General features: G+C 41.4%; 2 protein-coding genes across 3 annotated transcripts; one reads left to right on the forward strand and one right to left on the reverse strand.

Annotated features, from left to right (window-relative positions):
* Positions 1 to 24978: 24978 nt before the first annotated feature.
* Positions 24979 to 73715, reverse strand: CHIC2 (cysteine rich hydrophobic domain 2). Of its 2 annotated transcripts, XM_030564014.1 has the most exons (6): positions 73428 to 73706; positions 55155 to 55209; positions 54809 to 54964; positions 34857 to 34913; positions 34631 to 34690; positions 24979 to 31493 (listed from the first exon to the last, which is right to left on the reverse strand). In XM_030564014.1, exons 1-6 carry the CDS (start codon positions 73544 to 73546, stop codon positions 31443 to 31445), a joined length of 498 nt encoding a protein of 165 aa, XP_030419874.1. In that variant the 5' UTR covers positions 73547 to 73706; the 3' UTR covers positions 24979 to 31442. The 2 variants fall into 2 exon arrangements, with proteins under 2 accessions (XP_030419874.1, XP_030419875.1); XM_030564015.1 differs by lacking the exons at positions 24979 to 31493; positions 34631 to 34690; positions 34857 to 34913 and adding an exon at positions 48504 to 48661 and having other exon boundaries at positions 73428 to 73715.
* Positions 73716 to 105880: 32165 nt separating this feature from the next.
* On the forward strand, positions 105881 to 107267 carry GSX2 (GS homeobox 2). The gene is made up of 2 exons (XM_030564013.1): positions 105881 to 106462; positions 106927 to 107267. The coding sequence occupies exons 1-2, from the start codon at positions 106024 to 106026 to the stop codon at positions 107265 to 107267; spliced, it is 780 nt and encodes a 259-aa protein (XP_030419873.1). The 5' UTR covers positions 105881 to 106023.
* The last annotated feature ends 36912 nt before the right edge of the window (positions 107268 to 144179 follow it).

Genomic DNA, 144179 nt, shown 5'->3' on the forward strand with positions numbered 1-144179 from the left:
CATCATTTGTTTGTCCTCACCCCCATCCCCATTGTATTCAGTGGGATATAGGGCTTGGCTACACTTGCACAGTGCTGGGAGTTAAAGCTGTCTTTATACAGCTGTGTAGGGAAAGCCCTGCAGTGTGGCCACACTGACAGCTACCAGTGCTGCAGTGTGGCCACATTTGCAGCATTTGCAGCGCTGATGGAAGTGGTGCATTATGGGCAGCTATCCCAGCGTTCAAGTGGCTGCAACGTGCTTTTCAAAAGAGAGAGGTGGAGTGGAGTGTGACAGGGAGCGTGGGGGAGAGAAGGAGAGAGTGGATTTTTGGAACTGACACTGTGTCAGCTCCCTGCCTTGCAAATTCCGACCACTTCCCCCACCCCTCTGTCATTCACTCTTAAATGCCGATAACCTTCAGACCAGATTAGCAGCTGCTCCCATGGACTCCCTCCTCCGCCCCGCCCCGCTGTTTCTCTCCTCAAGCAAACACTAGCTGTGGACATTCCCTGCCTGCCTCTGCTCGAGCAAACAATTGCTGTGTTTGTTTTTTAGATAAGCAGCTCCCGGAGCCCCGAGTTCACAACAAAACAAAGAGAGGCATCACAACAAAACAAAGAGAGTTCTTTAGTTAAAAGCATTATGGGAAAATTCCGGAGGTCAGTTACAGCATAGTAAGATTAATCATTGTTTACACTGGCACTGCAGTGCTGCAGCACCAGCGCTGTTCTCTTTATTCCTCTCGTCCAGTTGGAGTACAACCAGCGCTGTAGCCAGAGAGATACAGCACTGTATGTGCCTTGGCAGTGTGGAGGGGGAGTAAGTTACAGTGCCACCACCAGCGCTGTAACTCTCAAGTGTAGCCAAGCCCTTAGTCTTTAATTATATGATTATATATTGTTTTTTCCACAGTGCCCCTGCCTCATTCAGTGCACAGGATGGACAGAGCTATTCAGTGTTTTGTTTTCTCTTCATTGTTCAATATGTGACTCCATGTCTAATTTAGTGCACTGTATTCAGATCCTGCTCTGAAGACAGACATATTAATTTCCTCATGGATTTTTCTGTGGCACTAATCTCTATATTATCTGAGTGCTTCACAAACATTAATGAATTTATTTTTGCAATACCCCTGTGAGGTAGGTGAGTGAGTATTATCCTCATTTTACAGATGAGGTACTGAGGCACAGAGTTTAAGGTTAAAAAATCTATAAATTTTGGGTGCCCCTGTTGAAACACCTGAGACCTGATTTTCTTCAAAGCATAGTTCCTGTTGACACAGTTACAGCTGTGAGTGCTCAGCACTTCTGAAAGTTAAACCCATGGGTCTCAAGTCAGGCACCCAGAAAATGAGGAACACAGTTAGTGACCACTTGTGCAAAGTTTGGTCCAAGTGTCATGCCCCACATCGCATACAAACTCTGAAAGAGGTAGAAATAGAGTCTAGTTCTCCAGGGTGGCAATCAACCATCCTCACTCTTCCTGCAGTTCCGTGTCTCATTCAATAATACGTTCCATCTTCTGCAACAAATGAAGCAGGAGTCCTATAGACAAGTCTCCTTGACTACACAACCCTTATTCATCTCCAGGCAAAGCTCCATCCTGACCACTGAATGAAGCAGGAGTACTGTGGAAAAAAGTAGTATGTGATCATGTAATTAAAGATTTTGTCATAATGCAGATGCACAAGGGGCTGAATTAAGGTTGTACAGGCAACCTTAATTTTGGCATTTCCTAACTTTTCAGTGCTTGACTTTGCAACATTGATATTCTTTTAACATAGTTTCTCTTTGTGTGTGTTTCTGTATAGAATTTACTGCCTAGTTAATAACAGTTCATATTATCTTTATGGTCCTGCTCAACGATATCCTACATGTTTATTCTATAGTTCATCTCTCCAACCATTTATATCACCACAGCTAACATCTGCCTACTCCTGGCAGTGCTTCTATATCCTGGGAAATTTCCCAAAATCTGGGAATTTTTGAGTAAAATGTTTTGAATGAACATTCTCAATTTCCCAAGTTGAAACATTTTACTCACAAATTCCTAGGTTTGGGGAAATTTCCCAGGATATAGAAGCACTATAAAAAACTTTATCTGGGAATTTTTCACCAGATTTGGGAAATTTTTAGCGCTCGGTTAGAAAAAGTTGGCATCACAATATAGAAGCACTGAGTCTTCGTCATAATACAGGAGTGAGATGGAAACATCCCAATAAAGAAAAGGAAATTGAACTCTATTGGCCTACCTATATCAAGAAACCACTGGCACCTTAAAACCTTTGCCACAACTGTGAAGAGTCTCTTGTCACTTTCTGAAGCACCACAATAAGTGCTGTTTGGGAACAAGATAGTTTTACTTGACTCATTCCTCCCAGCTGGAGTTTATTTTGCCAATAGGCATCAATGTGGGAGGCCAGAATCTCATTGTAACAGAGTAAAGTGTCACTGGGGGAAAGGGAAGGGAAAAAACCCCAAGCCATTTAAGAAGTGAGACTTACCAAGAAGCAGACTGTAGAGAGTTTGTTACTACCACAGGAATTAGAATTAGGATGTGATCCATCTGGCTTCAATTGGCCATTAATCCTTAGCAAAGCCTGCTGGGAGTGGGAGGGTTCTGGGGCCTTTGCAATTCAGGCTTGGCAGCAATGCTTCTATATCCTGGGAAATTTCCCCAAATATGGGAAGTTGTGAGTAAAATGTTTTGAATGAAAATTCCCAGTTTCCCAAGTTGAAACATTTTACTCACAAATTCCTAGGTTTGGGGAAATTTCCCAGGATATAGAAGCACTGTAAAAAACTTTATCTGGGAATTTTTCACCAGATTTGGGACATTTTTAGCGCTAGGTTGGGAAAAGTTGGTATCATGATATAGGAGCACTGCTTGGCAGGAGGAGAGATAATGCTAGGTAAAGGCATGCTGTTAAGAGAATATTAAGAATAACATTCAGGATAGGAAATACAGTTCCAAGGATCCTGAGAAGATTAAACCTGTAGGGACATTTTGGTAAATGCCTGAAGAGAGTCTCCTGCTTGAAAAAGCTTACAGAAGAAGGTACTGAATTCTGACACACTGAGTGGGAGCTGTCTCCCTATAGAAACTTTGGACTTCCCAGAAAGCAGTGACTTTGATCACACTTGAGGCACAATGAACATAGGGAAATGGGACTGAAAGTGACTGTAAAAGCTGGTGAAATAAATATTGTCTTTTTAAAAAGCTGCTGCCATGTTTCTGGCTTCCTATATCCTCCTCCATTTCTGTGGTGATCAGGTCCTCCTCGCTCACCCATGCTGAGTAGCTAAGAAACTCATACTTAGGAACAATTCTATAAGTGAACCTGCTAGCCTACTCATTATTAGCTCATTCTATACAACCATAACTGGGGTCTCTGCAGAGAAGCTATGGGAGGAAGAAGACCAAAGGAATTATTTCTACTTTCCTCTCATTCTCATGCCGGAATGTTATGTCTCCACAGTTAATACATATAAATGTGAGCAACGGAGCTTATAAGAGAGAAAATAAGTTAAGATGAAAGGAGTAGCCAACCAGCATATTATGAATTCTTGTTTTCATGCCTTTCTTCCCATTCCATTAAGCTCCCTCTGGAAGTCACCTTGCCTGTATAGCACAACTAATTCTAAATTAACCACTAAACACCATTTGCATATATATGTAGACTCTTGTACAGCAGCTGGCAGTCAACAGTGAAACTACTGAGAGCACATATCATTACAGCCCACCCAAGAGACTTTTATATCATAATGAGCTGGTTGTGTTGGCTTTTCCCTGTTACAGATGTGACAAGCATTCTCCCTTATATTTTCTGAATTGTTTCTGAACAACTTTGAATTACCCTGAATTTTTTTACTACTGATGTGTATTCAACATCTTTAGTGGTCCAGATATGTTGTAAGTAGAATCAGTCTTTAGAAAGCCATCAAACATTGCAAGTGACAATGAGTGAGGGGTAAAGGATAAACAATTTTCTCAATATTAGATGGATGATGAAAAGTTGTCTTATGGCCAACAGATGGATGGAAGAAAACCTTTGCTTGCCCTGATGATTCATTCTTTAAGATGGTAAATGGAACAGTAGTCACATTCTGACCTATATGTCTCTCATCCATAAACATTTTTGGTTTTGCATCATTTGTAGTGTCAAGAAAGTCAAGGAATGCTTTACCTCCATCCTCCCAGCAGGAAGCCAGAAGCTGAAGTAACTCAACTTTTTTCTGGAATGCATTAATTTCACAATAGGTAAGCAAGGAAGGAAGATGCTGAGTAGCCTCAGAAGCAATGCAGTACTGCTCCCTGCTGCATGGGATGTCTAAGTCTGATTAAGAAAATTCTGCACCTCTGCTGAAAACTGACTGCACAAATTTTTGGATATACACCACTGACTTTTGAGGGAGAGCATCTCTAGAGACAGTTTCAAATATCTCATGGTAACAATGCAATACTTACAAGGAACAGAGAGCTGAATGCCTAATGAATAGTTGCAGGTAGCTTTCTCATCCTTTACCCCCACAGAATATTCCTTTCTCCACAACTCAAGGTAATATTATCTGCTTACTGGTATTTCATTGCTATGTACTTCATAAATTCATGGCTGTGGATATTCTGTGGTTATAGCACATTCTGAAAAGTGAGAGCAAAGTGCATGTAAATCTGGAAGATTTACCTTGAAGTTATATGTATAGGATTCACTAGAGCATAAAATGCAGCATCATATTTTCATCTTAATTTATGTATGCTCATGAAACTAAAATTCCCCCACCCAGATGACACTGCATATCATTTGAGTTATGTAAAGTGAAAAATGAGACTGTCTATTAAAAAAATAAGAGAAATTAAAGTGGTACAGAAAGTTGCCTGAAGTAATGGATACAGCTGTCCAATCCTTTCCAGAGATATTTGCAACAGTTCATTACACTGAGCATTGATCATTTCCTTATATACGATTAAAAAACTTCTGCTTTTCACAAATTGTAGTCTTTATGCTTTTCATTTTATTGACACATGAGACATATTGTTCTTTTTATTGCACTTTTTTCATTTATGTCTTTGTCCAGCATAACAGTCCAGGTGTTATCTAAACTGCAGCTCATTGTCTGTTTAAATATTTTCATAATTGTGCTGTTAAACAATAATAGAATACCATTTATTTAAATATTTTTGGATGTTTTCTACATTTTCAAATATATTGATTTCAATTACAACACAGAAAACAAAGTGTACAGTGCTCACTTTATACTTATTTTATTACAAGTATTTGCACTGTAAAAAAAAAAGAAAAAGTATATTTCAGTTCACCTCATACAAGTATTGTAGTGCAATCCCTTTGTCGTGAAAGTGCAACATACAAATGTAGATTTTTTTTGTTCCATAACTGCACTCAGAAACAAACCAATGTCAAATTTTAGAGCCTGCAAGTCCACGAAGTCCTACTTCTTGTTCAGCCAATTGCTCAGACAAACAAGTTTGTTTACATTTGCAGGAGATAATGCTGCCCGCTTCTTTTTTACAATGTCACCTGAAAGTGAGAACAGGTGTTCTCGTGGCACTGTTGTAGCCAGCGTTGCAAGATATTTATGTGCCAAATGCACTAAAGATTCACATGTCCCTTCATGCTTCAACCACCATTCCAGGGGACATGCATCCATGCTGATGAGAGGTTCTACTTGATAACAATCCAAAGCAGTGTGACCGACACATGTTCATTTTCATTATCTGAATCAGATGTCACCAGCAGAAGGTTGATTTTCTTTTTGACGGTTCGGGTTCCATAGTTTCCACATTGGAGCGTTGGTCTTTTAAGACTTCTGAAAGCATGCTCCATACCTTGTTCCTCTCAGGTTTTGGAAGGTACTTCAGATTATTTAACCTTGGGTCAAGTGCTGTTACTACTTTTAGAAATCTCACATTGATACTTTGTGTTTTATGAAATTTGCAGTGAAAGTATTCTTAAAATGAACAACACGTGCTGGTTCATCATCTGAGACTGCTATAACATTAAATATATGGCAGAATGTGGGTATAAAACAGAGCAGGGGACATACAATTTTCCCCCAAGGAGTTCAGTCACAAATTTAATTAGTGCATTACTTTTTTAATGAGCATTATCAACATGGAAGCATGTCCTCTAGAAGGGTGGCCAAAGCATGAAGGGGCATACAGATGCTTAGCATATCTGGCACATAAATACCGGCTACAAAAGCGCCATGCAGATGACTGTTCTCACATTATGGTGCCTTTGTAAATAAGAAGAGGGCAGCAATATGATGCCAATTTTTAAAAAGGGCTCCAGCAGATACACCAGCAGATACACCAGCAATTACAGACTGATAAGCCTGACTTCGGTACCAGGAAAACTGTTTGAAACTATAGTAAAGAACAAAATTGTCAGACACACAGATGAACATAATTTGTTGGGGAATAGTCAACATGGTTTTTGTAATGAGAAATCATGCCTCACCAATCTACTAGAATTCTTTGAGGGGATCAACAAACGTGGACAAGGGAGATCCAGTGGATATAGTGTATTCAGATTTTCAGAAAGCCTTTGACAAGGTCCCTCACCAAAGGCTCTTAAGCAAAGTAAGCAGTCATGGGATAAGAAGGAAGATTCTCTTGTGGATTGGTAACTGGTTATAAGATAGGTAACAAAGGGTAGGAATAAATGGTCAGTTTTCAGAATGGAGAGATAAATAGTGGAGTCCCCAAGGGGCCTGTACTGGGACCAGTCCTAGCCAACATATTCATAAATGATCTGGAGAAAGGGGTAAACAGTGAGGTGGCAAAATTTGCAGATCATACAAAACTACTTAAGATAGTTAAGACCCAGGCAAACTGCAAAAAGTTACAAAAGGATCTCTCAAAACTGAGTGACTGGGCAACAAAATGGCAGATGAAAATCAATATTGATAAATGCAAAGTAATGCCCACTGGAAAACATAATCCCAGATATACATATAAAATGATGGGGTTCTAAATTAGCTGTTACCTCTCAAGAAAGAGATCTTGGCATCATTGTGGATAGTTGAGCATTGGCCTGCTAAACCCAGGGTTGTGAGTTCAATCCTTTAAGGGGCCATTTAGAGATCTGCGGCAAAAATCTATCTGGGGATTGGTCCTGCTTTGAGCAGGGGGGTTGGACTAGATGATCTCCTGAGGTCCCTTCCAACTCTGATATTCTATGATTCTCTGAAAACATCCACTCAATGTGCAGTGGCAGTCAAAAAAGCAAACAATGTTGGGAATCATTAAGAAAGGGATAGATAATAAGACAGAAAATATCATATAGACAGACTATAGCTGAATCTGAACACTAGGGAAGAATCTTGGATTGTTGGTAGAAGCCAGCTTGTTTTTGATACTTGAGAAATATGTTGTTGGCACTGGAGAAGGGATGCATCTCTTCTTTTCCCCTCCCAATTGGACATGGGTGGAGATAACTTGGCATTTTTACCAGCGCTTAAACTCAGTTCCTCAAATGATTGTCCACGTGGATTATATTTTTGGCCAGGACCTGCAGCTCATGCTTGGACCCCCCAAAAGTGTAAAAGGCAGAATAGGCTCAACCATCCCTCGGTTCCTTACCAATCTTAGCAGTGAGACAGAATCCCTGTGGTGTCTGTCTGCTTCTTTGAGCACTGTGCTACCATTAGTGTTAGTTATTATAAAGGAGTGTTAATTAATTAATTGTTCATTAATTAGTGGCAATAGTCTTTTTGCCTGTTGGCATAAAAAATCCAAAATTTTGGTTAGATATTCAATTTATAGACTAGACCCTACCCTCTGTACAGGATCTCTAGCAGTATGGCAAAGTGAAATCCCTGGGATTCAAAACTGACCCTTGTTTGAAGCTTCAGTGCTGATTAATGACAGGCACTAAAGGTGCTTGCTTGTTTAGTAGAAGAGGATTTTCCTGAGCAATGCTCCTTCTCTAAGAAGACACAAAAAATGTTCCTATGGCAATATGCAAGCCTTGGTAGACATCAACAGGGAGAACAATATGTAAACCTCAGTCCTTGGTCAGTTCCTCACTGTAAGAGTCCCAGTGAGCCAAGAGATTCCAGCCCAAGGTCCTTTAATACGCCCAACAAGAGTCTCCAGTTGTCTGCCAGTATTCTGGAGAGCAAGAGAGCAGCAGGAAGGAACACAGCTCCAGAGAGGATCTGGGGTATAGGTTACCATCTCTGGTGCCACCTGAGACACAAGAATAAGCAAGTGTCTGAGTCATTTTGGGTTCAACAGTCAAAAGACAGCAAAGAGGTATGTAGACCACTGTACACTGCTGTCCAAAAGAATCCAATCTTGGCTGCAGATGCACCAAGAGGAATCTATGTGGACATCATCTCTGGAAGACCCACAGTTATTGTAAGGTAAGTAACCATTCTTTCTCTGTCCCCTGTAACCTTTGACAGCAACCATTTGCCCTGTTGCATCCCTCCAACGGTATCTGTTACTGCAATCGACAGTGATGGATTAGAACATTATCTATATATTTCTGCTAAAATGATCAGTAGTTTGAAATTACATTTAAATTGTCATAATTGTGTTTTAGAGTTAATACCCCCTTGAGAAGAATATGGCAGTTGATGCCTCTCAAATATATGGTTTTGCTGCATGTCTGCAAATTGATGTGCAATACTACAATGTTTTATATTTAGAAGATTTTCTTCACAAATATGAGGCCTACAGACTTTTTAAAGAAAAGTTATATTCTGTATCCTAATTCTTTGGCAGAACAACGATTGCATGGCAAAATTATGTAGTACTGTAGAAAACAGGTTATTGGGCCAGATTTTGCTCCCCTCCCAAGTACAGTGATGTAAATATAGTGTATTTTCATTTAAGTCAGGGAGTGACTTTGATATAACAGCAGAATTTAGCCCTCTCCCTTTAGCTTTCAATATGACCATCTCAGATGCAAGAAAGCATTTGGAAATTGAATAAATAACCCAAGAAAATGTTTCACTGTTTTCTATTGTTTTGTTTTTGTTTGTTTTTAAGACAAAAATAGAATATTCAAAAATTACTATAGTGAAGTACTTATTTTTCAAATCCCCAGTAGAACACAGTTTGAGGAAGTACACAGATCAGATCAGTACATATTGTGTACAAATCTACCCTCAAACTTGCAGTTAGATGCAAATGAGTGGCCCTTTGCACGCACATGGAGCCCCTTTGTAATCAATGGGACTGTGCTGATGTGATGGCTATTAACATGGATTCGCATGGAGGATAAAGGGCTGTACTTTGGGCTCTACATGCAATAACTCATGAAAAAACTACATTATGAAAACTGAGGGACAATGGTAGATTATTACACTGCGTTGTATTTCTTTGGTTGGAGTTCTTAAGGTTTAAATAAAACTTTGGGGCCAAGTATATCCACAGTGAAACTCCATTAACTTTAGTGGTGTTAGAACTGGGATGAGTTTTGCTCTGACAAACTAAATTGCATTTAGCCCTGATACTTGTATGAGCTAGATGTGCTCTTTGCTTCCAAGATACGCAACTGATTGGAATCTGACTCTTGAAAAAAATATATTTATTATAGACATCTTTCTTTAGTTCTTTAAAACAAGCAAAATTAGTCGTCTGTGAAAGGATGCAACAGTCCCTCTATTTTTCTAGTAATCTGATTTATAATAAGCAGCAACAGTGAAAGCAGATATCCTCCACATGAATTCAAAAAGCATCTCTCTTGGCAATTGCTGATAAGACTGGAATCTTTAGTCTGCACTGGACAGAATTTGAATGATGAGCTGAACAGCAGAGTGTTTGTGTGCATGTATAGTAGGGAAAGTCAGGCATAAGTGTTGAGTTTTAAATGAGAATTGGCATATAAACAGAGCCGAGATGCTGAAAAGCCATCGTTACAAGGTTTAAAAAAAAAAACAACACAGACCAAACATTTGGTTAACCTTTATGAGGTGGAAGTGTTCATCTCTGTTTTCTAAATTATCTTAAATTTGGTTAATTGTTTTTAGATTTGAAAGCAATTGGCAGACAGTCAAAATTTGAATCTGATGATGTACAATTGGTTTGTTCACAGGAAGTTTGGAAAGTAAAGTAAAGATCTAGTAGACAATAAAACAGCCATGATGAAGCTAAGGCTAAGCCATCATGTCAACACAGAAGAAAGCAAACAGTGTTACTGAATTGGTTGGAGCAAGCAACATTCAAAAGAAGATTTTCTGTTGGAGACCTGGTGGAGTTAGAAGTTTATGCATTTGATGACCTTCAGCAAATCACGGGCATGTTATTTATACCAGGACTGCCAATTCACGGCTACAGTGACAATATGCCAAAGACCAATGACCGTACCTAATTTCCATAAATTGGAGCAGCCATTTTAATCCAGTGGCATGGCCAGGGAAACTACAGTTCATAGAATGCAATGTTCCATGTTGATTCCAAGAGACCAACATTTAGAACTCCGTCAACTGCATTTATCCTGTGGACTTCACTTAGCTACCTGTGGTTCTGATGTAAATAAAATAATCCACCAAACTCTTCCTCCTCAGATACTTTGAAATTCTAATATAATGTAATTTACACTAAATAAAATGTAAGGGTTTGTATGTGTAAATCAATGTTACTTTACATAATTAGCTGAAACGTAACTCACGTGATGACAGTTGACAGAAGAGTTTTCCTTTGGAGTTTTCAGTGAAATGTAAACATTTTACGGAAACATGTCAATTCCATCAAAAGTTTAGAGGGAAACCAGGCAAGCAGGCAAGCTAACTGGTGGACTGGCCAGGCTGCTTGTCTCATGGCCACACTCTCAACCTGATTTTCTAACAGTCCACCCACCAGCCAGCCACTGGGCTAGTAGGAACTCAATCTCACCTGCTGCCCAGCTAGCTCTTGGCTTCCCTGCTGGTGAGCTCCTGGGCTGCCTCAGCTTGCTGGCTGGTGGTGGGAGCTTGCTGGCTTGTTTACTAAACAGTCTGCAAGCCAGCTAGCTAGCTCCTCAGTTGGTGGGTGGGTTGGTGGCCCCTGAAATGGATTGTTCTGTTTTGCTAGGAATACTGTGCTGTCAATGTTTCATGCTGATGTGGAACAAAGTGAAACACTGACAACCTGTAAGTTTCTTTCAAAACAGAAATCTCTATAGTGGCCAGCTTTATAAGTAATAAAGGATGTCTGGAGAACTCTATTTTGTAGAAAAGGACAAGAAACATGGGATTCCTACTGTTTCAAGCCTTAGAGGAATTACCAGAGAGGGAGTCAGGTATGGTGTTGGAGTCCTCCCGATTTTTTTGTTGTTGTCCTTGGAGACTTAAATACCCACCTAGACAATTCTATCAACAACCTAGTATTCTGACCTGCATGGTAAACATTTGGTTTCTTTCAGGTTATCTCCAGATCTTGACAGGCAGCCAGAGACATACTAGACTATCTTTAGCCAAGGGGTGGATACTGGGAACATAAACCCCATACTTCTCTCAGTCAGATGATCACCTCATCCAAGTGAAAATCATAGCTTTCCCACTATCTTTCTTGGGTGACAAACTGACTAGAATAGTTCCTTCTTATTTTCTTAAAGTCTCTTGAGTCCAATGAACCTTGAAATTTTCAGAATCCAGCGAACCAAGAACTTACAGGGAACCTATTTAACAGCATGACCAATGTATGGATGAACTAGTGGAGCAATATAATCATGTGGTAGCATCAAACATGATGCCATAACCCCAAACTACCTCTTTCCCCAACAATTCCATAGCTGATCAGTGAACTTCAACAGATAAAATATGCATTTTGAATCAATCAACAACAGCACAAGGATTTTTCACTGAAACAGACTATTCTAAAGGAAGTGAAAAAGGCAGCGAGGCAACAAATCTTCCTAGAGAGAGTAGACATAGAAGTGACTCTGAGTTGGGACAATGTAAGTACTGCTGCTACTCCACCTACTGATGAGAAGGCTCCCCAGTCAGGTACCAGCTCCTCCTGCTGCTTGTCTTGCCTAATGAGTTGTCTCTTTGCCAGCCAGTGAAAAGGAGGAGACTTCTCCTTCTGCTTTTAGAGAAAGAGGAGGGCAGTGTATCCCCTGAACCCCCTTCCCTTGTAACTAATGCCTGTCCATATTTGTTCATAGAAAACAAAGTTCCATTTTGGGATGGCTGGACATAGCAGTTGGGGAATGCTAAGGGAAATACAAAAGCAGAACCCATTGTTATCCCTCCTTTAAACTACGTTAAAGGCTCCTGCTGCAGGACACTCCTTTTATTGCCTCATCAAGGATTTGAGATAAAGCCTCAAGAAGATATAAAGTATTCCACTGTATCTCACCCCAAACCTGAGATTTCTGTTTGTCTTCAAAACACAGTAGATGAAATTGATAAGAAAACACAGTGCTGTGAAAAATAGCTGTTAGAAATGCAGAAAGCTAGCAGATCAAGAAACTTACTAGTTTATAGCAGGAACGTGATACAGAACTAAGGGATGAGATTTTTTTTTAACACAGACTGAAAATGGTAAAGAAAATTGCTGCAAAACCTGAAAAATGCCTTTGTCATGAGCGGGCATAACCTTTGAAATTTCAGTTAAAAGGGAACATCCCATGAATCGAAGATGAGGATTTTCAGACTTTCTAGTTCCCTAAAGTCCTCTTTTGTTTTACATTGAGAGTTGTGGTGTCTCTTACCAGGGAAGCACAGGCAGGCAGTAGATTAGTACTTACTTAGATGGTAAATTCCAGCCTATTTGAATTGTATTAAGCATTCTCCTTACTTCTGTGGGATTTGTCATAAATCTTGAGTAAATATACTTAGCACAACCTCAAAGACTGAAGTTTTGATTTCTCAGAGGGCTCAAATCTTTAAGCCTTAAAACTTCTCTTGTTTAAGAGAGATAAAGCAAAGGAATCTACTTGTCAAAACAAATATAGCAAAAAAACTTGACTACAATCCTAGACATTATCTCAATGGGAAGTGGCACTCATGCTAGGCTTTTTTGGTAGCATTCTTTGCTCAGGAGTGAAATCTATTATAGGAATTAGTACAGCCTCTTAAAATGATAGCATCACTAAGAAGCAAATGAATCCTATTCTCTTTCTCTCTGTCACTCTCATCAATTCTTGCTCTTTTAAATAGTCTTCAAAGTTTTCTTCAAAGGTCTCCATCCTATCTTTGTTGCCATGGTCGCTCACAGAGTTGAATCAACATTTTCAAAAGTAGTGACTGCTCTAAATGCTTTGTTATTGGAGCTACTGAATCAGTTCTGTGCTGACTAGAGCAACAGAAGAGAAGTCTTTTTCAAATCAAGTTTACCCTGCACATTAAACTAATCTGAGGGGAAAAAAACAACCATGTGCTTGCCATTGGCAGGAGGCAAAATGTGGCAAGAATGATGACCACCTCATTGTTCTGGCTGCAACATTTGGAGCAACACAAAGCAGGAAGTTGAAAAGATACGGCTCTTCTTTGACATCTAAAGATGTTTTACTCCCTCTTTCTAGTCACACTGAAACTGAGAAAGACAACTGCCTCTCTGAAGGGAAAAGGAGTCAGGAAATATGAAGGTTTCTGGGAGTTTATAAAAAAAATCAGACTTCCTCCCCTCACAATTGAGCAGGTTGAAATAAGGGTGACACATTTGGTCAGCAATGGTGGAACGAACTGGCCTGGTCAGTTCTAGACAATGGATGTAGGGAGAACTCTGGGGCAGCTTATTTATTTTTTAAAAAGTAAGAGAGATGCACCTTCTGTCATTTTGCTTGAATGGAGCTTTGCATGTCCACTTCACTGTTTCCCTTCAAATCTCTTCTTATAACTCTCCTTCGTCCTCATACCTACAAAACCCATGGCAATGGTTATCCTGCTGGTGTGCTGAGACCACTGCCTGTTACACTGACTAATACTGTAGTATTGTTTCATTGTACGCCCCAATCTGCCTGTATCCATCTGTTGTTTCTTGCCTTCTAGGAGGTTGTAAACTCTTTGGGGTAGGGACTGTCTTTCTGTTCTTGTTTGTACAGTGCCTAGCACAATGGAGTCCTGGTCCACAATTATGGCTCCTAGGTGCAATGGCAATACAAATAATAATAAATGAAGTATGTGTTTGTCTTTCTTCTGAGAAGAGAGGGGGCAGAGAGGGATGTCTCTTCTACCTTCATTTAACTTTCTTTCCAGGGCTGTCTCCTTTCCCTATGTCTATTTTCCATATCCCCCATTCCTCCTCCAAATCTTTCCTTTTCTGGTTATCCATCTCTGCCATTGCCCTTCCAGCAGCCCTTTCTTTTTATTCACCCTTCCCACATTATCTGTTTTCTCTTGCTAGTAATCGTCTAACTTCTGCTTAGGTTTACTCTCCCATGTTCTCACCAGTCTATGCCCCACTCCACCAATGGTTTCCCTATGCTCTGCTGGGCTGCTCCCATCACTTCCCTATATTTTCTTCTCTTTTCTCAAGGTTTTCATAAACTGTTTCTGTCTTACCATCCACTATTGCTGGAGCCCCCATAGCCTTCTTGTCCTGTTCCTCCCTTTATTTCCATGCACACTTCATCCACATCAATTTATCTAGCATGTTGCCCCTACAGCTCCATCGAGCCTGTGTTCCCACTAGTTTCCAGGCAAGCCATCCTCTGTCCTCCAGGCCTTCCCTCCAGCCAACTGTGTTTCTGACCCTAACCTCCTACCCATTTAAACATTCTCTTATCCTCAGTCCTCCCCAAAAGACCCCTACTAACCCAATTAATCCCTTCCCTTAGTAACCATTGCTCTTTTCCCAGCAAATCAATCCCGTGAGCCACAGCTCCTTATGCGCTAATGCAGCCATTTCACTGTCCGCTATTCCCATCCCTTAGATCCAGTTGGGCCCATTCATTCTCTGATCCCCTGTCACAGGGTGCATCACTCACTGCTGGTCTAGCACCTATTCCTGGCCACTCTGGAGATTAACGCTTGAGCTCAACTCCCCTTTCCATGCAGTCACTGTCTCACACACAGGTCTCCAGCTACTCTTTCATCCCAGGAACCGCAGTGTTCTCTTCATGACTCAGCCCTCCGGCCAGGTGACTCAGTGTTCCTCCCTTCCAGGTCCCCTCTCCCTAGCAGTTCTAGGCAGTCTTACCTTCCACTGCCTTAGTGCCACTCCTTTAGTAGCTGCTAGGGGAACCCAGGCCCACTCTTTATTCCAGGTTCCAGTCCAGGGCCCCTCAGCTCAGCAGTCCTGAGCTTTCCCTCACTGCTCCTTCCCTGGACCGCTTCTTGCCACACTTGGTTCTCCTTCTCTCTCTGGGTGTACCAACTCCAAACCCTCTTCCAAGGCAGTGGCTGCTGCCTGCTTTCCTGCAGTCCTTACCAGCAGCCCGTCTGATGTCAACTACCTAGTTTTATACAGGCCCTGCCTGTTCCTACACACTGAACCTACTTCTAATTAGTTCCCTACTTCCTGGCTCTTGTTCCAGGTGCAGCCTGTGGAGTTAAGAGGCCTGCCTGGCCCCCTTAATCCCTTTCAGTCTTGTGTGGGGTTGTCACCCCATCACACCCCCACAAAAAGAAGAGCAGTGCTTTGTGAACCAATCCTGCCTTTACATTCACTCCACCAAAATCAGTTTGCCTCTGTTGTCCTACTCCTTTGGCTTCATTTGATCTCAACACAGGCAGAAACATCAAGAAGACTCCCTCTGCAGTCTTCTGCTGTCACCCAGGTCGTGGAAGTCATTTTCTTTTTAATGAGCTGCCTAACATGAAGCCAATGCCTTTGTCATCTGTTTGTTTACATGACTGCCAAATCAAAAACTAAATGTATCTGTATGCCCTCAGGCCTTTAAGCAAGAGGTGTCCACACAAGGAGGAATGGAAGGCTGAGGGAAGGAGACACCACAATGGATTAGGCTGTTATGGCACCTGGGGAGAGAGATATCCCAGGTGAAAGAGAATAGGTCTCTATCTTTTTCCTACTACATTTTTGACAAAGGGTTAGATCCTGCCCTCCTTACCAAAGCAGACTCACTGAATGCCCTGGGGCTACCCATGTGAGAAAGCCAAGCAGGATTTGCCCCAATATCAGATTTCACCAGTTCAGCACAATTTAGAATGGGTGACAGTCTCTGCTCAGGAAACAGTCCATGGATTGGAATAGCAGGGGTATTTCAGGTCAAAACTGAGGTGATTTAGCAGTCAAGTTGTGAAGCTTGCACAAAATATGACTACATTGTGCATGGTTCTAACAAGCACTAATAGCCTGTCACTGAGCACCATGTTTAAACAATTTGAGCTAACAGCAAACACAGAAGGTGGGAGGAAAAAAGCCTGTGAGAGATGAGAAAGAACATTATTTAGCATACCATGCACTCAGATATTACAGCGGTGAGGGTCACATACAGACCTGGATAGACAGAGAAGGATACTAACATGATCTTATTGTGAAATAACGTGAAACCAGGTGCCAGATGCATAAATTTGTCTAATTTTAAAATCTACTCAGCCAGCAATTTTTAGAACGACACAGACAACCATCCTTGGTTTATACTTTGTTTGATGACTGTGTGACTTTCTTAAGAGAAAATGTTTGGTTTAGTGGAGAGGAAACAGAAAAAAGAATATGAAAGGAAAAATAACTTTTAGGAACAACAAAAAACAAAGTAAACCACATCCACATAAATAACATGGATTCCAGTGTTGGAAAGTCAATATAAAAACATTCTAAAATAGAAAACTCTGAAACCACATTGCACTATTTAGTATGAAAATAATAGGCTTTAGAGTCTGTGCTAATAGAGAATGTATTTAATCTGATGCAGAGTTGGAGATGAAGCAATCCAGTCTACCATGGGAATGCTTAGCTTAGTGTCTGGTAGGTTGCCAACCATTTAAAATGTTTTTGTGTTGGTTTAATGATTGCTCCCATGAGCCTTGATGGTAAGGGTTGACATTAATTAAAATACTAAGTCATCAGAGCTTGTATTGTGGAGTGCGGGAGAAGTGGAGTTGGATCCAATCCTGTTCAAGATTTCTTTGGCCTTCCACATTTTTCTTTTAGATGCATTGTACATGCCAAGTATCCTCTGAGCTGAGGTGCAACAATGTAAACAGACGTTCTCTGCAGATATGAAGTAACTCTTCAGGTTTTCCACACATTCCCATTTAACTGATTAGAGGACACTCATTAAATCAGTTAAACATGCAACTAGGTTGCATTCTGAATGCTAAATATATAAACAAAAAGAGGATTTTAAAAAGATGTATGCTATACTCAGTGGAGCGCAATACAGTAGGAGCTTTGGGCCTCATCCTGCTCTCCCTGATGTAACGGGCAAAATTCTCATTGTCTTCTCCAGGAGCAGGATTTACCTAGAGCGTGTTGGAAAAGATACACCTTTAAAGTATGTGAAGGACTTTACATACCTTGCATTTGATACCCAGGCACAGACTTCTGAATGTTTATGGAAGGATTTAATTTGAGAGACTTAATAAACTTACACTCAAATAGTACAATATGTTGTGAATAAGGTCTAGTGGCAAAATAATGTTGGCAACACTTTTAATGAAAGATTTACCTTCTTGTCTTTAAGTACCCAATCATGAAAAAGTAGTACTTACAACTTTTAAAAATTGCTAAGTGTGTTTATGTTACAAACTCAAGCTCCAACCCTATGAGGTATCACTCTTTCTACTATTAGCATTCCCATTGCATTGCACTGGAGAAAACAGTGGGCGAAGAGAGAGGTTGCAATGTGTCCAGCTGTCATTAAACCTTAGAATGAAATTATTTGCACAATATGGAACAACAAACTGAAAATCAAAACAAGTTTAATATGAGATAATTGCAATAATACCTTATATCAGTGAGAACAGTCTGAGCTCCAGCCTCAAAAAGACTACTCAGGCATTCATAGTGCAAGTGATAAACAGCCCTCTTTTATATGAGAATATAGGGCTTTCTAGTGCAGGGAGTCAGGATGCTTTTCGGTTCTTTTACCAGTTCTGTAATCTTGGGGCAAGACTCATTTATCCACTAGTGGGTAACATAGCTGTCATAATGCTTACCTGCCTCACAGAGATGGTGTGAAATAATTAAGATGTGTGTATCCTCTGAAAGTACTAAGATATTGATAAATACTATTAAATGTCATGACAGGGCAATTTTTATTTAGGGAAGCAACACTTTTGAAAACTGGAATGCTATTTTAATTTGATTCATTAATCAGGTAGAAGTTTGTGTGTTTCAAAAATATATATGGTGTATCTCTACATTAACTGGCAGGTGCACATGCTGCAGTGCAAACACCAAGAAATTTTCCTGTATACATGGATAATTTGGGAGACTTGGAGTTAATCTTGATTGCGTAATAGGGCTTAGGTCTTTATTTTGTAACTTTTAGAAGTGAAATTGTGCATGAGAGATTCGATAACTGCAGTAGAGAGCTCTCAAAGCCAAGTGATGGCATTCCTGGATTCTGTGAACATTCTTGGGGATTTTCAACATGTACGAACCCAAGATAATCTGTTTCCATATATTGTCAGATCCTGGTGTTCTTTATCTGTCGGCACACCACATATTTAAATATTTTGGCTGAGATCTGATTTTCCAATAGATCCAATCTACAGTGGTTACAGGCAAATTATCTTCATCTGCTTTTTCTTGAAGGTTGCTGTAGCAGGGGGCTTGGGGTGCCAAGCAGCCTAGTGGTTGGAATGACTGACTTTGAGCCCACTGCTCAGTCTTTAAGGCAGGGGAACCCAAACCATCTCTCTCCACAGGCTTCCAGGTCCTGGCCCTGTGTGCATTGACCCTTGAACAGGGTCGGGAGGAGCAGCCTCCCAGAAAAGAGTCTAAATCTACTGCCCTGGGCTTCTTTCTACCACTATCTCTTCAGTTCGGGGTGTGGCCCCTCTAGTCCAATTCACTGAGTGTCCTGCTTCTCACAGTGTTCTCTCATGGATCTTGCCAGCACCTTGCCCTGGTCTTACGCTCCTTCAAGTGGAGCAACCATGAGCTGGTAAGGCCAAACTCCACAAAGAGTTGGTGAGGCCAAACCTCTAGGCTTCACTCACCAGAGAGCAGAGGGAATTATGGTCTAATTCAGGTTTTTTTACTTTTATACACTGACTGCTACAGGGGACAGGACAGAAGGATCTAAATTCAACCTCAGAGCTTTATCGCACGCAATGGCTTTCACCCTGAGGAATTACGAACGAGAGGTTCGGTTCCGCCCACACACCTAATGCCCAAATGAACAGAGCAAAAAAACAACAGTAACCGGTTAAACAGAACAGAACCAGAACCAGATAGTGTTTTTTTATCCTATTAGGGATCACCTTATCAGAGCACGAATCCCAGGGGCTGCGGTGAAGTGAGGAAGAGGGGTTAAGCACCCCAGTGGTGCTGCTCCTAGTTCGCCGCAGCCGTCTGGAGTCCAATGTCCGAGCTAGGAGAGTCCCATCTGGGTCACCAGAAACTGTTACCGAAATATCGGGTCAGCCTAGCTGAGAGCCAATAACAGCCTGACAGGGATAAAGAAAAATGCTTTATTCTGCAGACGAAAGGAGAGCCTGTACCTTGGTACAAAAGACTTTGCTTAGTACAAAAATCAAGAATATTTTATATGCACTCACACACAGGCTTCGGACGTGCTAGCATTTGATTGGTGGTTAACAAATCCTGCACTTTCGCAATTTGCTCAGCAAAAACCAGCTAAGAACCAGCTTCAACTGTCTCAAAACTGATAAGGGGAGACAGTTTAAAAGTTCAGGGCACTGTGTCCGTGAGGCTTCTGCTTCTCCCTACTGGCTGCTTGTAAGCTATTAAGGGGGGCCAGCAGTAGCTTTCACACCTCAAAGAGTAAGATAAAAGTTTCACTACTATTTGTAAAAAGCTTTGAGAGCATCAGATAAAAGGTCTTAAAGAGAAAAAATAACCTACATTTCACCTGCTGATGTTTAAAGCCTTTTATTATGGCTATTTGCACTAGCCCATTAAAGAATAATTCTTGGTCTATATTATAATGTATATTGCATAGCACAAGTTAAATAGTTAGTACTGTACTAAGTTCTTTTAACTGCCTTCTGGAATTTAAAAAAGAAGTTCTCTGTGTTCCCTTTTTTTGGGGGAAAAAAGCATGTTTTATTCACTGCTCTTTGACAGGTCTCAAAAATCCATGAGCCCTTTGGCAATCCCAAAACAAACTATGTACATGAAATAAGCAGTACATAAGCACTCTGGTGCACAACAAGTGCAAGCTTTAAAAGAAAGAGAATCCAATTGTTTTCTTTATTTCCTCTTTGGCACAACATACCATCATGTTAGGCACCTGTGATCTGTAAAACTGTATATGAAATACACACAATTTATATTGGAAAAATTCATACTTGTTAAGACTACACCATTCTTAAGTCTCTTACTTGGGTTTAGTTCAAATTAAGCAACAATTATTGGAATTATAAAATAATTAGCAAGCTTAAAAACAGCAAAATAGCTTGCTTAAATTATTTTGGGAAGGAATTGATCCAGTGACTAGAATGTGGGACTAAGATTCAGGAGAGCTGGGTTCTCCTTCCTGGCTCTGCTACTGATGTCCTTTGCACCCACAACTCATTTATCACTTGGCTTCAGCTAACTCAACAGTATATTTGGCATAACAGAGTTGAAGTGAGGCTTCATTCACATTTCTTGATGTTGTGAAGGCCAAGATTATAACAGGGTTCAAAAAAACTAGATAAATTCATGGAGGATAGGTTTATCAATGGCTTTTAGCCAGGATGGGCAGGGATGGTGTCCCTAGCCTCTGTTTGCCAGAAAATAGGAATGGATCACTTGATGATTACCTGTTCTGTTTATTCCCTCTGAAGCACTTGGCATGGGCCATTGCCAGAAGACTGGATACTGGCCTAGATGGACCTTTCTTCTAATCCAGTATGGCTGTTCTTATGCTATTAGTGTTTTGATTTTCTTAAATGAAAGCACAAAATATTGTTCAATTGTTACTAATTGTGGGGGAGAGGGGATCTGTTAAGGGAATTATCACAGTGCTACCACTATACAGCCACTGCGATTTCCATTTTTGAAACTTGGCTTTTTTCTCTGAATTGTGCAGAAAGGCATAAATGATTTTAAAAGCTTCCTTTGCTATAAGAGGTAGGGAAGAAGAAACAGTGTTCTATTATACAGAATGCTGTAATATCTATTACTAAGCTTGGCTACTGGATTTCTTACCTGCTCCTATTAATTCAGGAATGAAATGTGCTTGTTCCAAAAATGTTTTTACTTCAATAGTTGAAGATCTGATGTGTTAGTACCAAATCTTTAAAAGGAGGGGAAGTTTTATTTTTAATCCTTTTTATGGTCTTCTGGAAAGGTAGAATGCATGGAAACAGTATGGACTAGAGCTAAGTCGCCCTCTCTTTAACTATAGACACTTAAGACACCATCAGTGCCATGGCTATCACCGCCTTCATAAGGAAGTGAAAGTAATGAAGTCATGCAGCCAGCACATATTTACTGCTTTATTGCACTTATTATATCAATAAAGAGATAGATTGATATTCCCAGTGAACATGCTCATTTTTTCAGCTTGTAAGACATCTAACACAATGTAAACAATGGTACATTTGAAAAAAGGAGGATATTTTTCTAGCCTAGCATGAACTGTTTGGCTGTGGCTGCTCACAGGATATGGAGTCTGGTTCTCTGATCTGGCTGTATCAAACACCTTGGTCAGGAGGGTTAGTAAAGGCAAGCATGGCTCATTTTCTCGGAAAGCGGGGTTACATTTTGTATCCTTCATACCAAACCCTTCCCCCCTTCAAAACAATAAAATAAACCAAAACCGAACTCGGAGCTTGAGCCCTCTGGTTTCCGTAGCAGAACAAACAGTTGGCCTGGTGAATGTTTACAAAAGGAATTGGCGAATTAATTGCATTTTTGTATGAATTTCTTGGCAGGAGCAAAGGCTGCTATTGCTGATAGCCCATAGTCCTAAAACGATGAGCAAGCCAAGTGTGTATATGAATGTCAAATATTTTTAAAGGGTCACATCGCTCCTCAGCTGTGCACATATAGGAAGGAGAAAAACAAGTTGATGTGACGAGGGAAAAGGAAGGAAGTGAGCGCAAATGTCTGGGGACCTGATAGGACAAACAGCATCAATACTAAACATCGATTTTCAGTCCTCTGGTTGCATCGGGTTAGAAACTGAGCTGAGGGCTTAGATCCTGACGACAAATCTCTAGTGCCTACCCGCCAATGCAGTTTACTGTGTTAGTTTTCACACGTGCCTGGTCCTCCTGGAGCAGCGCTGCCTGGCTGCGCCACCACTCCTACCTAAGCTCCATCAACTCTCGCTTAGCCCAGCAGGTCTTGTAAAAATAACCATAAACCTGAGCTGGGCGGGGAGGGGGGAGAGACACTCTTTGTACCTGATCTGACCAGGTCCTACCTTTGCAGCAATCCCCTACACCGGGCACTGATCCTGCTCGGAAAGGAACGAGTTTCGACCACCGTTTCTCTTCCAAAACCGACTCTCTTGGGGTTTTGACGGTTTGGTGCAAACGTTAAAGATCCCCCCGTTTGTCATTCGCAGATGAGCACCTGCCTTCAAATTGCTCAAGCCTCTGACAAAACTGCTCTTGGGAGGAATGGGAGCCGGCGGGGCTGATTTTCCAGGAGTCAGAGTAGCTATTTCACACTGGGGCTGCTCTGTAGCACGGCTGCTGCAGTGGCCAGACCGCCAACATGACACCCCGGCAAGCTGGTGTGTCTTTGGTTACTTTGCTACACGGAGTCAACTCACTGTTTGTTAGGCCCGGGGCAGCGGGGTTTGGCTGGCCAGGGGCAGCGGACACGAACCCATGTTTTCTACAGGAAAGCACCGGCACACAGCTGTAACCGCTCTCCCCGCTTGCCTCTTGCCCTGCTATTCACAACACTGGCCGTGCCGGCCACAGCCGATCCTTTGCGCACCACCCGAGAGCGAATTGACGCTGCCTAGCAGCATGAGGGGGCAGCTCGCTGGGCCCCAGGAAGGTCCCCGCAGCCCTCAGCACGGGGGGCGGGGGCGATGGGGAGGTCACACGCCCGGAGGCAGCGCTGAGGCGTTTCCAGGAAAAGCCCGGGAAGCGCCGGGCGAGCAGAGGGGCCTGGCTGTGGGACCCGAGGGGAAGCCCCAGCGCGGAGCGGTGGCCCAGCCCCACAGCGGAGCAGCGCTTTGTGCGCAGTGAGGTAATCCCCGGAGAGCAGCGAGTGGGTGGTCTTTGCGGAGGGAGGCGCTCGCTCTTCTGCCTCTGCCTCTGGCCTGAGCCAGTTCCTGCAGCTGGGCCGAAGGCGGCCCGCAGACTGCACTCGGCACATTTCTTCATTTCTCACTTGAGTGCCCTTCTTTAGTTCCCTTTCAACTGCCCACTTTATATCGGCTTCATTACACCACCGCTCCATTTGTAATGTAAATCGGGAAACTCGGGGAAGTTTTTCTTTTGGCCTTGTCTACGGAAGAATACCGAGAGGTATTCAAAACGTATTAACACAAATCAATGGCACCAATAAAAGCAAAATCTCCTTAGCAACATAATCTTGATTGCAAAGGGAGAACTGAGAGCATTTAGCAGAACAGTGGCCCACATGGAATACGCATTTGTCTAGAAGAATGCAGCACAAAGCCTAAAAGAGAGATGCTGAAAAAATCCAAAATTAACTCACACTGAACAGTTACTCTTTTTTTCAAAAGTACACAATTGGCTACATTAAATCTATCGTGCGCTTTTCTGCTCAGCAACATTGTATCATACCGCTTTGCAAGCTGAAATTACAACACGCTGCATGCTTCAGGATAGTTCCAGGGAGTTTTTTAAATATATCTAAAACGAGGCTGTTAGGGATTTCCTAAGCAGAGTAACCGAAGAAGGTAAAATGTTTCATACATAGAGAAGTTGGCTGATTAAATTCAATGCTCTCCTCAAAGCACTGGATAGAAGTAGAGTTAATATTGCTTATTAAGGTTCAGTTTAAGGAACATTACTAGGTTTTGTAAGACAATCTGGGAGATTTGCCTAATATGAAATAATGAAACAATAATGATTCTTATGGGAATAAGCTGGTGACTTTGTCAATTGTATGGAAATTGTATATTAACTGTGTAAGTAAGTAATATATAAAACAAAGTTGAAACACAGCCTTAACTATGGTATTATTTACTCCACCATAATGGAAATACAGACCAACTAATAATACCAGTAGCACTCTGGTACGAAATACTTAAACTTCAGCCACAGAATTAAATAAAAGCTAGTTTGAAAAATTCAGTGTAAGCAAGACTATCCAGTTTGAATACTGCAGTTCTAGAGAGTTTATGAACAGTAAATCACTCAAAATGGATTTTTCATTCTCTCTAAATCAGATTTAAAGTATTAACTGATTTAAAACAGACCTGAGGAGGAGCTCTGTGTAAGAAGGAAAGCTTGTCTTTCACTGTCAGAAGTTGGTCCAATAAAAGCTCTTACCTCGCCCACCTTCCCTCTCAAGACTTAAAATAAGCTATTATGCCATAAAACAGTTTTGACATATTTTATAAAAGAAAATAAGCCTGAGTAGATAGCTTCACAATTATTTTATTAGTTTGTAATACATACAACTTAACTGCTTTAAAAAGGTTTTGTATTTGAATCCATTCCAATCCTAGGTCAGGCCAGAAAAAACTAACAGAAGGTTGATGCATTAAATAAAGTTGTAAAATTCAACAAAAGATTAACTTCAGTAATAATAGCAGATGTGGTTAAATACTGTTAAATATGCATAATTACAATTGTGCAGTTTTTAAACGATCTTCTCCTCACTCATTTCCCTCCCCTTCCTATTAACATACTACTGGCCTTTATGCTTTCAGTCACTCATTCTGGATTTAAAATATCTGAAGAGTAATGTTACTATAGTCAAGTCACAGCAATCTAAGCCTTCTAATATTCTCAACTGTTTATTACTAGGATATCTTTAAGTGACATGATTACTTTTGAATTTAGGTATTTGGGAGACTGCTACTAAATCTTAATGTAAAGTACATTTATTGCCCTTTTTTTTTTTTTTAAACAGACTGATGCAGTGTGGTTATTTTAACATGTTTGTTTATTCGGCCAGTTTGACAGATCTCTTAGGTCATTTTTTAGGATTACTGATTTATAATGTGTTTCACAGGATTTTAATAACCATATACAGCCAAAAGGTAACTCTCTAGAACTTCACTTAATCAGCTGAGTTACAGAGGGATTAATTTAGTCCATATAATCTACAGTAAATTGTCTTTATTTTAGTTGAACCTAGGTCAGCATTTTCACTGCAAAATTTCAGTCTTTTAGGGAAACCAAATAAGTTACACATTTTAAAGCTGAACTACTCAAATTTCCTTGAAACAATTTACTCTCTGAAAAAAACCCTTCTATTTTAATATACAAAGCATATTCTGATGGATTAGGCAGTGTGTTGCAACCATTACATAAGAGATCACAACTAATTTTTAAAGCTTGTTAAAAAAATTCCTCCGCAGACCCACCTTAAAGTATTTTAGGATTACACTGCACCACCATATTTTGATTTATAAAAGGCTGCTAAAGCATAGTCTATAAAATGGATTAACCACCCCATTTTTACAAAATAAAAATGATTGAAACAAAATTTTCAGATTACGACTGATTCTAGTTTTTGACATTTGAGGCAAAGTAATTTTCAATATTTCTTAGAGAGAGAAAAACAAACTGCAAAGACCATTAAAAAATGTAACATCTGCCCCTTAAAGGTGAACATTTAACAGTTCCTTTTCAATAAAAGACAACCAGCTACAAAATCTACTTAATTTACCTGAATTTAAGCTATTCTCACTGGATCCTAACTCTTGGGTTTTATATATGTTGTCACGTGACAGGAGCTGTATGCACAAGTTAAGATTTTTCTTTGAAAACAATTAACTATGTATTACAGGCTCCAGCTTTGGAAAAGACCAGTGTGTAATTAAGGCTGCCTCACTTTTATCCACGATTCCTTTTTGAGCTAGATATCTTAAGTTTTAAACTAAAGAGACCCAGTTAACGGAAAGGTAGAAGATGCTTTATCTTTAAGGTGGAAGTGTTTCTCATAAGTAGCATAGCTGGCAAAAATCTCTATCAATTAGGGCACAGCCAAAAAGGTTAATGAGGCACTTGCTGGAGACCCAAAATGTAGTGGGAATTAGAACACTGTCTACAAAAGCTTAGGAAAGGGATTCAATTAGCCTTGACATAACCTTCATCCTTCAATACCGTTTGATACAGAAAGAAACCAATTTTGAAGTACACTCAGAGTTCTGTTACCAAGTTCAATGTTCAGACTTTTGCACCTTGCCTTCCTAACTAAATTTTATTACAATTACCTTGATTGCACCATTGTCTCATTGTAACTTTCACTAATGCTTGACTCCTGAGGGTAAATGGGAGAGTGTAACTTCATTTTCTCCAAGACATGCTGATTTTAACGAAGCAGTATTAAAAGGAAATAAGCCTGGATGATCTTTTAAAAGAGTGTCTTCCAATTAAACAAAACAATCTAGGTCACAAAAAATCCATTTCATCCAGCTGTGATGTGGTGGGGATATATACTGACAAAATTAAATTTAATATACATAACTCAGTTAGAGGATTTTTTTTTAACAACCAGTCTCAAAACATACCAAATCACACTGACTCTCATTCCAGGGGCAAAGAATTATGCTATATCAGTGGACAATAACAATGTCCAAAGTTTGACATGCTGTTACTAAGAAAACTGAATATATTAATCTAGTGGCAAACTAGAACACTGCATTACCTGAGGATATGGGACATGAGTCACATCACACAGTAGCAAGAGCATTTGCTTCCACTGCACTTTTTTCCACTGGCACCCACTGATTAAGTTTCCCAGCAAAAAGAACATTTGCATTCATCATGAGCAGAAAATCCTGGCTCACCCAGCTTGCAGACATACCTGTCATAGAAAAGGGAAGCATATGGAAAGCATTTCGGTGTGGAACTAGTCTTCCCTGGAAACATTCAGGTTCTGCATTTACAGCAAGGGAATTAATCTATCCTTATCTGGTGATCTAAAATGCTCATTGTGTTTAACATCCTCACACCACACAGTGAAGTGGGCTGCCTTGGCCACAGGCTGATTACATTTTAAATGGTCATGCATACTAAAGTCCAACTAACCTTCTGGGGAGCAATTTGTAAAATAAGCCTTCATGTAGACAGGCCCATTCAGCCTATTAGCTGTTATCATCTTTCCTATTAATGCCTCAGGAATTATATTTTCAGCTAAGCGTGGCCAACAAAATTGTTATATAGTGTACACTAAACAGGATGGGAAGGATGCTTTTGGGGAAAGAATCACAGAAATTGGAGCAAATTAGTAATGATGATGAATACAGATTTCTCTTCTGAAACACTGTCCTTTTGATATCAAATTATCTAAGCAAGAACTTGGTTTTAATCAGGGATCCAAAGCCAGCCAGTTGAAGGCACCACTCGTACTACTGGGCTGCTACAATGAAACCAAGACATCTTTTGAGACTAGGATGCATCCCTGCTTGATTTTAAGTATTCTTCACATTAAAAATGTTGACCTCAGATAGGAAGAAGGCCCTTATTTACAAAAATGCAGTGCTTTCAAATGTAGACTAGAGCCACTGATTATATATATTTTGTGTTTTTCTTTTTTGCTAAAGTCCTTCCCGTCACTGTTTTTTCCTGCAGGCACAGGTTATCAGACTTAAGAGGTACATGTCCCATGTATGAATCTCTTTAAATTGTTCAGTATTAAGCTTTCTGGATCAGCAATCTGCAGGATTACCAACCTCAAGTATTCAAAAATAATGAGGCACTCCTCCTCAAAGATAGATTTGTTTAAATGTCTCTTGATTTAAAAAAATAAATACATGTGGGGTTCTTTCCCTTTTCCTTCTAGTTTCTGAGCCCTTAAGGTTCATACATTCAAGCTTTTTACCTGCAAACAGGAAGGCTAGAAATTTACTTAAAAAAAGAAAAAAAAAAAAGAAGCTGAGATTCTAATCTAATCACCTGCCTCCAGGAGCTTGTGATAAAAATCATGAGTTAGTTACCAATTTCAATGCTGCAATCTGGGGAAAAACAGTGTTTAACCCCATTCCTATGATATTTAGAACTCTACTACTACAAGTCCTCAGAATTCACAGCATATGGTAATGAAAAGTTCTGTTATTCTGATAGATGTAATGGACTCTTGAATTTACTTGTAAAATTTATTAAAAAGTACCCTTAACCAAAGGGATTTTGAAATGCTTACTAGCTTTATGTAACTTTTATCTATAAAGATTCCCTCCTCTGATTAACAGTTTACTGCAAATCGCACTCAAAGCTTCGAATGGCCAATGGCCAACTGCTAAGGGTTCTTGCAGATATATTATATCATCAGGACTTCTCATTTAGGGCCTGATCCAGAGCCCTCTGGAGTGGGAACCTTTCCCCAATAACTACAGTGCATCTTTTGATGATGGAGATAACTGATTTTTTTGCTTATACCATGGAAAAAAAGAGAAATCCTGGCCAAACAATTAAAGGCAACTGCATTTACAATCAACTACCTAAAATAACTTTCAAATACAGTCATTGATGCTCTTAGCACCAGTGTTTCATGCTAAAGGTTAAATAGGCATAACTAGATACTGTGTTAATTAAAAAGAATACAAATGATAAATCTTAAGTGCATATCCAGCCTTCACAGTTCAAGCAAAGTTAACTAGTTAAAAGGAATCAGAAAGGTTATTTTCTTTTGTAGAATATTTTCAGGCTATCCTTTACAACTGTAAAGCAGTTAACACACAGACTAGTCTAGTGTGTTAACTGCTTTTCAATTATAGAAGGGCAACCTGAAAATATCCTGCAAAAGAAAGTAGCATTTTAATTCCCTTTTCGCCTTACCATTGTCTTGTGGCCTGCCCAAACTATAAATTGTTTAATTTTGGTAGTTGGACTAGTAGGAAATGAAACCATTGCTAGAGACACATAAACATACTGCATAGTGGACAAAACACTAGAAATTATGTTTTAAAAAAATCCCTACTGATCGCTATAGAGATTAACTTGATGACTTTTTAAGGTCTTTTCCATCTCCAATTTCTACGATTTTTGTTCAGGGGTTAAGGGATTTGTGTAAAGAAGTTTTATAGCTACTACTGGATGAATGGTCTACTTTGACAGGAGAAACCACAAAGATTTAAAAATCTTGCTCAGCCATAACTGCCTCAATGATCCAAAACTCCTGAGTGTCTCTGGAGGCCAACCCAAGTCAGAGACATTGAGTGTGATGAGAACTGCTTCTTAGGCCATTTCATATATTTTGACTTGTCCTTCATATCAAGGAATTTCCAAAGTTTCTGATCTACAAAAGCTCTAACTTGGACTTCTACAACAGATATTCAAAGGGTGATACAGAAGTTTCAAAAATGAGCTGCAAAGTCTGATAAAATTAGGCTGACATCCATTGGTTAACACAAATTTGACACCTTGAGCAGTCATGGCTCTTGTGTTAACACAGGGTAGTACCTACCACATATAGGAACTTTACAAGAGATATGCCTCAAGTGAAAATCTTTCAGCCACTCAGACACTTCTTCATCAATGAAATACCAATGGAGAACTGGAAGGGATGACAGATACTCAACAATACATCTACGAAAGAGCTATTTTATACAGTCCATTGAGAACTTTGATAACAGTAAAACATACCTGCAGCTTACACAAAAAACACAAGAGCTCCTTTCTTCAATAGATAAAAGCTGAGTAATGGAAGATCTCTATTCTGGGGCATATATAGAGAACACAGATTAAGATAATTCAGAGAAAACCCTTGACCTTTCTAGATAGCTCCCAATATCAAACAATGAATACGACATTCACTAGTGATGATTTATCGAGAATAACTATTTTGAAGATGTATACAAAAATAGTTCATAACATCCAGGTACTTGAATATATTAATGAGAAATGAAATTTGTATTAAAAAGTGTAAAAAGATAAAGGTATTCATGTAGTGACATCAACTTTTCATTCATACAAATATTAAGCAGAGTATATTTGTTTGTCATAGTAATTCACATTATTGCTTGCTACCACAGATGTATGAGGAACAGTTTCTTAGCATACATTAATGTTCATGTACGGTAAATCCAGATATACAAAGAACAAACTAAAAAATAAGCTTACTGGGTAGCTATTAAAAACAACCATATATGAAGATATGTACAACCAAGTGAGATAAGTAACAGAATGAAATAGAACTGGCCTGACCCAAGCATACATCACATATCCAGGTTTTTTTTAAATATTTGTGCAGAAAATAAACCTTGTAAACCTAAATGAGAAGAAATCAGGATGCAATAAATATTTATCCAATGCATTTCTTAAGTTCTCACTATTGTCCAGTGTACCCTTGCTTTGACTAATTTTGTGATACATGGCATCCATCTGCATTTGTGTCTGGAACTGTATTTTTCAAGATTTCTCTCAAACAACTGCCTATGTGAGGTTATAAATGCATTTAAAAAAAACCCTAAAAAACCCTAAAAAGATTTTCTTAGGACAATAAATTTACTGAAACAAATATTTTTGCACCTTTGTGTACAAGATCTGGTAAACAATAAGAAGTAAAGAGTAAAGCTGTTACATGGCATTAACCTGAATTAAGATATATACATTATAAGTTGCAATACTAATGTATTTTTGTGATCCTGAGCTCTAGTAAGTATTAGATGCATGCAAACCTTTCCATGATTTTTTTGTCCGAGTAAAATACTTCGAATTCTGGTTTATTAACTTTTAAGGTAGAACTTCTTCAGAACCAGCTGATAGATTTCTTCACAAAAGAGCACAGAGACTTCTAATGGTGCATTGACATATGGGTTCCAAAATGGACAGTTTCAAACAAGCATTGCTTATTATCCCAGTAGAGGTGGCTGGCTGATATTCCCTTCGCTCCCCCCAGCCCCCAAAAAAGGGGGGGTGAATAAAAATATACAACTAGAATGTCAAGGGCAAAATCTGGAGAGGGTCATAGAAGTTACTTAGGTAAACAGATAAAAGATTAAAAGAACTTCCACAATTTACAGTCAACTCATTATGTTATTATGGATTAAAAAAAATCTGCTCGCTTGTAGGCTATTTTCAGCTGTATATTTATGTTATGTATATATACACACATATAAAAGACTCTCTGAAAATCAAGATACATTAGCAAACATAATAAGTACAAGTAATAACTTAAGTAGTACTTAACATTTGCATGAAATGACTTTTGCAAATTTTGACAAAATGCACTTAGAACATGCTGTTATTAAAAAACAAAGAACAAAAACACCACAATATTCTGTAGAACCAATGCTATATCACCACCAGGAGAGCACCAAGCAAGGCACCATTGGAAAGACAACATACTTGGGTAAGTCTCTATAAATAAAGCAAATGCTAATCTGGTCGAAAAATCGGTGTCTTTGGTAAAAATTCTATCAGAATGACCTGTATAAAAAGAAAAACAAATTTAATGAAACTTGGCATCAGTCTTATCCATTAACTGAAGTTCATCACAGCAACCACTCACAAAATTTGTTTACATTTATCTAAAAATGTGGGGAGAGAGGAAGGAATGAACAATCAAGGGCCATGCTATCCTTTTTGGCTAAGGGACCACTAGGAAATCATGTGCCTATCTAAGGGCAGTAAACCTTAACAGCTAGAGTATCAGATGGGAGAGAGAAACGTATGGCTCACAGGTCATGTTAAAATAAGCCACCAGCTAATTATTCATTGACAAACTCAGCTAACTGGCTCAATTTTTTTCTAACAAAATATAAAGACATGAATGTTAAAAAGAGAAGATGACTACATGCAAGAATAACTTTATAACCAAACTATCAATAGTTGTTCTCAGTTCAGATCAGTTTTGCAATCAGTTTAAAATTAAAAACACATGCTTATAGTTTCAATGATTTTCCATAAAAAATACTAATTACTATTCCACTAATCTTCAAATTCTCAGGTAGGTAAAAAGAAACTTGACTTATGTTTCAACATGAATATTCAGACTGAGATTCTAATATGTGAGCCATTTTGCTATAGGAGGCCATTAATATAACATACCTGAATATAATCTACCCCTTAGTGTGTGTTGAAAGGCATTTTAAGAAAAACTACCCTTTCAAAACTTTCCTCCTCCATAAAATTGTCCATAAAATTACTGACATCAGTAAGATTGGGACTCCTAACACTCTGCTCTGTTCAACAAAGAAATGTAATTGAATTTTATTGGGTTCTAACTGTGCAATTCAAAGCACGCTGGTAAAAGGAGGTAGCCTTTCTTCTAATCAATTAAAGTTGCATTCCTAAAAGTTTTTGAAATAATACAATGTTTCATCATCAAAAACCTATCATATAAAAAGCCTATTACCTCAAACAGACAAAAAACTGACTCTCAGTAGGTACATTTGGGTGTATAGGAGAAAACTAGTTGGCAGTGTAAAGGATAAATGCCTCATCTGTCTTTTATAAAAAGGTGTGTATGAGTTGGAGGGGGGGAGAGGAGGGATGTTTAATCCATAGATTTGATCATTGAGGTGAAGATTTTCAAAGCCTTAAAGTTAGGCTTCTAAATATACATTTAGGCACCTAAGTAAGTAGTCTGAGCACCACTGACCTCAACTGGGCTGCTGAGTACTGAACACTTTTGAAATTCAGACCATGTTTCAAACTAGAATAAGCTGAAGAGGTGCAGGTCATTTTTTATACTGGTGGAGTGAAACAACTTGTATGCTCTTTAGCATCAGGACCAACAGATAAAACCTTCTTGTAGACAAGCCCTATTAGATGCCTAAATATGGATACGGGAGCCGCACTTTCGGCATTCATTTTTTAAAGTCTTAGCTTAATTTTTCCCCCCAATTCTTTTTCAAGTTAACTTATAAATGGAAAATTCAAAACAGCTTTAATACAACCAGCATCTTAGCTAGTTACAGATGAAAGAATGGAACACAAGTTCTGTGGAATATCAATGTTGGATTAAAATAACTATATTCAATATTTCTACAGCTAACCTGTTAGAAGCTTTTAAAAATATTTCTCACTCTTAGATCTTGATCCTGCAAACACTTATGCAGAAGCTTAACTTTACTCCTGTCAGTAGACCAATTGATTTAAAATCTTTAGTTAACAGAATGTCCACTATATAAAAAGTTGTTATAATTTCATACAAGTTCACCTAATAAAAGGTGAACATTTGTTTAAACTTTAATAAGCCACCCTCCAAAATTAATAAAAAATACCTGCAGCCTCTTTTGCTTAGTTTCAGTTCAGTCTGTAAAGGATTTGAGGTGACAATGCTAACTATTTCTGTAGAAAAACAGAAGCATTCCGTGATGAAAAAGCAGGACATCGTCATATAGGTCAAGCTCAAAACAGCTTACTGAAATTTTCTTTTTATAGTGAAATATCATGTATCTCATCATAAATTAACATGTTTTATATAATAGATAATGATATAAAAATCTACTTATTCAGTTTAGTGAATAGAACTATTCTGTGAAAAAAGACATTAAAAATCTTTTATGTTTCAGGCTAGAAATAGGATTTAGTGTGAAAATGAAAGAAATGGGAATGCTAGCAGTGAAAAGATGATTTTAAGATAATTTCTAATTATTTAAACACTATTTTAACCAATCTTTTTATACGCTGTCTATGATAGCTTTACTGTTTCAAAGAATAGACAAAATATCACATAACAAAAGACTATGCATATTTAAGAAGTGCTATCCTAAGTATTTCTCCAAGGTTAGTCTTTATTTTCAATAGTTAACCCCTTCCTGGTCCACTCGCTTCTCCAATTAAGGAAATCCTACATATTTCAATGATTTCATCAATTTAACAGACTCATCTCACCACACTCATTCTCCCTTGACTGCACTCAAAAGCTTTTGAAAACAGTAATAAAACAGAAAACAAATAAAAGAGCAAGAAAGCAGCTAGGTGAGCAAACTGAAATCCCATACTGACTGACTGCAGAAGGCATGCAACTTTTCAGCGTATATATTTCTATAACTTGAGAACTTTTTAGGGAATAAAAACCAAACCAAAGTGTCTTTTGTAGCTTACTTCTAAGACTGACATTAAAAATATTTTAATGACTCTATTAAAGATAAAGATTCTTTCAAGACAGTTGAGATATGGGGCAGTTAATATCTAAAAAGGCTAAAGTTTTCTTAAGCTCCAACAGCTTAGCTGAAAGGTCTTCTTCCATACTTTTAGACTTGATTAGCATTATATAAAACAGCCATATCTGACTTGCTGCGTAACCAAAGTTGTGGTTATTCTTTATACAGCATCTAAAATTTCACACTCCATCAACACACGTTCAAGCTATTTTATCTTGGCAATTAATTTATTATTTTTCAGAACACAGTGAAGCTTTGTTTTCAAGTCATTCATAACTTTATAAATCAGTCCTGCACATGAAACCATGCATCTGTGAACCGTAGAAAATCCTTGCACTCAGGCGATTAAGCTCTTGACACCTTTACTGATTAATAATCATGAAAAGAATAAGATCAGAAGCAAAATAAATGATCATTTAATAGAGAAACTCACAAAACAGCCCTTTAACTTACATATTCCATCATGTTATTCGTTTCACATTTCCTTTTGCTCAGTCTCCAATGCAAGCACAGCTAGACAGGGAGGAAAGAAAAAGAAGAAAAATGAGCTGTATTTTATTGCAGCACACAGACTAGCCCATTTGTCCACCTTTCATATTTTTCGTTCAACAAAAGCATCTGTTTCCATACTGTGCAATTCAGACTCCAACAGTACGAAGCTGCTCCCTGCGGCACTCACCTTGTGGTATAACCTATTGTTTTCCCATTCTAATAACTTCTCAATCGATCTTCGTGTCTGGAAGACAAATGAGAAAGAATTTTACTCTTGACTGGTTTTAGAAAAACTTTGTTTTGCAGCTGCTTTTGTGTGAAAAGAGGAGAGGTATAGGACAGTGACTGAGTACAGGGTGGTCTACAATAATATCAAATCTTCTGTAGTATTAAACAGTAACTAGAGCAGAAATGACCCTTTTTAAAAAGTAAAAACTAACTATGGGACAATGTGAAAAAAGTATTACAACTTTTGAGCACAATGATTCATACATATGGTTTAATTGCTTGGAATTAAAAATGTCTCCTAAGAGTATTCAACAGCAATTTTCAGACAATTTTAAAGTTTCACTAAGAATGTGAATATACTGCTTCCAAAACATCACTATTTGAACAGCTGTAAACTTTATTTTGTAATGCAAGAGGTCAAATATAAATATCTAATATTCTATCTAACCAATACCTTAAAGAAAATCTTTTACATCTTTAGCTCTGAAAACTAGCCAGGAAAATCCAAATACAGAAAGTACAAATGCTAAGTGGTTAAAAAAAATATCTATGATTTACACAAAAATGCAGTGCAATACCAGTATTTCAGACTCTCAAAATGTGGATATCTGTGCTTTTACATTTGACATTTCATGTAAAGAATTCTGATATTTTGAAATTCTAAGCTTACATAAATCTTTACAACTGAAATTTTGCATCCATGCAATTCTAATAACTTCTCAATCAATCTTCATATATGCAAAATGTAATGAAAAACAGCTGTTTTGAAGTACAGCTTCACGCCTAGAGATATTTTGAGTATCTGAGTATAATAATTTAGTTATACTTACATTTTAGAAATGTACTCTGACATTTATGGTCATTTGACTGCCGCAATGTATACTGCTCAGCCCTTAATGAGATTTGCTAGCAAGTATGAATAAAAGAGGATAATTCATGATGCCAGGTGTTAAGATGAGACCAACAGAGCTGCAGGTGCAAAAGGACGCAGTACTGACAAGGATCAACTGCAAGTTAGTGCAGCTGCAGCTTCCTTACAAAGCAGTGGGGATGAAGGGGGAAGCATCTTGCTGTTATTATTGCAAAATAACAGAGGTAGTATAAACAAACACTAACAATCACAAACTAGAAATCTGTGTCAAACAAGTATGGGCTGAATAAAATAAAAAATAAACAACTGTTTTCAAATGATTGGCTTGGCATTTCAAATGCAAAATGTTAATATTTATTTAAAGTCAGCTACTTGCTCTCTAGTTACCATACAACCTTTCAACATCAAACATGTTCAAGCCTGAGCTATGATCATATGATTAAAAATAAATTAATTATAATCTATGAATAACCATTATTGGGTTGTGTTTCTACTACATTATATTTTAAAAACAGACATTAAAAAAGAGGTGGCTTTGTCAGTGACTGAATTTATTTAATCCGTTTTTGAAATTCAGGGTTTATTTTTGTTTATTATTCTTATTAATTATTATAACTACTACTATTTTTTAAGACAGTGTCCTTTAACTATGATCAGCAGACCTAACTTGTTTCTTTGTAAAGATAGCCTTTTAGAGTTTGCTCTCCTTTTAAATGAAAATAGGGCAGCAGTTATGGTCACACTTTTGTTAATTTAGTTGCCAGTCAGCTCCAAATCAAAAGAAAATAAGGCTGCAGAGTGTAATTAACATTCAGTTCAGTCGTTTTGTCCCTTGTCTAGCCCCCAAGCTTTGTTAAAATTGCCATTTGAATACTGAAGGCTGTAGGGAAATCGATTTGATTCTAATCGCACCATGAAAAGAACATGATCTAACTGCTTTCAGCCCTCCGTAAATCTGTACTAGGTCTTTAGCACAATGCAACTTCCAATTTAAAAAGCACTGAATGTCTCGTCAATGACTTTGTGAAGAAAAAAGAACAAGGAGCAGACATAAAAATTCCAATAGTTGTTTAAGCATTAAAGTTCATTTGCATCACAGCAAACCTGAAAAGGGCTGACCTCTCAAACCGCCTCTCAGGTCTATGAAGTTGTAGCCTTGACAAGCTCACATTGACAGAGCTCATTGACTCTGAAAGGCTACTCTATCAATGGTGAAAAATGGCAATAGGTTCTACTCTGAGCAGGCATCTGCCTGCCCACCCGCTGCTAAACCAATGGCAATACTGATTCAAAACCTGAATCTACCTTGTAATCTTCCTTTCCCGGACCTTTTAATAATAGATTAAGATCACAATACAATTTAATTTTACCACTTGCCTGAAAAAGAGTGGAACAAACATTCAAGCTTTCCAAATTCCAGTAAAATTGTACACACACGTGCGCATTCACACACATACATATAGATAATGTACTATACAAGGCATACAATAAGTACACACAAGAAACTGAGCATACAGTATTAAAATCTTGCACACAGAATGGACTAAAAGTACTTGCCATAAAATATTAAAAGATCCTTCATTACAGTAAAAATATCAACACAAATAATAAACCTGGTAGGCTAGTGGCATAGGTTTAATCAATATATTTAAAAATGGTAATATATTGTATCCAATTAGAACTACTCTAACTAGTACACTTTTGACTATATAACATTTGATAACACTATATTACACAGTTGGTCTTGCTCACTGATGTAAAACTGCTACTATAATATTTTATATCCCCCTGTAACTATGCCTTGGGAGATTTAAAATTCGTAAACCAACACTGAATTACAGCTATAAAAATGTGAATGAAAATTTAAATGTAAAACATTACTGCAAACTCCACAGCTTGGGGAAAAATAAGTGAATTAAACAGCATCACACAATTGTCTATAGCAAGTCTTCTTTCCTACTTGACAGGTGAAAAAAAGCACTTGCACGTGCAGCATAATTAATCACTACACTTGACATCTCAATGATTTACAGTGAGGAGCAGGTGAGGACATACAAAACCAGAAAGAAACCCTTGATTTGAGTGTAACATTTCCAGCATACGAGGATGACAAGCACATAGATTCTATCAATGGTGTACAGAAAACCCATACAGCAAATTATTTGTTAGTAGCAACAAAAGCACAAATTAAGTGGAAGAAAGCTTTAGTTATTAAGAAGATTTCATCCTGTCCACATTAAAAAAAAATTAAAATCAATATTGCAACAAAACTAAACTACGAATTCAAGTTGATTTTAATTTTTTTTTAAATTGTTAAAGGACAGACAGATGTGACAAATCAGAAGATCTTTACCCTCCATTTAAAAAAATGGCATAACATAAATTCATCTTCAAATAACTGGTTGGATGTAGAATTTAAGGAGACATTTCAGTAAAATGAAACCATAGCATCTTAAATTCTTACATGCAGTCAGAGTTGTTGACTCAGCTTCTAAAATGTGCATGTTTGATGGCCTCCTTTGAAAAATTATTTGGCCAAACACCAGGAAATCTAAAGCCAAAATAAATACTTTCAGCCTGATATTGCTCCCATTTAAGTCAATGGGAGTTTGGCCATTGTCTGCAGAGGGAGCAAAGTTGAGTCCTTTAGCTAAAAAGCAATGTTGCGTTTCTTTAGTTATGTAATTTGTGTGGTTTTTCAGGTGTGATATGACTGTGTCATTATCAGCCACCAGTGATTCAGACTCATAGACTTTAAGGTCAGAGGAGACCATTATGATCATCTAATCTGACCTTGTGCACAATGCAGGCCACAGATTCTCACCCACCCACTCCTGTATCAGACCTGTGTCTGAGCCACTGAAGTCCTCAAATCGTGGTTTAAAGACTTCAAGGTGCAGAGAATCTTAGAGCAAATGACTCATGTCCCAAGCTGCAGAGGAAGGCGAAACCCACCCAGGAGCTCTGCCAATCTGTCCCGGAGGAAAATTCCTTCTTGACTCCAAATATGGCGATCAGCTAAACCCTGAGCATGTGGACAAGACTCACCAGCCAGACACCCAGGAAAGAATTCTCTGTGGTAACTCAGATCCGACCCTATCTAGTATTGGGCATATTTACCACTAATAGTCAAAGAGAGCCTAATTTCAGGGATTAGTTGATCCCATTATACCATCCCCTCCATAAATTTATCAAACTTAGTCTTAAAGCTAGATATCTCTTTTGCCCCCACTACTCCCCTTGGAAGGTTGTTCCAGAACTTCACTCCTTTGATGGTTAGAAACCTTTGTCTAATTTCAAATCTAAAACTTCCTGATGGTCAGTTTATATCCATTTGTTCTTATGTCTACATTGGTACTCAGCTTAAATAATTCCTGTCCCTCCTCTGATATATTTATAGGGGGCAATCATATCTCCCTTCAGTCTTCTTTTGGTTAGGCTAAACAAGCCAAGCTCTTGAGTCTCCTTTCATTCCATGGATCATCCTAGTAGCCCTTCTCTGTACCTGTTCCAGTTTGAATTCATCCTTCTTAAACGTGGGAGACCAGAACTACACACAGCATTCCAGATGAGGTCTCACCAGTGCCTTGTATAACAGTACTAACACCTCCTTATCTCTACTGGAAATACCTCGCCTGATGCATCCCAAGAGCACATTAGCTTTTTTCACGGCCATATCAGATTGGTGGCTCATAGTCATCCTGAGAACAACCAATACTCCAAGGTCCTTCTCCTCCTCTGTTACTTCCAACTGATGAGTCCCCAGCTTATAACAAAAATTCTTGTTATTAATCCCTAATGCATGACCTTGCACTTTTCACTATTAAATTCATCCTATTACTATTACTCCAGTTTACAAGGTCATCCAGATTTTCCTATATGATATCCCAGTCCTTCTCTGTACTGGCAATACCTCCCAACTTCGTGTCATCCACATTTTATTAGCGCATTCCCACTTTTTGTGCCAAGGTCAGTAATAAAAAGATTAAATAAGACTGGTCCCAAAACTGATCCCTGAGGAACTCCACTAATAACCTCCCTCCAGCCTGACAGTTCGTTCTTTCAGCACAACCCGTTGTAGTCTCCTCTTTAACCAGTTCCTTATCAACCTTTCAATTTTCATATTGATCTCCATCTTCTCCAATTTAGCTAATAATTCCCCATGTAGAACCATATCAAATGCCTTACTTAAATCAAGGTAATTTAGATCCACTGTGTTTCCTTTGTCTAACAAATCTGTTACTTTCTCAAAGGAGATCAAGTTGGTTTGGCATGATCTACCTTTTGTAAAACCATGTTGTATTTTGTCCCAATTACCATTGACCTCAATGTCCTTAACTAATTTCTCTTTCAAAAATTTTTCCAAGACCTTGCATACTACAGATGTCAAACTAACAGGCCTGTAGTTACTTGGATCACTTTTTCCCCCTTTCTTAAAGATAGGAACTATGTTAGCAATTCTCCAGTCATATGGTACAACCCCTGAGTTTACAGATTAATTAAAAATTCTTGCTAATGGGCTTGCAATTTCATGTGCTAGTTCCTTTAATATTCTTGGATGAAGATTATCTGGGGCCCCCAATTTAGTTCCATTAAACTGTTTGAGTTTGGCTTTGACTTTGGATGTGGTAATATCTACCTCCATACCCTCATTCCCATTTGTCATCCTATGATTATCCGTAAACTCCTCATTAAAGACTGAGGCAAAGTATTTGTTTAGATTTTGGGCCTGCTATAGAACCTTTTACTATTGGTTTTAATTCCCTTTGCAAGGTCCAACTCTACATAGGTTTTGGCCTCTCTCATTTTATCCCCACATGTTCTGACCTCAGTAAGGTAGCTTTCCTTGGTGATCACTCCCATCTTCCACTCCTTGTAGATTTTCTGCTTTTTCTTAATCCCCTCTCTGAGATGCTTGCTCATCCAGCTTGGTCTACAACGCCTACCTATGATTTTTTCCCCTTTCTTGGGATGCAGGCTTCTGATAGTTTCTGCAACTTTGACTTGAAGTAATTCCAGGCCTCCTCTACCTTTAGATCCCCAAGTTCTTCAGTCCAATGCACTTCCCTAACTAATTTCCTTATTTTTTTTGTTAGCCCTTTTGAAATAAAAAACCCTAGTCACAGTTCTATTTTTGTTTATCCTTCCATTTATTTTAAACTGAATTAGCTCATGATTGCTCAAACCAAGGTTGTCCCCTACAACCATTTATTCTATGAGGTCCTCACTACTCACCAAAACCAAATAAAAAATGGCATCCCCTCTTGTTGGTTCAGCAACTACTTGGTGAAGGAATCCATCAGCTATTGCATCTAGGAAAATCTGAGGCCTATTACATTACTAGCACTTGTCCTCCAGTCTATATCTGGGAAGTTAAAGTCTCCCATGATCATGAAGTTTTATCTATCAAAATTACGTAGACTGTAAAATCTTTGTGTTATATGAGGTGACAACCTGCTTCTTCTTGGGCATGTACCTTATTCAACACTGGTGTTTCTGGATCATTAGAATAGCCCTTTTACCCCTCTAATCTTCCTCTTCTCAGTGATTCTGGCTGCTTTTCATAACTCTGTGTTACTGAAGATCACTTCAAAACCCACTGATTGACTATGCCTCCAACTACTGGGTTTGAAAAACCACTAAATTTATTTAACCAGAGTAAATGTAACATACATAACAGTTGCATTCAGTAACCCTTCTACTTCTTACTCCACTAGGGAAAGCATAATCTTGTAAAACCTCTGCAGTGCTTCCCTTGCTGATCACAATCTAGATCCCCCTCTCCTCAGGAGCCAAACAATGATCCTTCAAATTCAAACCCCTCAAAGTTCCAAATGATCAGTCTGGGTGGAGCTTCCATCCACGAGTCCAAGCTTCTGTGTCTCTGTGGAACAAAGACCGAAAAGAACACAACATACTCCATCCTACAATTTTGCTTAATACTTATCCTATAACCTCTTATGTCATTCAATTTCAAGTTAACCTACTCCCTTCTCCACACACGTTTACAGCATCTAGCTGAATGGGGACCCAACTTCTGATGCAGGCCTCTAGGTGTTACTGCAATGCGAATATTAAATTATAATAACCTGGCACCCATCATGTTATTTGAGTACCTCCCTATACTTTAAGGTGTGGCGTGGATTCCTAAGGATTAGTCATATTATATTTTTGTAAATATTTAGAGGAGTGTATTTATTGTTTATAAATGGTAACAGTGACAGACCTGGAGAATGAAGCCCTTTATTCAACAAACAGAACAGGGACAAGGCCAGTAGTAATGCAGCTTTCTCACCCTACCCATTAATTTTGTTCACATTCCTCTGGGGTTGATAGGGAGGTTCATTTTTCATGTCCATTTTATCTTTGGCTTCTTTCCTGAAATTGCCAACAAGGGTGCTAACATGTTCAAAAAGAATTGCACCAAGACCATCATTTATTTTACATAAGCCTTTACACAATCAAATGATAATGGTTTTTGCCCTGATCCTGCAAAGACTTGTGTGCGTGCTTGACTTCTTAGTTGGGACTTTGCAACACTATGGCCTTTGTGGCTATGCATCTGGACAGGAGTTGTACTAAATACCTAGACAGAAAGGCTCCTTATCTTATCTGTACCCTGACCTATGCTCCTTTCGTTCTAAAAAGGAAATTTTACACACAACTTCTTGTTTATCTCCATACAAATATGTAAAAAGAACAGGAGTACTTGCGGCACCTTAGGGACTAACAAATTTATTTGAGCATAAGCTTTCGTGGGCTACAGCCCACTTCATCGGATGCATGGAGTAGAAAATACAGCACGAAGATATATATATATATATAGATATCTATATATATACACACACACACACAGAGAACATGAAACAATGGGTGTTACCATACACACTATAAGGAGAGTGATCAGTGAAGGTGAGCTTTTATCAGAAGGAGAGAAAAAAGAACTGTTTGTAGTGGTAATGAAAATGGCCCATTTTCAGCAATTGACAAGGAGATGTAAGGAACTGGGGAGGGGGGAAGGGGAGAGCGGAATAAACATGGGGAAATAGTTTTACTTCGTGTAATGGCCCATCCACTCCCAGTCTTTATTCAAGCCTAATTTGATGGCGTCCAATTTGCATATTAATTCCAATTCAGTAGTCTCTCCTTGGAGTCTGTTTTTGAAGTTTTTTTGTTGTAATATTGCGACTTTTAGGTCTGTAATCGAGTGGCCAGGGAGACTGAAGTGTTCTCCAACTGGTTTTTGAATGCTGTAATTCTTGACATCTGATTTTTATCCATTTATTCTTTTACATAGAGACTGTCCAGTTTGGCCAATGTACATGGCAGAGGGGCATTGCTGGCACATAATGGCATATATCACATTGGTACATGTGCAGGTGAATGAGACTCTGATGGCATGGCTGATGTGATTAGGTCTTATGATGGTATCCCCAGAATAGATATGTGGACAGAGTTGGCAACAGGCTTTGTTGCAAGGATAGGTTCCTGGGTTAGTGTTTTTATTGTATGGTTACATCTCCTTGTCAATTGCTGGAAATGGGCCATTTTCATTACCGCTACAAACGGTTCTTTTTCTCTCCTGCTGATAATAGCTCACCTTAACTGATCACTGCCCTTATAGTGTGTATGGTAACACCCATTGTTTCATGTTCTGTGTGTGTGTGTATACATATATCTATCTTCCTATCGTATTTTCCACTACATGCATCCGATGAAGTGGGCTGTAGCCCACGAAAGCTTATGCTCAAATAAATTTTAGTCTCTAAGGTGCCATAAGTACTCTTGTTCTTTTTGCGGATACAGACTAACATGGCTGCTACTTTGATACAAATATGTGTTAACTTCCAGTCAAAGTGGCTCAGGTACACATCCTACCAACACAATGAAAGCCAAGGAAGTCACAAGTTAAATACATTTCACCCCACTTTTCAACATACCTCACTATCCCAGATTACAAAAAAAACAACAACACATAGACCTCCCTCTTACAACCAAATGCTTACCTCAATTCTTAACATATTAGTTAGAGAAATGTGTTTAGGTTGAGACTGTGGGAACAGTTAAACACATGGTTGTTATATCTGAACTATGGTATGGTGGTAATACAGCGAGAGAAGTAAAACAACTGAGAGATGATATTTGTGCAGGAAATTTGCGAGGAAGTAATGCAGTTAAGAGTTATGAAAAGAGACTCAATTTTGTAATCTTGTGAAAATATCCTTGTAGAGAGTTAACTGTTAGCGTTTAGCATTGTAGTATATAAACGCAGTGTCATTCATTTGAACCTAGGGAGGTCTGTGTAGTTGTGGGGTAACATAGGTGGCATGGTAGGTAAGTTGAACGCGCAACTGAAGTGTGCAGTTGGATTATGTACTTGTGATTTCCTTTGGTTTTATTGTTTGTGTTGAGAGGCTGTGCACTTGAGCAACCTTAACTGTAAGCTAAGCAAGTGTGTGTTTGGGGAAATCTTACAGATTTTCTAATATCTTTCCTATGCCGGACCCCCCCACATTCCACTTCTCCTACTGGCCTTGCACAGAGCTGACTGCTCCCATAATCTCCCACAACCCCGTTCTTCAACACACTTCTTCCAGTGAGTGTCACCATCAACCACAACCCTCATCTACCATCAAGATATATGTGAATACCTAAGAGCTGGATTGGTAAGGGCATAGGGTGCATTGGGCTTGCTTGGGATGAAAAAAGTAGAATACAGAAGATTCCCCCATTCATCAGAGTGCAGCCCCCTCTGTTCTGCTTATTGCACCACAGGTTCCCTGTTCAGCTCAAGCACCACTTCTCCATGCACTCCTTATAAAACTGTGCTCTCCCTTCCACTTCACAGCCCTGCTCCACCAATCCAAAAGTCTCAGGGGCTACAGCCTGGTGCTCTGGTAGGAGTGAGATGGGTTGTGTGGAATTAAGGAAAAGAAGCAGGGATGCATATGGGACCATGGGACATGGCTGGCATGGAAGGGAGCGTGCTGTCTACCAAGGCAGTTGTGCTGTCCCATGGAAGGTGCACTGGTAGGAAAAATTTGGGATGTACATGCAAAGATGGGGACAAAAAAAGCCATTTATCATCATCTTCTTTTCCCTAAGCAACATGAAACGTTTTAATCCTCCGCAACTCTGGCCTGTTAGACCACAACTTCCCTCTGGTGAACCAGTTACTGGGCCAGAGTGAGATTGAATGACTCTATAGCGTGGTGGCTAGGACACTGAGCTGGCAGGGTTCCAGTCCCTGCGCCAATGACTATTTAACAATTTCATACAAAGTGAAACAATTTCCACAGCAGAGATTAAGCGAGACCTACCAATTAATATCCTATAGTTGGGCACCCATCTCGGAGGGGGGAAATTTGGGTTCAAGTCCCTGCTCCCAAGGGTGCCACACATCCCAGGTGAGTGCCAACATAAAGGAGGGGAACAGGAGCTGTACCAGCACCACAGGTTTTGTCAATCTAGTCTTTTTTTTTTTTCTGTAAAGAAAATAAAGTTAAAAGTGCCCCCAAAACAAAACATTTAATTCAACCAGAAAAATTGTTCAACTTTTTCAATTTCCCAAAAATGCTAAGACCTGTCATTTTCAGTTCGGGTCAAACTAATTTTACCCTTCCTGCCCAATTTTTCAGAACTGATAATAAACCAAAAAAACAAATCAGGTTATTTTCATAGCTCTAGCTACAGTGCCTCTAGAATGGGTCAAGTTTTTTTCTTTTCTGCTTTCACCAATATATTCTTTTTTGCTTCCTTGTCATTAGGGCCAAAAGAGATCATTTCCTTTCATGCCAGACTTATTTCATTCAAACATAAATCATTCCAGAGTAATTTATTAGTCTTATGTTCTTACAATCTCTGCTTCTCTTTATTACCGTATATTTGCTATCCTTTTCTTTTGTGTACTTTCAGTTTCAGATTGGTTAATTGCGCTTTGCTGGGATTATAGCCATCACCATAATTAGTGACTATAAACCACTAAGTCCACATCACTATTCAAATATTTATTGATTTTAGTTTTTTAAGCTAATGTTAAGGTCAACAAAACTGGTTTGGTTTATTTTTTTTTGTATTACATATTGTAGTTTGTTTATATCTAAAACATTTCAAATATTGCCATGGTATGTAGACACATATATCCTTTATGGATTACTGTTAAAAGTGTTCAAAGGCATAATTCCAACATACAAATGCAATTAATTCAGAAAGATCAGTAAGTCAGCATTCAAAGTATTCACTATAACATTTTCAAAAAATGACTGCTCTTACATAAAAGGTGTATCTTGCACCTAAATTGAAACAAACTTTATTCAGAATACATAAAATGATGATCTAATGTTCACATAAGTAGCATTCCTTATAGACTTTCTATTATGTTGAATTTTTAATCAACTTTAGAACATTATTTTTGAAATATGAGAAAAATGAACTTTAATACACAAAAGTTATACATCATTGATATCTTGCAATTTACTTCATATTCATATTGATGTTCTTTCATGCCAAAAATAATATTGAACAAAAAAAGACTGCAAAATAAAAAGACAGTCCCTTAGCCATTTACTCCAAAACATCACCCACTCTTCTACTTCCCAAAAAAGGTCTTTGCAGAGTGCCCTGCAGTTTATCAAAACTGGGCTTTGATACCACAAAAGAGGAGTAGTGATTTCCCTGAGCCCAGGACCCACTACTAAAAATGCACTGTCAGCTTTACATTATTTTTAAAAGTCAGAGGACTGTTAGTTCAAGTCACTGTTGATGGCAGCTACCATGAAATCAAAAGAACAGAGACTAAGTAAGACCCAAAAACATTTAGGGCTTTCTAGGACATTAAAGAAAAATACAATATACAATTGAGAATATTGAAAAACCTAGAGATGCATTAAGATAGTTGTAGACAGAACAAGCAGATAGTGATGAATCTATATTCTGATAAATATCAGCTGTATTGTAAGACAATGAAAACCAGTAAAACCATACAAATGTGTTTATCTGATGGAGATAAACCCAGAGAAATCCAAAACACTGTTTTCCAAGCTTCTTCCACTATTCTTACTGTTTTACCTCTGGGGAGTCATGAAAAAACAGATCAAGATAAAATACCAAAACAAAGTCACTAGAAATTTACATGAATCACATTAGTTTATAGATCATACTGGCATACTGCATCATTTTTCCAAACGATTCATGCAAATATCAGTGCATCTCCAATTGTAAGCTTTAGCTACATATGGACAATTGAAAATACACCTTCCTTCATTAACTTTTGACAAGTGAAATGTGTCAGTAATCTCCAGAAAGTGCCAACGTAATATTTTAAGATTCATGGAGAGATGCACAATAAGAACATAAGAATGGCCATACTGGGTCAGACCAATTGTCTATCTAGCCCAATACCCTGCTTTTCAACAGTTGCCAGTGCTAGATGCTTCAGGGAGAATCAACAAAACAAAGCATTTATAATCTCCTATCGTCCAGTCCCAGCTTCTGGCAGTCAGAGGTTTAGAGACACCCAGAGCATGGGGTTGAGTCCCTGACCATCTTGGCTAATGGCCATTGATGGACCTATCCTCCATGAACTTATCTAATTCTTTTTGGAACCTAGTTATACTTTTAGCCTTCATAAATTCCCCCTGCAATAAATTCCACAGGTTGACTGTGCATTGTGTGAAGAAGTACTTCCTTTTGTTTTAAGCCTGCTGCCTATTAATTTCATTTGAAGACCCCCGGTTTTTATGTTATGCGTAGGGCCCTACCAAATTCACTGTCCACTTTGGTCAATTTCACAGTCATTGGATTTTTTTTTTTTAAATCAGAAATTTCAGGATTTCAGATATTTAAATCTGAAATTTCATGGTGGTGTAACTGTAGGGGTCCTGATCCAAAAGAGGGTTGTGGCGGGGTTGCAGTATTGCCACTCTTACTTCTGTGCTGCCTTCAGAGCTAGGCCCTTGGCCAGCAGCCACCATTCTCCAGCTGCCCAGCTCTGAAGGCAGCGCAAAAGTAAGGGTGGCGTAGTATGGAATTGCCACCCTTATTTCTTTGCTGCTCCTGGTAGGGCATGGCCTTCAGAGCTGAGTGCCTTGACAGCAGCCACCGCTCTCCAGCCATCCAGCTCTGAAGGCAGTGCAGAAGGGTGGCAACAATAACCTTGCAACACCGTCTCCCACAGCCCGCTTTTGGGGCCAGATCCTCAGTTTGAGAAATGCTAGTCTCCATTAAATCCGTATAGTATAATGTAAAAGTATACAAAAGACCAGATTTCACAGTCCGTGATGCATTTTTCACGGCCATTAATTTGGTAGGGCCCCAGTTATGTGAAGGGATAAATACTTCCTTATTCACTTTCTCCACACCATTCCTGACTTTAAAGACCTCTATTATAACCCCCCTTTGGTCATCTCTTTTCTAAGTTGAACACTCCCATTCTTTTTAATTTCTCCTAATATGGAAGCTGTTCCATACCCCTAACCATTTTTGTTGCCTCTCTCTGTACTTTTCCCAACTCTCATATATATTTTTTGAGATGGGGTGACCAGAACTGCATGTAGTAAAAAGGTAGGGTGTACCATGTATTTATACAGTGGCATTATTTTATTATCTATCCCTTTTGTAATGGTTCCTAACATTCTGTTAGTTTTTTTGACTGTCACTGCACAATGAATAGATGTTTTCAGAGAACTGTCCAAGGGACTCGATCTCTTTCTTGAGTGGTAAAAAATGATTACTTACCTTTCCGTAACTGTTGTTCTTTGAGATACGTAGCACATACCATTCCACTGTAGGTGTATGTGTGCACCTTATGCACAGTGGGTGGAGATTTTTCCCTCAGCAGTACCAGTCAGGGCAGTGCAAGCACCCTCTAGTGCCTCACGCCACTGCACACACACCTACAGAGGAATGGACATGTGCAGTCACTAGACTCCATCATTTAGCATGCATAGTTGAGATTATGTTTTCCAATGTGCATTACTTTGCATTTATCAACATTGAATTTCATCGCCATTTTGTTGCCCAGTCGCCCAGTTTTGTGGGATCCCTTTATGCTAGGTGCTGTACAAATACACAAGTAGAAAGTCCGTGCTCCAAAGAATTTACAGTTTAACACATCTTGATTACTACTACTATGATGAGCAGTTGAACTAGCAAGACTAGTCTACAACCAGTCCCCAGCACGGAAGAGCTAGTGGAATCCAGTCCATACTCTGATTTTTAACATGTTTTAAGGTAAATTTAGTACTCCAGAATTCTGGGGGATTGAGAGCCTTGAAAATTGAAGTCCTCTGCAGGGTTTAATTCCTAAGTTTGTGTAAGTGAAAACATATGCCTCCAAAGACAAAATGTGAAAAGTAGTGAACATATTTTAGAAATAAAGGTCATATAAGAAAAAAAAACAAGCTAACAAGCTTGCCTTCCAACAGGTGAATTAGCAATCCCCTATTGTTCCTGCTATTTCTTGGTGGTTGAACTGGCTTTTTTTGTCAACTGACAAGAGATGTGCTCTCTCTGGCAAAGGAAACATTTATCTTATGTTTTTCCTCTGCTATTTTTTACTGTGCATCTTAGTGGCTTCCTTCTTATGACCACCTCCCTCTTGCAATGGTCCCATCTTCTATAACTTTCCCTCAAATTTTCCCTGCCAAGCTTCCTCCAAATTTTAACAGCATAAATTGGTAAATATTTGAGCATCTAATGGGCCCAGTGGGATCACCCAGAACAACCAGCTAGGATAAAGAGCAGGATACCTCACTCTGAAGGCCATTTATTTTACTCCTTTGTAGGGGGATTACACAATGAGAAATGGGTATACAAGTTCTGAACGACAAAGAAGACCTGAATGGATTTTGCTGCTCAGTTCTGACCGAACTGCCCCTCACTTATGTTTGGACACAGTCCACATCTACTAGGAGAACATCCCTCACACCTAGCTACACAGGTACATTATATACAAGCTAAAAACTATTACCACAGCAAGATTACATTTCCTCATATTCATGCCCCATCAATGCTCAGAATATATATTCATGTGTGTCTCTGTTGATCACAAATGAAACAGAAAAGGAGGGACTTGGTGGTTTTCTTCTAGAGTCTGGGGACAAGATACTGTGTTGAACCTCTAAAAGGTGCAACACTCACAACTTAGGGGAAATCCTAAAGTGCACCTTCCAGATTCAGGGCTGCTCTGGGGGTCAGCGTGGACCCCAGCACACCTTCATCTTGGAGTGCTGCCTAAGCTATAATATTCTGTTACCAGACATCTATGGAAAGCAGCACTGCCTAGAATCTCTACACACCATGGCTCCAGTCCCTCATGCCCCCAGCATGCCTCACCCATCACCTTTCTTTCACACAACTTACACCAGGATTTGCAAGGCAGTTGTGGGAGGACAGCCTGTGGTTGTCTTCCTCAATTCCTGAATTCTCCCCCAGCCAGATCAGGGATTAAGGATCTCAGTTTGGAGGAGCATAATTGTCCTTTCCAGTTTCTCTCGGAGGCCCTAAGTAATTTTATTAATATATGGAGATATACCTATCTCATAGAACTGGAAGGGATCCCGAAAGGTCATCGAGTTCAGCCTCCTGCCTTGACTAGCAGGACATTGCGGCTGCGGTCTCTCTGATGCATCAGCCTCCAAGATGGGCTCTGTTTACTGCACAGCCTCTGCCAGTGTGAACACATTGTTCTGCCACATCACCTGCACTCTTGCAGGCAGACTTTGTAAGTAAAGATCCATTATTAGATCCATCTATGTCCCTATTTTCTGGGTCACAAGCCTGAGCTAATGAGTCACTTAGTTTGTTAGGTGTAAGACAGAGGTACCTGGCTGAACACTCTTCATGTAACCAGATATGTTTCTGGGTTATCTTCTGGTTCCAGTTTCGCTAAGAAAGAGACTGGATTTCCTGGCATCGTGAGTGGTGCATGTGGGCCAACCCCGGAACTGCAGTTGCCATGCCTGTGGGCGCTGCAACCCAGGTTTGCTGTCATTGTTTCTATTAAGTATCCATTTCACAAAGCTGCTCATTTTCCCTCCTTATGCAAAGTGTTTTATCCTACCACTGACTCCATCATTAAATGCATAGCTTCCATCTTGCTCTGAACAGAATATATTAAAGAGAGAGAGAGAGAGAGAGAGAGAGAGAGAGAAAAAGAGAGTTAGATACACACACCCCAAACTTATCCCCTTGGTACACCTTGCCTTTATTGGTAACTCAAACAACAACAAACAGAACAAACCAGAGGTGAAACTTTCCTCAAACTTGTTAGTTTCTAGGATTTCCCTGCAGGACTCCTTTTCCTCCCAAATGCTACTTCCCTGCGTCTCATATACTCCAACCTCTTATATCCTGATCTGAGATAAGATGCATCTGTCTGTATAACTCAGCTATAATTTTCTGCCTCTTTATGCAGGGCGGAAGCACTTCACATTAGGATAATTACAAGGAAACCAGCATCTTTATTCAGAATCTTAGAGCCTACCACCCTATTATATGTTGCTAATGACTTCCTGCTGCAACAGCACACTAAGGTTGATCCAGTATGGAGAAGAAATGGGTCACAGCAAGACTGCAGGGTCAGCATGCCATGCATCTGTTTGTCCACAGAACAAGTTCAGTCTCACTAGTAGTAGTGTAAGTTTCCCTTCCATTGCACCACAGGCCTGACTGCAAAAGGACCTTTTGGGCTGAGAAGATAGATCAAGCAGATTCAGTCCATGGCATCTCTACTGAGACTGCCATCCAAGTGGTTAATCACTGTCAACTGTAATAGTGTTTTGGGGCTTGGACATACGACCATCTTGAAGTAGTCTAATAGAAAGGAGCCATGGGAGCTGGTGGCAGTTTCAAGCCCTGACAAAAGCCAAAGGTTTGACCCTTTTCCCACTGAAGTCAACTGGAGTTTTCAATTGACTCCAACAGAAGCAGGATCAGCTCTAATGAAGGTTAATTTACCTTAATTTTATTTTGCATATAATAAAACTGGTCCTAAGCAATCACTCAGGGGACTGACAAGAGTCACTGTTTAACTAATAAAAGAGCAAAAATAGAGACACTTTGGGGAGGCTTCTTAAGACAGAAAGTTGCCTAATAAAGAGAGTCTCTTCTTCAGGCTTCATTACGTACACCAACATGTATTCTAAGAATACTGGTAAGAGAAGCTATTTTAAAAATGCTTTTTACTTACCAATACGTGTGGGTCTTAAGTGCCTGCATAGCTTCTGCAATATTTGAGGATATCACTAACATCTAATCCCAAGCAAGCTCCTTTAACTGTTTTAGGTTTTAGTAATGTCATCAACCATAGCACAGAAAAAAACAGCACCTCAGGACCCTGAGCTATTTTAAAAGATAAGTGGAAGAACCAATTTAAAATTATTTTGGTTTTCATTTTAAATCACAAACAAAAAACAAACAGACTTACTGTAATTTAAGAGCTCAGTCTTGATTTACCAACTGAGAGAAATGATGTCTTACGCTCAGCTTGAAGGCATTTCTCCATTTGTCTGTCTGTAATATTAAAACCTTTGCATGCTGTGGGTATTAGGGGACCAGGTATGGAGGCCCAAAGGACCTGGGCAGGGGGGGACACAGAGTAACTGTCATGAGAGAGTAGAATGGGGGGAAAGGGATATGGGGGCTACGCACAGTTCCTTTCATGGGAAAGGGGATTTGCATAGAGTCCCTGAAACAGAAGGGTACGGGAGGGTGACACACAGAGCACTAGTTGGGAAGGAATATAACGAGCCCCTGATGTATGCAATGTACACAGCCTATGGAAGCAATGAAGTATGGACCCCAGCACAAAGTCTAGATATTAACACACTAAAGTATTTTCGTCATTTAGAATCTGGAAAGAAGATCCAATAGTCTGATCACAGATCACTTCATTTGACTTATATCTTTAAAAAAGGCCTTTTGAAATGGGAGATACTACAAAATCTGTAATCATTAGGAGTGTAATCAGTTTGTCAGTACAATCAATAGCTCTTCAAAACTAAAAACTCATTTCAACCAATAAGTAACAACTGTAATATTCTAACAAGTACTAACAGGATATTATGGAAAAGCTGAAGTAACAGAAGTTATTGTATTTATTTGTATTGTTGAAAGTTATTTTCTGAAGTAAAAATTGTTATTCATGTATAAAAATTAGGGCTGTCAAGCAATTAAAAAAATTAATCTTGATTAATAGCGCTGTTAAACAACAATAGAATGCCATTTATTTTATATATTTCTGGATGTTTACTACATTTTCAAATCTTTTAATTTCAATTACAGCACAGAATACAAAGTGTACAGTGCTCACTTTATTTTTTATTACAAATATTTGCACTGCAAAAAACAAAAAAACTGTTTTTCAATTCACCTCATACAAGTACTGTAGCACAATCTCTATCGTGAAAGTTTAACTTACAACTGTAGAATTATGTACAAAAAAAAACTGCATTCAAGAATAAAACAATGTAAAACTTTAGAGCCTACAAGTCCACTCAGTATTACTTCTTGGTAAGCCAATCAGACAGACACGGTTGGTTACACTTTGCAGGAGATAATGATGCCTGCTTCTTGTTTATAATATCACCTGAAAGTGAGAACAGGCATTCTTGTAGCACTGTTGTAGCTGGCGTTGCAAGATATTTACATGCCAGATGAGCTAAAGCTTCATATGTCCCTTCATGCTTCAACCACCATTACAGAGGACATGCTTCCATGCTGATGATGGGTTCTGCTTGATAATGATCCAAAGCAGTGTGGACTGACACATGTTCATTTTCATCATCTGAGTCAGATGCCACCAGCAGAAGGTTGATTTTCTGTTTTGATGGTTCAGGTTCTGTAGTTTCCACACAGGAGTGTTGCTCTTTTAAGACTTCTAAAAGCACACTCCACACCTTTTCCCTCTCAGATTTTGGAAAGCACTTCAGATTCTTAAAGCTTGGATTAAGTGCTGTAGCTACTTTTAAAAATCTCACATCAGTATCTTCTTTGCATTTTGTCAAATCTGCTGTGAAAGTGTTCTTAAAATGAACATGTGCTGGGTCATCATCCAAGACTGCTATAACATGAACTATATGCAGAATGCGGGTAAAACAGAGCTGGAGATATACAATTCTCCCTCCAAGGAGTACAGTCACAAATTTAATTGACCAATTATTTTTTTAAACGAGCATCATCAGCATGGAAGCATGTCCTCTGGAAGGGATCATACGAATGTTTGGCATATCCAGCTACAACAGTGCCATGCAAACACCTGTTCTCAATTTCAGGTGACACTGTAAATAAGGAGCTGGCAGCATTATCTCCCATCAGTGTAAATAAACTTGTTTGTCTTAGTGATTGTCAGAATAAGAAGTAGGACTGAGTGGACTTGTAGGCTCTGAAGTTTTACATTGTTTTGTTTTCGAGTGCAGTTATGTAACCAAAAAAAGTGCATTTGTAAGTTGCACTTTCACAATAAAGAGATTGCACTTCAGCATTTGTATGAGGTGAACTGAAAAATACTATTTCTTTTGTTTATCATTTTACAGTGCATATATTTATAATAAAAAATAATAATATAAAGTGAGCACTGTGCACTCTGTATTCTGTGTTGTAATTGAAATCAATATTGAAAATGTAGAAAAACATCCAAAAATATTTAATAAATTTCAATTGGTATTCTATTGTTAAAAGTGTGATTAATAGCGATTTTTTTTTTAGTTAATCGCATGAATTAACGGCAATTGACAGCCCTAATAAAAATGTATACGTATAGCCGTGCTACCTGAAACATTCAAAACAGCATATACTTGCTTAAGTTCACTAAACTGGTTCTGTACAGTTTCCACTGTAATATTAAGGTCTGGTATACACACAACTTGCACTGAAATAACTAAATAAGCTTAATTCACACCTTTTGTCATTTTGCTGCTGCGTGGACCAGACCTAACGTACAGAGTTTTGAAAATGAACAAAAAACTAATACACAAATTAACCCAATCACAATTTCCAGATTTACAACAGATAATGCCAAATGATAATATAGTCCAACTTACTCTTTTACTGAGGCAAATAACTGGCCACATACTACAACCTAATGTACAGCAGCAACAAAGGCAGCCACAAAGTAGCCATCGAACATTAATTGGAAGGTTCTTCTTAAGACAACTGTTAACTCTGCTGATGCTGGCTTTAAATTCCTCAGGTGCAACCTGTGAAGAAAGAAAAATAATCCACTACTACTGCAATATAATTTAAATGATGAGTATTCCTACAAAGCCCAGCTATACATAGAAACCCAAATACCAAGCTTTTCTAGTAGCAAAATCTTGTTACCCAAATTCTAAGTTTTAGAGGCTGTTACAGTAAATTTCTAATTGAGACTTATCCATAAATACCCACCTTTCCAGTTAAAGAAGAAGGGAATTCTGCTTCAAATTTGTTGCTCAGTCCAAATCTGGGGGGAGGGGAAAAAAAAAAAAAAGGTAGATCATACCAGAAACACAATCATTCAATTAAGAGATTAATACCTCATTACGAAGGTTCCTCTGCAAAAGCAAACAAATTTAAAAAAAATAAATCACATTTCCATCTGAAGGGTTAGGTGGGAGGGGGCAGTGGGGTGAGAAGAGGGGTGGGGGGAATTTGGGACATGCAAGGCTCCGGCAGCCAGAGAAAGAGGCGACTTTCCCCAGCTCCAGGGTTGTGGCTGCCAAGGAAAGACAGCCCTCCTTCCCAGCCCCAGCTCTCCGAGTGCTGTAGCGGGGGAGAGAGGGAGAGACACCCCTTCTTCCCAGCCCTAGCTTGGGGGCTGCTGTGGCAGGGAAGAGAGGGCACATTGCATTAGAAAGATAAGATTACTGATATTAAAATATGAGTTGTGTGTTTTTATTTCTAGAACAAAAAAACCTTAATTATTATTAAGGTTTTTTTTTGTATAGCGCTTTTATCCAAAGCGCTTTACAATAGTTAGCGAACAGTACAAACAACATTTGGAAAGATCATTAAGTGGTCTGCTGAGATCCGACACAATTTTCAAGTGGTCCACTAAAAGAAAACATTTCAGAACCACTGCTTTATGTAATGTACTTTTGGCTATGTCTACACTAAAGAGCCTATGTCAGCATAACCTTTCAGTGTAGACACAGTATACACCTACAGAAGTTTTTCTGCTGGTGTAGAAACCTTCCTGAACCACATTAGTTATGCCGACAGAAGCACTCCTACATAGTCATCGACTCCGTGGGTGCTCCAGGGCTGGAGTATCCATAGAAAAAAAAATAGTGGGTGCTCAGCACCCACCAGTCCCCTGCTGATCAGCTGTTAGGCAGGAGGCACTGGGGGGGCCCGCTGAACGTCAATTAGCTGTTTGGTGGTGGGTGGGAGGTGCTGTGGGGTGGGGGAGAAGGAGGAGCGAGGGCAGGAAAAGGCAGGGCAGAATGGAGTCTTGGGGAGGGGTGGGGCAGGGTTGGGAAGATGCGGGCGGGGTGGAGCCTTGGGGGAGCAGCAGAGTTGGAGTAGGGCCTCACAGCAGCATGGGAGTGGAGCACTCCCTGGGAAAGCTGAGAGTCAGTGCCTGTGCACTCTTACACCAGCACAGCTGCATCTACACTAGGGTTTTGTTGCCACAGCTATGTTGAGTCAGGGGTGTGGGATTTTTCACACTCCTGACTGACAGATTTGCTGGTATAGGTTTTAAATCCAGTCAAGGCCTTACTGTTTGTTGATGATGCCAGCCCTTCCCCAAACCCTGCAAGAGGGTGTTTACCAGTGGAAGTCATGGCAAAGCTGATGCTGAACAGGCTGTTATATGCACTGAAGCTTTGGGTATGGCTACACTTGAAACTTCAAAGCGCTGCCACGGCTACACATCCTCTACGGGTGTAGCTTTCAGCGCTGGGAGCTGTGCTCCCAGCGCTGTGGCACTGTTTACACTGAGGCTTTACAGCTCTGTATCTTGCTGCGCTCAGGGGGGGTGTTTTTTCACACCCCTGAGTGCGAAAGTTGCAGCGCTGTAAAGCGCCAGTGTAGCCATGGCCTTTGTCTTCACTAGGAAAAACTATGTCTTTTCATACCAAGTAGTAAAAACACCTTTTTTCCCTAGTGTGGATGCACCTTGAAAAGAAAGGAAGGGGAGCATGTTCAGGGTTTTTACATTCAGGCCCAGCCACATCACTGTTCTATGCATAAGTAGGGGAGCAAAAACAGAGTTAATTTTTCAAAGAATTATTTTAGGACATAATGTAAGGACACTATCAGAAACTTTTTTTTAAGTCAATTTGAAATAAATTCAAGTTGACAGCGCCTATTTAACAGTCAACACTTAAGTTTAAAACCCCCCACAAAATATGTAAAGTCAAGCTAAGGCCACAAATACTACAGCCCAAGCTGCATGAGTGACATCAGTAATACATCTTATGAGCAACTATGTAATGGCAACAGAATTAGATTACACACCAATACATAAATATGACAATTACATATTAATTCAATTTGTCCTACTGGGTATGCACTGCTGCAATATATTTTCCTGAAATATAGCACATTGGTGTTTCTTAGAAAGCTCTGTCATTCTAGAAATGAAAAAAACACATAGCTATAGTACATAAAGTTCAGCAAGTTATTTCATGGGAGAGGGAAGCCCTGTGCCATATGGAGCCCGACAGATTTCATTTGGCTCTTTGAAGTGTTCACCCACATGGAGGTGAGGTGAGGTGGGCTAACACTGTAAACTATACTAGCTTTGAACAGATCTTAAGAACTAGGGGCTGGTCTACACTATGGGGGAAAATCAATCTTAGATATGCAACTTCAGCTACGTAAATAACGTAGCTGAAGTCGAAGTATCTAAGATCGAATTACTCACCGTCCTCATGGTGCGGGATCGATGTCCGTGGCTCCCACTGTCGATTCCGCAACTCCGTTCGGGTTGGTGGAGTTACGGAATCGATATAAGTGTGTTCGGGGATCGATATATTGCGTCTAGATGAGACGCGATATATCGATCCCCGAGCAATCGATTGCTACCTGCCGATACAGCGGGTGTGCAAACGTACCCTAGATGAGAAGTTTCAACTTGCCAACTTTAAACTACTAAACAGACTGCCTGTGAATTTGAGGCAAAATTGAAGACTGTACATACTGTAATGTTGTAGAAGAAATTCCAGAATATAATATACAAAACCTGACAAATCCACTCACCAATATCCTGTAGGAAACTTTACTTGGCAAATGGTGGCCTTTCCCAGAAGCCTGTGTAGAATTTTAGCTTTTATTTTTATAAAGTTACTTTTCTAGCCCTCATAATTATGATAGCCTTCCAAACTACATAGTATTATTGAACTGAATCTACAAACAACCTGAAACAGAGGTTAAATTGTCCAGGACACAAATATTGATCCCAAGGAAAAGACAGAGCAGTTGGACTGCGTGCAGAAAAGTTCCCCTGAGGTTTGAGAGTAGGGAAGGTGTTAAAGAAATCATTCCCCCATGCAAGTAACTTTGTGACAGTACAGCTGCTCAATGGCTGCTACTTCACATGATTAGCATCCCTGCTAAGTGGGCTGAAATGGCCAAATTACACAAATAATATGGAAAAAATAAAAGTTACTAAGAGATACAGAATAAAACAAGGTGCTTAAAAATAGATCTGCATCTTGATCTAGAAGTCTTACTATACATAACCCAACTGGAAATTCATACTAAAAAACTCCTTTGGTCGGCTGTTCTCTAACTCTTGTTCTACAGTGGTATTGGTTGGGATCAGGGTGGATAAAAATCAATGATTTCTTTAAATCAGATTTTTTTGATAAAATGCTTTTTGAGGAAAAAACCTATCTAAAGATAGTTTTAATTAAGATACATTATAGCTCAAAGATATCTCATTGTGGAATAGGGATTATAAATTCTAACTCTATAGTATGAGACAGTATATTCATATAATGTTTAAGAAATGAGTTCCAATAGCTCATGGATTAGGGACCCAATCTTATGGGGTCCCAGGGACTTCTGTAGAGATTATTTAGGTTAATCTTTCTATCTACCCAATGGGACTTAGTGCTTAGTCAAGAAGATACCATTAGAGATGCTTAGTTTTGCAGTTGTCAAACTGTGGATTTGTGTCTCCAGAGATAACACGCTTGTTAACTGCAAAAATGAACCACAGAATCATAGACTTTAAGGTCAGAAGGGACCATTATGACCATCAAGTCTGACCTCCTGCACAATGCAGGCCACAGATTCTCACCCACCCACTCCTGTATCAAACCTATGTCTGAGCCATTGAAGTGCTCAAATCATGGTTTAAAGACTTCAAGATACAGAGAACCTTCCAGTAAGTGACCCGTGCCCCACGCTGCAGAGCAAGGCAAAAAAACCCAGGGGTTCTGGGAATCTGCCCAGGAGGAAAATTCCTTCCCGACCCCAAATTGGTAATCAGCTAAACCCTGAGCATGTGGGCAAGACTCACCAGCCAGACACCCAGGAAAGAATTCTCTGTAGTAACTCAGATCCCACCCCACCTAACATCCCATCACAGGCCACTGGTTATATTTACCGCTAATAGTCAAAGACCAATTAATTGCCAAAATTAGGCTATCCTATTATACCATCCCCTCCATAAACTTATCAAGCTTAGTCTTGAAGCCAGATATGTCTTTTGCCCCCACCACTCCCCTTTGAAGGCTGTTCCAGAACTTCACTCCTCTGACGATTACAAACTTTCATCTAATTTCATGTCTAAACTTCCTGATGGCCAGTTTATATCCATTTGTTCTTGTATCCACATTGGTACTGAGCTTAAATAACTTATCTCCCTCCCTGGTATTTATTCCTCTGATATATTTGTAGAGAGCAATCATATCTCCCCTCAGCCTTCTTTTGGTTAGGCTAAACAAGCCAAGCTCTTTGAGTCTCCTTTCGTAAGACAAGTTTTCCATTCCTTGGATCATCCTAGCAGCCTTTCTCTGAACCTGTTCCAGTTTGAATTTATCCTTCTTAAACATGAGAGACCAGAACTGCACACAGTATTCCAGATGAGGTGTCACCAGTGCCTTATATAATGGCACTAACACCTCCTTATCTCTACTGGAAATACCTCGCCTGATGCATCCCAAGAGCGCATTAGCTTTTTTCACAGCCATATCACATTGGCGGCTCATAGTCATCCTGTGATCAACCAATACTCCGAGGTCCTTCTCCTCCTCTGTTACTTCCAACTGATGCCTCCCCAGCTTATAACAATAGTTCTTGTTATTAATCAACATACAGGATTCTCAAGACTATCCAGCTTCAAGATCACCATCATTTTCTATAGTTTCAGAGTTATCTGCCAATGACAGTGTTTCAGTCACATCATGTATGTCACATAGCCCCAGTAGATCATCTGTAGCAAAAATAAATAAATAAATAGATGAATAAATAAAAATCGCCATCATCCAGAAACAACCATAGACAAATTTGTGATAATAACCAGATTACAGAAAGAGGTAACTGATGAAAAAATTGCCCGGTGTGTTTATGCAACAAACTCTCCTTTCCGTATGATTGAGAACCCACACTTCATTAACATGGTTCAGTCATTAAGACCAGGATACAACCCAGGTAATAGAGCAGATGTCACAGGCAAATTGCTGGATAAAGTGTATGAAAGAGAAATTGAGCAGTGTGCAAAAGGCCTAGAGGGTAAAATTATTAACCTCAGTCTTGATGAGTGGAGCAATGTCCACAATGATCCTGTTGTATGTGCTTGTGTGACAAAAGAAGAAGGGAATGTCCTCCTTACAGAAACAACTGATACATCAGGAAATGCTCACACACAGCAGAATACTTACAAGAATTAGCAGTAAAAGCTATAACAAACTGAAAAAAAATGCAAATGTCTAGTACACAGCTTGGTCACAGACAATGCTACAAATGTATCCAAGACGAGGAGAAATTATTTAGATGAGAGTGAAGAGAATCCCAAGCAAATAACATATGGTTGCAGTACTCATTTGATGCTCCCTCTAGCCAAAGACTTCAGTGTTCCAGAAAAAAAGGCTAATGTTGTTGAAATTGCAAAATACTTCCGTAACAACCATTCTGCAGCACCTGCTCTAAAAAAAGTGGAAGGAACCAAGCTAACTCTCCCACAAGATGTGTGATGGAACTCAGTAGTGGGCTGTTTTGAGCACTATAACAAGAACTAGCCTAATCTGATGACAGTTTATGAACAAAATCGTAAAAAAATAGATGGGACAAGCACTATCTCCAGCTCATTTTCTTGCAAATATTCTCAATACTCAGTACCAGGGTCAAACCTTAATTGCTGAAGAACAGGAGTTGGCTATGATATAGACATCCAGCAAGCATCCCTCCATAATGCCAGCTACAATAAACTTCAGAGCTAAAGGTGAACCATTCAAGAAATACATGTTTGCTGATAATGTTTTAAAGAAAGTCACACCAGTGAGCTGGTGGAAGTCACTTAAGCACTTGGATCTCACTTTTAACAGCAGTAGCTTCTTCTGCCAGTGTAGAAAGAGTATTTTCTTCCTTTGGACTAATTCATTCCAAACTGAGAAATCGTTTGGGACCTGAAAAAGCAGGAAAGCTTGTTTTTCTTTTCCAGATTATGAACAAAAAGGAAAATGATGGTGAAGACGACCGAGTTAGCTGCAGAAGCCAATATTTTTAATTGTCCTGGTTGACACAGTCGATTTAATTTAATATTTTATTTAACTACTGTAGTTAAAAACAATTTAAACAAAACCACACCTGATATTAAAAAAGTTGAATGTTTAACTAAATTCAGAAATTCATATGCTTGTTTTGTTAAAATATTAAATGTTTGCTGTTGACAAAAAAAATTCAGAATACATAATGTTGTTTTAGTTAAATAAAACAATTTAAATGTCTGTCTGGTGATCTCCTCCTCCTAATACAGCATGGTAAGAAAAATCCTCCAAATATTAATGATTAACCTGTTGAACTGGAGATAGTTCACCTCTCAATGCCTTCATAAATATCTGCTTCAATTACCTACCATTGGTAAATGAAAAACCAAACAATCATTCATTTTCTGATATAGCTGTAAAACTAATCTGAAAAGTTTTCAAAATAAATCACTTAAAAAAATGTACAGTGTGTACCTTCTAAAAATGAAACCTACATCTATCCCTGAGTTGTGTAGAATATGTATTAAGTTTATAACAAACAAGAATGCACTTGTAGAAATCAATGATTAAATCAAGTCTTCCTGACTAGTGATTTAAATCATTATTCAAATCAAATCCACCCTGCTTTGCACATTTAAATAGAATGGTCTCCAAAGATACTTAAACTTAATTCAATAAGTTTTTTCAAAGATCTTGCAGAAATTGCCATCTCTCTCACACCCACAATTAGTGATCACCTGTAAAAAGTTTGATTTCAGTGACTTTCCTAGCATTATACAGGGCAGCGGTCGGCAACCTTTCAGAAGTGATGTGCCAAGTCTTCCTTTATTCACTTTGATTTAAGGTTTTGCATGCCAGTAATACATTGTAACATTTTTAGACGGTCCCTTTCTATAAGTCTATAATATATAACCAAACTATGTAAAGTTGTATGTAAAGTAAATAAAGTTTTTAAAATGTTCATTTAAAATTAAATTAAAATGCAGAGCCCCCTGGAACGGTAGCCAGGACCCAGGCAGTGTGAGTGCCGCTGAAAATCAGCTCGCGTGCTGCCTTTGGCATGCGTGCCATAGGTTGCCTTCCCCTTGATAATAGGGTATGTCTACACTGCAGCTGGATGACTAACCTGAGCCTCTGCTGGTATAGCAACATCCACACTGCTATTTTTAAGTGTGCTCAAGCCCCACTATCACAACTCTATCTATCTGGGCATGGAGGCTCACTCCCAGGTGTAGTGTAGACATACCCATAGAGACTCTGTGGCCAAGGCAAGGGTAGAATCCAGTTATCCAGGAAAGCATTCAACTGTTTTAATTATGAGTTCATCCTCTCTCTCTTCCTGCAGTCTCATCTCATTGACTAAACACCTTCCAACTTCTGCAACAATGGAGGCCAGGATCCTACAAAGAACTCTCTTAATCTACACAACCCTGATTCATCCCAAAAGCAGGTCCATTATGTACACCGAACAAGATAGGAGTCCTGTGGAAAAAGTAGTATTTGATCATGTAGTTAAAGATTCTCATAATGCATACACACAAGGGGGCTGAATCAAGGTTGCACAGGCAACCTTAATTTTGGCTGTTCATAACTTTTGAACACTGGACTTTGCAACCTTAATGCTCCTTTAATTTAGAGTGTTTTGTGTGTGTAATTATTATATCTATATGAATAGATATAATCATAACAATTAGAAACAACCATTAGTAACTTAGCATAGTAGCTACCAGACTGGATTGATTTAAATCAGAATGATTTAAATCACCTATTTTTATCTAATTTTGCATTTTTTATTTTAGTTATTTTCCTAAAGAAAGGTTGATTCCCTTTGGTTGGTAATGATCAAAACATGTTGAATTGCCATTAAACATAGCCTTTACACTACATTTGGTATTTTGCTAACCAGGAGGATACACCATATACACATCTGAGTAATTACAGTAAAAGCGTTGTTATCCGGCATGCTTGGGGAGTGGAGGGAGCCAGTAAGTGACAAATTCCGGTTGACCAAGAGGGAACGAGTTTGGATGCGGGAGGGGATGCAGGGCGTGGGTTTGGGAGGGAGTTTGGATGCAGAAGAGGTTTTGGGGTACCGGATATGGGGGGTGCTCACCTCGGGCCACTCCCCGCAAGCAGCAACCTATTCCTTCTGCTCCTAGACAGAGGTATGGCAGACGGCTCTGCGCACTGCCCCTGCCCTGCCCCAAGCTGGGAATTGCAGCCAGTGGGAGCTGAGGGGGCAGCACCTGTGGCTGGAAGCAGTGCGCAGAAGCTGCCTATCGTGCATCCGCCTAGGAGGAGCAGGGACATGTCGCTGCTTCTGGGAAGCCACTCGAGGTAAGCACTGTCCGGATCCAGCACCCCAAAACCCCTCCCACACTCCAATCCCCTGCCCCAAGTCCCCTCCTGCACCCAAACTCCCTCCCAGAGCCTGTGACCCACACCCGCTCCGGCACCCCAATCCCCAGACCCGCACTCCCTCCCACACTCTGAACTCCTCGTGGCTGTTCCTCCACCTAGGAGCAGCAGGGACATGTCACTACTTCCGGGGAGCCACACGGAGCCAGGTAGAGAGCCTGCTATCCTCGCACCAACCAGACTATAAACTGGACTTTCTATGAAGATTAGAAATGCTGGTTTTTAGAGCTTTCCGGCTGGCACACGGCCGGATAACACAGCTTTTACTGTATATAGCTTAACAAACATGTATTCAAATTCTTGATTTTTACACTTTTTTGTGTTAGAAAATGATGAGTTACATATTTCTTATTTACTAAAAAATTTTTTACTTGTGATTTGTGTCAAGCTGCATTTGGATTGAAATTTGAATTCAGTTAAATTCACAAAATAACATTTTAAAACTGTGTTTTGTTAATGAAATAAAGCTCCTTTAAATGTGCTGGACACAAGAAAAAAAGTAAATTTATCAGAACAGGTTTTGCACTTAAACTGATTTATCAAACAAAGGCAGAATCAGCTGTAGTTAGTGTATTGAATTGATTGTTTCTGGTCATCATGACCTACAAAATTATAGATCTAGTAGACCTCATCCTCACACACGTCATTTTTATTCCTTGACTGTTAGAGGAAAACAACCTTTCCTTTTTCATTCCCAATCAGTTTTTCAAGTTTGAATGAACTAGTCATTGAACTGAATGAGCTGAAGAAACAGAAATGGGTTAGCCCTTCAACAAACTATGGTTTCAAGTTCTTAGCCACTGACTTTGACTTTCTTAGTTCAGTGGCTTGACTTTGTTTAAAATATTAGCAGAAAATGTACTGCTTGAATATTACATTTTTAAAATTCAAGTGATTACAGTAGATTATAGTGAACTGATGCCTTAATACAGATTGTCATAACTTCATATTTAAATTAAATAGGTTTATTTTTTAAAAATCTGATTTCAAAATTGGATTTTTTTTATTTATTTTTCTTTAATCTACCTTGATTGGTATCAAATTTCATCGACTGTAGTCTATGCACAAGTGTTTGTTGAGTTTTAACTATATAAAAGTTTGAAGAGTTTCTTCTGTGGGACAAAAACAGTTTAACACAGAATGTTAAATTTCCTAAAGGACCCATTTTTAATTAATTTTAACTCAAAAAAATTGATGTACGTGAAAATGTATTTGGTATTTGAAGAGTAAGTGCTGTGATTTTAGGGAGGATATCCTGTATTCATCCTACAGGTATGAATTCCTCCTTTAAGTGCAAACCTAAATTCAACCTTAATTACGGAGCCATGACTGGTGCTGTGTAACGTAAGCTTTATTATCATAATTAAATCAGAAAGGTACAACTATCATGAAAAATTTCTTGCTTTTATTAGAGTTTCATTGTTCAACAAGATACTCCACACTCTTGCATTGTCACATGCTTGTGGTTTTTTGTTTTGTTTTTAAATTGTTAATACTTTTCATCTATAACAAAATAACTATAACTAAACTGCATTCATGTCAGTACAGATTACTAGCTGATTTTGCCTTCCTCAGAATATTGTTTTCATGAGCTGCAGCTGAAAACAAAACACTTCATTGTACTCAAACTTGCTGATATGGTATATAATAAAAACCAAATAAAACAAAAGAAAAAACAAGTTTTGGTAAACTGATTATATAAACAGAGAAACTGGCATTGAGTGATCTGTTTTTTGTTCACTTATTGGAAAAGAAAAACTAGTTTTCCTGCTTTCTCCATACTGATCAGCTTCTCAAAATTAAAACAAACATATACAAATTTTGAAAATGGTCTTTTTACATCTACCGTAGATACTACAAAATATCAATCCACTTAAACTTGCTAAGCTATCATTCTCAATTTATTTAAATAATTATAAATTAGTGAGTTTAACCTTAAAGTTAATTTTACAACAAATTGAATGTATTTTTTAAAATTTATATAGCCTATTTAAACTGACTTATTTTTTGTTTTAAAAATAATCCATCCTGAAAGGGGCTGCATGGTGATTGCTTTTTAGCACCTATGATAAGAAACATGTAAAAGGAAGAGATCCTCTAAACTACATTTTCAGTCTCAAAGATTAAAAATAAAACTCTGAAACAATATTCTGAATTAAATCAATCTATTCTCAATTTGTTTATTATTTGTATTACTATAGTATGTAGGAGCCCTAGTCATGGATCAAGACCTTATTGTGCAAGGTGCTGTACAAACACAAAACAAAAAGATGGTACCTATCAATTACTAAGCACTGAAATACTTGCCATTCTACAAGGAAGAACTTTCTAAATCTCAGATGTAATCTTGATTCTCTCCCCTGCCATAATCTAACTAGATAATGAATTCCAAAGCCTCCTATATGATATGCTCCCCTAGTAGTAGGGGATCTTACCTTGTAGCCTTAAAACCACTGGTAGTAAAACTGTTGGGTTGTGTTCCTAAATTGAGCTTAATACAACAATTGCCACACACTGAACAATGGGAAAACAAAATATGGAATAGCAGCTCATTTGATGAGCACCCTCCATCATCTGCACTGAGTGAGGCTGGGTTCTGTGGAAAAAATGGTATGTGACCATATAATTAGAGACCATATCACAGTACATATGCATGGGGGAGGGGGGCGCAGGGGATTAATATTAGAAGGGCAACTCTAATTTTGCATTTCCTAACTTCTGAGCACTCGACTTTGCAACCTTAATGTTCTTTAAATGTAGTTATTTTTCCGTGTAATTTCCTACGTTTTTAAAAAGCAAACTGTAAGACCAGAAATTCCATCATGTGGCGTCATACTGCCTTCAACAGGTTTGGAACCTTTATCTCCACTGTGCAGATCTCTGCTACTTGAGCAGACTGAGTAAATGATAGCAGTAATAAGTTATCCTCTAAATTCCCAGCACTAAAGGTGGATAAGACACCCACTTTGCTAGTGGGATTTACAAACAGTTGTTGATAGCAGAGGAATGGTGAAACTCGGGAATCTTGCATTCCATTCCAGGCTCTAGTGGTCACATACTCTTTGGCCAATGTCTCCTAAGCTTGATCCCTTTTACATGGGATCCAGCATGGAAAAATTCATCCCAAACAGTTAAAGCTTGGAAAACTTATGAGCAACTGAGAACAGGGTCTTAAAATGAGACATGCCTGGTAACCTTATCAACAGGTGGTGCTATCAGTCATGCCTAAATAGACACAGCCTACATCCAGGGGCGGCTCTAGGTATTTTGCTGCCTCAAGCACGGCAGGCAGGCTGACTTCGGCGGCTTGCCTGCGGGGAGGTCCCCGGTCCCGCAGATCCGGCAGCAGCCTGCATGAGGTCCGCTGAAGCCGCGGAACCAGCGGACCCTCCGCAGGCATGCAACCGAAGGCAACCTGCCTGCTGCCCTTGCGGCGACTGGCAGAGCGCCCCCTGTGGCTTGCCACCCCAGGCATCCTCTTCGCGTACTAGTGCCTGGAGCCACCCCTGCCTATATCCCTGCAGGTCCACGCACATCCCTGCTTCCCCCTCTGCTCCCACCCATGCTCTGTTCCCCTAATCACCTCACATTCTGATAATGGTAGAAGTATCCTCCCGATTCAATGGATGCCCCATACTAAACTCTAGTGCAATCACAGGATGAAATAAAACAAAAAATAAATAAAAAGAGCATGAAACGACAGCGCACAGGGAGGTGGCCCAGGGGGCTGGTCCAGTGAGGGGCCCAAGACTCACTTCACCCTAGGGCCAGTGCTAGTTACTCATGGTAATGAGGAAGAATCTGCCTGGGACGCAGTGGGGGAGAGGCCTCACCATGAGCATGCACATACCTGGTTAGTCCTCACTACTCTCAACATTGCTCCTGAATCCCTGTGTCCTGCTCCTCCACTGAAACCCATCACTGAATGCTTCCTCCCTTCAATTTCCTCATAATCCTCCATCACAATCCCTCTATAATTCCCACACAGACTTGCTCTCGTCCACCTTATGCCCCCTTGCTACCCAGTGTGCGTCCATGTTTTCACTGCTTAATTTTTTTCAAGTGAATATCTATTTCTTTTCAACCACTATAGTCACATTCAACAGCTTCATATCCTGGAAATTTACCTGTTAAATTCTCACTTTTTTTTAAAGTTACCCTGAATCTCAGAAGATAAGCCAAGCAGACAATAGAATACTAAGGACCACATTCACTTGTACACTCTAGTTGCTTTGCAAAGGAGCTGTAAACCCAATTTAACTGGCTAGTACACTTTGAATGCTGTTGCACTGCTTCAGAGCAGTGCAAAGCAGACTGAATGGACTGCTGAATCTGGCCCTCGTTAAAAAAAACAAATATTTTAACTTTTATTGAAAGTGAAAATGACACAAATTTCAAATTGTTAGAAATATCACCTTGTAGCAACATTTTAAAGTTTTTTTGGTTCATATTCATGTGTAAAAATTTTAATTAAAAAAAAATCATTCAACATTTCCAGAGGGAAAAATAAACATACTTTAAAACTGAGATGAAGTGGAGCATATGTATCAGTAACTTAAGGTTAAATGCAACAAGGATATTGTATTTATCTACAAAACAAGCATTAAATACCCAGAAAATTCAGAATTAAAGTTAAACTTAAAAGAAACCCAAACATATTAGGGTATGGACATATGAAAATAAGGAACTTAAGTAGTCTTACAGTGCCCTGTAGTGATATGGTGAGGGAAAATATGAACCCCCAATTCTGCAACAACCTTAAGGTGTCTTTTTAAATAAATTCCAGTTAATCTGGGACCACAACATTAAACTGCATTAATTATTGCCGAATGGTTATTGCCTGGTATCACAGGACAGGTTAAGGTTGTTTGGGTGTATTCCCAAATATGTTATGGGATGGAAATATGCAATAGTTTGATGAATAAGTTACACCCAAGAAAATGAGAAATATATAATTCCCCAATGTTTACTAACAGCCTCTGAAGAAATATAATTTATTTATTGAAACAAGACACTGCTTGCACAAGGCACGTATGCATTATCAGACAAACTCTCACCTTTTAGGTCCCAGTCTTGCCAAAAGAAGCATGCAGGTGACCTTTGAGACCAATGCAGAGACCCACAGAAAATAAATTAGGTTCTGCAATTCTCTTGGCAGGACTGGGGCCTTGCGGGGAATAAGCCCACACTTCCAATACATCTTCAAATCACCAGGGCCTGATGAAATGCATCCTAGAATACTCAAGGAGCTGACTGAGGAGATATCTGAGCCATTAGCAATTATCTTTGAAAAGTCATGGAAGATGTGAGACATTCCAGAAGACTGGAAAAGGGCAAATATAGTGCCCATCTATAAAAAGGGAAATACGGGCAACCTGGGGAATTACAGACCAGTCATCTTAACTTCTGTGCCCAAAAAGACAATGGAGCAAATAATTAAGCAATTTGCAAACACCTAGAAGATAATAAGGTGATAAATAACAGTCAACATGGATTGGTCAAGAACAAATCATGTCCAATCAATCTGAGAGCTCTCTTTGACAGGGTAACAAGCCTAGTAGATAGGGGGGAAGCAGTAGATGTGGTATATCTTGACTTTAGTAAGGCTTTTTATACCGTCTCCCATGACCATCTCATAAACAAAATAGGGAAATACAACCTAGATGGACCTACTATAAGGTGGGTGCATAACTGGTTGGGAAATCATTCCCAGAGAGTAATCATCCGTGGTTCACAGTCATGCTGGAAGGGTATAATGACTGGGGTCCCACAGGGATCGGTTCTGGGTCCCGTTCTGTTCAATATCTTCATCAACGAGTTAGATAATGGCATAGAGAGTACACTTATAAAGTTTATGGACGATATCACACTGGGAGAGGTGGCAAGTGCTTTGGAGGATAGGAATAAAATTCAAAATGATCTGGACAAACTGGAGAAATGGTCTGACGTAATCAGGATGAAATTCAATAAGGACAAATGCAAAGTACTTCACTTAGGTCAGAACAATCAGTTGCATACATACAAAATGGGAAATGACTGCCAGGGAGGAGTACTGCGGAAAGGGATCTGGGGGAAGGGATCATAGTGGATCACAAGCTAAATATGAGTTAATAGTGTAACACTGTTGCAAAAAAAGCAAACATCATTCTGGGACATATTAGCAGGAGTATTATAAGCAAGACACAAGAAGTAATTATTTGGCTCTACTCCATGTTGATTAGGCCTGAGCTGGAGTATTGTGTCCAGTTCTGGGTGTCACATTTCAGGAAAGATGTGGACAAACTGGAGAAACTCCAGAGAAGAAGAACAAAAATGACTAAAGGTCTAGAAAACATGACCTACACGGGAAGATTGAAAACATTGGGTTTGTTTAGTCTGGAGAAGCGAAGACTGAAGGGGGACATGATAACAGTTTTAAAGTACATAAAAGTTTGTTATAAGGAGGAGGGAGAAAAATTGTTCTTCTAATCTCTGAGAATAGGCCAAGCAATAGGCTTAAATTGAAGCAAGGGAGGTTTAGGTTGGACATCAGGAAAAATTTCCTGTCAGAGTGGTTAAGCACTGGAATAAATTGCCTAGGGAGGTTGTGAACCTCCATCACTGGAGATTTTTAAGAGCAGGTTGGACAAATATCTGTCAGGAATGGTCTAGATAATACTTAGTCCTGCCTAGAGTGCAGGAGACTGAACTAGATGAGGTCCCTTCCAGTTCTATGATTCTATGAAATAGATAATGAAAATGTTTTGACACTTGTCAACAGATGAAAACCAACCTCTCTTTTGGAAACACAAAAGTAAGTTTAAAATCAAGCTTTTTCACTGATTTAAATCACATTTTTAATTAATACACCTGACCTTCTATACTTTGTTACTGATATATACATCAATTTCAAATACAACATACAATAGGCAAATAACCTGAAATCCATTAATTGAAAGACAACCTGAAAACACATATTTTACAAAAAGTCAAACAATTTTATAACATATAAGCTTTGAGCTTTATAAATGCCTCAAATAATCAAAGAATAGGAACACTGAGCAAATTTGTCAATGAAAACATAACTTTTTCTCCTCTTTTTTCCAGGTACATAATTTTCATACCCAACAGAGAACACCAGCTGCTAACTGGTAAGACATTCTAGCATGCATATTTTGCTAGCAACATCATCCCTATCACCCACCCCCCACTAAAAACTGGAGCTCACCTACAGATATAAAAGTAAGTACTTTAATGGTTGACTCTCTGATTTAAATCACTTTTTATGGGTTGCCAAGTTTAAAGATATTAGAACTTTAGAGAAACAGGTCATATTTAAAAATGAGGGATGCTCAGTAGTAGGATGAAATAGTAGGAGTGTCACCAGCAGTGCACAACACTACGGTACCACCCAAATAGAATCTGGTGGTCTGAAAGTTGCAGAACTGAAATAAATGCGAAGGGAAAGGTTTTTAAATGACAACAGACTTTAACCTCTTACTCTATTTGGGCCATTCTGCATATAGTTCTAGCTTGTTTTAAAGGAGAACTCTGTTTAGAAAGCAAACTTGGAAAATGGTCTTTAGATATTAAACCAGGGATAGTCAATAGGTGGACCACGGGCCAAATCTGGACCACCAGACACTTCTGAATTGATGACATAATCTTTTTATTGATTTAATACAAAAACAACAACAACATTTTCTCGGGAGTCTGGACCTTGACAAAAACTAATTGATTACGCCTACATTAAATTTTATTTGCACAGTGTTCACCTGCATTTCCTTTATTTTTTAAAATAGTTTTAACTAAGGACTCTCTCGCACATAACCCATTTTCTCCTTCTCGTGGATGATGTTCAAGTAATAATTCTGTCTTTGTGACATTTATCTGTAGTCATGAAAATGACTGATAATACAAATTCAACATTATGATTCCAATGCATGATCAGAAAGGATAAGACAATAGACGATGAAGGAGGAAGCCTTTACTTAAAAACAAACACAGTCAGCAACTGTTTTAAACTGCAGAATCAGTGAGAGGACCTTTTGCTTGCTAGATCTGTGATAAAATTTTCCAGACCTCTAAAATGCACGTTTCTGTAAATCAAGGAAGAAGAATGCTTTGCATACAAGTTCTATAACAAAAATCTAAATGAAAAATAGCTTTTATATCTTATCCCAAATATGTCTGAAATTTTTCTCTAGTGTCAAAGTCCTCATTTAAGGAAACACAATGATACAGAAGTAGGAATTACAAATGGTTTGCAATTTGATTAGAAGGAAAGAGGTGAAAGACTCCAATAGGTATTTTCAGTCTTCTCTGATGTCACGGAATTACATTCAATTGATGTAGTTTAGGGGAAGAGAGGGAAAATGAGCAGCTGAGGACATTCAGAGCATATTGAATACTGGATGGGATATACAAACCAGATGAAGCCCATTCAAAATAGGCACTCCTTTGGCCACCCAAAAGATCAAGTACTAGAGATTAGGAGATTTTTAAATTATTATTATTAAAACAATTCACATGACTAGTTGGCAGGACTGACAGCCCAGAGCCAAATTCCTTCTATGAGCCACAAGTGTGAAGGCTTTTCCAGGCTTCTGTGCTGCTGCCTCAAATCCAGCCCTGTTCAGTAGTGAATACAACATGAAGAAGCTTGTGCTTCCCCTATTCTATCTTTTGCAGATTTTTTTTTTTAGTTTCCAAGAATATGCAGTACCATTCATAAGCACTAAGTGATTTGTTTTAAATAGAGCTCCTAATAGATCACAGAAAACAACCTAGCCTGTGAAATTATTGAAAACTTAAATACACTGTTATTTTAGTCACCACCAGATCCTCATTGATACCTGGCCCAAAAAAAGAGGAACCCACAGCAACAGTGGGTCACCCTCATCACATGCCAAAAAGGTAATGACATTGTTTTGGTTGTGCTTGTCAGACTGGTTAGCTGCTCTTACTGTATTTCCTAAGACTTTTCAGACCACATCAGAACGTTGACGCTTGATAAAGGAGGAGGCTGACTAACAGCAGCATAAACAACTACAGGACTACAGGTCATGTACTTGTAAAAAAAAATTGTAACCAAATGTCCCACTTCCTGACAGCTCATCATTGGATTTCATACTTTACATACCTCTGTTAATCACAACCCAGGTCAGCTTTGTTTCCTTAATGTCTCAATAAGCGATCTGCCTGTGAAGGTTTCTAGCCAACAGCACTGAGGGCTCTACAACGTGACCAAATGCAAGATGCGGCGCAGGGGAAACGCCACAGGTGCCCCCACGGCTGGCTGCGAAGAGGGGGCAGGGAGGGAGAAGCCACACTCCCCCCGACTTGGGCTGGAAGTTCAAAGCCAGACTCGCAGGCTGGCTCCTTGCAGCAGCGGAGCTTCCCGCCAGGCCCTTTCCAAACAGCTGGCACACAGCAGGCACCACCAATCGCATCACACCCCCTGGGGCACCGGCAGGGCCGATCCAGCCAGAGCAGCGGCTGGACGGGTCACAACTCTGTCCCTTCCCCCGCGGAGCCCAGGCTCGCCACATTCCCCCCGCGCCCCGGCCCCATCGCGTGCCCGCGGCCTACCCCCGTCCCTTCCCCCCGGCGCAGCCCTTACACGGTGACATGGCCAGAGCCGCGCACCACCACCGGGTCGGGCGAGTATTTCAGCAGCTGCTCCTCCAGCGCCCGCTCCTCGTCCTCCTCCTCCTCGTAGATCTCGTCGAAATCCGCCATAGCCGAGCCGATGTCCGGACAAGGAGCGGGCAGGCGCCCGGGGTCCCCCGGCGAGGCTGAGCCGGCGTCGTTGTGGCTCAGGGGCAGGAAGCGCCAGTCATTATCCGGGGAGGGGAAGAAACAACAACATCCGGGCCGAGCCGCGGCGCCAAGGCTAGCGCCGCCCCAGCCGAGGGAACCACAGCAACGGCGCCTCCGCGGCCTCGCGAGAGCTTGCGGGTGCGGGCTGCTGCGCGCGGCCTCGGGTCTCTCGAGGGTTGCGAGCGCGCAAGTGGGGGCGGCGGTTAGGAGCGAGGCGGGAGGGCGGAGGCAGAGGGGGCAGCGGCTGAGTGGAGAGAGGGAAGAGCCGCGCGGGCGTGACTCCAGGCTGGGCTAGTTCGGCAGGGTCGGGGGTCAAAGGTCTCTGGAGGGGTGATTAGGGGAGATGGGCAAATGTTGCCTTTACCCAGTGGTGGGTTAACGCCCAGGCCCAGGCCCAGGCCCGGCCAATTTGGGGACCCCTCAGGAGCGTTGTCACTCTGCCCACGACCCCTGCTGCCCCGCCCCCAGCCAGGTTGGAAGGTGATGGAGCCTGTGGTACTGTGGGTAGGTTTGCGTCCTCCCGGTAAGGAGCTGGAAATACGGCCCCTCGCCCTTTCCCTGCCACCCCCTGCAGCTGGCCTGAGCCACTCGCCCAAGCCCCCTGGTCCCCCACACAGGGCTGGACTGAGGCCCGCCTCTCACCCCTCCCCAACCCCTTTTGGGTAAAACTGGGCATTTGGATCATTTGCCCTTGCAAACTGGTGATCAGTTGGCAAGAGCAAATGAGACAAGTGCCCAGTTTTGCCAAAAAGTTGGGACATGTAGAGCCAAAATGTAAGGTATGATTACCCTCAGCCAGGGATCCCCAAACTTTTTTGGTTGTGTGCCCCCCTTACCTGGTCTGTGTTCATTCCCCACCCCCGAAGCCAAGGGCTGCAGTGGAGCTGGGAGTGGAGTTGTAGCTAGGAGCAGGGCTAGAGGTGCGGCTGGAGTGTGGCCAGGAGCAAAACCATGGCTGAGGGCAGAGCAGGGCTGGCTAGTGCTCCCTCTCCACCCTCATTGTGAGGGCTGACTCCGGCCCTGCCATACATCCCCAAACATTCCGCTTTGCCCCCCAGGAGGCACACCCCACACTTTGGGGACCACTGCCCTTGGCTGTGGTAATAGCCACCCAGGGAGTCAGCGCAACTGGGGAGCTCAGGCCCTCCACCTGCCCTGGGTGAGGGATTGGGGAGCCCAAGAGCAACCTGGTTCTCTGCCCCAGGGCAGGTGGAAGGTCCAGGGCCCCCTCTTAACCCACCTCTGGAGGTGGGTAACAGTGCCAAGGGAAGGTGGGGGGGAATCCTGTCCACCCTGTTTTCCCATCCGAAGCCCCTTGCTCCACAGACTGCTGCCCTGCTGTGCCCTGATTTGAGGAAGGTGCAGTTATGGGGTTCCCAAGTGGGAGCAACAGTTGGAGGTTGACTCGTGTCCTAAACCAGGAAGGTTAATAGCCTTTTAGATATTCCCTCCACCAGGCTCTCAGAAACCTACAGATTCTTGGCACTGCACCAAGATGAATAGGGTAAAATTGTCGCTTATCTCCAACTTGGCCAGGTCTGCACATGATGCAAGAGAGTCTGGAGCACGCTTTGAAGATGCAACTGAGGATGTCATTACATCAATAAACCTAATAAAAAATCCAAGAAACCCCCCCACCATCCCTTTCTTTCACTAATTACATCAGAATTACTAATTTAACAGAAATGTCTTTTTAAACGATGAGTTCTATGGGCCCGTGGTGCCTGGGAGCCAGGAATATTCCTGGCCTGGGGCCTGGCTCCAGCAATGTTTGAGGCTGGGTCTCTCCCTCGGTCCCACCTTCCGCCCCCAGGCATGCTCACACACCCCATGCATACCCCGGGAAACTTAAAACAGCCCTGGGCCCTCACCCATCACTGGCAGCGCAGCTGAACAGCTTCCTGCCTGCTCATTCCACAGGCTGCTGGCCCCTCCCAGCAGCCCCTTGGCAGATTAGGTCTGTGTCTACGTGCGCTTCTCTCGCCCCAAGCGCCCCTGTGGCCAATAGGAAGCTGCAGGGACAGTGCCTGGGGGTAGCAGTGCACGGAGACCCCCCGGCCTGCCGTGCCTAGGAGCCCCAGGTAAGCACTGCACCCCCTCTCATCCCCAAACTCCCTCCCAGAGCCTGCACCGCCACCCCTTTCCACATCCCCTCCTGCCCTCAAATTCCTTCCCAGATCCTGCACTCCCTCCCTTTGCAATGCCTCCCATCCCAAACTCCCTCCCAGAGCCTGTACCCCTCCTACACCCCCACCTTCTGCCCCAGTCCGGAGCATGCACCCAGCACCCAAATTCCTTCCCAGAGCCTGCACTCCCACTCCCTTCCCACACACCCCCTTCTGTCCCCCGGCTGCCCTCCCTCCCTCCCTCACCCTCTGCTGCACCCTCTGCCCCAGCCTGGAGCCTGCATCCCAGACATCGCCCCCCACCCAGACTCCCTCCCAGAGCTCAACCTCTCACCCCTGTTTTATCCAAACTCCCTCCCAGAGTCTGCACCCCAATCCCCTGCCCCAGACCTCCTCCCCCCACCCAAACTCCCTCCCAGAGCCTTAGGCTGTGTTAGGTTCACCACATAATGGTAATTATTTGGGGATTTTGGTGCTAGTTGCTCAATTTGATCCATTTTTGGATCAAATTGGATCATTAAATTGGAACAGAAGGGTAAAGGCAGTATCTCTTATCTGTCATTGACTACTTGTTAAGAATTAATTGATTTGGTGGGCCAGAAAGTTAAAATAGTTGCAGAACTTCAACAAGTCCAATATTTTTCCGTTATTGTGGATTTAACACAGTTGATGTTGCATGTTGATCAGTTCACTTTTGTATGCAGATTTGTCATGTCAGAGGGACAAATTGTAGAACGATTCATTGGGTTTGAGCTGCTAGAGACAGGTACAAGCCTTGCTGATTATGTACTTGTGATGACAAACAGCTTGAGTTTGGACATATCTAATTGCCATGGACAAACATGGCAATGTCAGCAATATGTTGGGATGATAGAACGATCTGCAGGCACATCTAAATTGACTAATCCCTCTTATTGTCTACGTTCCTTGTGCTGCTCATTCTTTAAATTTAGTGGGAGTCAATAGTATTAACAACTGTTGTTCAAATGCAGTTAATTTTTTCTGGTTTCTGCAGTCACTTTGTTTTCTGTTCAGCCTCTACATATCAATGGAAACAGGTTTTCTGTGATGATAGGAGCCACTCATTCTTGACAGTCAAAAGTCTGTCTGACTCATGATGGAGCAGTTGAGCAGATTCTACAAGGGCCCTGTGTCCGAACTATAATACAATTCAGCATGCCCTAGAAAGCAATGTCAAAAGATATGAACCAGTAACTTGACACCCAACTGGAAGCGGCTTCCCTTCAGAGAAAAATGGAACATTTGGAAACAGCCTTTATGGCGCAATTTTGGGACATCATTCTTCAACGTTTTAAAATGACCAGCTTGCCGTTACAGAAAAGTGACATCAACCTGAATACAGCAGTTCACTTACTGCAATCACTACAATTACTTGTTGCTTCTCTATGAGATTAATTCAAGATTTTTGAAAATGCTGCTATAAACCCATGCAAGGCTCTTTCACAGAATTGTCAAACTGATCTGAATTGTTACTGAAAACAGAAACAGTTACCAGATGAATTAGGAGGACCTAATGTTTTACTTGAGGAAAGTCAAAAGTTTCGCACTGAGACTTTTTATGTAACTTATCTTCATCACTGACAGGATGCCTGTAAGTTGTTGAATGACCACTTTGGAGTACTATTTGAAAACAACTTGCTGGACATTTCTGACATTCACAAGCATGCTGCTGAACTTGGAACAACATTTTCCTGATGGACTCATACGATGCTTTGTACAGGATGAGCCTGACAAATCTCCAGCCCATTTGCTGCAAGTTTTAAAGCAAAGTGGCCTTCAGTCAACATTCCCTAATATGTGCATTGCTCACAGAATTTTCATGACCCTACCAGTTACAAATTGTGAAGGAGAACGTACAGTTTCCAAGATGACAAGGATTAAAAAATGAACTGAGATCAACAGTGCATCAAAGGCATCTGAATGCCTTGTCTCTAATGGAAGTTGAGTCAGAACTGGCTCGACAAATGGACTTTGATGCTATTATACATGATTTTTTCCTCCCTTAAAATTCAGAAACAAACAATCATTTAAAAGGAAAGACGTACATTTTTATGATATGTTTTGTATGTTTATTTTTGGGTACACAATGTGATAGATAATATTATTAAAATATAAGTGTAATGAGTACATTAAGGAGAGACATTTTTAGTATATTACTTGTAGCACATTTTTTCCATTGCTATGTACTGATGTTACTGGGAATGATACGCAAAGTCTGGCTGTAATTAGTTTCCTAAATTACTCTCAATTCAGTAGATGGGTTACAAGTCACAGAATCAAAATGACACCAACATGTAATCTCTTTAAAAGAAATGTGAAATTTAAAGGGCATGCATGGAGTCTTTGTATTAATGCATTTTGATACATTTGTGTTTTTAATGGGGTGGAGAGGTCCCAGGTGTTTTGTGCCCAGGGCCCCAATAAATCTTAATCTGCCTCTGCCCGTGCCCTTTAGCTATCTATAGCAACCTTGGGACCTTTTCATCACCCACATGGCAACATTGATGAGAGGGCTTTTTTTAAGCACCATTTTTTCTTTTAAAGGTGAATGCCCGAATTTGCACCCTTCTTTTTCTTCTTTATGAAGTATGAATCAGGGCAGGGGTTTTCCTGTTTGTTTTTTACCTTAAAATATCAAGTTTTTTGCCTTCGCTGGTTTTGCTGGATTTCTTGTTGGAGGAGCAGAGAAATGGAACTGGAGCTTTGTTAGCCCTCGTTCAGCACCCTTCTGCTTCAACTCTAAACAATGAGAACTTTTCTCCCAACTTTTTAATCAGGTTTTGGATTAAATAGTTGCCTTAAAAAAAGCAAATGAAATACAATTTGACAAAAATCTCATCCACGCTCAGTTATTTAGATTTCACTTTCTTGGTACTGGTGATGTCATAAACTTACTAGTTCTTCAATAATACATAGTGTCTTCCAGGAAGAACACTAGTGACAAGACTTTCATTTATAATGTGCTTAAAAAAGCCCCAAAACAATTAGAAGACCTTCCCCACTCCCCACTATATTTAGGACTCTATACATTTTGGGGAGGGGGTTGTTTGTAAAAAAAAAAACTTTTGGTTTTTCCTTTGCACCATTAACACTTGTCAAAACTGGAAGTTAATATAAAGGGTGCAAAATTCTAGCAATATAATAGGCTTTTAGTAACAATGTTGGCTGTTGTGCTGGTGTGGTATTTAGCGGGAACAGAATGGCATTTTAGAAGGGGAGAATTATCTTTGGTTTGGACAGAGTAAACTAATAGACTATGAAGTGTGCAGAAACGTTTAGATCCTGTGCTTAGGTGATGGGTCTATAGCCTTTGTGTAATAGGCTGCCATGAAAGAGTGAATTGATCAAGAATATTGATTGCCAATTTGCTGCCTGAATCGCACAAAAATGAATTTCACCTAGTATTTTCAACAGGCATTTATGATAGTCATTGATTGAAATGTTCTTTATGTGTTAACTGCTGTCCAAATGCTACACTGGGGGTGACGTAAGTTCCATTGTAAAACTTGATCATGTTATTCTAGGGGGTGCATGAAACATTGGTAAAGTGGTAGGTGTAACACACCTGCCTTTCATTCAGGATAAATATAAAAAGTGATTAAGCTTTTTTACAGAATAGATAGCTTTGATAATAAGATGTACTGCTCAAAACACAGGCCACATGCAAGACCAGCTAGGAATCTAAGGCTTGGTCTACACTTATAAATTAGGTTGACATACGTATGTTGGTCAGGGGTATGAAAAAACCCACCCCGACTGACAGTTATGCTGACCTAGCCCAGAGTATAGATGCAGCTGTGTCAGTGAAGAATGTTTGTCTATGTAGCTAACTTAATTTGGGGCGATGGTGGTTTTCCACTGACAGAAAAAATGCTTTTCTTGCCGTAGGCTGCATCTGCACTAGTGGGTTATGGAGGCACCTTCCAACTTCTGAAGCAAATGAGGCAGGCAACCTCATTTCTGGCATTTCCTAACTTTTGAGTGCTTGACTTTACAAACTTAACGTTCTTTTAACATAGTTTTTTTCAGTTTATTAAAAAAAAAAACCCTGAAAAAACAGAACTTCAGTCCTGTGGCATCATGTTGACACTAGTATGGTTCATCAGCTGATTTGGAACCTTTAGATCCACTGCACAGACCTCTGCCACTTGAACTAACAGAGCAAATCATAACTGTAGTAAGTTGACATTCTCTGTGTGGACTAGTCCTAAAAGGGGTTATGACATGCACTTTGCCAGTGGGTTTCACAGATATTTGATAGCAGAGGAATTTCAAGACTCTGGATTCTTGCTTTCCATTTCAGGCTCTGGAGGGCAATGTGTCCTAATAGGCAATGGTTCTTCTGCCCATTCCCCCCAAGCTTGTCCCCTTATGTCTTGTCCTCTCCATCCTGTCCCTTTCTTGTCTCTTTCCCCACCCCTGACTCCTTATCACAGTCTCACTCTTCTTGCCTACACAGTCCTAGTCTCCACTTCTCATTCCAGTCTCCTTTCCCAAAAAATCCTAGTATCCATTTCTGAATCATGCTCAGTGAGAACAGAATCTTTGGAGATTTTCTCTGCTAAACCCCAAGAATTCTCTACTGAACATGCCAACTGTGATTTTTCAAAGGCTTACAACTTGGCAAAAATTGGATGAATTTTCTCAGGGATGGCAAAAGGCATATCCCTGACACAAAGCGCCTGCCTCCCCACTATCAAATTTCAAGTCTCTGCTCCAAAGCACAGGGATCTAGCACGTCTCAAAGGAAGGGTTGCCCAAAATAATTTAAACGTCTATTTTTCCTTGCCTCATTCTTGGAAAAGTGTTAATCTTTTTGACAAACTTCAAAATAATTGTCAGTGGCAGACACTTGGCATGGAAAATTTTAGCCAAACACTTAAAATTGGGCAAAGTTTTAGACAACTGAAAACAGTCTTCTAATTGAGAGTGTCGGGCAACCTTAATATAAAGTACTTATGTGACCCCATTAACATGGTATCTGAACACCTCACATTCTTTTATGTAGTTATTCTCACAACACCCCTGTGCACAAGGAATTGCTATTATCCCTATTTTACAAATGGTAAACTGGGACACAGAGAGGCTAAGTGACTTGCCCAAGATATTTAATGGAGCAGGAAATTGAACCTGGATCTGCTGACTTCTATGCTAGCACCTTAACCACTTGACCATTTTTCCACTACCAGCCCTGTTTACAATGACTTTCAGTAGATTAAATGCAAGCAACTCAGACCTGTCACTCCCCTGGGAACACTATGAACAACTACAGTTTTGTATTAGCATCTTGTATTTATAAGGCATCTATTACACTGGTATCTGAATTACAGTAGTTGGACTGGAAATCCTGTGTAAAGGTGCAGGGCCTATGACAAAAATATACATGTGATAACTTAGGGTATTACTAGCATTTCCCTCTCCAACACCCAATGTATTTGTTTTCAACATCTATCTTTGTATGTGGGAGTGAGTTGCTGCAGTAAGCTGTGTTCCCACCTAACAAAATCTTAACTACCAATAAGTGATTACCTCCTTTCTTCTTCCCTCTTTTTTCCTCCCCCTGTTCCCTTCCCCCTGTTTTGCTTCTTTTCCTGTGCTCCTTTCCTTATGTCTATTGCCCTCTTTTTTCTTCTCTTGCTCCGTGATTTCTTTCTTTTTCTTCTGTTTCTGTGCCTTATTGCTTTCCTTTCCTCTTCCATTTTTCTCCTTGCTTCCTGGCCTTATTCCTTCCCTTCCTTCATGCTGTCCGCCATACTCATCTTTAACTTCTTACTCTTTACCTCCCCCTTGCCTCTTCTTTCTTTGGCCACGTCCAGACTAGGTATTAAAATCGATTTTAAATACGCAACTTCAGCTACGGGAATAACGTAGCTGAAGTCGAATTTCTAAAATCGAGGTACTCACCAGTCTGGACGGCGTGGCATCAATGTCCGCGGCTCTCCGTGTCGATTCCGGAACTCCGTTCGGATTGATGGAGTTCCGGAATCGATGTAAGCGCGCTCGGGGATCGATACATCGCGTCCAGACTAGACGCGATATATCGATCCCCGAGCTATCGATTTTAACCCGCCGATGCCGCGGGTTAGCCTGGACAAGGGCTTTGCCTCACTCCTTCTCCCGTACTTGTGAAGATTTTTCCCCTTTCCTTTGTTTCTCCCTATCATTTTTCTTGCTAATTAACAAGGATACGGGCTTCTAAAGAGAAATTGCTTCATTCAAGAAGGGCATGAAAGAACAAACAGCAGGTCCAGGAGTAAATCTATACTTTAAACTCCTCCTACTGCCAAGCAGCAGAGCAAAGCTATCAGCAACAACTTCTTTTTTCAGGCCTGATCATGATTAGTTATGAGAAGTGGGGAGGGGAAGTTAAAAGAAAAAGTGGGTGGTAACTGGCAAGGAGAAGGGAGAGGAAAAAGCTGGAGGCGGGGAGCAGGAGAGGGCTAAAGGGAACTTATATTCACACATATCATAGTGCAGTTCAGCTGATACAAATACAGAATTGTATAAAACCTCTCAGGCTTTCCACATCCAAGCTGTCACCAAGCGCTCCTCGTTCTTCATCTGTAACTGCTACAGAATACAGTCGAACCTCGCAATAACGCGCCCCCAGCAACGCAAATTCGGATATAATGCGATCATAAGTTGGCTCCCCTTTAAGGTGGTAATACTCTTCACATTTTGCCGAAATACTTTTTTTACAACATTTATAAATAAACCACATTCTTCCGGTCTTATAGGATTAAGTGACTCGTGGCCATTGCAGGCCCATTGCACTTAGTTCTTGGGTTGTACATGTGTATGGTGTTTGCTTATTAACTTGTTATTAATCTCCTATATTTTAAAAAATATTTTACCATTACGGATACGCCAGTTCACAAATGCAAGTCATTTTCTGCCCAAGAGAAATTGTACACCCTGGATCAACTAAAGAAGGGCAAACAACAAACTCAGCTTACTAGAGATCTAGGAATTAGCGAGTCCACTCTGTGAGGGTGGAAAAAAGAAGAAAAGCTCCGCAGCCTCCCCTGCATTCTTGAAGAGGAAACTGGTTTACAGAATAAAAAGGTCAAGTTTGCTATTGACGAAAGCCTAGATTCAGCCTTGTACCAATGGTTTGTCCAGGTTCGCTCAGAAGGAGTTCCCATTTCTGACCCTATTCTGAAAGCTCAAGCAGAGAAGTTTGATTGCTTTATCAATGGAAGTGAATCCAAATTTGAGGCGAGTAACGGCTGGCTGGACAGATTCAAGAAAAGGCACAGAATAAGACAAGTTCTTGTGTCTGGGGAAATCCGCTCAGCTGATAAAGAGGCTGCCAATTCCTACCCAATTGAGCTTAAAAAGTTGCTGGAGGAAGGTTGCTACACAGCCGATCAAGTTTACAACTGCGACGAGACTGATTTATGCTTTAAAATGTTACCCGATCGCACACTCGCAACCAGGACTGATGGTCACAAATGAGAAGGCTTTAAACAGAGGAAGGACCGAGTCACTCTCTTTTTTTGTGTCAACAAGTCTGGCAGTCACAAAGTCAGACCTCTGATCAGAAAAGTGAGGTCTCCCAGATATTTTCATCATGTTAATATGAAGGCCCTTCCTTTTGAATACACCAACAGCAAGAATGCATGGATGAATAGGTCCATATTTAAAGACTGGTTCCATAAAACTTTTGTGCCAGCCATTCGGGCTCATTTGCAAAAACTCAAGCAGGAGAAAAAAGCTCTCCTCCTGATGAATAATTGCCCTGCCCACCCACCCCCGCAGAAAATCTTGTCAGTCATGACTGCAAGATTAAAGTCTCTTATCTCCTGAAGAAGACTACGTCAGAAATCCAGCCACTGGACCAAGGCATCATATCTGTATTTAAGCAAATCTATTGTCGCGAAATGATCAAGCGGATGGTAGTGGATAACAACTCCTCCATCAACACATCATTGGCATCACTTAGCTTGAAAGAAGTCCGTCACCTCAGCGGGAAAGCCTGGGTTGCTATCTCTGTATGTTGCATTGAACAATGCTGCATAAAGGGGCTTGGTCCAGCTTTTCCATCATCTACACACGATGATGATAACAACGATAAGCCTGAATTTACAAGATTCGTTGAAGATGATGTAGGTTTAGCTGAAGAAGACTCAGAGAATATGAGCACAGTCATCATGATGTCATCTGCTGAAAACCAGTTGATGATATCTGCCTCATATATGAACACATCTCAGATGATGAAATTGTTGCAAATGTCAGCAGGAAGAATAAAACTGCACCACCAGAGCCTGAAACCAGTGGCGCTAATGACGACAATGACGATGGCACCTCAACTCCCCTATCAAGAGTGTCCGAGGCAGTAAGCACCTAGAAGCCAGTTTGAGGTGGCTGGAAACTCAAGACGTGGACAGTGTCAAAATCCTCCAACTCAGAAGCATTCTTGACTTTGCTAGAAGCCAACAGTCCACTGCAAATGAGCAGACTACACTAGATAACTTTTTTAAGAAGTGATGAAATTTAAAATTATGGAATCTTGCAACCAGATTAACTTTGCACTCTGCGCAATGATTGGTATAGTCAATTTCACATGTTTCTTTTATGTACATGTAATTAAATTACTACTTTTGTATTTAAAACACACTGGGATAACCGTTGTTGGTTTTTTTTACAAGACTTAAACTGACCAGCTTGAAATGGTAAATTTTCGTAACCTCACTATAAAGCAACCTTGCATTTATTGCAATTGAATTTTTTGGACCCCAATTATCACGTTATAACGGGGTTTCACTGTACATCCTTTCCCCTGCCATTTCTTCTGCTGAAACCCTGGCCTATGCTCTAGGCATGTCTGGCCTCCCTAATCCTTACACAGCTCTCCACAAGCCTATTCAAAGTGTCACTGATACTTATTTAAACTTCCTTGCCTTGATTACTTGCACTGGCTTTGGATAGCCTTCAACATAAAATATATGGCCCAGATCCTCAAAGATATTTTCAAGATGGAACTGAGAATCTCAAAAGGAAGAGAGAAAGAGGAATGATAGGGATAAGATGAAAGATGTGTAAAAATAAAAAATAATACCCCCCCAAAAAAACTAAAATAGCTTCTATTCAGGAGTGAGATGAGAAGTGTGGGGGATCATCATCATGTTCCTATTACGCCTCTGGCGTTTAGGGCAGTGACGAAGCTCCTCCACTCCTATCTGTTTCTGGCAAGTCTTTCAATGGTTCCCCAGCTGTTCCCCAGGTTTTTCAGCTTGGCTTCCACAGCTCTTTGCCATGTTGTTTTTGGGCTGCCTCATTTTCGCTTGCCTTCAGGTGTCCATCTTATTCTTACTCGGGTGATGAAATCAGTTTCCTTCCGAATCACATGACCAATCCATCTCCAGCACCTCCTGATAATGATGGTGCTCAGATCCTCTTGGCTGCTCTGTGTCAATAGATCTTGGTTTGAGATTGTTCTGGGCCAAAAGATAAGGATGATTTTTCTGAAGCAGGGTTGTATGGAATGAACACAGTTTGGACATGTCATACTTTCTCATTCCCCAGCATTCTGCACTATAAAGTAGTGTTGAAAGTACATAGCTCTGAACATCTTATATTTGGGTTTGGTGTTGTATTTTGATGATTTCCAGACTGTATTTAAGTTCCTGAAGGTGTTCCTGGCTTTACTGATTTTGTTCTGGATGTCCTGGCTTGTTCCACCATTCTGGCTGATGATGCTGCCCAAGTATGTGAATGTTTCTACAGTGGTGAGACCATAATCCTCTATCCGTTCTGGTGATAGTGAGGTAATATTAAAGGTCATGATATCTGTCTTATTGTGGTTGATTTTCTGTCCAATTTACTGGCTGAATGTGTTGAGTTGAGTTGTTTTTTCTTGTATATGGTGTTGGGTATGTGATAGGAAAGCTACATCATCTGCCAAGTTCAGGTCTTCAGGGGATGAGAGAAGAGTGTCCATTTAATGCCTCTTGGCTTGTCTTCTGTTGTACACTGTATTACCCTGTCAATGGCAACGTTGAAGAGGATTGCGGACATGACACACCCCGACATACTCCTGTTTTGACTTCTAAACTGAGCTCACTGTGATCAACGCTGCATGTAAACTTGAAATAGAAGCTTTTGATTACATTGATTATAGAGAAAGGAATTCCATATGCCTGCAGAATGTGCCATAGGCGGGTCCTGTGAATGCTATCAAAAGCCTTCTCAAAGTCTGTGAAATTTAAGTAGAGTTCCTGTTGCCAGTCTAAGTACTGTTCTATTATGTTTCGCAGAGTAAAGATCTGGTCTGTGCATCCACCCCCTTTCAGAAAACCAGCTTGCTCTTTTCTGAGAATGCTATCAACTGCCTCTGATATATGCTGGACTATGATCTTATATAGTACTTAGCTTGGCATGAATAAAAGTGTGATACCCCGCTAGTTATTACAGTCACTGAGAGTTCCTTTCTTTGGTATCTTCACTATAACCCCATTGGTCCACTCATCTGGCACTTTTTCCCTTTACCAGACTGCTGTAAATAGAGGAGCCAGGATAGATACTGCTAATTTAGGATTTACCTTGAACAATTCTGTATTCGAGTTATCCTTGCCAGGAGCTTTCCCATTTTTAAGGATCTGATGGCTTGAATGATCTCTTCCTAAGTTGGGGTGCCTGTGGTGATATCAAGATCTTCTTCTGCCTCCTGGTTGTTTGCTTCCTCCTTAGGTGGCTTCCTGTTTAGCAATTCTTTAAAATGCTCTGTCCAGCGCATTTCTTGTTCTTTTTTGGTTGTTAGTAGGTGTCCTTGTTTGTTCCTGATGACAGTGTTTGTTGGTGTCTGCCATTTACCACTGATAAGCCGCGTCATTTTGTAGATGGTTCCTTATTCACCACGAGCAGCAGCATCCTCTGCTTGTGTTGCCAGATTATCAATATAATGCTGTTTGTCTGCTCTCACAAGGCGTTTGACCTCCTGGTGTGCCTTGCTATACTGCTTGTGGTATTCATCCTTTAGCTTCTGGGATTTTGTGTCTAAAACTTTTTTTGTCAGGGCTCGTCTGGTTTCTATGGCGTTCCATGTGCTGGGTGTAATCCACTCCTTCCGTCTCTTCTGCCTGTAGTCTAGACAGGCTTCACTGCTCTGTTTATAAATTGCTGTTACTTTGTCCCACTTCTTGTTGATCTCCTCATCTGCATTCCCCTCCTCTTCATCAAGGTCTGCAAGTGCTTGAAACCTGTTTTTTAACTGCAGAATGAAGGCTTTCTATATTTCAAGGGACTTTAGCTTGTCAATATCATAACGCTCTATGTCCCTTGCTCGGTGGACCCACACTTCTCAGTTTTTGCTTGATGGAGGCTGTCACAAGGTGGAGTTCGCTGCCAACATCTGCACCCCTTCTCACTTTCACATCTGTCAGTGAGCATCGTCATTTGCCATTGATCATGATATGGTCAATCTGGTTCTTATCTCTGCCGTTTGGAGAACACTATGTCAGCTTGTGAATTTCATGATGTTCAAATAGGGTTCCGCAGCTGATTGGGTCATTCATATTACCGAAATCAACAAGTCTTTTTCTGTTTTCATTCATGGTGCCACACTCATATCTTCCCATTGCTCTGTCGTTGTTTTGTATTGTCCTTACCAGCCTTGGCATTCAGGCCTCCCATGAAGATAGTTAGGTCGTGGCATGGTACTCTCTCTAATGCGGCCTGTAATGTAAGGTAGAATTTGTCCTTTACTTCTTCATCACTGTCATTTGTCGGTGCATAACACTGAATCAGGTTGATATTATGTTTCTCTTTCAGTCTGGCACTCATAAGTCTACTGCTGATGGATTTCCATTCAAGCAGGGAATGCTCCACTCCCATCTTCAAAAGGATGGCAACACCCTTATGGTGTTGCCATCACGTCTAGAAAACAGAAAAGTTTCTCCTGAGGCTGTTGTTAATCTTCCTGATCCCTTCCATCTGCTCTCGCCGACACCCAGGATGTGTAAGCTGTAGCGTCTCATCTCTGCTGTGACCTGAGCTAGCTTCCCTGCTTCATTCATTGTCCGTATGTTCCAAAAAACAAGTATGGTTTTTGTCTTGGTGTTGAGCACTTCAGTTTTCATGCCAGTAGCTTCTTTTCGGCTTTCACCACTGGCAGTTACACAGGTCATTGACTCCTGAAGGCTGTTCCGTCACTGTTTCCATAACACATTTTGGTTTTTTTTATGGGACAGGGTTGTTAGTCCTCTGCCTAATCCCCAACCTAGAGGATCAGGGTGTCTGTTTTGTCTGGCCTCTCCCCCACAGACCAATCCAGCATGGTTGAACCTACCAGGAACAAAAAGTCCCCACTGATACAGACTATGGGGATTGTTAGAGCACGCAAGCTGTCCCGTCACAACAAGGCACGGACACTAGAGGACAGAAGTGTGGGGAATAAGAGCTAGAAAATCTACAAGAAGAAAAGTTTGTGTCACAGAGGCAGAGAAAGAAAAGACGGCTCATGTTGCCTAGTCAAAATATAGCAAGTATCTGAGTTAAGATAAGGAATGGAAGGGAATTCATTAAGGGGATAAGCTATGAAAGTCAACAAATCAGAAAAAAGAGGTGGACAAAGTATGTCTAGGGAGAAAGATAAACAGTGCCCACACCCCAAGAAATGATAGTGATGTTGGAAGAGAGACTTTACTTACCTAGCTATCTGAATTGAAAAGTAGGATAGCAAAATTCAAGGCTTGCAGTACATCTCAAATGGTATGAACATCATTTTGTTTGAAAGGATAGAAGGATAATGTAGACATTACTTTAGATCAGATACAAATGGACATGAATTAACTGGTTGGGATCTTGGAAATTGTAGGTAATAGCTGGGCATCAGTGCTCACAAAATGTCAGAGTGATAACACTAGGCGTGGGGAAGGATGAAAGCAGCAGGAAAGAAGAATAGACTTGAAAAGGCAGACTAATGAAAAAATAGGAAAACTTAATGCGTAAGGTCTCATGGAGAAAGAAATTGATCATCAAAGGGGTCTAATGGTTTTCTTCTCAAGGTATCAACAAAAACAATCCAAAATAGGGAAAACAGGAAAAGGAGCTAACGGTCAATGTAGTTTAATTATATAACATTAAACAAACAAAAACTCCAAACCATGAGCAGAAAAGTGAAAAGGGTTGAGTTTAAGGTATTAATAAAGACATGGAGGGGCACAGTCAAGAAAGGAAAAGTAGATACAATTCACTATTAGCCCAGTAAAAAGAATCGATGTCATGTAATCAGAGAATTAATGTAATTTCCCTGTCTAGTTTTACTGAACTGTTTATGTTGATGCATCCTTTAGTTTGCAATCTCCTTATGAATCTACAGTTATGTGTATAAATGCTCTTTGTAAACAAAAAAGGAAGAGATACTCTCAACTGAGGCTTGATTTTGAACCATTGAAGTTTACAGGTGTTTTGTCACTCACTTTAATGGTGCAGAACTGGGCCCTTACAGCAAAGAGATATGAGAGTAGATTCAATTTTCTTCATGTTTTTCTCTGTCCTTTTTGCTCTGGTCAAGTCATTTATTCTGTTTTTCCTTTATAATATAAGAAGCTAGATCTTGTGTGTCACACTAATGAGGGGAGGGTTCAAAAGGTATTTATGTAGAGGTGTCGTCTCTTCTTGAAAAAGACTCTTTATAAGCCCCATTTAAAGTACAGTAAAGAATAGATTGCTTACAAAGAAAAAAAGCAGATATCCTCCTTTTCAATGCCCTTAAAACAAGGGTGGGCAACCTATGGCATGCGTGCCGAAGGCAGCACGCTTGCTGATTTTCAGTGGCAGTCACACTGCTTGGGTCCTGGCCACCGGTCCGTGGGGCTCTGCATTTTAATTCAATTTTAAATGAAGCTTCTTAAACATTTTAAAAACCTTATTTACTTTACATACAACAATAGTTTAGTTAGATATTATAGACTTATAGAAAGAAACCTTCTAAAAATGTTAAAATGTATTACGGGCATGCAAAACCTTCAATTAGAGAGTGAATAAATGAAGACTCGGCACACCACTTCTGAAAGGTTGCTGACCCCTGCCTTAAAATATAGTAAAGTATAGTGAAGAATAGATCCCTTGTAACTTCAGATCTGTGGACTGGTGTAGTTGGATGCTGTCGCTCTTAAGGACCACATGACACAACACATTATTGAGGGTAGAATCCCCCTAATCCAGAAAGAATGTGTAATATGCCTGACTTAAAGAACTACTTGTGTTCTACGTTATATGCTGCCAGGATAAACTCCCAGATGCTTTTAAGCATTCCTCTGATTTTTTTTTTCCTGTTCTTAGTACTAAGAATCACTGAAGTAGGAAATGTGTATGGTCACTTATTTCATGAGAGAGAGCTATAATGTGACAGAGTCCTTGCTTACTTTGTTTGTGATCACACCATATTATGCACACACACAAAAAGGCACCTATGAAATGTTAGGTGTTCTTGCAAAAATGTTCATCACCTTGACCTGTTTTCGTATATTGTTGTTCATGTTAGGTCTGAAAAGTATAAAATATATTTTTAAAGGCAAACATGCGACAGTCCTAATGCAAGTTCAAGATTTTAAGAAGTCCTTTAAAAATGACAAATGTACAATGCCAAATCATTATCTCATGAAGCCTCCTGAAGATCATCTTTAAGAACAACATATTTTGGAATTGCTGAAAAAGGTGTCAATGGACACTTTGGGCCTGATTCTCCATCACTCTGGCAGTGTAAAGGGACCTTAGTGAGTGTAAATTTAATGTATAAACTCATTTAGGTGAAACTTCAATATGATTACCAAAAAACCCAGGGTGAAATCCTGGTGCAATTGAATTCAATGGCAAAACTCCTCTTTACTTAATAGGGCCAAGTTTTCACCTCCATCCTTTATTTTCCCTCCTTGTTTTCACATCCTTTGACATTTCACTGGATAGTTCATATTTTTCTGGAAGACACTGTTTTTGTCTTAGCAAATATGACTGAATCTCTTAAATGGTAACTCCCATCTCCCACAGATAGCAAGAAACTGGAATAAATATTAACTACTTAACCCCTATCACTGGACTGCAAATGGGCTGATTCTTAAAATTAATAATATACGATTTTTTATATGAAGAAAATAAACTTTTTAGTCTCTTCTAAGAAGAAGGAAACAAAACTGGGTTGTCTGCTTTTATATGGCAAGAAACTTCAATGTAAAACAATTCAGGAAAATTGTATACTTCGATCCATCTTTCTTTGAAAATATAAAGTGTCAATGTTTTAATTCTTAACAATTTACAGCCTTTTTACAGACAAATGCATTGTACTATACCACTCACATCTGTCCAATCTGTTAAAAAACGAACTACATATTCCTTCAGGATTGAGAGCATAATTATTTCCCTGTCAGATTACTATGACAACTTACATTATAATTACTTTCCTATTAATTACTATGACAAGTTTTGATCTAGAGGGAATAGCAAAAGATGACTTTGTTCAAAATTGTCAAAATATGCACAGTTAAGATTTCCTCTGGACTTCCTTTTTGTTCATTAATATGTGAGTATACTAATGTATTTATACCTATTATTTGCAAGCAGTCTTAAATCTCTGATTGTTTATGCCAGAGATGACAGTTCATTTTCTTCTGCACATCTCTAAATTCAGAACTTTTCCCTTATGACTCTAAGGAAATTCATGCTTTCTGATCAGACAGGGTCTGATCCAGTGAGACATTAACAAGTTTATAGAATATTTGAACATTTAATAAGAAACTCTAGTCGTGAGTTATAAGACAGTATCTCACAATGTAAAGCTTCATGAAGACTAATGCAAATGTAGAACTTACCGTGATACTGGTTATTGGAAACATAAAATCCCAGAATACCTCAGTAGGTGAGAGTATGTACTTCTTCAGATAGCATTCAGAAAATGTATGGAATTCCTCGCTACTGGAGGTCAGAACCAAAGGAACAAATTCTGTCCTCATTTATGCCACTGTAAATCCAAAATTACTCTGGACTTACACTGGTGTAGTTGAGCGCAGAATTTGGGCCAAACTTCATATGTGGATTTTTAAAGGGTCTGAACAATCTTATTTGTAATCACGCCTGCTTAGAAAAGGGTTGCTGGTCTCATGCTTCAGGATATCAGCTGATCCTCACAAGGACCTGAAGGAATTCCTTTCCACCACCACCAGCACTCCATATAGTGTTGGCCAGTACTGGAGTTAGGATACCAAATTTGATTGACCATTGAGCTGATATAGTTTGAAAAATTCTGCATTCCTATCCTGGGAAGATGTTTAAAATAGTTTTTAATACTATAAGGAATGTGGAACCAGGACATGTAGAATCATAGAATATCATGATGGACTAGGTAGGACCAGGGCCGGTGCAAGGAAGTTTCGCACCCTAGGCGAAACTTCCACCTTGCGCCCCCCCAGCCCTGCAGCAGCTCCCCCACCCTGAAGTCTGCCGCCCACCCCCGTGGCAGCTCCCTACCCTCTGGCCTGAGGAGCCCTGCGGTACCTCCCCACCCCAGCTCACCTCTGCTCCGCATCCTCTCCAAGCAGGACTGCGCAGTGGAACCCCTGGGCTGGCGGCTGCTGGCAGCAGTGTGCTGACCCAGGGGACCTCCCTGGGTTGCCAGCGGTGCGCCAGGGCAGCCCAGAGGATTCCGGGGGCCTGGGGTCTTCAGCGGTGGGGGGCCCCCTCTTTGGCAGTAATTCAGCGGCGGGGGGCCCTTCCGCTCTGGGCCCTGCCGCTGAAGTGTCCCGGAGACCCGCCGTGGGGCCCCCCCATCGCCGAATTGCCGCCGAAGCGGGACCAGCTGCTGAAGTGCAGCCGGGTCTTCAGCGGTAATTCTGTGGCGGAGGGCCCCCACCGCGGGTCTCCGGAGCACTTCGGCGACTGGTCCCAGAGCGGAAGGGCCCCCCGCAACCGAATTATCGCCGAAGACCGGGCTGCATTTCGGCAGCGGGTCCCGCTTCGGCGGTAATTCACCGGCGGGGGGTCCTTCCGCCCCGGAGCAAAAAAAACCCCTGCCAGCAAGGACCAGGAGCAGAATAAGCTCCAGGGGCCCAGGCCCCGAGAGAGTTTTCCGGGGCTTCTGGAGCGAGTGAAGGACCCCGCTCCAGGGGCCTTGAAAAACTCTCGTGGGGGCCCCTGGGGACCTGGGGCAAATTGCCCCTCTTGCCCCCCTCTCTGGGCAGCCCTGCTGGCGCGCTGACCCAGAGGAAGCCCTGGGCTGCTGGCTGCCACGGCGGCGCCCTGACCCGGGGGACACCCTGGGCTGCCGGCTGTCACTGGCAGCTCAGACTCCCTCTGTTCCAGCAGCAGCGGCTGCGCAACCATTTAAAAAAAAAGTTGGGGGTGCTTTTTGGTGCCCCCAAATCTCGGCGCCCTAGGCAACTGCCTAGTCCACCTAAATGGTTGCACCGGCCCTGGGTAGGATTAAGGAATGGTTAATGGGTTCCAGGAGATGTGACCAGGATGCATGCGGTAAGTAAGCTGTATTTTGACAAGAGGCGAAGTAACTTACTCCCTCCTCAGAGCAAGAGGAATACAGGGAAGAATTGTATCTAAGATGCAATTCCTTCCTGGGGTTTATTTTGTGGTGGCACGTTTGAATGCCAATCTTTAATCTGGGCTGAACGTAATGGCTCAGTCTAGCCCATAACCTATATGCATCCTCATACTGATGAAACAAACTCTTTATCTGTTGCATATAATGTCTCCCAGTGTTAACACACGCCCATAAACAGCCGGTGCAGAATTAAGGGTGCTGAACCCTGTTTTTTGTGGTGGTGTTTTTTTTTAAATGTTTCTCTTGGGAATCCAGAAAAATAGGTATATTCAGGGATGCATTTAGGATAATAAATATAAATCAACAAAAATATGTGCCTTCAAAACCACCTTCAGAAGGTGAGAGTATGGAGAGAATCAGTTGTTCTAGGTGAAATCTTGGAAAGGGGAAAGAGGACTTCTGGAGAAAATTCCATAAGTGGATGTGGTAGTCTCCCCCCCCCCCATTTTTTTCTAGCTGCACCTCTTCTCCTTGCTATCTGAAATGCTGGCAGTTCTGTCCAAAGCATCAGGCCTGAAGTGGCAGAGCTGTTTGGCTATTCTTTATTCCATCACTGTAGCTTTAATATTCTTCCAGTGTATAATTGGAACTCCTCACACCTGCTGAAGGGGGGAAGAGGCCACACATATAATTCATGGGTTTCGTATCCCACCACACCTTGGAACGACATAGGAGTAGATCTTTCTACCCAAGTTGTTTTCTCTTACTGCAGAGATGAAGTGAGACAATAGAGCACATTCCAACTTGGGTTAATTTTCTCATTAAGATGATAAAAACAGGATTCAGGAAGCTCACAACTGTTTGTGGGAACACATCAGGAAATGTACTAGAATCACCCTGGGAGCAGGAGAAAAACCTGGACTGTAGAAGTCCTTATCCACCAGAGGAACTCTGGCTGCTGGTAAAAGGTGACCAAGCTGCAAATGTTTCCTTGCCTTAAGAATTATTGAAGTATGTTGTTTTCCCCTGACCCAAAAGACTTGTTTGTAACCCTGAGGTGCTTTTCAGAAAGCAGCCTTGTCTAGCGGTTAGTGTAGGGTACTGGGAGTCTTTGGTTCTAATCCTGAGCCTGTCACTGACTTTGCTGTATGATCTTGAAAAAATTACTTACAGCTTGCTTCTGCTGTCTTTACAATGAGTGAAACCACAGCCTCCTTTAAGTCAGTGATAAAACTCTCACTGGCTTGAATGGGGCCAGAATTTCACTCAGTAGAATCTTAATATGCAAATATCTTTTCCATGCATGAATCTAGGAAGGATGCAAGGTTTTTTCCCCACTTTGAACTTTAGAGTACAAAAAGTGGGGATCTGCATGAATACTTCTAAGCTTAATTACTAGCTTAGATCTGGTACGCTGCCATCAGCCGAATTTAGTATCTGGCACATTTTCTGTTCCCCCAAAACCTTCCCTGGGGAACACAGATCCAAACCCCTTGGATCTTAAAACAAGGAAAAATTAACCATCCCCCCTCCTTTCCCCTCCCTGAGTTGCCTTAAGAGGCTTCACACCGATCCAAACTCCTTGGATCTTAAAACAAAGAGGAATTAGCCATCCCCCCTTCTTTCCCCCCACCAATCCCTGGTGAGTTCAGACCCAGTTCCCCTTGGATCTTAAAACAAGGAAAATCATTCAGATTCTTAAAAAGAAAGTTTTTAATCAAAGAAAGAAAAAAGGTAAAAATTACCTCTGTAAAATCAGGATGGAAAATGCTTTACAGGGTACTCAGATTCATATAGATCAGAGGGACCACCCCCCCAGCCTTAGATTCAAAGTTACAGCAAACAAAGGTAAAAATTCCTTCTAGCAAAAAAAAAAAACATTTACAAGTTGAGAAAACAAAAATTTGACTAATCCGCCTTGTCTGGCTATTACTTACAATTTTGAAACATGAAAGACTGATTCAGAAAGATTTGGAGAGCCTGGGTGTACGTCTGGTCCCTCTTAGTCCCAATAGCGAACAATGAACAAAACAAAAAGTACAAACAAAGACTTCCCTCCACTAAGATTTGAAAGTATCTTGTCCCTCTATTGGTCCTCTGGTCAGGTGTCAGCCAGGTTTACTGAGCTTTTTAACCCTTTACAGGTAAAAGAGACATTAACCCTTAACCATCTGTTTATGACAGAGCCAGAATTTCACGCAGTAGAATCTTAATATGCAAATATCTTTTCCATGCATGAATCTAGGAAGGATGATTTGGGCTATTGTGTATTTTGTAGCCCTGTGTGATGAAGCAAAGAAACCAACCGCTGGCACAGAAGTGGTTAAAGAGAGCCTTTGGGCCCAGTTAGCCCTGCCCATTTTCCTGCAGCCAATACCAGGCCTGGAAGGGGAAGAAAAGGAGAGAACCTGGCTCATTTGGGGCTGATGGGTGAAGACCCAGGAGCTAGTTACTTCTCCATCTGAGGGGAAGGATTATGACCCTGCCAACCAAAGCAGCCACCAGGAAATAAGTATCATCTCCCTGACTAAAGGAAACTTGGAATCACCTAGCGCCTAAGAGATAACTGGATGACTGAAGCACAGAGACCTCATGGAGTCTGGCCCTACCAAACTTATGGCTGCCCCATGTGGAGGAACCTAGAACCACAGCAGGATGCTGTCTAAGGTCCATGAGGGAGTGCTACCAAAGACAAACCAGCACAGTGATTTAGATTACAGGGGCCCCACCCCAAACTGAAGGGACAATGGTAGTGTCAGGGCTGAATCCCCACTCTGTCACTTTGAGTGCAGGAAGTGGGGGCCTGCAAGGATTTTAAAAATTAATACTTGCCACTCCAGGCTTGTATTATACTCCCAAGGTTAAAGCTTTTCTCTGACCTTGGCTTAATAAATGCTGCCACCACACAAATGCAGAAATACCCCTCTGAACCCAGGAAAGAGCACTTGGGAATTCCTCCCTGTGGGATACCCTCAAGCCCTTTCAACGCCCCCTTCCCACCCCTACCCCCCTTCTAGGGAAGAGCAGAGAAAGAAAAACAAAGGAAATTAGCTGTGGCTACCAGCTAATCAAACAACAGTCACAAACCTCTTAGGACACCAAAAATCCAATCCTGTTCTTAAAAAAAAGGTAAATTTTATTACAAACAAAAAGGAAACAACTATAGCTGAAACTTAGGCATTTTGCTAGATCTTAAAAGAAATAATTTATAAAAATTAAGCACACAAAATAGCTTACTTGGGGTTTCAGCTTAAAGGTGACAAGCCTACAAAAGCATCAGGGGTTAGCACATAGGAGATCCACAAGCCAAAATAAGAAATAAACCTGATTGTGTCTAACTAAATATTCCCTATCCAAATTATTTCTTCTAGGTGTGGAAGATACTTTTTCATACCACCTAGTTCAAACCTTACACAGCATTTCTGCTTACAGCATTGTTGCTCCATGTCCCTGCATTGCAGAGAACAACAGAAAAGGGAAACTTTCTTTCCCCATTTTAAAAAGTTCTAGCCTTCCCATTGGCTCTTTTGGGCAGGTGCCCACTATTTTTTCTTTACCTGGGGGACTTTTTAACCCTTTACAGGTAAAGCAAGTAGAGAACTGCCTCCAAGAGGGATTTTACAGCTGCCTGGCTGGGTGCCCATCAAAGGGAGCTACCCCCCACCTCATTTGTCACAGGTAGGAAGTAGCCGGGGCAGTGGATGTAGACTCCCTGCTCGGAGGTCCCCTATTCTAGGGTCTACTTGCACAGAGATCTGGGTTTGAACCTGGTGGAGTGGGAGGGCCTAGGTTCTCCTACCCTACTGCCTTAAAGACTGGGGCATCTTAAGCAGGGAAGCCAGGAACTGAAAGTTAAGAGTTCCAATCACTAGGCTGCCTGGACCTCAAAGCTCTCTGTTACACCCTGAAAGTATATAATTCTATAGAATGAACTGAATGGTTTTGTTTCCTTACCCTGAAACAGGCCATTTTTTTAAACTAAACTTTGGAGACTCCAGATTCTGCTCTCAGTTGCATCAGTCTGAATAACTCCAGACTATGACTTACCTTCATGTATCTGAGAGTATTACCTAACTTGTGACCCATTCAGGACCAGATAAATCCTGATAGGATTATGATTTACACATTGCAGTATTAATTTAATTATATACTATATATCTGTGCCTGAATATTTAGTCTTTTGAACCAATATGCTTATATCCAAAACCTCAAAATACTTGAACATATTCAATTTAAACTTCTTAGCTTCTGTGTTTCTTCAAAGCACTTGGGATAGGAGTTTTTGTGAGAGTTTGGCAAATGTATAAATGAGTGATAGAACATAAAAAAGCCCTCAACTTGTACATCATTTTAATATCTTTAAATGTTTTTTTTAAATAATAATATAATCTGCGCCTCATCACTGGTATCTGTGCCTCCATAGTTTGAACCAAGGGTACAAATATATCTATTTAAGGATGTACACTGTAGCAGCGTTTTCATTGATATGTATTAAGGGATCCTGTTCAGGATCCTCCAGGTTTGGAGACAGCTACTTTAAATGTGACTGTCTTGTGGAAAAGGTGCCTATAGAAAGGACCTGGTGTGTTTCCATATTTCCCTGAGACATCCAGACTAACTCAAAATGAGACGGTGTTTTGTTTTTAAACTCAGTCTAGGAAATTCAGTGTGAGATCTGAAACTCCAATGACTGGGGGGGCCTTGGGCAAGTCATTTAACCTCTTTCTTTCAGTATCCTAATGGCCAATGTGAAATAAGTGAATAGTCTCAGTTCAGTCCTTAGCAGGTAAGTGTCACTATCTCAGAACGTCACCAGATTTGCCATCCTTGTTGGTAGTCTCTGCAGAGGCTAAGGGTTAAATAGATAAGGAAAATGAACAGCATCCTCAGTCTGTGAGATGGTTTTCCTTTACAGAGGAGATGCACAGGGCTAGGGCCCTCATTCTGCCCATACTTTACATGTTCTGTGGATAAATATGGTAGTGGACTTTAGCTCCAAGAATATTAGACCAACTTGTTTCCTGAAGTAATATATTCACTTAAATAATCATTTACATCTAAGTCAGTTGATATTTCAAAGCAGTCTGAAGATATCACTGTATATTAATATTGATTATTTTTTACTTACAAGGAGGCACTATCAACTCTTATTCAATTACCTAGCAATACAGTAGCTAATAAGTGAGCCATAATATGCAGAGAAAATCCAGCCACTCACTTTATGAAAGAAAAAAATTAGTATAGGTGGTTTATTTAAGTAAACTAACTGTGCTAATTAAAGTAGGTTAAATGTAGCATCATGCAAAATTCCTACAATAATCTGGTTCATATACTTTAAATGACAGAGATGGCTCTCCTTGCTAATACCATGCATACTCAACTGGCTAGAAAAGCAACACTACTGCTGGTATCAGATTCAAAAGGCTGGGTTATAGCCCCAATCCAGCAAAGTTCTTAAGCACCTGCATAACTTTAAATGGATAAGTAGTTTCATTAACTGTAATGAGACTATTTCTATGCTTTAAGGTCTGCATGTGCTTAAAAATTTTGGTGGATCAGAGCCTATATTACTAAAACATATTTCAAAGTGTATTACTTTCTTTGTATATGTGAAAAGTGCAATAGAAGTGCAAAGCATTTCATTATTAGCAATGGTCATGTGTGAAAGCCTGCTGAAGTCAATTGTAGTTTTGCCATTGATTTCAATGAGCTTTGGATCAGGCCCAGAGATAGTGGTGGTACTCAAACCAAAATAAAACAGCTAATTATACAGAAATAAATGTCCACAGAGCCTTTTGCAGTGGTTTAACTGTATTAGTTTCAAGGCTGATTGCAATGATAGGGTATTTCTCCTCTTCAAGTGCTACAGCAGCATAGCTGCAGTGGATGGCATGATGTTGCCTCAGATGGAAGCATTTGAGGGACATGGAAAAGTGACATACAGAGAAGTACTAGGGAATGCTGCAGATTCTGAGGTGACCTACTCAATTTTCCTCCACTGTACATTGGCTGTGCCCTGACTCCTCCCACAGTTCTTCTTTGGGTGGAGTTTATAGACCTTCCTATGGAACTGTTTTAGATTTGTACACTGATATGAGAGTGAACTGAATAAGGAGGTTTGTCCTTGCACACAGAATTTAGAAGCAGTTTTTAGAATAAGGGCCAGATCCACAAAGGTATTTAGGCTCCTAACGTCCATGGATTTCAGTGAAAGTTAGAAGCCTAAATACTTTCATAGATCTGGGCCTCAGTTCTCACTCTTTTTAGTCCACAGGCCATGGGGGCTTATGACCCCATGAATTTAAATGAAAATTAACTAAATTAAGTAAGAAACTTGTAAAATTAATCATGAGAAACTGCACACCAAATAGTAAAATGGGGATTTTTGTTTAAAAAGTGATGGATGAGTATTGACCTCCTGTTTCCTTGTGATAGCATTAAAGCAAAATTAATCTAAATTGCTGTCATAAGAGCCTCATCATCTAATCCACCTGCACCTAACACTTACATCAGCTTCAGTGAAAATTTATGGTGTACAGAGAATACAGGATGTGACCCTTGGGAAATTAATATTATGAATGGCTTGTATTGAGGTTGTTTTCAACTTTTCACCCATCTATGATTTAATTAGCCTAAAACACTTGCTTATGTTTATTCCAGCCAGATGCAAAGACTTGCATAAAAGAATAAATCCGTTTAGTGAAAAATGATCTTCCTTATTGAGGAGGCTATAATTTTTCCCATGTAAAACAAATTTATCCTTCAAACAACACATTTTATCTAAATACAAAATATTTATATATTTAGTTCTCTTCAGTGCTAATCAATTAGCAGCCAGCTTTCTCAAACCATATGTATCTCTTTGTGTTTTTAAAAGATTACTAAGTGTTAAAACAAATTGGCTACATTTTGTGGGTGCTGTTAGCGAAAGTCAGATGGGGCCAAAGATATTGCAAACTTCACCAGTAGCCTCAGATCTCACTGCTCGAATCTAACCTCCCCAGGGAGAGGTGTTCAAGTCTTCGTGCTGTATTCTTAACCTCCCAGAGGCACTCTTTTAACACCTACTGTCCTACTCTGATCCAAGTCACATTGCTGCTACGCAGTTTTGATTCGCGGGTAGGGAGATTGTGTGGTCTGTAGTTTAGTGGAGTTGGCGTGGCCACCCCCCACCCAAAACTCTTAAGGGTTTGCAAATCGGACTCTCAGTGCTACGTTGCAAATAAGGATTACACTTTGCCATTCAGATCCAACTATATTTTGCTAGGAGAGGGGAAGGGAATCTGTCCTGATTCCGAAAGCTAAACAGGTGAGAGCAGGCTCTACAGAAGAAGTTTGCTGCAGAGGAGGACACTGCCATTTTAAAAACCTATTTTAACTGGTGCTACTTTCTAAAGGGAGCTCACGTCGAAAAATACAGGGGAGGGCAGCTCAGCGTTCACCACTTACAAATAGTTTTCAGTCAGACCAGTAATGAGGGCACAAATAAACGCAGTATAGTGAAAACACAGGCAGGAGGGACATCTACTTAGGCTTTGAGATCTCTCGCTTCTTAGGTGTTAAGTCGAAGCATAAGCTAAATCCATAGTCGTCGTGGTACTTGTCGTTGTGCTGTGTATCTCAGAGAAAAGATACTTTAGCCAAAACGTGATTCTTTTTAGGCAAGTACTTACCAGTAGTGGTTTCGTCAAGCAGACAGCTAAAGAACGCGAGGGTTAGGCTAAGCGTTATCTTCGGGGCAGGAACTGTCTCTCCCTGTGGTTGGAAAGCGCCTGGAATATTATAGGTACCTAAATAATGGAATATTATAGAACCTGAATAATAATGAATGCTTAAAGCAAGAGTCTGAATTCCTCCAAAGTACTCACTGGTGGATCGTTTTGTATTTTGCTTTTTCTTGAAGGTAAAAGTGCGGATAAAATTGGATTTAAAAGTAAAAGTCACCTTCTCCGTCTACTCTGCTCTTGATTCTCTAAGCGCTCTCTTTTGGAAACGCAATAGAAGTTTGGTTGCCTTTAGGGGGGGAAAAAAGAGTTTGGTAGGTATTGAGCAAACAAACGACGTGGAAAATCATGTGACAAACTTGCTCCCGCACAATCACGGTTTCACGAAACTAAACAGCTTGGTTTCCCCCGCTACAAGTTTTATTCTAGCAGTCAAAGGCTCCTAGAGTCTAGAAGCAGCGTCTAAGTTCTCCCTGGGCAGTGGAAGGATGAGGAATCAGAAATGAAATTCCCCCTTTCATCCTAATTACACATCTTTTCAATTTTTGTAATTGCCAGCCTCTGCCATAATGAGATCCTCTGAAATTCAAAAGACACGTTTTAATGTTACATCTTTATCTTTGGGGGGAAACCTAGTTTTCCACCACTGCTACATATCCTGTTAACAATCAGAGCCCAAGACCCTGAATGGAGACCTACTGCACAATTTCTGCTGAATGCACTTCTTAGTTCATATAATGCTAGGGCCTTTTGAAGTACTACAATGCGCGTTACGCCCAAAGATTGTCTCTTTGGACAGATCTACAACGCTTGGCTTAATGTTTGAAAGTTAAATGGACAACAAGGATGTTGAAACTCCCACGCTTTAGCCACTGCGGACGCTTGCTACATTTTCCTGTTAGTTTCCATAAGTGAAACAGACATGGTAGAGTGAAGGAGGCTGGGGGGCGGGGAAGGAACATTTTTCTCTTTTATTTCCTCTTTTACTTTTTGTCATCCTTAAAATAAGAGCTATTTGGGAAGAGTATAGGTAGCTTGTATCTTCAAGTGCCTGGCTATGTTGCTACTCCATGAAATCAAAATTTATGATTATTCAAATGTTGGGGACTGTGAAAAGAGAGGAAGAAAGAGGGAAAATTAATATTGCAGCTGTTCTTCTGATTAATGAGAGATAATTGCTCATGAAAAGTCACCCCTGTGGCATTTTGTTGTCTCCTGGATCTTTGTTCTTTTCCACTATTATTGAGGACTTTCTTGAAGACTAAGCGGTTCTTTTCAATTTTTGGTATTCAGAAAGTGTTGCTTGGTTACAGATAATAGAGAAATCTCGGGCTATATTGGGTAAGATGTGCCACAGACAGCAATATCACAATGCCACTTTCAGAAAAGGATGGATACAAGTTAACGATGCGCTTTCAATAAAACATTAATAGACTTGTTCACGCTTTTATAATGACCTCATTAATGGGAGCTGGGGGCAAGTCCTGTCTTCTGCTTATGTTCACGTAACAAAACCCTGCTTTGAGATCATTTGCAAACTAATATGAAACCAACGTTAGATTACCAGATAAATGTGATTATAACGCAAGAGTCATTATGTTCCATTTGGTTTGCAAGGGCTTCTTTTGCCATTAAAATGGTCAAAACTAGTGTTTTGTTCTTCCCACAACACCTCATTCACTGGAGAGCAATTTGGTCACTGGCTGTTTGTAAACTGGCTATTCTGCAGTTTTACTTATATAATTATGTCTGGATGCCGTCTTCCTTGCACAGCCAGATCCGCCAGTGAAATGAGTGGAGAAGTGTGTCGGGGGAAAGAAAGCAGACTATTTCCCTAGCATGAATTTTTGGGTGGGGGAGGCTTCACTTTTGTCATTTAAGCCGCGAATCTCTTATAAATAAAGGTGTTAGAGGCATCTGGAGGAAAGGGAAAACGAGGGCAGCTAGTCCTACAAGTTGCAGTCTGGGGGGAGCAGAGCTGCTGTTCTTTTTGAACTGCGCTAATTTAAAAGGGGGGCAATTTCGTTACATTCTCATTTGTTACACTGTCTTGAACTAAAGGCAGACAAAGCTATACTCTGTCACCCCGAGCAGAATGAAGAGAATCAAAGGATTTTCCCTTAAAAGGACTAATTTTCTCCTTGAATTATGAAAGTAATGGCTAGGTAACAGCCTGTGCTCTGTACCCAACTGCTTAATACCGTCTAAATCCTTCCACGTGGCTCGACTAGTCGTGGCAATTAGAGCTCATTATAGGCTCATAAGAGCTCTCATTTTGGGGATTACTTAATGGACAACGAAATTTTATCGGACAGAATTATTGAAAAATAAAATTGTAACGAGGTCGCTGTGATGTGGGCGCACGCCTTCCATCATTCCGCCTGGATTGGAATATCTTCGCCTTCGCATCGCGCCTTTCTTCCTCTTCTTATCACTGCACTTGGTTTATTATAACAATTACAGATTAAAACCGTGATCTGATTCTTACTCTGTCTGACTTTTCTTAAACAAGGCCATTTCCCCCCGGATCCGCTCTATCTCAGCAGATGCAACTTGTCCCACTTCCGAGAGCGGGTTATTTCCTTCAGAGCAGCTTCTTGTAAACGCCGATGACTCTGAACCTCTCTGTCCATTGCAGTAAAAGCCATATCACGCAGGGAGATCTGGAAAGAATCACCTAATTAGTCATTCTTATAATAATCATATGTGTGTTCTACATTCATATGGTGTAAAGTCCAAATGCCAAAGAACTTGCGAAGCATCCGTGCTTTCTGTTTATCTCAGATAATGTATAACTGGTTGACTACTTTTTAGCCACCAAAGACATTATTAGGCCTCCGTAGCCTGTGAATCGTATCTGTTAGCTTGTCTTTAATCGGTATCAAAACCTTGGCACAATAGTTTTTAACCATATTAATATAGCGCTTTGCGTCAGAGCACTTTCCTTAAAGTTAATGGCTCTTTAATAATTGTTCACTCTCGATTGCTATCTCTTGCCTTCCGGGATTTTTAATTCTTTGATCCTGTCTGTTGCTCTGAAGTAGTAAATGATTCTTTTGTAAAGGTGCTTTGCTAGCAACAGTTAAAGTTGAAGCTGACCTGCCTTAAACTTTGCAACTCCCTAATTGTAGTCACAAGATGTTGGATTAGCACATTTCTGGAATAGCTGTCTGTTTACACTCCAGAGACTCACAGTCCAGTAAACACTTTCTAATTGAATTCTAATCACATTCAAATAGCTCAATAACCAGTCTCAGCTGCAATTCATAAAACTTTAATTGCCATCCATAAATCCTGAGCTCCCCGAGTGTGGAGTATCCCTACAACTCAATTATATCTTGCTTGCCAGAATTTCACTGGATGTCTTCAAGGAGACTAACTGACAGTCCCTCCTTTCACACGCCCTTGAGAGATATTGATTGTGAACTGAGATCTAGTTCTACTTTTCGTCGTGTGTTAGTGGCAGCACCCTCTGCACGACTGCAATGAAAAATAAAGCCTGAGCTTCTCTCTGTTTGGTAATAGGGGAAGCGGCCTTTTAACTGAGGCTGAGATACGCTGGTACGTTACATTTCTAAACTCAGCGGCGAGGAGTACCCCTTTGACAGAAATGCAAACAGATGAGCAAGCTTTGAAAACGATTTAGGCTTGACTTAAGATAAATTTAAACAGTGATCGCTGTTTGACTACGCCCATTGCCCAGGAACTTGTAGATCATTGTGTTTCTCCCTCCCCACCCCTGCACCATGATATCCTTTCAACACAATTAGGATACAAATTTCTGTGCTAGCCTGGCTTATTGGGGCCAGAGTTTTCTGCTGTAAAATGCAATTGTCACTGCTGAGTCTAAAGTCAAGTAGAATTTGATAGTCATCTTTAAGTGATGCTTCGGGTCAGCTAACCAAGAATGCAATATTAGTTCTATTAACTATAAGTCCCCTTTAAACTCCCATAGAATAGGTAAGTGGAGAATCGTGCAGTATGCTGCAAATACCTTGGCTCTTTAATGAAATCTGAAATGCTCAGGAGTCACAGACCATATTTCGCTGTTGATCCAATTTTACTTTGACTGATTGCTTCGGCACACTTGGTGGAGATCAAAGAATCCATCTCGGACATTTTCTCTTTTCATTAGGATTTTGAACTGAAGCTTTGAAATGATCATGGAAGTTAACTTGAAAGTCTTCCGTTTTGACAACGTCTTGGCTGAGAAGTGTCCAGCTATTTTAAGGCTTTATCTCTTGAACTAATTGTCAGTTTGACAAGATTCACTCATAAAAAACAGCCCCTTACCCCTATAGTAGCTTTGTCACGTACTTCACAGAAAATATAAGGGCGACTGCATTCTTGGAAAAGCAAATGGGATTGTTTCTAGGTGTAACTCGATCACCCAGAAGTTATAACTACTGTACTTAGATGCTACCTAGTATATTAAAAGAAAATGAACCCCATCCTGCTTATTTCATCACGCGCCACTGGTTTCCCCCTACTCAGGAAATGGTATATTATTGGTATAAATGATGTGACGGGAGAATCCCTTAAGGTTTATTTTTAAACCTAGTCAAAGACGTGCATTTATTTACCGGGTAATGTGTTAGAAAGTACAACGTGGGATGTGCCTGAATCACAAACAGGGCAGCTGCCCCCTCCGTTGCTCCCCTGTTCCTATAATTTATCTGGAGAGGAGGAGAACTGAAGTCATGGTGAAATTAACAAAACACACACACTTTGGAAAGTCTCCCCCCCCCCTTGTTTTGTTCTAGCTCGGGCAGCCTATCCCGAGTGTTTGGAGGAGAAGCCAAGGGGGTTTAGATCTGCATCTCTTTCAGGAATCACGTGTTAAATAGTTGATATAAAACCCCGGAGCAGGGGATCCAGGCGGGGGACTTGAAGACCAGCCCTCTCCAGGGACCCTTTTGTTCAGCTCTCAGACATAAGCACCTTCTCGCCAGCCAAGTGCTTCAGTGGCGACTTCCCCGCCTTGGCAAAGGAGGAAGACCCGGGAGAGCCAGCCCAGACCTGCAGCAGCCCTTCGAAATGTCCCGATCCTTCTATGTCGACTCTTTAATCATCAAAGATTCCTCGAGGCCAGCTCCTTCCCTGCCTGAGCACCCCCACGGACAGGATTTCCTCATCCCCCTCAGCATGCCTTCCCCCCTGGTCATGTCGGTGTCGGGCCCCGGCTGCCCGTCCCGCAAGAGCGGCACCTTCTGCGTGTGCCCGCTCTGTGTCACTTCGCACTTGCACTCGTCCCGGGGGGGCGGCAGCGGGGCCATCCCCTTGCTCAAGAGCCAGTTCTCTCCCGGCGGAGATGCCCAATACTGCCCCAGGATGAGCCATGCCCAGCACCACCAGCAGCAGAGCTCGGTACCAGCAGCCGCAACAGCCCTGGGCCACCCAGCGCATCACGCACCTGTCTGCACCGCCACCACCTACAGCGTTAGCGACCCCAGGAGATTCCATTGCCTCGGCATGGGTAGGAGTCACTGGCCCGGGGGTGCCATTCCACCTCGCTGGGGTGCGCTTCACTCCGCAGCGGGCGGGCAAGGGCGTGAGCTGGAATCTTGGAGGGGGGCGCTGCACTGCCCTACAGGTGGGGATAGAGTGGGGAGGGATCGTTCATTCCCCGGCGGGGGGAGGGGATCGGAATGAACTCCAGGGGGAAAGAGCAGGGGTGTGTTTGCTTCCACTAGGGTTTGTGGAGCGGTTCTGATGTCGCAGGCAAGGAGGAGGCGAGTTTCCAGGGCTGGCGTTAGCGAGCAGGTAATGTGAGGCGCTCTGTCTACACACCTAAAGAGACGCTTACCGAGGGGTTGCGTCTTGCTGCTCCTGTAACACATGAAATGAACCGGGGGGGACACGTGTTTGGAAAAGGGCGATAGGGACAGATTAGTCTGAATTCTTTTCACGCCACTTAGCCCTTGTGTCTCTCCCGTCCAGGAGGATCCGATACTAGCCACATACCCAACGGCAAGAGGATGCGGACCGCTTTCACCAGCACGCAGCTTTTGGAGCTAGAGAGGGAATTTTCTTCCAACATGTACCTGTCCCGCCTGAGGAGAATCGAGATCGCTACCTACCTGAACCTATCCGAGAAGCAAGTGAAAATCTGGTTCCAGAATCGGAGGGTGAAACACAAGAAAGAAGGCAAGGGAACCCAGAGAAACACTCACGGGGGCTGCAAGTGCACTGGCAACCCGGGGCATTACCCCAGGTCAGAAGACGAAGAGTCTTTATCCCCATCATCTGCGAACGAGGACAAAGAGATCTCCCCTTTATAAAGCGCTAGCAAGCCCGCCGACTTCCGTCTCAAGCTGGGGCGCCTTCGATCCTCTGAGCTAGCTCCTTCCACCCTAGGGTTGCAAGCCTGAGCTAAACGGGGAAGCATGTGTGACTGCAACTGCATACACCTGACCGAGCTGGTACCATGCTAAGGAAGACACAGACAAAGGAAATAGTTCTTGATGGCTCTGTCCGCCAGTATGGTTTATTGTAATGGATTCACAGGTTAGATAGTTTGAATGTACAGGCTTTAGTGGTGAGCGTTCAACTAAAACACTATTTATATAACACAAGGAGCAATGTTGTTCTTTTTAAAAAAAAGTTAACGTGATCCTGGATTTCCTATGGGCATGGCAGTTTTCCTCCCTTCCCTCCCCTCAATACAGTTTAAGAAAATTCCATTTCATGACTTTACTGAAAGTTCTGACGTCGAGAAGAATTTAGAGAATTAAAAGGAAAAATAGGTCTAACTGCATGAGAATCTTCTGTACAGCGTTTAAAAAATTACAGTCGTTCGGAGGTTCGTTTGTATGTGAATAGTTTTATATCAGATTTATATTTATATTTATTTAAATGAGGTCAGACAAGAATTTTATTTTTTTTAAAGTGCCAGCTTGGTTCAAACAATGATGGTTTAATTAATGGGGCAAAAATGTTTTTTTTAATCCTTTGTACACTAATTGAATTAGTATGGTTTAGAAATATATAAAACAATACAAATAAATGCCATCCGCTACTAACCTGAATAACTATGTTTCCTGCTACGCCATGTTCTTGGTTTTAAACAAATAACCCAATTTCAGCAAGAGAGAGGGCCAATGAAGCGAAGTTTCTAAGGTTGGCACAATAAATAGCTTCTGGTTACTTTACAGCCGCGAACAATGAGAGTTCTTAGCGCTTCTGACAGCTTGTATTTGTCTGTTTTATACACATCATCCAGCACATCGGCATTTTATGAAGCTGATTACTGTTGGTTGGTGTTACTGAAAGTGGAGCTACAAAATCCCAGCCTCGTCAGCAAGAAATAGCTCGCTCAAAACAAGACACACTCTCCGGGATTGCGGCTACCCCACTGAGGGCCCTGTCCTGCAGGCACTGTAATCAGTGGCAGAACTGAGCTTCAACAAGCCAGATCCCCGTGGGCCTTTCAATAGGCGTGTGGGGCGCGCAAGGTACAGTGCGCTGGGCTTTGCCCCTCGTTGGTGTAAGAAATCTTTGTGCCCGGGCAGGGCTCGGTGACTCCACTCGTTGGAGTTTAAAATCCTGAAGTTTGCCAGAAAGGACGAAGGAACGTTTAGGCTAGAACTGCAAGCCCAGGCGTGACCCACAGCCCCCCCTGCGCAGCGGGACACGCGGGCTGGCTTTGCCCGGGCGGGCGGGTCAGGCCCATTGAACTCAGGCCTGTACTGGACAAAGCGAGTTCGAGTTGGCCCGCTAAGAATAAGCGCAGGCGATAGCAGCCACTGCTCAAGGGCAGCTAGCTATGGTGCCTAGGGGCCGATCCTGCCAGCCCTGACTCAGGTGAGTAATCCTGACCCACGGACAACTCTCTCTGAGTGAGATCTACTCAAGGCTTGGAGGACAGGACCCTGTCGTTTATTTATAGCCCATTTGTACAGCCTGACTGAAGTGGGTAAAGGCCGGAGGGCTGATCCTGGGTGCTTTGCCACTGCTTTCAAGGGATGAAGCGCCAAGTCACTCATTGGCGAATAGTCCTCATACCAAGATTGCCATCCATAAACCTACCTCTCTTTCCTGGGGCAGCTTTGGGATAAAGCCTCACCCAGAGACACTTACCGTTATCCGGTACTAGCACGTTGTCTAGGATTAGATGTGCCCATTTTACCTGCTGAATTATTTTCTAACAACATCTTTTGCCCTTTGTTGCAATCTCTTGCTATCAATTCCCTCTCATGGGAGAGGAGATTTTTAACCACAGCCTCCAGCTGATTGCAAAAACCATTAGAAAAATAGCTATCTCCTGCACACTTTTTTTTTTCTTCATCCTTTCTCTTTAACAAAAAGCCCTGGAGACCTGGCATAAATGTTGGTCTCTTCTTTCAAGTGCCTGCACCACTTTTAATCACAAGATGGCTACTAAGGTTCCCTACTGTTTGCACAACAAAAGTGAATAACCTAAACACATTGTACAGTACCAGTGAATGTCCTGGTGCATTAAAGCAAATGCAGTCCTGAACAATGATGTTCTGAAAGCCTTCAAGCAAAGCACAAGTACAAATGGTGGTCCTCAGAAGATGCTCCCTGATAAAAAGATAATTAGGAATAAACAAGTAATAGGTTGACTATGCCTATTTATTAATAACGTGCTTTATCATTAGCGTACAGCCGGATTCTGCAAGGTGTTTAGCACTCCCATCTCTCACTGAGTCAATGCACTTGGGCCCTCCCCTCACCCCCATTTCCTCCAGCAAGCATCAAGAGTAACTGCATTATAGTCAATGAGATTACACTGGGGTGAAGGTGGTGTGAGGGGAGAATCAGATCAGCAAGCTCGATAACTCACAGGGTCAGGGGCATACGGCCAGATTCACCACTGCCTCATACCAGTTTCATGCTAGTGTAATTCCACTGAAGTACTGAATCAGGCTCTCAATGCTGACAGTGTGCACTGTATAATACACAAAGATTAGGACACAGTCTGCCCTAAAGGGTTATAGAAATAGCCACAGTTTGCCAGAGAAAGGTGATATAACATGATCCAATGGCTGAAAGTTGAAGCTAGACAAATTCAGACTGGGAATGAAGCATGCATTTTTAACAGTGAGAGCCACTGGAATGATTTATTAAGGGTGGTGTGGGATTCTCCACAACTGACCAGCTTCAAATCAAGATTGGATGTTTTCCTAAAAGCTCTGCTCTAGGAATTACTTTGGGGGACGTTCTATGGCCTGCGTTATACAGGACGTCAAACTAGATGATCACAGTGGTCCCTTCTAGCCTGGGAATCTGCGGCACACAGAGAGGAACATACTGGTAGTTGGAGACAATAAAGAGTATTTTATTTGGCTGCTTTTGTTTATTCACCCATTCCATAGTTACAACAAACTCACTTCATACCCCATCAGAAATAGGTTTTGGGGTGGGATTGGAATGATTAGGGAGTTTCAATTTGGAAAACTAGGATTGGGAAATCACTCCACAGAGCTGCATGTAACATGAATGGCTAGGGGAAGAAACTGAGCAGAGCATGTAGGGTGGTGTCGCTGGCAGAGTGGCCTTGGGGAGAAGAAATATGGATTTTTCCCATAATGCTCTGATTGTAAAAAGATCTGATACGTTAGCTGACTTTTTGTTGTTGTTGTTGTAAATAACTGATCTTTGTGTTAAGCCAAAGTAAGAATTGTAGAGAGCTCTCGAGATAAGGGTCCTGGACAGGTACCAGTAAATCAGAAATACCATGCCTACCTTATACTGGTACAGGAGGTGAGGGGTTCCAGCTAGATCCTGGCAAGGTGGGAAGAGGATTTTGGAAGAGGGAGCCTGCTATAGAAGAGGTTGAGAACTACTGATATATATCAATGGTATATTAGAAATGTTTACCAACTACATTCCAGATTATGCAATGAAACACGGGGCACCTACTTTGTCTAACATATGACTATTCAAAGATGATGAAATGCCTAGAGGAAATGTTACTTTCAGCTTGCACAGAACTGTACTTGTCATAATATTCATGAAAGGAAAAAAACAAACCAAAATGTGTCTCATTATTATTCCCTAAAAATAATCATATTTCTTCAACTCCGGTACAGGCAAAGGTTTTAGGCTTGTGGGTTCCATTCTGATTCAGCTGAAGTGACTGGGAGTTTATTTTGCCTGCAAGATATGGCCCTTTTTGTGTATAAATTCTTTGGGCTAGATCATTCCCTTTTAAAGAGGAAACTCCTTGGAGGGAGACGCAGAGAGGCCAAGTAATTCACCAGATGCACCTTCAGGGAATATCTAGGTTTGTCTCCTCAGACAGGAGGCATTTTGGAGATGATGAGGGGCCAAAGGCATGGATCTTTAACCCAGGGAATCCTAAGGATCCAACATAAGGTAGGGAAATGCAAGTCTTGTGGAGCTGAGGCCTCTTCACGGTGAGCTGTCCCGTCCCTTCTGTGTTGCCTTCCTGGCCAGCATGGAGTAGCAACTGAGAGGACCCAGCTAGGACAAATTCAAATTCAAGAAGCATTCATTTACACCACAGCACCTCTCGGACTGACAGGGAAGGATACCAGAGAGAAGCTGGTCCCTTGTTTCACCCTATCTGTCTCTGGTCTGCTCCCAAAATCCCACAGAGTCTTTTCTTACACAGATGTTTTCATGTAGTACTGGGGAGAGGAAATGATGCCACAGATGTGGAACATCCCCTCTTTTCACATCCACTAGGAGAGTTCTACCTAAGTTCACCAAGGGGGAGGGGAGGATAGCTCAGTGGTTTGAGCATTAGCCTCCTAAACCCCAGGTGGTGAGTTCAATCCTTGATGGGGCCACTGAGGGATCCAGAGCAAAATCAGTACTTGGTCCTGCAAGCAAAGGCAGGAGGCTGAACTCAATGACCATATAAGATGCCTTCCACTCACAAAAGAGGAAGAGTCAAGCAAGACCTTAATATCTTCAGACAGTGGAGCCAAAGAGAATTGTGCTCTCTGCATTCAGCTTCACATATGCTTTTTCTTTCACACATAAACATATTTCCTTGGATAGAATTGACCTTTCAGTATAAATGAATGGGAAGAAGCAACTCAAAGCCCTCCTCCTCTGGTATTTATCATCACCAGAGAAATATGTGAAGTGATGTCTCCCTAGAGTTGTTCATCATTTCTTAAAAAGTGGGGAAAGTGGCATTTGTTATAGTTAGACTTAACTAGTCAATATTGTACAATGATTTGAAGATGTAGTAGGCTATAATGACTACATATGATTATTTATTATTGTGTTGTTATATTATATAACATAATATAATGTATAGATACTTATATAGTTTCCATCACTATAGTATCAAAAGGCTTTATAAACATTGTGACAAACTCATGCTGGACAGCTCTAAGAGAGTGGTGGAAGGCAGATATATTAGAATGATAAAGGCCATTTTCCCTATAAGCTGAAAAGGGGTTACCTCAGGTCAGCTAGGGATACCTGAGTCTAATAAAGGGCTGCTAACGCTAGCCCGTTGAGGGCTCTAAGCAGGAATATTCCACCTCCTCAGTACTAAAACAGGCAAGTTCTTATCATCAAAAGATACCTGACTGACTACCTGTTTGGGGGAAGGACTGGGGCCAATAACAAGGTGATACCCCTCTGCCGAGAGGGGGCAGGAAAAGGTATTCCCCTTTAGTTTGTGTTGTGAATTTGTTTCTTTTGTTTGGCAGAGGCACACTCCTTGGACCTGCCCTGAGGCCTACTTAGAAATTTTTGAGAAATAAATCCCAAGTGGGAAAATAAACACTGGCTGGAGTGTGGCTGATTTACTGCAGGCCCCCCACCATGAGAAGGGGAAATGCTGAGCCTGGCGAGGTGGAGGAGGTGCCTTGGCACAACCCTAATTATTTGTTTCCTTAGAATACCACTGTGAAATTGGAACATTGTATTATCTCCATTTTATAGCCCAGGAACAGAGGCACAGGGAAGGGCTTGCCCCAAGTCACACAGGACATTTGTGGCAGACCTGTGAATTGAACTCAACTCTCCTGAGTCCCAATCCAGTGGGTGAGCCACAAATTTAAACAAACTATACATATAATTACATACAACACCCTTCCCCCTCCCACCACATTAAAAGTACCTTCAGGTTGCAAAATCAAGCACTCAAATGTTAGGAAAAGCCAGAATTAAGATTGTCTGTGCAGCCTTAATATATGTCCCCGGAGCATCTGTATCATGATACAGTCTTTAATTACATGGTCACATACTATTTTTTCCATAGAATCTCTGCCTCATTCAGTGCACAGGATGGGTGTGCTCACTGAATAGGTAGCTAGTCAATATTTCTTTATGTCTTCATCAGTCAATGTGTGGTTCCAGGCCTTATTTACACACCCTCCAAACTCTGCCCTGAATAAAGAATTACTTTTCTCATGGGCTTTTCTTTGGTGCTCATCATCACACAAGGTGCTTCAAAAACATGAATTAATGTATCTTAACTCCTGTAAGAATAGGGGGTATTTTACAGACAGAGAGGTGAGACACCAAGAGAGATTAAGACCCAAATTGTCAAAGGTGTCCACTAATTCTGGATGCCCAACATGAGACAAAAAGGGCTTGATTTTTTTAGAGTGATTTGCATTTTTAAGCACTTTATATATTCAAAGCACAGTTCCTATTTCCTTCAATTGCATTTGTGCAGCTCAGCATTTCTGCAAAGCAGGCCACAGGTGTCTTATATTGGGCACTGAAAAAATAAGAAACAAATAGTTAGTGGCCAACTGTGAAAAATTTCCTTTAGGTGACTTGCCTGATATTGCATCAAATCCATGGTAGAGGCAGGAGCAGAATCCAGTTCTGCAGGGTAGTATTTTCAACTTTCTTAACCACAAGACCATTCCCTCCTGTTCCCTTGTGCCTCATTCACTACACACCATCCAGCTTCTGCAACAAATGAGACAAAAGTCCTACAGACAACAATCTCATTCCCTTACCTGTCCTGATTCTTTACCTGAGCACTTTCTGTTCTGCACACTGAATGAGGCAGAGGCCTGTGATCATGTCATTACAGACTGTATCATGATGCATATGTACAATGGGTGAGAATAAAGTTTACTCAAGCAATCTTAATACTAACCTTTCCTAATTTTTGAGCGTTTGACTTTGCAACCTCAGTTTCCTTTTAACATAGTTTTTTAAAATGTAATTTCCTGTTTCTAAAAATGCAAATGGAAAAACAGAAACTCCATCCTGTGGAATCATAGTGAGTCCTATGACTATCATTAGCAAAGTTGCAACTTTTAGGTCTACAGCACAGACTTCTACCACTGTAACTGATGGAGTAACTATTGTAGCGGTAGTAAGCTATTATCTTTGTGGACAATCTCCTAGAAAGGGCTGAGATGTACATATTGCTAAGGGTTTTGTAGGTATTTGCTAGACAGCAGAAGAATGATGGGATTCAGGACTCCTGAGATTTATTCTAGGTTTCAGAGTACAATGTACTTTTTGTGATTACAGACTCTTCTGCCCTCTTCCTGCTCCTTCTAATGTCTCTTCAAGCCTTCCTCTTCTGTTCCTGTCTCCCTTCTGTGCCTGTCCCCTGCCAGCATGCTCTTGCCACTTCCTCCATCTCCATCTCTGCTCTTTTCTGAATTTGAGTCTGGCTGCTTCTTCCTTCTCCTTCACACTGTCTTGGCGTTAACAGGAGGAGCATTGAGAGCACAGGAAATATAGCCCCAGCTGTCCGTTCTGGTGCTTGGTATCACAGCAGCCCCTCCATCAGTTGGGAGGAGCAATTGCAGAAAAAGTCCAGCTTAGCCTTACGGTAGTGTATACTCTGTGTAGATGGAACATTTGGAGAAATTAGCTGCCAAACTCTAACAAATGCCTTGTGAACATGTGCAAAGGACAATATTCAGGGGCTTATAGCTCAGCTGAATTGAGGTGGATTTTCAAAGAGTGGGCCAAAAGCACATTACTCAGGGCAGTCCTTCTGCCAAATTGCAAGTCCCTGCTCCAAAGCATGGAGGCACTCAGGCTTCTCTCAATGAAATAGTTGTAAGAATGTCTTAACATTGGCAAAGCAACTGATGTCCCCTAAATCTATTCGCAGAAAGGGCCAAACCATTTTTACTGAAACGTTCCAGAAAAAAAAAATTCAGCCTGAGGCAGACAACCAGCATGAAACAGTTCAGCCTGAACAGCTGATGTCTAGCAAAGTTATAAGCAACTTCAGACAACTTATAATGGCAAATAGTACATGGCATAGGTTTTGCTGCCAGTTCTGCTCATAATGATAATAGAGACACCTTTACACACAAAACTATCTGCCTCATATAGGGGTGTTAGTAAAATAACCGGTGATGGTTTAAGCTCCCCCCAACCCTTGAGAAGAGTCTACACCAGATACTTCTCAGCTGACTCCACCTGAGGGCAAGAAATATATACTGGACACAAGCAAATCTTGTCATCATAACAGAGAAATAGTTTGCATGGTTCAAGTATAGTAAAATAGGGTCTAAAATAAGAGACTTTGAGACCAAGGGCAGTTGAGTGTTAAGACTGAAACTATGGCCCCCACAGCTCACAGCCCCTTGGTTGTGTTGCTAGGCTCTAGTCTCTTCCAACAGCAGAAGAGGAATAAGTGGCCTCCTACCCTGCAGGCCTTACTTAAATAAAACTCCTCTGGACTCAAATCTAGGTTCCACTGCAGCCCTTTAACAATATAAAACCGGGTGAATTGGCCTCCTGGAAATTCCCCTGATGTAGAGGGATTCCCCAGGTGGTGAAGGGCTTCTGAAATGGCTGCATCTCCTTGCAGTCCCACCCAGCATAGAAGAGTGTTGGAGGCATGGCTGGAAGAGAGGGTGTGTATTAGGAATATTTTTCGGTTTTGGCTATTTTGGCTATCTGAACAGCTCCTGTGGCCCAGTGCAGCCTTCAGGCAGCTCTAGCTGCTGCTTGAACTCGATGAGTCACTGGCCAGCTCCATATTCCAGGATGCTAAAAAGGTACCATAAAGCTACCTTCCCCTCCCCACATCTGTGCGGAGGTCATCTGCAACTCAGAAGATGGACTGAGGCCTATAGGATCTGGCCCATTATGCAGTGCCAGATGACCCTCTATAAAGTAGTCTGTAAAATAATTGCAGTGAGGAAAAACTATGCAGGAAAGGCCACAATTCCCCAAAGTACAACGAACCCTCAAAGGACAATCCCAACACTAGCCATATTAAGGAAAGCAAACCCAAGTTACTGAGTATATTACTGAGAGATTACATTATTGAAATCAGGACTTTAGGTGCCCCACTTTCATTTTCATTTGATATAAATAAAGAGAGAAAAAGTAAAGTTTAACAAGAATATCTAGGCATTCTTTAATATTCATGACTAACGAAAGGAGGGGAAGTAGGCCATTTAAAATGCATTTCTGTTCTGTTTTCTTTAAATATAATGATACCCTCTGCACTGAACTAAGTGAAAGCTATTATGTACTTTCTTCATGTTATCTTAGTTTTAGGAGGAGAAACTCCAGCTATGTGTCTTAAGAGCATTCTACACATGAATACCTTAAATTGATCTTTAACAAATGGACACAGTCTCTTATGGCAAAAGGCTGTTTTTAACAAGCTCATGTGTATACTCACTTTTTCTGGGGCCAGGTCCAGACTAGAGCTTTAAATCGATTTTAAGAGCTTTAAATCGATTTTAAGCTGTAACCGTCCACACTACAGAGTGCATAAAATCGATTTTAAGGGTCCCTAAAATCGATTTTGGAACTCCATCAAAACGAGAGGAGTAACCCCAAAATCGATTTTATAAAATCGATTTTATGCTAGTGTGGACGGAAACAGAAGTTAATGGCCTCCGGGAGGTATCCCATAGTGCACCAGTGGCCGCTCTGCACAGGGAAAGGAACTCTACTGCTGGCCAGGTAAACAGGAAAAGCCCCGGGAACTTTGAAACTTCAGTTCCTGTTTGCCCAGCGTGGAGCTCTCAGCAGCAGAGATAACAATGCAATCTCCTGAGAATAGGAAAAGAGCTCCAGCATGGAACACACAGGAGTTACAGGATCTGATAGCAGTATGGGGAGAAGAGTCAGTGCTTTCAGAACTGAGGTCCAGCAGAAGAAATGAGAAAACCTTTGAAAAGATTTCTAATGCCAGGAGACAGAGAGGACACAGCAGAGACTCGTTGCAGTGCAGGGTGAAAGTGAAGGAGCTCAGACAGGCGTATCAGAAGACCAAAGCAGCAAAGGGCAGGTCAGGATCTGGCCCCAAAACATGCCGCTTCTACAAGGAGCTGAACGCAATATTGGGGAACTGTGCAACGACAACCCCCCCCTTGTCTGTGGATTCAGAGGTGGGGGTAGTGATCTCTGCCACTGCCGAAGATTTAGAGGACAGCCAAGATCACGATGAGGACCAAGAGGAGGACGAAACAGCAGAGAGCACAGAGCATTCAATTCCCCCTAACAGCCAGGATCTTTTCCTAACCCCTACAGAAGTACCCTGCCAGCCCTCTCAAGCCAGTAGCACAGAAAATGATGCTGTGGAATTGTCCTCTGGTGAGTGCACTTTTTTTATTAAAAGCGTAGGCTGAATGAATGCAAGCCTTTTTTACTGGGTGATTTGCCATGAGTGCCTGCATGCAGTAGCTGGAATTAGAGTTACTGGAACAGTCTGTTAACATGTCTGGGAACAGAGATGACCATTCATTCCTTTCTTCTGTGCTGAGCCAGTAAATGAAAAACCTTTCCTAAAACAATGACCCAGGTGGTGGTTGTTAGAAAGCTGTTCATTCCTACGGGGTGGTGTCTCCTAGCACTTGGCCAGCATGAATCATCCCTATTAACTGCCATGGCAGAGGGGGGATGGGGTTAGGTAGATGGCATTAAAGCTAACTCCAAAGTGCAGCACAGATGATTGTGGGAGGGAACTTGTATTTCCCTGTGCTGCACCTTTTCCATGGCTTAAGAAAAGAAACCAGTGTTTTTCCTCAAAGCGCTTTGCCTCACTACTGTTCATGCTACCTGATAAAAGCAGGGGGTGCAGGGTACTACAAGCCACTGCACGGTTCACTACCAAATAACTTACCATTGTCTCCGGACACGGTCTGTGTGCTCCCCTGACCTGCGGCTGAGCTGAAATCTCAGTCCTCAGCCACAAGCAATAAGTATTAAAAGAATCCTAAGGCGACCTTGTGGTAAAGTTACATGCTCAAGGTACGGTGAATAGCGCAGTTCACTGAGAAAGACTGTATCCATTGTTCTATGAAATGTCTCTTATGATTCTTCTATCACTCTTTCCACCCCCACCCCCCCGCACAGCTGCACATTTCTCCAGCCTCCCTCTCCCTTCTCCTGTCCGACGGGGAGGTCACATAAGAAGGCTAAGAAAAAAGAGGACGCGTGAGGCGATGTTCACAGAAATTATGGCAGTAACCCGTACTGAGAGAGCTCAGCAGGGGGACTGGAAACAATTGGTCGCAAAGTACAGGGAGGCTGCCAGTCAACGCGAAGACAGGAGGGATGCTAAAAATGATTTCAGGTGGCAGGAAGATCAGCGCTGGCGGGCAGCAACGCTGGATCTTCTTCATGATCAGACCGACATACTCCGCGATATGCTGGAAGAGCTGCGTGGTCTCAGGTTGCCTCTGCAACCCATGTATAACCTCCCTCAGTACTCACCCTGTCCCACACCTTCCAGAACCAGGCGTGTAAGAACGCGTGGGGGAAGGCTATCTGCACCAGCCAACTACACCCCTGTGGACAGTCCAACCAGAAGGCTGTCATTACATTGAAAACCCCTTAATGTTATGTTTCTTTCCCTCCTGTACTCCTCCCAAACCTCTCCCTTGGCACCATTTACTTACTTTACTCTCAGGACATGCTATGCAAAGGCAGTGTGAGGGTGGGTTGTTAAAGAAATAAAGCATGCAGCTTTGCAAAGCTTCAGGGAAGCTAGTTTGCAGCATCAGGAGTAAACACATGGGAAGATGGGTAATACAGGGAAAATAAACAAAGCAGTCATAACGTACCATGGTCCATGATAAATCTTGTTATGTCTTCTCTGATGCGCCTTCTTCTTACCAACCTCCCTCCCCCTTCCTCCAAACCTCCCTCACTCCCTTCCCCGGAGAACCCCGAGTTATGAAATGTCATGCACAGGATTGTAACAGCAAGCATGATGATTGATTTGTGAAAGGGTCTGATTTTTAATAAAGAACTCAATTTCTTTAACAAATACCAGTAACTTTATTTTCAATAAGCAAGCAGTTAAGGAAGGGTGCAGGGAAGCTCGTTTGCAGCAGCCAGAGTCAAGACATGGGGAGGTAGGTAATAACAGAGAAAAAAACATACCAATCACACCGTTCCCTGGTCCATGAAGCCACTTCTGGGCTTCCTTAACTGACTGTGTCTTTCCTTCCTACATCCCTCCCTAACCCTAGCCATTTACTATTCTTCTCCCAAAAAAACCCTATTACTGTAATTCTATTCGCAGGGTTCTAAATGCAAGAGGGAGGGTGCGCTGCTTACAGTGACTGTCTTTTAATAAAGAATTCAATGTTTTCCACAGACACAGACGGCTATTTTAATTACCGTAAGCAAGCAGTTGTGGAAGGGTGCAGGGAATGCAGCTTGCAGCAGCAGGACTGAATACATGGGGAGGGTGGTAATCAATGGAAAAGAAACTCAGCATTCAAACTGTACCCTGGCCCATGAGGAAGCTACTTTTCAGGGCTTCTCTGATGCGCACAGCATCCTGGTGTGATCTTCTAATTGCCCTGGTGTCTGGCTGCGCATAATCAGCGGCCAGGTGGTTTGCCTCAGCCTCCCACCCCGCTATAAAGGTCTCCCCCTTACTCTCACAGAGATTGTGGAGCACACAACAAGCAGCAATGACAAAGGGGATATTGGTTTGGCTAAGATCTGAGCGAGTAAGAAGCGTTCGCCATCTTCCCTTCAATCTGCCAAATGCACATTCTACCACCATTCTGCACTTGCTCAGCCTGTAATTAAACAACTCCTGAGCACTGTCAAGGCTGCCTGTGTATGGCTTCATTAGCCAGGGCATCAAGGGGTAGGCTGGGTCCCCAAGGATAACTATAGGCATTTCAACATCTCCAACTGTTATTCTCTGGTCAGGGAAGTAGGTCCCTTGCTGCAGCCGTTTAAACAGTGTAGTGCTTCTGAAGACACGTGCGTCATGAACCCTTCCTGGCCATCCCACGTGGATGTTGGTGAAACGTCCCTTGTGATCCACCAGGGCTTGCAGCACCATTGAAAAGTACCCCTTGCGGTTTATGTACTGGGCGCCCTGGTGCTCCGGTGCCAAGATAGGGATATGGGTTCCATCTATGGCCCCCCCACAGTTAGGGAATCCCATTGCAGCAAAGCCATCCACAATGGACTGCACGTTTCCCAGAGTCACAATCTTTCGAAGCAGCAGCTTAATGATTGCTTTGGATACTTCCAGCACAGCAGCCCCCACAGTAGATTTTCCCACTCCAAATTGATTACCGACTGACCGGTAGCTGTCTGGCGTTGCAAGCTTCCAGATGGCTATTGCCACTCGCTTTTCCACTGTGAGGGCTGGTCTCATCCTGGTATTATGCCGTTTCAGGACAGGAGAAAGCGAGTCACAAAGTTCAAAGAAAGTGCTCTTACGCATGCGAAAGTTCCGCAGCCACTGCGAATCGTCCCACACCTGCAGGACTATGCGGTCCCACCAGTCAGTGCTTGTTTCCCATGCCCAAAAGCGGCGCGGAACGGGTAGAACCTCCCCCAAAACCGTCAGGAGCTCCAAAGTGCAGGGGCCCGGGGTGTCGGAAATCTCGTTCTCCAAGTCCTCATCACTGTCGTCCCCGCAGTCAAGCATTCTCTCTTGCATTTCTGACTCATGGTTCAGCATGGATAGCATGAGAATGCGTGAACTATTTACAGCATTCGCGATCAAGGATAAGAGCACTCCTGGATCCATGCTTGCTGCAAAATGGCGTTTTCTCACTGCAGCCAGTAAAAACCGCGCGAAGTGACTGTGTTCCGCTGACAGGAAGGGAGGGGGTGAGGCTGTACCCAGAACCACCCACGACGGGGATTTTGGCCCCATCATGCACTGGTGTAGTAACCCATAATTCCAAAGGCCAGGGACCCATGCAGGAACTGTGGGATAGGTACCCAGAGTGCAACGCTCAGGGAAAAGATGGACGCCAGGGAACATGGACGCTCAACATCGATGTAAGTAGCCCTAGTGTGGACGCGCAAAATCGATTTTATAAAGCCTGCTTTATAAAATCGATTTTAATAACATCGATTTTACCCTGTAGTGTGGACGTGGGCTGGGTGAGAATGAACCAGGCTCACCCATAGCTGCACAAATAGCCAATGTAGTCCACCCACACTTTGCAGCTAAACCATCCTGATGAATTCCTGACTTTAAAGTGCAGGTGCATTGTTTGTATCTTGTCATTGTTTATGAATGAAATGTTCTCATGATTGTGAAATGATAAAAATGATAAATAAAATGTCCCAAGGAGTTATAAGAAAACCTCTCTCTCTCTCTCTCTCTCTCTCTCTCTCTCTCTCGCTGATTACATAAAGAGCATTATGTGTCCCTAAAATACAAATACTGATTTCACACAGTATGTGATTCCTAACCCTTTCCTGTCATGTGTTCTATTTCAAACCCACACTATTTTTGTACATTCCAATTTTCAAACTAAGTTTATTATTCTTAGCCTCTGACCACTTTCTAGAGCTCAGAACTGGTCCCATGCTTCCTTCAGTGCCTCACACATGTCAGACATTATCCAGGGGATTTCAGCTATTGCAAGTGCATCGAACTAGATCGGAAGTGTATACTGTGTGCTCTGGAAAGTAACTAGTTTCAAATTAATGAAGCACTGACAATTTCAATCTGTTTAAAGGCTGAGGTTGGCACTGCCCAAGCCTGAGCGTGGGGAGCTGGCCAGGCTTTGCTTTATATTGTCTGCTTTTCTGAAGAGTAGACAAAGATGGATAGAACGACATTGAAAAGCAGGGGGCGTATTTCAAACAGCCCAATAAAGAGGGTTGTCACTTTAAGACAAGAACCATAGTGCTTTGATGACTTTGTATTAGCCTCACCGTTTCAAAGAAGTGACTCTGCTCTCCTTACAGAACTCAAGGAAATTTAGTGGATGACACTTCAGTGAAGGCACTTTAGACAGTACCATGAGTCTACAACTTCAGGGGGGAAATCAGCTTCTCTAGTAATTTAGAGGAAAAAGATACCAATTCAAGGTTTCTTTCCTTTCACAAAGAAATTCATTGGCAGGTTTCGTTTTCCTCTCCGCCCCCGAATAAATAAAATCCATAACATGGAGACATTCAGACTTCATAAAATTAGCCTGGTAAAATAATTCATTTACAGCCGTAAATACCAGAATGAGCTTGGGTTGCCTGTAGGTGAGCCGAAAACTCAAAACTGAGCATGTTCAAAGTTTCGTCTAAGGGCTCTTAAAATCCAGTAGAGAAATATCACCTCCCTTCAGGCTTATGTGGATTAATAAAAGGGCATTTAACAAGGGCTTGTATTTTTTAAATCTAATTTCAAATGCCTAGATCAACCCCGAAAGGATCCGGGAAACCTGAGTGGAAAGCTGTAAAGTGTTATTTATGCCCTGTGACATTTCCCATGCTTTAAATATACGAAAGTTTGTCTGTTCCCTTTTGGTGTTGGTGTTCCTCTCTCCTCTGTATCTCCCTTGTGCCACGTTGCTTGATGGAAGCATCTACATTCTGGCCCCTGTCAGGGACATCTTGTCTGTGCTAGTGCAATAGGCTGGAGATGTTACAGCTTGTTTTAAAGCTGTGTGTGTGTGGTGGGGAAGAGAGAAGCTACATTCGCTGGGCAAAGCCGTTGGCGGGTTAGGTTTTTCTGCCAAAGACAAGTATTTTTTAAGATGGGGACCCCCGACTGCTGCAGACCCACATGCTTTGAAGGCACAGCTAAGAGCTCCATTGCGGGTTTGAGAGAACCATTTAGTCACTGTTTCATTAGGCACTATTTGAACCTTGCAACATGTGGTAATTTCTGGGGCAAGCTGAAAAGGGGGGATTATGTAGGAGGGACACAAGGAAATTAACTAACGGTTAATTTAACTCGTTTTCTGGTAGAATTTTCGATACATTCCTAATTGACTGAGGAGGCAGGTGAAGTCTCAGACCCATGCAGACTCATTCACGGTGGGAATAAATGGCTCTTTTTCAACTCACACTGCTAACAATATATCATCAGGGAAAAGACATGCAATGAATATGCTGATTTTTTTTTATTAAAGGAATTACACCCTGCCACGCAGGTGTGAGAGTAAAAACCTACACTGCAATGAAATCAGATTAACAATGAAATGAGAATTTTATTAGCTTTCTATGTCACATAGACCTGGATTTAAATTGTCAAAACAAGAAACAAGAAAAAAGATATTCTGAAGGCAGCAATGTCAATCAACTGGGAGAAGCAGAAGCATGGTACCCAAATAATAATTAGTTGTAATTCCCTGTGAATATCTACACCACACGGTATATGCTATTTATATCATATAGAGATTGTATGATTAGCCTCTAATGGCAAATAGCTTTTGAGTCCAGAGTTTGTCAATTAACCCAGTGTCTCATCGCTTTGATTTGCTATAAAACAAGGAGATGCCAGAAGTTTAATTTAATACGGTTAATACGATTGCGTTTTATTATAACACGAGATCACTCATATAGAAAATAAAATCCAGCTAGTCTGTGTGTTACCCAGGACCAGGAAAGGAAAAGTGCTAAAGCCAAACTGTACCGTGTTTCGTACATCATCACTGAGTATGCCCCAGGTGAGAGTGACATGACTCGTTACACAAGAAGCCGTGGCTAGTGTGGCAATGCAGAAGGAGAGGGCCAGGGAGACTTAGGGCTACTACCTGGGTCTGGCAGGCGAAGAGGTGATCTATGCAAATGAGTCCGTTTTAGCAAAGGAATAAATACTCCCAATTTTCCAATGGCCCTTTGTAACCTTCTATAGAAAAGCGCGGCATTCTGCATGACAAAACACAATTAAGCTTGCTATTCAGGAGTTCTGCAGCTGGTAGCCCATTGGGAAAGTGGGAGGAAACGTGAATATATTAATCGTGGGCAAAATTTTTTGTCCCCCTTTTTTTTTGTTAATGAGGAGGAGGGAGGCGAATCTCCGTGTTGGAGCGCTGCCACCTGAGCAGTATCGCCTCTTCCCGCATTAAAGCCACCCTCGTCACGGATCAAGAGCCACCGGGACGATCTCTGCGACCTTCCCGAGCTGGGAGGAGGTGGACGGGTCCTGTCTAGGGCGCAGGAGAGCCGGGGGACACGCGTCCCGTCAATTTCCTCCTCCGCACATGTCCATGCAGGGGCTGGAGTCCCGATCATCGCCCAGCACGGCTCCGCAAGAACAACAGCGGCTCAGTATTCCTGCCCACGGCTCCTAGATGCCGGGCCAGTGATCGGGGGCGTTATTCAGCACACTAGAGAGAGGTAGCACGCACTGGAGAGCACAAGCTTGGGCAGGGGATATATGGCCCTTTCCCTTGAACCCGCAGTTAGTGTCCTCTACGGTCCGTCTGGGTGGGAATGAACCTCAGCTGGGGGCTAGTCTGAGTTCTTCTTCCAAGTCACTACGGAGAAACGACCGCTGATGATTTCTGCAGGGCTTAGAGCAGGGGTGGGCAACCTTTCAGAAGCGGTATGCTCCATCTTCATTTAGTCACTCTAATTTAAGGTTTCATGGGCCAGTAATACATTTTAACCTTTTTAGAAGGTCTCTCTCTATGAGTCTATAATATAGAACTAAACTATTGTTGTATGTAAAGTAAATAAGGTTTTTAAAATGTTTAAGAAGCTTCATTTAAAATTACATTAAAATGCAGAGCCCCCCAGACCCGTGGCCAGGACCCAGACAGTGTGAGTACCACTGAAAATCAGCTCGCGTGCCGCCTTCAGCACGTGTGCTATAGGTTGCCTACCCCTGGCTTAGCAAGATACTGATCCTGTGCCCAGAGAGCACTCCAGTGGGAAGGCTCCTAGAGGGCTTTGCTAATTTAAACTGATACACAAACTCCATTTGGGGCCCGATTTACAGCCCACAGCAAATCTAGTCCTGAAATGCAGCTGCCCCAAAGGTGAAAAGAGGGAACTGGTTCACAGCACAACAGTGTAGCGGAGAAAGTTAAGAATACCTGGTTCCCAATTCAAATCCAGTGGGTATTGAGGCAGGCAGGTTTCTCTAGGTTATCTAACCAAGCAGTTGGTCTATAAAACTTTTGTCAGTTTATGACAAATTGCCAACATCTTTCTGTTTTAAAACATGGCACCCTGTTAATTATGTCAGCCTGGGAAGCTTGCATTATAGAAAAAATTCAGACCTTTAAGGAAAATATGCTGCTAGTGGTGACTACTAGAAAAAAGAGTCAACATGCATTGACTTCTTCCCCCAACTCTGCCTGTGATGGCGAGTCCTCACCACACTTTCCCTGAAAGGGTTAAAGCAGGCCAGAGGGGCCAATTAGCCTCTTAGGTGGCAATCTGGTGGAGAATGCGGTCACATGGAGTTTAAGAGACTGATGGATTGCATAAGCTGGCCACCCCCCCAATACAAGGGGAGCATGGAGAGCCATAAAAGAAAAAGAGGAAAGGTGAAATAGAAGGCAGGAAGAGGAGAAGGCCCCCAAAGTCCACCCTGTGAGGAGAACAGGAAAGGGAGAAGCGTGTTTTGCGTGTGGTCAGCAGGGGATGCCTATGTATGAGCTGTGAAGGGAAGACTAGCCCAGGGGAAGGAACTGGACAAGAGAAGGCCAAAGGGCAGCCTCCTGCCAGCTAAAGGTAGTGAGTTATTATTTTTATGGCTGTGAGGTTGGCCATAAAAAAAATTGTCCTCTTAAGAAGTTGGGAGATAGTAAAGGGGAAGACACGGACCACAGAAATACAGAAAAAAAGGACGGGTATCTGAGGACCTCAAGAGGTCACCTAGTCCAGTTCCCTGCACTCATGATAGGACTAAGTATTATCTATGCCATCTCTGACAGGTGTTTGTCTAATCTGCTCCTAAAAATCTCCAATGATGGAGATTCCATAACTTCCCTAGGAAATTTATTCCAGTGCTTAACCACCCTGACAGTTAGGAAGTTTTTCCTAATGTCCAACCTAAACCTCCGTTGCTGCAATTTATGCCCATTGCTTCTTATCCTATCCTCAGAGGTTAAGAAGAATAATACTTCTCCCTCCTCCTTCTGTCAACCTTTTATGTACTTGAAAATGGTTATCATGTCCCTCTGAGTCTTCTCTTTTCCAGACTAAGCAAACCCAGTTTTTTCAATCTTCCCTCATAGGTCATGTTTTCTAGACCTTTAATCATTTTTGTTGTTTTTCTCTGGACTTTCTCCAATTTGTTTGGCACCCACAACACAAGATCTGTGGGTCCTAAGCATGCCTGCCACAACATGTGGTGTATCTCATCCAGTAAATGCCCCCAAAACAACTATGTGGGTGCAACCAGAAAATCACTATGCTCTTGAATGAACACACGCAGGAAAATGATAAAAGACAAAAACACCCTATCACTGGTGAGTGAACACTTTTCAAAAGTGATCACTCTATATCAGACCAACAGTCCTTATCCTCAAAGGAAACCTGCACAACACTTTCAAAAGACTAGCCTGGGAACTTAAATTCTTAACTTTGCTAGACACTAAAAATCATGGTCTCAATAAAGACATGGCTTTATGGCTTATTATAACAGTCTGTAATGCAGTAATCACCCCTCCCCCCACACTTGTTGTCCTACAGGGGTGTTTACAGGACATTTCACCTTGAATGGTCCCTTAGAATATGTGCTATCTACTTATGCTAACCTGTCTGTTGGATCTTGTATTTAACTGTGACATTTTGAGTACTTTTCCCAGACCTGAAGAAGAGCTCTGTGTAGCTTAAAAGCTTTTCTCTCTCACCAGTAGAAGTTAGTCCAGTAAAAGATAGTACCTCAACCATGTTGTCTGTCTAACATGCATTGAGACTCATGAACAATAGAAAAACACTGGCTTTGAATTGTGAGCAGGTTTTCTGAGAAAAACTGGCCAATAACACTCAGAAAAGTTCTATGAGAAGGAAAATCGAAGAAGCGTCATGATGTCCCTGATAGTTGTGGGCAGGACTATTTGAATCTGGGGTGAAGAAGCGTCATGATGTCCCTGATAGTTGTGGGCAGGACTATTTGAATCTGGGGTGAAGGGGAATAGTCCATGGACAACAAACTCTTAGTGACTTGTGATCCCTGGCCTGGGAGCTGAAGTCTGTGGAAGGTTTGGTAGCTGAGAGATAGAAAAGTGCCTGGTTACCAGGGGCAGCTCTAGACATTTCGCCGCCCCAAGCACGGCGGCATGCCGCGGGGGGTGCTCTGCTGGTCGCCGGTCCCATGGCTCCGGTGGACCTCCCACAGGCTAGGGCATCTGCTGGAGGAACCTGTAGTTATGCCTAATGAGAAGAGTGAAAAGGAAAAGAAAGGAAGGGGGGGGGGCGGGCGGCACAGCTTTTTAAATAACTAGTTCTGAAAAGCAGCAAAGAGTCCTGTGGTACCTTATAGACTAACAGACGTATTGGAGCATGAGCTTTCGTGGGTGAATACCCACTTCATCGGAGGCATGTAGTGGAAATTTCCAGGGGCAGGTATATATATGCAAGGAAGAGGCAGGCTAGAGATAACGAGGTTAGTTCAATCAGGGAGGATGAGGCCCTCTTCTAGCAGTTGAGGTGTGAAAACCAAGGGAGGAGAAACTGCTGTCAGGGGCAGGTATATATATGCTTCTTGCTTGGATATATATATATATACCTGCCCCTGGAAATTTCCACTATATGCCTCCGACAGCAGTTTCTCCTCCCTTGGTTTTCACACCTCAACTGCTAGAAGAGGGCCTCATCCTCCCTGATTGAACTAACCTCGTTATCTCTAGCCTGCTTCTTCCTTGCATATATATACCTGCCCCTGGAAATTTCCACTACATGCATCTGAGGAAGTGGGTATTCACCCACGAAAGCTCATGCTCCAATATGTTTGTTAGTCTATAAGGTGCCGCAGGACTCCTCGCTGCTTTTACAGATCCAGACTAACACAGCTACCCCTCTGATACTAGTTCTGAAAAGATAGTGGGAATGAACCTTGGAGTGAACAGACTGCCTGGGCCTAACTATGGTCACACTAGTAGACCCTGGGCCTTTGGCTTGGATCTGTTTCCTGAATGTTGCACGGAAACAGAAGATACTTCTCAGTAGTTTTCTTTATTCTCCCAGGGTTGCTCTAGCCATGATGTAGCTCCACCAGTGCTAAGAGTGGGAACACTAGCATTTCCTGGCCACTGGCATTTTTACCACTAAATAGTCTAGACCCACTCTAAGCAGGATTATATGTTGCAGTTAGAAAAATGTCAGTGGCTGGTCAAAAATAGCACTTTCATGGTTGGCTGCTGGCACCCATGCAGTTGCTGGCACCCATCTAGGCAGTGAATTGAACAATGAACCCCTGGGTCTGATAGAAAGCTGTCAGGGCTCATTTGCAAGGGGATGCTCATAGAAAGAAGGTCTCCTAAGAGAGAGAGGAGCTCCCGGGGACCATAGACCCCAAGAGGAGGGACTTTATTTCAAGGTCATTTAGATTTAATTAAGTGGAACTCCAGCAAGGGACTTTTGTGTTATAGCCCATTGGACTGTGTGACGTTCTTAAAGTCTGCTGAGAGACAGGAAGTTGAGACAGGGAGTGCCTGCAGCACTGCACTAGGTCAGCAGGAGGCATTGCAGGGCAGGCATGTCCTGTGACAGCAATGGATGGAGACTTCAGCCAGGACTGTGGCACAGGGACTATGAGCAGGGTGATGCAGTACCAGAAGCTAAGGAACTGATGTACTATACGGGGGTATGTGGAATTTGTTCAGGAGATGGCCTAGGGATCTCAGTCTACATGATGAAGAGGGACCATACAACCAGAGCTGGTTCTAAGGGCAGATGAATAGTGTGCTATCTCCCTGGTTGTCACCTTGCAGATGAGGCAGGATCGTTGTGCCACATGGTGTTTTTTGTGCTCTGCTCTGATTGGCCAGTTGTTCTTTCTCTGGTAATGATTGGTTGGTGTTTTCTTGTTTTTGTTTTCTCTTGCCCATTGAAGGGGGATGCAGAAAACATTTTCTGTTTTGGCCAACAAAATAGCTAGGGTCACTCCTGCTTTCATCTATATTGTAAGAGGTAACTTTGGGGCACACAGATGCTTAGCCTACTGTTTTCTTCCAATTGACTTTGTGTTTAGTCCTTTCTATGCATCCACAGGGAAGCTCAAGCAATCTGCATTTTTTTTTCTAAAGGCAGTTACTCAAGATATGTGAGGGAATTTGACATGAAATCCAAGAGGGATTTCAAAGGGAACAGCCCCAAAACTAATATATTTCAAAGCTATCGCCTGATCTCTTGACTCATCTCATAGTTTAGATTATTCACAACCAGATTCCCCAGACTCTCTGACAAGACACAATTCTAAACAAATATGCCCCTCCCCCTATCCCCATATAGCTCAGATTTCTCACTGAATTTTATTCAAGTTTTAAATCTGTGGTGAGAACTTCTTGGAGGAACCTTGGAATTTTTCAGGCTGCCTCTCAAGACCAGAGAATGAACACTTTCGCAAGAGAAAAATAGAATGTATATTTTGGATCCTTGACTTTCCAGTATTCAACCTTAAGATGTCACCTTCAGACTTCCTAAGAAGATCAGTACAGAATTAGTTTAACTGATTTGACTTTTGCCATTTTGGGGACTCACTGAGTAAGAAATAAGATCAGGGTGGAGCTTAGAATAGGGTTGCCAACTTTGTGTTTAAAAACTTCACACTCCAGCAGGAGTGCTAGAACCTTCCCTACCCCACCTCTTCTTCCTGAGACCCCACCTCTGCCCCACCTATTCCCCCCAAAGCCCCACTCCTGCCCCACCTCTTCCCTCAAGCCCAAGCCCCTGCCCCTGAGGCCATGCCCCAGTCCACTTCTCTTCCCCCTCCCACCCATTGCTCACTGCTTTTCCTCTCCCACCCCCTGTTGCCTTGGTCAGGAGGGACTCGTCTGTGGAGCTGGGCCTGGGAGCTGCAGCTGCCCGATGCAGGTAGGAGGTGGCCCCACTGAGTAGGGGCTGGAGTGCATGATGCCCGGCTTCTCCCCACCTCCCACACTGTCGGTAACCAAACTTTGGGTGTCCGGTCAGTAGATCTGACTGGACACAGTTAAGTCCCCTTTTTGACCAGACTTTCCATTTGAAAACTGGGCACCTGGCCACCCTAGCTCAGAGGCATTCCTCCCCCTTCCACTTTCTTACAACTTTTCGCTGTGAACAAAAGTAGGATCAATATTGGAAATATGTCATGGAAGTTTGGGGTGACCAGATGTCCCAATTTTATAGGGACTGTCCCGGTTTTTGGGTCTTTTTCTTATATAGGCTCCTATTACTCCCCACCCTGTGTCCTGATTTCTCACACTTGCTGTCTGATCACCCTATGGAAGTTTCTTTGATTTATTTGTTGGATTTGTGCTGTGTGTATGCCCTCTGTCATACACTCAGAACTTCCTACAAGTGAATGAAATTCTCTCCCCATGTTGTTGTACAATAGCTTTAGAACAGGAAATCATGTGCCTCAGATGGCTTTTGCCTGGCTTTATGCAAAGATATGAAATGTATGCAAATTTGCAATTCAGACTTTTTTGCCAGAAGATATTGGCATGTAGGAGTGACAATCAGGAAGTGGCCAGGGACCCAGGGTTGGGCTGTGGCACTGATACAACGAGTGAGTAGCCAAGAGATGAGCTGCTCAACTGGGAGTGTTTGGGTTTCATGGGAATAGTTTGTGTTTGAAGAAGAGACTTCCTCTCTTGAACTGGTGCCATCTAGTGGAGAGAGTAAATAACTTAAATTGGAAGTTAAATGAGAGAAAAAAATGTGTTTTGCACTTTTAATGGTTAGGCCAGGGTAACTGTGAGTGCTTGTCTTGGTTCCATCTTGGGCCTCTTTGGGGGGTAGAGTGAAGGCAAAAGGTGAAGACTAAAGATAGAAAATGGAGATCAAACCCTTTTCCTACAAAGTGTGTATTTTGATCCACTGACAATTTCACTATTCCAACCTGCCAAAGCTGTATCAAAGGGAGAGTGGGAATGCTCAACCAGTAAAAGAATGTATGTGGATTAAAAAACTTCATTCTTATTGTAACCAGAGCAGAAAATGGCACAACATGAATCCATTCTAGTGGCAATGATTGTAAATGAGAGTGGGAATGGCACAAAGGTAACCCATTTCAGCCTTAATAAAGTAATCTTGTGTGGTCTTCCTTGGATGTCCTAACACGCTCGGCTCTTTATTTTGTGGAACATTATGGTTTCTTTGATAGAATGACTGCATGGTCATAGCTCTGGAATAGCACATTGGCAAAGACTTTAAAGAGTGTAATCTTGCACTTTAATCACAGGGATGCTGATCAGTAAATGTCTTTCAAATATACTGTAGCATCATGTTTAAAGTGACTAAAAAGACACTTGCATTAGAGGCCCATTTTCAAGCACTCAGAACTCTGTTAAAGTAAAGATTTGTTTGTAATGTTTCATGCTTATTCTCAGCTCAAAGACTGAGGGCAAATATTTCAAAGTGTGTGCCTGATTTGAGATTGTGCAGACACCGCTGGACACACAAACAAACCTTGATTTGTCAGGGCTTGTGTGCGCACAGCATATTGGGGTTTGCTGGTACACAACACCATGTGCACAGTTTAGCACATGCACTTCTGAAAATGTTGTTTAATTGTGTGTGAAAGTGCAGCAGGCTAGTACTGTCTGCCTGAAACACCTCCTGCTGCTGTTTCCTGCTCTCCTGGGAAGGTACTGAGATTCTTTGCTGACTCATGGGAGCAGCTGGCTTGTTACCCAGCCAGTTATAAGGCTGATGGACTACCCCTCAGGAAAGAGAAAGCTAGGGCTTGGAACAGGCAGATCCTGATAGAAGGAACCTTAGGAGCAGCCAAGCCTGAGGAGAAAATTTAGGCTGCGGTGAAGTCATAGATTCTGGGAGCCACGCGGAGCCATGGCACACACGGAGTGGGGCAAGCCTCCGACCCCACTCCCTGGCTGGAGCTCGAGAGCCAGATTAAAATGTCTGAAGGGCTGGATGTGGCTGGTGCACCATAGTTTGCCCACCCCTGGTTTAGACTGTAACAGGACACACTTCATCCAAAATCTTAAAAATATGGAAATAAGTTAATGGGAAAGATAACATGCTCCAGTGCTCCATAAGGCTTTCATTTCTGTCCCCAGCAGACTCTCAAAGCAATACATACCCCAGCTTCAAATGTGCACTCTAACCCACTCTTACCAGTGACCTTGTGTGCTTTTGTAACAACAGATCAGCACATCTGACTGTCACACATTCTATGGAGCAGTTATTGTGCCTTAACACTGTTAAGCTTTTGCAGTAGAGTGCATCACATACTAAAATCCATGTGGCTGAGTTTATTTTAAAGGATGGAACTCCAGTTTTATTTACGTCTCAGAACAGTGCTAAAATCAGTGATACAGTAGGGCCCATAATCACTACTTTATGCTAACTTGACTGGTTTCTTCATTTAAGATTGTGTGTTCTGTGTTTAATTTATTCTCCATTTCCTAGAATAGCAGACAGTCTTGCTTCTCACCATTTGAATCGATCAATATTGCTTGTAGAGCAATGGGGGTATTCCTTCCCCACCCTTGCCCTGCAAGGGTTAATTGTGCATTGCAGGTTGAGGAAGCCATGTCCTTTCCTCCCTGCGGTGCATGCTCAGCCTGGAGGTAAGATCTAAAAGGAAGTGGCCCAGCTCAGTCTGGGCAGGCTGCTGAAGGGAGAGGATGCAGACTGCAGGCTCTCTGCAGGGAGCTGCTACAGGCCCTGAGCCGCAGGTGGATACCAGGTGGCCTGACAAGCCCAGAGAGGAGGCTGAGCTCTCAGGAGTTAGTACTACACTGCCTGAGGACCCCAGAGACCAATGAGAACCATGGATTATCGCTGGCGAAGACAGGGTAGGAAGCAGCCTAGGGGCCTTAGATTTTTCTCCAGTGGGTGAACCGGGGAAACAGTCAGTGTGTTTCAGAAAGTTTCCTGCTGACTCAGTGGTGAGTAACCCCACCACTGCCAGGACTCTGGGCTGGGGTTCAGAGGAGCAGGGAGGGCCCGAGTACCCCTATCCTTAGCGCCACACACCCTGAGTGGCACCCTACTTCTCCAACATGCCAATAGGCCACACAATCCCACAAATGGGGTGCTTCTTTATTGCCTCTGATCATTAGGCCATGCTGCCCTGAGTGGAAGGGCCACTTTATTGATTCCGGCCATTAGTCCATACTACCACATTTCATAGTAGTAAAGCCTCTGCCCTTTCTTTTGATAATAGGACACCTGACACCCTGTGACTGGGTGTACCTACCCCATCGCAAGCAATTATTGACCTGCTTGATTCTTAGGTAGAGTAAGGAACAAGGACAAAGAATTGCTATCTAGTAGAGATTGCTGACCCAGGGCCCAATCTTGCAGATACTTGCTGCTGGACCCAGTGCTTACTACCATGAGCTGTCCCACTTGCTTCAATAGGACTATTCGTGGTCTGGTAGCAATCACGGCACTTGGCTCAGCAGTAAGTGCCTGCATTTCAGTCCCTAGTATTATTCAAGAGCTGAGAATCAGATCAGTTACATTATGAGGGATTGCTAAAAGATCAAACTTCCTTGAACAATGAACATTTAAGTGCAAACAAACAGATTGCCCTCTCTTACCTCTCAGTAAACTATCTGATGAGCTTAAAAGAAATGACTATTTTCTTTTAGATAAATCAATGCCGTTTTAGGACCCAGCTTCCACTCAAACCAATGACAAAACTCTCATTGGTTTCAATGGGAGCAGGACTGGTTCCATAATATTGCCTAACTTAGAGCTTTTAGAACACAAACCCTAGATTGTAACAACACAAAAATAGTGGTTCAGAGAGCGTGCTATGCTTGGACCTTTCTGTAATATCTTGTGAGTGCACTTGTCCTGCTGCTAGGACCTGAGTGACCCCTTCTCTCAAGGGGGAATCCTGGAACTCTGCCACTCCCAGACTGGGTCCCTAGGTTTTAGCACCTCGTGTTTCATGCTGTGTCTCCTCCAGCAAGGACAATTTGCCTTGATTCCTGGCAGAAGATTTCTCTCAAGAGCTTTGTAAGGGGAAAGTGTATGCAGTTCAGACTTCTCCAGAAGCAAAGTATCTGTCAACAGGAATACAGCAGCCAGAGATAAAATAACAAAGAAGGCCTATATGCATGAATCTTACATAACCCCTTAGCTTCTCCTTGCTTAGTTAAGCAGTCCTGTCCCGACTTCACTCAGGCAGCATTCAGCATCTGGGTTGAAAGAACACCTGAGGCTCCTACAGGGCCGGTTCCAGACACCAGCCTATCAAGCAGGTGCTTGGGGAAGCCACTCCGGAGCGGGGCGGCACTTTCAAGTATTCGGCAGCAATTTGGCAGAGGGTCCCTCACTCCTGCTCGAAGCGAAGGACCTCCCGCTGAATTGCCGCAGATCGCGATTACGGCTTTTTTTTTTTTGGATGGGAGGGCTGCTTGGGGTGGCAAAACCCCTGGAGCTGGCCCTGGGCTCCTACCTCTGACCCCCTCCCAGCCGCTCCCAGCGTCTCTTCCAAAATCCCCTCTCTCATTTGTCAGGGCTGCTTTTTAATAGAACCAAATCCCTTTGTTTCAGCTTTCCTCACTCAGGAATTCTTTCTCTCTTATTCCAAGCCAAGGGTGTCTGCCCAGTTAGGTTGGAAGCTGTACTTTATCTTCTTGATGAAGTACTAAGTGACTGAGTCAATCCACATCACAGTCTCTCTACCTGGTCTGCTGGGTGAGACCTCCAGGTGGGAGTTAACCCTTTGAGTCCATGTAGCCCAGGGTACTGAAGTAGGTAGGTAAACCAAGTCACACATAATATTCATAATAATAATTCCCAAATCTCCCACAATCTCCACACTATCAGAAGAACATTTAGAACACAAATCTTAGATAACATAAACATCAGCAATCCATAGGAAAGTCTTTCTGTCACAAACACAAACTCGAATGTGACTTCAGCTTGGAGATGATTTTTCAGATATTGAAAATTTGTGGAAACAAGCGAATTGTAACAGTTGCTTATTATGTATTACCATAATTCTGTAATATTATAGGACTAGATATCAGACTTTGAGATCCAAGAATGTTATCAAGATCTTATTGTAAATCCTGACAAGTTATACATTCTCTCTATATATTTTAGTGCCAAATTCTGCAGTAATTACTCAGTGCTTAGCCATACACAATTCCCACTCTAGCCAATGAATAAGGTAGGCAGGATTGTATCTTTAGACTTAGTTTTTGGGGAAGGAATCTCATTGCTTAATGTACTTTTGGTTTGTTGTAAAGAGCTGTATGTACTCCGACACTCCATAATATTTAATATTTTATTACATTTATAAATAAAAGCTTCCAATAATATGACAAAACATGGGCCCTCTATTCAGGAAAGCACTTAAGCACATATTTAACTTTAAGCATGTGCTTGAGTCACATTGAACTCAATGCTGAAAGCTCAGCACATGGTTATATACTTTCCTGCATTGTGGCCAATGGCGACTGACGGCAAATGAGATCACTCCCGAGTGAAAAACGGAGACTGTTAATCTAACATTCGCAGATGTTGCAATCTAGTTGTGCAGGAGTTTCCTTTCTGAAGAGATGCCTGTCATTAATTGATTAGGGCCTGAACTTGACCCACTGAAGTCAATGGAAGGTTCACCATTGATTTCAATGGAAGCAGGACTGGGACCTGATAGAACAAGTCAAATAAGAAATTCATTCCACTTGAGGCATAGCTGGACACAGCTCCCAACTGGAAATCCCTACAGATTGATTAATAGGGCTAACAATAACACTGTCAACTGTTCTAGTAAATCCATTACAGTATCTCTAATAAAAGGGCTCACTTGGAACACTATAAACAAGATGGCTTTTTGTATTACAAGCACAAGAAGTGTTTGATATAAGTGTCTGTTTTTGTCACAGAGAGCTTCAAGCTGAAATCTTTATGCAGCCCACTAATCGTGTTTTTCAGTGTATTTGAGAGTACAGTTGGGCACTCTGCGCACATTAAAAGTAAAAAAAGGTGTCACTGCTGACAGGAAGCATGTGATTCTTAACTAAACAGAAGCATGTGAATGCCTGAACGCTCTTACAACACTTTACAATGATGGCTATTTGTTGGGTCTGTCTTTTCTCTTATGACAACCCCTACTCTTCTGGAGAGCCACACAGTGTGGAACTGTGGGAAGTTCTGCATACTCTGTACCCTACACACAGTAGCTCTTTTGCCAGTTGACTCTCCATTTTAAAATTAAGAGCCACTTTAGTGTATCTAGCTCTAAGATAGCTCTGAGTGGGTCAGGCAGACTAGCAATCCCCCTGCATATATGCCAGGTTTCACCAGTCACTGCCCACTTTTTACAGGGCGAGTATTAAAAGTAAAAAGCCCAGTGCTGTAGCCTTCTTAGGAGCAGTTCAGATTCCAGATCTGAATGTTACAAATGGGGCCCATCTCTGCTAAACAGTTTGGGGATATCAGATTTATATTCTTATTAGTTGACTTTAATTTTTAAAACTTTAATAAGGAAAGGGGGATGTGACTTTTCGCGGGGGTACTAAGGGCTGTGAGGCACCTCACTACCAACCTGCTCTTAACAGGAGGAAGCTTCGTCTGTGACTGCCATGGTCAGCTCCCCAACCCCACCAGCCATGGGTAACACAAGCACTCCTCTCTAGGTCTACACAGGCCCTGCTTTCTCTCTACAGGTTAGCAAAAGGCACCCTCCAGCCCCTGAGCCCTCCGAGCATCTCCAGCCCCTGATCCCCTGGACAATCACAGTATTCGCAGATCCACGGCTTCCAAAGATACAACCCATCTTACCAGTTCCATCTCAGATCACGGCTCCACTTAACTTTCAGCACTTAGATATGAGAGAAATCAAATATATGTTTATTTAACAAAGAATAGAGATGCAAGTGACTGCAGGTAGAAGTATTAGAAACAAATGTAAAAGCAACAAAGAATCCTGTGGCACCTTATAGACTAACAGAGGTTTTGGAGCATGAGCTTTCATAGGTGAATACAAATGGTTACATCTAAAATAAAATCATAGCAGGCATTCTAGAGCCTAGGGTTAATGAACAAAATACTCTCATGTCTAATAAAGTGTTGCTCACCAGCACTTTGCAGCCAGACTGGCTGTGACACCTCTTTCATGGGGCACAATCAGCTGTCAGTTTGCTTCCTTGGTGAAGGATCCTGGGTGTCTCCTGGTACCCTTAGATATATCAGAACAATCCTTTATTCATATTCATAAACAGGACCTCCTCTCCTCTGCTGATCCCCCCTCCCTGTGGTTTTTCTCATCAATTTGGCAATCTCTGGATTCGCATCAGCTTCAGTATGCAAACGGACCTCCATTGCGAGGTGAACAACGTATGTATGACCAGTCAGGGAGTTAGGTGTCAGTTATCTCCTTCCTGAAAGGAACCTTTTTGAGGTATGTCACCTCCTGGTGACCTGCCTCGCCTTCAAGAGCTTAAGAACAAAACTTTCAATATAGATACATAACTCTTTAAACATTTTATGTACATATATTTTACAATAATTATGATGACCAATGGGCTACTGGCTCTTGTCAGAGATCTTACATGCTGTGGTTAGATGTTTGGTTGCGTGTGTTTCCTCTATATGCCATCCCAGCTCTGCGCAGATAGCTGGCACCCAGTGATCACAAGATCCGTTAGGGTCTGAAGGCACCCAGACAGGTTTATTGTCGATGAAGCATGGTACTAGCATCCCCCAGACTCTACCGGACCACTAATACATGTATGACCATAACAATGGACCAGCTCAGTGAATAGTGGGATTTTCTGGTCCTCTCTAGGCCAGACAGTCACTCCCTTTGAGGTGTCATTTTATACACCAAACAAACAAGTTAAGTATTGACCCTCTGATGTAGTTAGTTATTGCCCTTTACCTTGTACATGTTGATTTGATCAAAATATCTCTATTCATCATACTCTCATCCTGACCTTATCTTTAGAAGGGGTCAGTGTGTTCTCGTTATCTTTGAGGGGGTGTTTGTACCATACCTGATAGTGGGGTGTTCTGGAACCAGCCTTCTGGAATGTGTTTGTGTGAGTGTCCTGTGCCTAACCTTTCTGAGGAATATGTGTGGTTTTTGCATGCCAGCCCTATTCCTGCCAGTTTCTGTGAGCATGCAAACGAGCAGAGCCTGACTTCTGCTAGTTTTGCTTCTTTGCTTTATATCAGCAAAGTTTGACCACTGCTTTGGTTCAGGCTTCTGATACAAGGCCTTTTCTTTCAGGCTCTCTTCCTCCACCCTTCGTTGAAATATTATGCAAATATCTGATGCAAGGGATCCCTGAAAAACCCTGTGCCCTCTGCCAGTTGGCACTAAGGTGTCCCTGAGTCACAGGGTACATGAATGATGGTTCATTGGGTTTTCTAATATAAGAAGAACAATTAAAATAAATTTCTGTAATCACTGTTGACTATCTACTTAGACACTATTGGTGTATTTAATTTCTGGAGTAATTTTTTTTTTTATGGACTAAAAGTAAGAAGGAAAAACCTGGAGGAATTTTCTCATACATCTTACAAGCTCTGCTGGTGGAGATTAGAAGTCCTTGAACTTCAGTGGAATCACTCTGTATAGCTTATTTGACATAACAAGTGTTCACATATATTGATTTTAATGGGAGTTCTGTCTCAGGAACAGAATTAGGGCCTTATGTATCTGCCTGCAGCCTTGAGACTCGATTATCCAAATGCTTCATGAATATAACCATAGACTTCAGTTTTGACCATGAGCAGGGGTTTTGTTTAAAGATCCGATAACTGGATCAAGATGAAGGGGCTATAATTATCCTGAGTCTTGAAAGCTTTCTTCTTATCTGTCCCCCATTCCTTCCTTCCTCTGTGCTATATGGTACAGAAGGGACTTTATAGCTCACTTGGTCATCAAAGCCCGTTTATTATAGGTAAGAACATTAACCCCAGCCCTTATTGGCACTGGCCTATCATCCCAGTGCGGGAGAGTCACCAATACATCCATAGTGAGGAAGTGTGGTCCCTGCTTCCCTCGCAGTTCCATAAACCTCTCTCTTTGTGGGAAGCATTCAGAGGAAACTCTGAGATGAACTTTGCAGAATCTCCTGAGCCGTGCCATGAAACAGTTCTTCTGTGAGCCTTATTGGAGGAGGTTATGATAGGACCCTTTGGATCTTCCTTATATAGGACCAAATTCTATTAAAAGGGCTTAATTCTGAGGAAATTACTCTGAAGCAAAGTGCAGCTGAAGAAAGAACTCTTAAATAATTTCAGCATAGGAATTATCACACTGGATCAGACCCCTAGCCCATCTGGTTCAGTATCCTGTACTCAACAGTGGCCAGTACCAGATGGTCCAGAAGATGGTGGCAGAAACACCACAGTTGACAAGCATGTCCCCCATTAAAATTTCATCTTAACTTCTAATAAAGATTGTCTTAAATCCTGAAGCAAACTCACATAGCTAGCTTCTGGTTGGTTACTGTAAGGTACTAGCTGTTGGGTGTTCAGTGGCTGCAGCCCACTGCGCTCCTGAACCATGGAGCTTGGTGTTTGTGCATTAACACTGTGCGTGAACCCTTTGGCCATGACCTCAACCCATGCACTTGTCCCATTTCTCCATATGACAATATATGGAGATCTTATCCAGGTGTCCTATAGGGAGAGGAGTTCCCCTGAATAGGCTTTCCACTGCCTGCATAACTAATGCAGTCAGGTGCATCCATGGCATTTGAGCCCTGTGCAGATGCTTCTTGGTGTTATGTACAGACAGAGCAGCACCGCAGTGAGATTGCCAGGATGAATGAGTACTATAGAGGGTATGTCTACACAACATTTTGGAGCCCACGCGAGTGAGCCTACTAGCCAGGTCAACAGACCTAGCCTGCTAGTGAGGCTTGTGCTAGCTTTCTAAAACTACCTGTGTAGACAGTGCTTGGAAGTTACAGCATGGGCTTCACCCACAACTTCAAAGTGCTGTCTGCAGAGCTATTTTTAGAGTGCTAGCGTGACCCTGCTAGCGGAAGTCGCTTGACCCAGGCTGGCAGGCTTGCTCCCATGGTTCTGAAATACTATGTAAGCATATCCTTACCAGGTGCGTGTTTATAGGAAACGAGGTGGCCCCATCCTTAAAGAGATGTGATTTCTATTTTCTTACATTATTTATTCAGTTTTTGAGTTTACAAGCTACCAGAACAAGCAAATAGTGCTGGGATATTGGGTTGTGGTATTTGTACTCATTTGCTCATTTACATGAGCTTGTACCTAGAAGAACTTTCTCCAAGGCTGAAGTGTTGCTGAAATTACACCATGTGAAGAGCTAAAATGCACTTTTTAATAAAATTGTTCCATTATACTGACACTGACTTTGAGCTGACCATGACTTCCTTGGGGCTACTCATACAATTAAGAGCTGCAGGATGGGCCCTGGATTGGAACTTTACTGGCATATTTTCCAAATCAAGAGGATTTCTTGGCATCCTTTGTATCCGCTTTACAAATGTTGCTATTTCCTGTAGTTCTGCTGTACCACAGAAGAACTTGTGGATGTGTATTGCCTGCAAGAAACAGGGCTGAGCTGAGCAGAGAAGCCTTTTTATGACAAGTATGAAAAACACATGCTTTTTTTAAATTGAAAGGCGACTATATTTTAAATGCCAAAAAATGGAAAATATACTACAGTTGAATATGAATATGAACAGATGTTTACTTTAAGGAGGCTCTCAAGTGACTAGAAACCCTCTGGAGTCATTTATGATAAAGAACAGGTAAGCGTACACCTGCAACTTTCTCTCAGTAGTGAGGCCTCTTTCTCCTTTCAGTGACACTGAAGTTACAGTGATGTTACTCCTCCTAATTTACACCATTATAAATATGATCTGAATCTCTTTCTAGCTTACTCTATACATGTGTGATACTCCTTTTATTAAACTACTCAGTAAAATATATGGCTGATGAGAGAAAAATGAATGTACTCCAATAGTACGATCAGTTTGGGGCACTGTCATTTCAAATGACAACATAAAGTCCCCTGATTTTCTCCTATTGAAGTGAGTGGCAAAACTCTTACTGACTTCTGCGGTGCAAAATCTGACCTACCAAGAAAAGTAATATGGTTCCCATAGGACTTCACATATTTTCAGATTTATTGGGTTCACTCCCTTACAACTTGATGTAAAAATATTTTTATAATGGGGTACATGATGGACAGTCTGAAGTGATTAATTATAAAGTTATATTGCTTTTTACAGTAAAAAGGACTGACTGTTATTTCCATTCTTCCATAGTTCCAAAGAGTTATGGCCTTTTTAGGCATAATTTGGAAAACAGTGCTGTCTCTCCCCACTTTAGGAGGAGTTATATTGCACAATGCAGAAGTATATATATATTATACCAACTCTCTTTACAGTAAAATCATCACTACTGGCTTTTAGGGTTCAGAATGCACAGTAGTTGCAAAATTTCTGCAATCATAAACTTTTTTTCCTCATAAAAACATGATCAATGCTTTCAAGAGGAAACCAATATCTCACTGAAAAACCAGGTCTGGGAAACATTTCTTTTTATACTGGCTTTTGTGTATGTTTATGATAATGTGAGTAGGCAGTTGCTGAAACAATCTAATTTTCTTTCAGCCTTCACCATCTCCCTTTGTACAATATACACTCAAACAGAAGAAAAAATAAATTTCAGTTTTCTGTTATTTTTATTGGTTATATTTGTATTTCTATCTGTTTCTAGATGTTGGGCTTAATCCTGAATTCCTTACTCAGGGCCTGATCGTGCCTATCTTATTATTGGCAAAATTTCCATTGACTTCAGTTGCAAAGGAGTCCTTGGGAGGTTTGTCTGAATAAAGTCTCCAGGATGGGTCTTGAGTAAGTTATTCAGCATTTGGTCAAGTATTTATAGGCAGACTTCCAAGAGCGAAGAGGAAGAAAGGTGAAGAAATATCTAGACAACAAAGCATAGTAATACTTTGGACACACACTCATCAGGCCTTGGCTACACTCACACTTTACAGCGCTGCAACTGGGGTGTGAAAAAACACCCCCCTGAGTGCTGCAAGATACAGCGCTGTAAAGCGTCAGTGTAATCAGGGCAGCAGCGCTGGGAGCGGCTCCCAGCGCTGCACGCTACACCCGTAAGGGATGTAGTTTACATGCAGCGCTGGGAGAGCTCTCTCCCAGCGCTGCCGCTCTGACTACACTCACACTTCAAAGCGCTTTGAAATTCCAAATGTATACCATAGTTACAACCCTGTTAGAAAACAGAGTAATAATTTGGCTCTATCCTAACCATGTTATAACAATTTGAGTTTGCTTGAATTTGGTAGATCAGACCAAGTCATGTTATAATCACACTACAGGGCTCACAATGCCTTATATTCTACAAGATCCTTGCAGCCTCTTCTGAGGCCTGATCGAAAGGCCACCAAAGTCAGAAAGAGTTATTCACTTGACTCCAATGGGCTTTGATTCAGGCCCTAAATTGATTAATTTCAGGTCTTTCGAAAGAGCCCAGTTCAGACAGCTCTTCATTTTCTCTGCACATAAGCTGTTCCTGATCATCTTCCAATTGGTTAACTCTGAACTTTGTCACCACAGATGAAACGTGCATTATTCAACATCCATTTATTTTTTAGTTCTACTTTTAATGGATTTGCATGAGACCATGTGCTGCAGGCAGCAAACACCTTTACTATATACATATACATAATATATAAACCACATGTCCCTGAGGATGTGAGAATAGGAACTTAGTCCTTTAGCTCCAAAATACTAGTCTCTGCCGCTTGAGCTAAAGAACATTGTGCAAAGTCAGTAGTAGTTGTAGATCACTTATTCTTTCTGTGGGTCAGCCACTAGATGGTGATATCCTACATACAGATGTGTCCAGGCAGGCATGCCCACATATAAACTGTCAAAGCCAGTATGTTACCAAATATATCTTGCTGATTACTAGAGGGGAAAACTCAGGCATTTCATTTCTGGCTTTTTAGAAAAATAACAGTGAAAAGAGAAAAATGTGGTCTAGGACAAAATGTTTTGATACCTGGAAGCAGTACAGGAAAGAGATGACAAGGCAAAATTATAGTGCAAGGTTTGCATGTGCCCTGTGAGTTTGAGTAAACAGGAGGAAATACTTCACAGTACTTTGGGGAAATCTTCAGTTCTGTGTCTCTCAGCAACCAAGAAGCAACTAACACATGACTAAGAGGAGATCATCAAACACCAGGCCCCAAATAGGGCTAGATTACAATCATTTGAAAAAACTGAGACATGAGTGCTGAGGACAAAGAGATTCATAAGAGCAAGCAATTACAGTATCTACATGTAGAGTTACTTAATAAAAAACTGCCAGGAACTTCGTTTATTTTGACATTTTCAATGGAAAATAGAGTTGATATGTTGAAAGAAGAGTGCAAAGGTTAATCCGTTTACAGGTATAAACAACACGAGATTCAAATGACTCTGGAAATCAACTTTTTTAGAGGTAGTTCCCAGCGCTATCTGACAAGATCTTGCCACAAAGGGGCTACTTTAGATCAGTAAGACAATATCATGATTAACAGATGCACAACACAGATATTTTGTGATATGCTCTCATCTCAAGCCAAGAGGGATCTATTATAGATATAAAGGTTTAGATGATCTGAAGAGAGAATTTACAATATGCTACAGTATAAAAATGGGTCACTTCATTTGGAGAAAAGTGGTAGTTCAAATAATATCACCTTCTAGTCTCATTGAAGGTTACAGGTTGTGATCTTGGTTTCTATGTTATTCTTTTTGTGTCCTCCTCTACCACACGCATTCTATCTGCAGAACAAACTGTACTTACCAACTAATTGCTGCAGGTTTTAGCATGAACTGTCCTTCAAAAGTGGAAAACATGAAGCAAAGTAACTGAGAAACTCTAACAAACCTACTATTAATAATAAGATCAATACGTTACCTTTTAAATACTTATTTTTCCAAAAGACTCTTATAGGTCACAGA

Source organism: Gopherus evgoodei, chromosome 5 (genome assembly GCF_007399415.2).
Source record: "Gopherus evgoodei ecotype Sinaloan lineage chromosome 5, rGopEvg1_v1.p, whole genome shotgun sequence".
Lineage (NCBI taxonomy): Eukaryota > Metazoa > Chordata > Testudines > Testudinidae > Gopherus > Gopherus evgoodei.

Coding starts and splice junctions, on each gene's coding strand:
- CHIC2 (XM_030564014.1), bottom strand. CDS start 73,546: ATGGCGGATTTCGACGAGATCTACGAGGAGGAGGAGGACGAGGAGCGG. Junction 34,691..34,856: donor ACAATAGGTTATACCACAAG/GTGAGTGCCGCA, acceptor CTCCCTGTCTAG/CTGTGCTTGCATTGGAGACT. Junction 31,494..34,630: donor CGAATAACATGATGGAATAT/GTAAGTTAAAGG, acceptor CTTTTTATACAG/GTCATTCTGATAGAATTTTT.
- GSX2 (XM_030564013.1), top strand. CDS start 106,024: ATGTCCCGATCCTTCTATGTCGACTCTTTAATCATCAAAGATTCCTCG. Junction 106,463..106,926: donor ATTCCATTGCCTCGGCATGG/GTAGGAGTCACT, acceptor TCTCCCGTCCAG/GAGGATCCGATACTAGCCAC.